Genomic DNA, 121,001 nt, shown 5'->3' on the forward strand with positions numbered 1-121,001 from the left:
AGAGAAAAAGGACACTTTGAGGAATCCAGTGCAACTTGTCCCAAACAAAATCCACATATGAATATATGCGATCCAATCTTGCCAAAGACAAATGATTGTCCTTAGATTGACTCCAAGCATCTATGATTTCTGTTGGAAGCCCCTTCAGACATCTAACAGGTCCACAGCTGCAGTCAGCTATCTGAGCCTGTGGGTAATGGGTTTTCAGTGCAAGTGAAAATCCCCACATAAAAACAAATACTCCTCATCCCTACAATCTTAACAGTGTCACATTGGACATTTATATAGAAAAAATAACATTGTATCCACCCCTTTGGTTGGAGTATATATATCGAGAAAAGCAATGATAGGTTTTGTATTGTTGATTGTCATTTATGCTTAGAAACATTTACTCATATATGCTTAGAAGTGTATAATCATTTGTAGATTGAAAGAATGTCTCATCCTAAGAGGTCTGTAACAACTCTGTGTAGCATAAAGAGGGGGTGAGTTCACTCCCCTACAGAGGAGAGATCGTATCTTCCTTTGCTGATTTATGGTATAGCAAACACACGTATATCTGTTTAAGTATAAGAGCCTTTTGTTTAGATGAACTGCTGGACTTCCTTACCGGGGGGGGGGGGGGGGGGGGTCTAGTCTACCCTCTTCCTGACCAAGGATGTTTGCTTGTGTGCTTTTATGACCCTTTGATCAGCAGTACCCCCCCCCCCCCCCCCACACACACTCACACACACACATCCACCACACACACACAGGCAAGGTACTCTTTGTGTGTATGTAGACGTCATATGTTAATGAACCTATGCATATTCATGTAACCTCAATAAAAGGACAGTGGTACGGGAGAACGGACGAGAGCAACTGGGGTCAAGCGAAGGGACGGCGCTTTGTCCGGTTCTCTCCCGTGCACGAGTAACATGAAGAACTTGCCTACTTCGTGTCTTGCTTTGCGGTGTAATTATATTGTCTTCAACGTTCCAGCGAATAGGTTTATGCTACAAACTTATCAAGCAAAATTCACATTTTCATATTTGGCTTTAACTTTCAATAAATGCTTTGCATGAAAGAGGAAAAAAATCTTACAGATCCCCACCCCTCCACTAAAGCTCCACTTGTGACTAAAAATGATCTCAAGCCCACAGCGCTTCCTCCAGTCACTCTCACTGTTTCTTGAACTGACATTATATCTAACTCCTTTAAATACACAAGCTTGAAAAAAGCAGCTCTTTTCTTTTCTCTAGCATTGCTTAAATTTAAAGTGCCTATTTCAAATTCACACATAAACAAGGAGAGATTGAGAAAAAAAAACAGGGACATACATGTCTTGATCTGTTAACACACCATCAACAAAATTTCCAGATTTTTTTTGTCAAAACCTGAGACGACTCAATCAACTCCTTCAGGTCTGTCCTCCATTTTTACCAGCCTGAGGCCTTTGTCGTCTGTAAGAACCTTCTGATTTCAGCAGCAGAGTACAGATTTTGCTGTTCCTGGTTCAGAGACAAATCACCTTCAGATACTGCTCACTCCTGCTTTCTTTCCTCTCTTGGCTTTTAAAGTTTTAGTACTGCTGTGTTAGTATGGCAGGTTCAGAGCTCTTCTTCTTCTGGGACAATTTCAATAAATCTTTATCAAACATATTGTCATTCTCACAAAGATCCTCACACACAGATTCATGAGTTGTTTCATTTTTCTGATTTATGTCAAAAACACCTGCAGACTGGTCATTATTCATACCAGTCTCTATGATGTCAGTGCTCCTCTGATTGTAATGCTCACATGATTGTCATTCTCTCAGACCTATCACTGATCATAAGGGGGTAACTTTCAACCAACTTCTCAGTGGGGGGGGGGGGGGGGGTTGTCTGCCTTAGTAATATCGGGATTGCCGTGGCCTTGGCAGGCTCTGCAGGGGTGATCTATGTTTCCCCACCAGGTGCCTTGAGTGGCACACGCCCTTTAACTGCATCATCCATTGGCAGTGTGTTTCTTAGCCTTTCTGGATAGGATGAAATAAAATGCAACCACAGCCATTTAAGGGGAGCACTCTGTAACTGAGGTCATTCCCAGTAATGTCTGAACTGGCACTGTGTGTGATGCAGAGAGGTGGAGATTGGAGGTCTTGATTGAACTACAAAGCTTGTAATCATGTTTCCTGTTGTTTGAGCTGTTTGTGTTCAGACTTTAAACCAGACGTTGTCTACTCTTCACTGAAGTAGTTCACCAGTCCAACCACTGACGTCATGCTCGCCTTTGGTCTCCCACCTCAGAGCAGAGTGCATCCACGTAATAAAAAAAGATTTCTCTACGTGTTTTCTCTCTTAATTGCAATGATATAACCCCCAAATTATACCTTTTCTTATTGGAAATTTTTAATGTGTATTGTGTAAATATAAGTAATCCACATACACTTAACAGAATCTAATAAAAACACTTTGCAGTTTTTTTCTGTTCCTTATTAATGTCACTGTTTTGTTTCCTCATCTGGTTCTGTAGCTTTCACAAAGGTGTCAGATGGAAAATTTGATTTTTTTTTTTTTTTTAATTCAGGAAACCATTATATTTTTCTTCATTGCTCCGCTGCCTGGGAAACTGTCAGTACCGCTTGAAATACCATTGAGTCATATGTAAAGACTGCTGCCATCTACTGGTAAAACTGGGAGTTACAGCCAGCAAAGGTGCTTTTTAAAAGAAAACGGCTTTACCTCTAAATATCCAGCAGGTTCCCTGTTAGAATTGGTAAAAAAAAAAAAAAAAAATATGTTGCAGAATGTGATAACTTGTTGAATAGAATTTGGGTGTGAAGGTGTAGAAATGTGTAGTTTGATATTTACACAAATATACTGAGAAGAGCAAACTTCTCTCTATCTTTTACTGCTTACAACCACAGCTCTGTATGAAAGAGTATTAGGGCCACATTAAAAAAAACATTTCTGATCATTTTGAGAATAAAGTCGAAATTTCAGGCTTAAAGTAAAAAATTACTTAATGTAAAGCTCTTAGAGAAATAAATCCAAATGTGGAAATTACAGTTGTTTCCAGACAAACAGCTGTTATACCCTCTACAAAATGCCTGTAGAGTTGGTGAAATCGTACTTAAGAATCCGTATTAGTTACAAGGAAATCTTTCTGAGTTAACTTGAGTAATTACTTCCTCCAAACCGTCAATGTGTCTTTCAGACCCCATTCCTACAAAACTCAAAATTCCTTGAAAGAGTAGTTGTCAAACACCTGACACATCATTTGCAGAAGAATAGTTTATATAAAGAGTTTCAGTCAGGTTTCAGAGCTCATCACAGCACAGAAACAGCTTTAGTGAAGGTTACAAATGATCTTCTTATGGCCTCTGACAGTGGACTCATCTCTGTGCTTGTCCTCAGTGCAGCGTTCGATACTGTTGACCATAATATTCTATTAGCGCGATTAGAGCATGCTGTAGGTATTAAGGGTCCCGTGGCACAGTGGTTTGAATCATATCTATATAATGAATATGATTAAATATATAATCATATAAATATGATTAAACACAAAAGGACTAAATCATATACAAAAAAATTCTGTTTATAGCCATGGTACACGCAAAAAAACGGTGAGAAAAAACAGTTTCTACGCAGCACCTTCACTGTCTGCAATGACAAGTAGTGAAACTACTGAATTGCTATCAATACATTAATTGTTGCTTTCTGATACAATAAAATAACACAAAACAAAATGAACAAAAATAACTATAACAGCAAACTCTATATTCCTAATTTGAATTTTTGCATTTTGATGATTTTTTTTTATCTATTTTTTTTCTCAGTTGTGAATAAAAAAAAAAACTGAGTGGTTAATTTTGTTTTCTTTCTGGAAATCCCTTTTTAAATTTAAAATATTTATTATCGGGTTAATAATTCATTTTGATTTATTATACTTCTTTTGTCATTATCCATTAACTTATCAAATTACTAACGTAATTGTGGTCTAGAAAAGAATAAATTAATGAGTGGATAATTTTGATAGTACATACTTTTATTGTAAAATTAATAGATTCATGGAAACATGCTTTTATTTTGATGGAGATGTGTTTCCGGTATTGTGCCAAAGTAGTTACCCCAGTCAAAAATTGTTCACGGGAGCGCGCAAAGTAGGAGGAACCACTTGCCCAGCTCCGTTCTGTACGCTACTTGTCACTGATCTGCAGTCGACGCGATAAAGAGTAAAAGCTGGAAAACAGCAGACTCGATGAATTTAATATTAGTTTCGTGACATTGTAATGTGCCGTGTGGAAGACAGTTTACCTTATACTGTACACTTAAATAACCTGCTGGGAATACTTTGTCTAGAAAAAGACTTTGATACTATAATACTGTAAAACCAGATGCGATCATGGAAACACGTCGCTCTCCAGTGAATTTACACTCTGTTTACACTTTGTAGCGAAGCTATCACGAATGAGTTCATTTGTGTAACCGAGGACAAGGGATGAGTAAACGGGGCAAAGAAATAATTGATCATTTATTTATTACATGAGTTAAACATACAAATTCCCAGTCATTTCCAGACAGGACTTACAACACATCCTGTTGATATCCCAGCTGCACATGAGACTTACCACACAAACTGTGCGAAATAACAGTGCAACCCGTCACACCCCGCTTAGCGACACTGCAATCGTGGCACACACTGCAAACAATTCGGGTCTCAGTGCAGCTGGGAATCAGTGCTATGTATGGCCTGTGATCTGAGAGATAAAGGGAAGTGGCACAAACAATTAAAATAAAAAAAACAAAAAACAAAAGGGAGGTTAGTCCGCCCTTACACAACTTACTCTCAATCAATAACTGCCTCTACGGCTGGACGGACTAACCAAAACAAAATTACAAATCAATCAAAAGAACGAAAAAAAGGACAGCAGAGACAGCACAGCTGAAAAACAAACAACATTATCAATTAAAATATTACCCAATAAAATAGCAATTTTATAAAACCATTCAAAATCATGAAGCTAAAACAAACAATATACCTACAATATTGATCAGTTTCCCTGCGCGCAGTCGATCTAGGGCTTGATCAATTCTTCTATTAAAATTCGTGGTCACACTAAAAAAAAAAGTCCAATGACACCTTAAAAACAGGCACATGCAATAGCAAACGATCCAAACAAAAATGGCAAAAGTCTCTTACCGACAGTATACCCACTCGCACCTGAGTGAATTAATTACCTCTGTTTTTTTTTTTCCACAGAAGAGCTTCACCCCACACACCCACTACCTTTTCACAGCTCTTCAGCCAATCACCTGGCAGAGAGCAACAAACTGCCAGGTGACACTTGTTACAACCCTCCCCTTCAAAGGGCATCGGCGACCCGACGATGAGCTGAAAAGAGAGAACACTTAAAATTTTGCTCATTTTATAATGGATTGTGGCAATTTAAATGGGTTTGAGTGCTGTCCAGCAGTCTTCCTCATTGACCTACGAGACCCTTGCGCCAAGCTGGCAACATCTTCCTCTCCAGGTTCTAGGTCCCCAGAACAATCCAAATGGGGCACTCCCACATGTGTGGGACTCAACGTCCCTTCCTCCAACACTGCAGAATCGCCTCCATCTCCCTGTTCTGTAAACATCTGTTCCACTTCATCAACCATACTGTTATTTGTGGCCAACATTCCAGTTAGATCATCCTGTTTTGACATTTGTAGGCCACTATCTTGGTCTCCATCCAATTCCCTGATTGGAATGTTTCTCAACTCAGTTCGATGTACTTGTCGAAGTGGACAAGTGTGCCCAGCAGGAGCGACTGAATATACTACACCATGACCAAGAGGAGGTCGCACTACTTGAAAGGGCGTGGGATCCCAAAAATCTTGAATCTTATTGCGACCTCTTACAGAGTGGTTTCTCATATACACCAAATCGCCCTGCTCCAAATCAGGACTTCTTAGAGGAATTCTCTAAATTCTCTCTCTGAACCCTTCTCCTTTCTAACCGTTGCTGCACAACATCATATGCAGCAGCCAAGGACTTTTGGTGTTCCTGTACCCACTCTTCAAGAGTGACGTCCTCATCAACTTCACTGCCAGCACCCAACCAAAAATCCACTGGCAACCGTGGCTCTCGCCCGAACATCAAATAATATGGAGTCATACCAGTTGACTGATGTACTGTGGTGTTATACGCATATGTGACTTGGGAGAGATGCCGCAGCCACTGGTGCTTTTGTTCAGGAGGAAGGGCACGCAGCAAGTCATGAAGTGTACGATTAAATCGTTCACATTGACCATTACCTTGTGGATGATAGGGTGTCGTCCGACTCTTCTCTATCTTATAAATTTTACACAGCTGTTGCACCAAAGCGCTTTCAAAATTTCACCCCTGATCAGAATGTATACGGCTTGGAGGCCCAAATAAATGAAACCAATGTTTCACTAAAGCCTCTGCCACTGTACTGGCTCGCTGATCTTTTGTAGGAACAGTCTGAGTATATTTAGAAAAGATGTCAGTCATTACCAAAATATTCTCTTTACCATCAGTTGAGGGTTCAAGTACTGTAAAATCAATTGCCAACATTTCATGAGGCCGAGATGCAGAAATACTACCCATAAAGGTTTTAATCTTTGGCACAACAGCCTTAGAAAGAACACACCTTTCACAATCTCTGCACCATCTCTCAATATCTGCATACATGTGCGGCCAATAATATCGCGAGCGCACCAACTGCAGTGTACGCTCAACCCCTTGATGGCCATGCTCATCGTGGAGTAAACGAAGGACGCGGCTCTGTAAACACTGTGGCAGCACCAGCTGATCAACCTCCCTCACTCCATCAGGAGTGAGTACAGCGATGCAACACAGACTCCCTTTGTTTCATCCGCCCCCATTGACGGACCAATTCCCTCAAACCCTTACCAAGACCCTCTCTTTCCTTTGAATCTGGCGACCTGGCCACCTCCCAATACTTTAAGAAAGGACCAATCACAGGGTCTTGTTTCTGTAACCTACAGAGATCAGAGAAAGAACAACCAGGTAAAACACTTATCTCTCCCTGAACACTGGGAATCATCTCACACTGCACTCCAATATCATTAGATAATGGACCATCCAATTCCATTACAGTTCCATGTAGGCGGGACAGTGCGTCTGCATTAGCATTCTGAGCCCCAGGCCGGTATTTTATGGCCAAATCAAAAGCGGCCAGCTCTGATGCCCACCTCTGTTCTGTGGCACCTAGCTTTGCCATGGACAGATGGCTTAGTGGGTTATTATCTGTAAATACAGTGCAACAATGACCCAAAAGATACTCCCTAAACTTTTCAGTGACGGCCCACTTGAGGGCTACAAGCTCAAGCTTCATGGAACTATAATTCCTCATATTCCGCTCTGTAGGCTTTAAGCTCCGACTGGCAAAAGCTATTGGCCGCAATTTACCCTCATACTCCTGGGAAAGCACTGCCCCTAGACCCCCATAGCTTGCATCTACTTCCAACGTAAATGGCTTCTGAAAATCAGCAAAAGCAAGCACTGGTGCAGAAACCAGAGCAGCCTTGAGCTGATGAAAACTTTGTTCACACTCTAAATCCCAAGAACACAATAACGGTTTTGGGGGGGGGGGGGGTCCTACCTTTTCTGCCTGGAGGGAGGAGTGCAGAGACCAGTCTATGCAAGGGAGCAGCCATGCATGAAAAACCAGCTATGAATCTTCTATAATAACTAGCAAATCCTAAGAAGGAACGCAGTTCTGCTAGATCGCTGGGCGTTTTCCAATCCCGCACTGCAGCTATTTTATCTGGATCAGTAGAAACTCCTTTGGCAGACACCACATGCCCCAGATATTTCACTTGCCTCTGGAAAAACTGGCACTTTGAGAGTTTCACTTTAAGCCCCTCTTTATCCAGACGAGAGAATATTTCTTGCAACCGCTCCAAATGCTGTTGCATGGAGGACGAAAAAACAATTACATCGTCCAAATACAAAAGCACCGACTGATGTCTGCAATCTCCAAACAAACGCTCCATCAGGCGCTGAAATGTACTGGGTGCATTACACAAACCAAACGGCATGCGGTTGAACTCAAACAAACCAAATGGGGTACAAAATGCAGTTTTAATCTTATCCTTCTCAGCCATTTCCACCTGGTTATAACCACTAGCCAGGTCCAAAGTGGAAAACCACTGAGCACCATTCAAAGCATCCAAGGATTCTTCAATCCTTGGCAGAGGAAATGCATCCTTTCTGGTTTTGGCGTTTAACTGTCTATAATCGACACACATGCGTAGACTTCCATCCTTCTTTTGAACAAGAACTATTGGGGATGAGTACGGACTACTACTTTCTCTGATGATGCGAGCTTGCAGCAGCTGTTTGATATGATCCCTTGCCAGTTCATACTGAGACGGAGGGATTCGCCTGTATGGTTGTTGCACTGGTGTTTCATCTATCAAAGGAATTTCATGAGTGATCAATTTACTACAACCAACATCCAACTCATTCTTGGCAAACACACCGCTATACTTCTGCAATAAAACTTTTGCTTGCCATTTCTCGCTCTCCTCAAGATTTTCAAATTCAGGCAGATCCAATTCCGCTGCATTGTCTGCCATTGTATGACTGGAAATATAAGCTGTACGACACTGTGAATTTACAGAGACCTGTATTTCAGAGTTACCCTCTGCTAGCACACTGACCAGTTGAACTGCAGCAATCACCCGACAAGGTGTCAACCAGACATCAGTTTTACCCACATTAGTAACTGGAACAAAAGCCTCCCCTCCTTCTCCCTTTACCAATGAAGGAGACACCATAGGCCTTCCGGGAGAAAACCATCATCAGGCCCGAGGGGTTCAATCAAGAGGTCAATAGGTGTATTCACAGGCATCTTTGGACAGGTAACAGGAACATAACTTTGCATTCCAGCTGGAACACAGAAAGACTTCTTACCCTGTACTCTAACACGATGGGGTTCAGGAGAATTTGCCATGGCCTCCATCATTTGGCAGTATCTCAACGCTCTTCTCCAACCATGTGGCGCAGTCTTCAAAACTGGAGCTTCCCAGAGGTCAGAACCATATTGTTTACACAATTCAGAGTACAGGGGGTTCAATACATTCATTCCTAACACACCAGGTACAGATGTCTTTTTCTGTGCCATGTGGCTATCTGTTGGATCTCCCACAATCAACACCCCTCGACGAGGTAGGTGAATTCCCTGGATTGTAACATCCAACTCAATATACCCAGAATAAGGAATTTGTAGGCCATTAGCTGCTTTAAGTCCCAACCAACCACAGTCTTTAACCTTTTCATCACTGAGATGAGAAAAGTTATTTTTAAAAGAGCTTTCTGTGATTGTTGTGACCATGGACCCTGAGTCCAGCAAACATTAAATAATAACCCCACCAAAATCAACCTCCCCTTCCAAGCATTCACCAACTAGATGACTGAGTTCTACATTACTGGAGCCTTGCAACCCTCCCACCAGTGTGTGGCTCTGTGCACTGGTGGGTACTAGTTTTCCGCCGTCGCAGTAGTTTGGGCAACAGCCCTAGCTGCTCTTTCATGCTGATTTCCATCGGAATTGGGTAATGACGGGCAAAATCGGGCAATATGTCCAATTTGCTCACACCTAAAACAAATGGGTTTACCATTCACCGTCCTTCTACGTCGAGAAGTGTGATTGCTAGAAGCAGCCACCTCCTGTGGGTTTAATGCCTTAATGACCAACTCTAATTGTGTCTGTTGGGCTTTAAAAAGGGACACCAACTCAGCATATTCTGATGTTCTAAAATCTACACTTTCACAAGAAGCTTGCATATCTGCAGAGACTGAAACAGACTGATTTTATCTAGACCTAAAAGGCTGATTCTCATACTGTGCCATCCACCTGGTCGCTTCGGCTCTCGCCTCACGAATCGTCCACTGTGGGTTGGCATTAATCAAATCTCTCAGCCTGATCCTCAATGTCAGATCTCTAACACCATCACAAAATTGATCACGCAGATCTTTTGAAGCTTTTCTTGCGGCTTCCTCATCTGTTTTAATAATCTGCTCCATTAAGGCCATCAAAGAATGAGAAAAGTCAATTAAGCACTCACCTTCTAATTGTTTACGATTGAAAAATCTGCGTTGCAAAGAAATGTGGGAATCTAAGCAGCTGTACATTTCTTTCAGTGTATCAAAAATTTTCTCAACATTTTCTTTCTGTTCCTTTGGCAAAAACTTTATCTCAGTGCGTGCAGTACCCTCTAAATGGTTAAAAATAATTTGAGCTTGCTCTTTTTCTGTTCTGCCTCTCGTGCGCACAAAGTCTCTCATTTGATCAATCCACTCATCTAGAGTCAGTGAGCCCATATTGTCCAACTTCCCTGAAAATGTTGGCAACTTTCTATCCTGTTGTACGTATACCACAGGATTGGGTCTCACAGTCACTGATTCACTTCCTGTAGCTCCTGTTGATGTAGAGGGCCTCTCTGTACCCACAGATGCTGTTTTCAAGTCTCTAAGTTCATTCTCCAACTCCTGTATACGTTGGGCCATTGTTTGTTGCTGGCTTCCCTCCATGATGGCGATCGAGACCTGGCTGCTCCTTCTCTCCAATCTTACAAACCTGTCCCTGCTGTCCTTACAAAATAACAAAACAAAATGGCCACTCCCTTGAAACCTGTTCGTAAAAACGCCAAAATGTAACCGAGGACAAGGGATGAGTAAACGGGGCAAAGAAATAATTGATCATTTATTTATTACATGAGTTAGACATACTAATTCCCAGTCATTTCCAGACAGGACTTACAACACATCCTGTTGATATCCCAGCTGCACATGAGACTTACCACACAAACTGTGCGAAATAACACTGCAACCCGTCACACCCCGCTTAGCGACACTGCAATCGTGGCACACACTGCAAACAATTCGGGTCTCAGTGCAGCTGGGAATCAGTGCTATGTATGGCCTGTGATCTGAGAGATAAAGGGAAGTGGCACAAACAATTAAAATAAAAAAAACAAAAAACAAAAGGGAGGTTAGTCCGCCCTTACACAACTTACTCTCAATCAATAACCGCCTCTACGGCTGGACGGACTAACCAAAACAAAATTACAAATCAATCAAAAGAACGAAAAAAAAGGACAGCAGAGACAGCACAGCTGAAAAACAAACAACATTATCAATTAAAATATTACCCAATAAAATAGCAATTTTATAAAACCATTCAAAATCATGAAGCTAAAACAAACAATATACCTACAATATTGATCAGTTTCCCTGTGCGCAGTCGATCTAGGGCTTGATCAATTCTTCTATTAAAATTCGTGGTCACACTAAAAAAAAAAGTCCAATGACACTTTAAAAACAGGCACATGCAATAGCAAACGATCCAAACAAAAATGGCAAAAGTCTCTTACCGACAGTATACCCACTCGCACCTGAGTGAATTAAGTGCCTCTGTTTTTTTTCCACAGAAGAGCGCTGACTTCACCCCACACACCCATTACCTTTTCACAGCTCTTCAGCCAATCACCTGGCAGAGAGCAACAAACTGCCAGGTGACACTTGTTACATTTGCAAAATCAATCTCAATCTAACCAATAAGTACAGTAACTTTGGAGACGATTTCTTATTCACAGCTAAAGTTATGGAGGGATACAGAATTTATCAGGCTGTGTGGCATCGGCTGCCCAAATGTCCCCCCCCCCCCCCCCCCAATCTATGACGATGCAATGTCGGAGCCGGGGTCGTAGTCGAGTAGGCCTACGAAAGGTTGGCCAAAACTAACTTGCCAAATTTCGAAAAGCCCTGTTACTTACAAATACGATAAATATATATATTTAAATGTTGTTTTAAATTGTATTTATTTACAAAGAAAAACTCTGCCAATGTGCATCCATCATAGATTGGGGGGGCACACATTTTGGCAGCCGATGCCACACAGCCTGATAAAATCTGTATCCCTCCATAACTTTAGCTGTGAATAAGAAATCGTCTCCAAAGTTACTGTACTTATTGGTTAGATTGACATTGATTTTGCAAATGAACTCATTCGTGATAGCTTCGCTACAAAGTGTAAACCGAGTGTAAATTCACTGGAGAGCGACGTGTTTCCATGATCGCGTCTGGTTTTACAGTATTATAGTATCAAAGTCTTTTTCTAGACAAAGTATTCCCAGCAGGTTATTTAAGTGTACAGTATAAGGTAAACTGTCTTCCACACGGCACATTACAATGTCACGAAACTAATATTAAATTCATCGAGTCTGCTGTTTTCCAGCTTTTACTCTTTATCGCGTCGACTGCAGATCAGTGACAAATCTCCAGTGTTAAATTAACACTGGAGAGTGTCTATATGGGTCCACACCTCTGAGTGTTAAATACAACACTGCTGAGTGTTAAATTAACACTTTTGTCAGTGTTATATGTTTAAAAGTAACCTAGTCAGTTTTGAAGATTAACAAAGGCTAACACTGAGCAGTGCTGATTTTCTAACACTGGAAAATAACTCAAAATGTTAGAAATATTCCAGTGTTAGAAAATTTATTATTATTATTTCTGAATCATATGTCTCCATCAGCTGACGTCATGTCAGTGGAAAAGAAAAGAAAAATAAACTGACACAGATGGAAATTCAACAAAATTGAATAAATTGTCTTTGCTTTGAGAGAGGGCAGAAACAGAAGAGATAATGACCTGACAAGTAACCGCTGCTCTGACATGGTAACTGTTGGGGGAAAACTCTGTAAAAGACCCAGGAGAAATAAAGACACAATGAGACAAGATCACTTTTTATGCTTTAACGTGCACACGGGTAAGCTGTTCAGAACAACTCACGACGTGTACAGAGGCTTGGCACTTTTTATAGGAAACACAGTGAGAACAGGATAAGAAAATACAAAACAAATAAAATAAACAACTCCATATGTGGCGCTAGTCTCGTCAGCAGAGAGCTGGGAGAAAGCTGTGAGAGATAAAACAATCTAAAACAATATGTCCCAAAACAGTATGTCTTTGCTGAGAAAGTCTAAAAGGATAATTCTAAACTAATCTAACCATAGACAAAAGGGCATCTTTGCACATTTAAAAGAAGGTAAAGAAACATAGAATCATTTTTCCTGTAACATTCCCTCCTGTTTTAACTTATTTTAAATGTATACAACAATTGTCTGTGAAGGTTATTTATTAAGTATCTTAAGCAATTTTTTAATTTTCAAAATGTCAGCATAGCAGAAATGGAAGTCATTTGGTCTAAAGAATAAAACAAAAGAAAATAATAAAAAGAAAAACATAGTAAATGAAAATCATAGTAAATGAAATAACAAGTGGAATAAACAAGAAAAAATAATAAAACTAAAACTACAAAAAATAAAGGATAAAAACCTTATATTTTAAAACGAAAACTACAAAAAATAAAAGGATGAAAACTAAAATGAAAACTTTGTATTTAAAAATGATGAAAACCTAATATGTAAAATGAAAACTTCAAAAAATACAAGGATGAAAACCTTATATTTAAAATGATGCAAACCTTAAATTGAAAACTTTATATGTAAAATGATGAAAACTTCATATTTAAAATGAAAACTTCAAAAAATAAAAGGATGAAAACCTTATATTTAAAATGATGCAAACCTTATATTTAAAACCTGCATAACCTACTAATGTGTTAATCATATCATGATCACCTGACAAGTCATTTTTAATCACCACGTCATTCATTAGCAGTTATTACAAGTCCTCCTCTAACAGAATTGCAACGGGATGCTGGTCTTCTTCAGGCACGGCAACATAAGCAGTCATTGTAGTTGTTATCATCTTTGAAATCATTACTCTTAAACATGGCAACACACAAAACACTAATATGAGCAGTGCTATCATGATGAGACCTAGAAGGACAAACGGCTTTGCTACAGCAGCCAGCCATGAACCGCCGAACAGCCAGTCCAGCCAGTCTAGCCAGCCTTGTGCTGCAGCTGCTCCAGGTGTGTGGTCAGTGACATATTTTTGCAGAATGGACAAATTCTGCAAAGCTTCATAAATGTCTCCGCTTACAAACTCCTCCTTGTGATGCTGTTAGCAGGTCTAGTGTCAGTCTGTTCTGCAACACCATCGTTCTGATGGCCTTCTGTTCTCCTGCTAAAGCCGGTCCCAGGGTCTTTGTCAAAGTTGATGCGTCGTAGCAGAGCATATCGGTTGATCTCCACATGATCCCGCACCTCGGCAGCTCCAATGCCGGGGATCAAGCTCTTTAAGAATTTCACTCCTCCTCAGATGCGAAACTCTGGTTCCTTTACTGCTTGGTGCCGTCCGTGCACATCCTGTCTGGTACTGAGTCTTTGTTTGTAGTATCATCCGGTAGCTGTAGTTGGAGCGACAGTTGAGGCTCATCAGTGTCGCGTTACTGGCACAGGTTTCGTTGAGTGAACAGTCCATACACTTCCTCTCGTTCCTCGGTGGGCAGAAAGTGTATATGTATTTGCATAGGTGAGTAGGCAGCTCCCCCACTGCCCGTGATCCATTGTTCATCACACATACTGGCAGTTGTGCTGCGTTCAGCTTGTTCAGTAGAATTACATCAGGCAGTGGGTCCGAGACTTTGGGCCAGGTCAGTAGGTAGGTCTGTCCGGAACAGTGCACATTCGTGAGTGATGATGACCTCCAGGTTGCTTTTGCTGGGATGCTGTAGTTGGCCTTGGACCAAAGAGTACCGTAGCCTGGATGTGTTGCCAGGCCCACCAGACACCAACTGCGATCTTCAGGTATGCTGTACGGCCACAGGCCAGACGTCTGTGGGCTTAGGGGCATATGGGTACATGCATAGCAGTCAGTTTTGTTATTCAAGTGAGCTGTAGTGTTCATAAACTGCCACCAAAAGTTAGTGGCGTATCCATGGGGAAACTCGGTGTACTGTCCTTTGTCATACAGTGTCTGCCTTTTCTTCATATTGCGTGACTTGTTGTCCCTCACGGAAACAAAGATGAGGAGCCCGGCCATGGTCAGGGCCGCTGCAGTTATTAAGAGCCACCACCTCATGACGACGGGACACACCCTCCTGTCGCGAATAGACCCCCCGGCCAGGAAAGCTGACCCCTCCACCGGGCGAGATCACAACAAGTGGGCAAGCCTGCCGTCAGCTGTGTTTAGATGGCTTCACTTACTCGCCTGCAGTGACTCTGATGGATCCAGGATGGTCGTTCCGCAATTTTGCAAGCGGTCGGTGTAGTGAGGAGGACTTGGTATGGCCCCTCCCACCTGGGTGTGCTCCAGTTTTTCCTTTGGAGCACCTTGATCAGAACCCAGTCACCGGGCTTTAGTCTGCAAGACACTGGAGAAACATCATCAGGTTGTTGATTATGTACAATGATCTCTTTGTTTTCCAATAGCTTAGACATCCATTCTGCTAATGTGTTTTCTCTGATTGCTTTGTCTATTGGTTGACTGGTGATGGGCAGTGGGAACGGCCTGCCATGAATGATTTCAAATGGAGTTAGTTTATGGGAGCCTTGCGTTAAGCGCATCCACATTTTCACTAAACCCAAACATTCAGGCCACGGCCTTCCTGTTTCTGCCATGCATTTCCTGAGCCTTTGTTTTATAGTGCAGTTAGTTCTCTCTACAAGGCCTGCGCTCTGAGGGTGATAAGCACAGTGGTGTTTTATGCTGAAACCGAGTGCTTCAGAGACCTTAGTGATGACATCATTTACAAAATGAGTGCCGTTGTCTGATCTTATCAAAGCTGGGATGCCATATGTGGGTATGAAGTGATTGCACAGGCACTTTGCTACTGAAATTGCATCTGCCTTTTTCACTGGATAGATTTCCGGCCATTTTGAGAACACGTCTATTACCACTAGGGCGTATTTTGACCCTTGACATTCGCTTAGCTCAATAAAATCCATATGAATTGTGTGAAAAGGATAAGGTGGAGTGGGAAAACGGCCTCTTTTTGGTCGCAGATTACCTTGAGCATTATATTTTTGACACGTCATGCACGTTCTGACAAATTGTTTTGCTGAAGATTCAAAATTTATAGTGTAGAAATGAGAGTTGACAATACAGGGCATTCCCCCCCGATGACAAATGCGTACAGCCATGAGTCACTAATGCCGCCATTTTGTGGAGGAATTTTTGGCAACACTGGCTTGCCATAACACATCATTAAGTCGTTTGTCAGAACTGCACCGTGTTTTAGTCATTTTGCCTGCTCTGCTGTGCTTGCTGCTTTTTGTTCATTTTGCAACACATCCAGTGGAATCTGATGTGTGTTTACTGCCATCAATGCGATGTTTGCCGTTTGTGCCGCCTGTTTTGCTGCTCTGTCAGCAAAATTGTTGCCTGTAGTAATGAAAGAGCCATCAGTTTTGTAAGAGGTTGGCATGCTGAACCGGTTTTCCAGTTGGTGTAATCATTCCTCTGTTATGCCAATTTTTTTGCAAAATGATGCACAGCAGAGAAAACATACTGGCTGTCTGTATGTATGTTTATTAGTTTGTCTTTGTGTATTTAGCTTTCACGTATCACAGCTATCAGCTCAGCGCTCTGTGCAGAATATGAAGAAGAAAGTGGTTTTGCTTCTATTATTTTACTATCTGTGGTCACTGCGTAACCTACACAATTCCGGCCTGTGCTGTAAGGTCAAATGCTGTTCTCCTAGCTTCCACACTTGCTGATCATAAGGTGGATCTGGGCCTGGGGTTTGTTTAAATCTCAGAATGTTGTGATACTCGGTTGGTTTCTGGAAAGTGGATGTGGCGGGTGTCATTTAGCATGCACTCAGGTGTAATACCAGAAAAGAATGGCATGACTGCTATCTTAAGTTTTGTCAGAGCGTCTCTACCTAGCAAATTTACTGGACACGACGGGTCATATGCATTTAATAAAGCACCTGCGGCCACTTGCTGTATGTACTAGTTCTAAAGGGGCAGTTAATTGTTGTACAGTTGTGTGGCCTGAAGCTGACTTTACAACTAATTTGTCCTTTGAAAACTGTAAGTTTAAGTGGCTGCCTCAAAACTGTTTTGCATTATTTCTCTGTGGCCTACTCCTACAATCTCGTGTGAAGTGACCTTCCTCTCCACGGTTCTAGCAGGCGTTGTCTCTATGTTATCTGCTGTTTCTGCGTGGCTGTCTGCGGCCTTGGTGTTTGTGACTTTGCTCGCCTCTCTGTTCCTGATAGCCACCTGCGAATTAGTGTTTTAGTCTGTTGTCAACACGTCAGCCTTATTTTTAAGTTACAGAATGCTTCTTCTCCTTTTTTTTTTTTTTTTTTTTGGTTTGGGAGAATAGATGCAACTCTACATTTTCACTTAAGGCATTTTTAGATAATTTCTAGTTCTTCAAACAATTCATGGATCTCACACATTTCAAACTTTCAAGTTAGGGTTGTTTCCCATTTATACACACACACACACACACACACACACACACACACACACACACACATATATATATATATATATATATATATATATATATACATACATATATATATATATATATATATACATACATATATATATATATATATATATATACATACATATATATATATATATATATATACATACATATATATATATATATATATATATATATATATATATATATATATATATATATATATATATATATATATATATATATATATACACATATATATATATATAACTTTGCATTGCTCACAGCTCATAGTTCACAGCTCTAAACCTAGGCATTTTTCAATCATATGCCTAATCACTATGTGTCACTGTGATTCTCAAGTATGGTCACAAGTTCGTTTAAATTCGTTTCCAAAACCAACAAAATAATCAAACAAAAACAAAAAACATAAACGTGTCAGGACACAAAAGAAAAAAGAAAAATGCTGCCACCCGAACAAGGCAGAAGTCTGCATATGTTGGCTTGTAATAGCATGCAGCTTGTAACATGGTAGACTAATGTGCCTGTGTTAATTCAGCTCCATATTATTGTGTGAAGTTGCACTGGGTTGGGAGTGGTTTTGTGTGTGTCACATTTTTGGTGAGCCAATGGCTGGAATGGGGTTGGACTAATTAGAGGCAGGTGTACTTGATTGCACTGATACACTGGTCTACTTATAGCCCACACTACAAACACTGCTGTGTTGTTTTGTCTCTCTGTGCAGGTATGTAATGTGATGAAATCAGATATGTTTGGGATGGATGGGTTTTGCGCTATGAATTTTATATTAAGTGCGTCGTTTTGTCTCTCTGTGCAGTCCAGGGCCTATTATATGCCACAGCCTAAAGGCAGCAGGGTTGCAGAGGCTTGAGTGACCACTGACTATATGCTTGCAGGGTGGTGGGTCTCCAAGGACAACTTCTAACCCTGTTAAAGGCAACATGTGGAGTGCAACTTGGCTGTGTGGCATAGCTGGCTCTGGCCTTGTGACTGTGTGTGTTTATACAATTCATAAGTGGGAAACTGGACTGTTTTATCTTTTATATCTTGATATATTTTTCATCAATAAATTATCTTTTAGAATTTTATTGACTGACATCTTGCCCATGACTGAAACGGTTGGTCAGACCTAGAGTCTTTCTTTGGGCAGAATAGCAGCTTCTGCTCTAAAAGAAACAAATAAATAAAAAGAAAAGAAAATGTGGAACATGCTCATCAGCTTAGCAGTGTCTACATATTTAATTCAGCTTCTCAATCCTGTAGTTGTAGCTGTTGTCTACAGGGTTTTGCTTATTGGTTGTTATTATAGGTGTGCTCTATATCTCAGCAATGTGTCATTCTAGAATGATAAGTTTCAAGCTGGTCAAGTGCCTCTATGCACTTCATTAGTTTAGTTATTCTCTGTATTGTCTTCATCTCACATGTCGTTACACTGAGTTTCAGCAAACCTTAAGCTTGATGCAGACTACTGCTTAACAATTATCCACCTCACATCATAACCGATTAAGGTGCCTCTTCATATTAATATTATGTCATTGTTAATATTATCCTCTTTGTCTTATATGACAGCAATAGCATATTATAATATTTTATCAGTGTGTACCACTATACTACTCCTGAGCCAATTTGTTAGTTAGGATCATCTTATTCAGCAAACAGATAATTTTGAATTCATCCAATCTGCGGTCACATTTGTTCTCTCTGTTGCATGGCGGACCAGGCAGGTCTATTATAATATATTATTTATATCTTATTTTGTATCCATCAAGGGCTTCAGGTGATCTGCAGTTATCACCATTTTCCCAAGCTGGAGACAGTTACCTTTTCACACACTGTCCTTGGCTGAACAATGACACAGCCTTAATATACTTTATTTATGTTATTAAAATATTTTCGTGTGAATTATTTGCTTTATATTCATTTTATACATGCTGGGCATGGTCATCATGCCAACTGTGTTTCATTGTTAATATCACTTTACAGGTTGTTATCCTTGCTATTATTAATTTCAAATACTCTAAAGATAATTTCTACTGTAATTTTCCCTTTGTTCATCTTTATTTCGTACTTTTTATATTTATATCTACTCAGTGGGGTCTGTTTTCAACCCTTTTAAACTACTTCAAACTACTTTGATCTCTAGTTTTCACTTAATAAGGGATTATTAAGTTCTTCCTGATATGGGTGGTGCTGCAGATGCGGCTGCAGGAATGAGTGATGGCTTTCTAAAAAGGGTTGTGGGAACTGCACAGTGTCTCGTCTTCTGGTTTTACTAAACTGGCAGTTGAGTTCTGTTCTTCTGACTGTTTATATTTTGTTTTCTTAAATCTCTCAGTTTACAGACACTGTTTTTGTCCGGCGTCTGGACTTTTCTTTTCTCACCACTGCTCGTCAGCAGGAGTGAGTTTTAATTTCACTTGCTTGATTACCCATCTCATTTATGTATTTACTTATTTTTGTTTAAGTAATATATACACAATACAGCTGCTATCACCTTCGCTGGTATTAGAGACGAGAGTGGTTGCTCACACGCCCTTCTACTTTCGGACTAGTTCCGAAAGCGGTGTGAACTTTACGAGACGGAACTCGACCGTTCTCTCAACTCACCAGCACGTCAGTGAACGGCAGTAAAAGAAAAACACAGTAGGAGCAGCTCAGTCTCTTATTGGACCGTGAAAATTCAGCTTGCTCCGTTAATTAAAACAATACACACACACATTCACATTCACAGCTTCGACGCGCACGCGACCGGAACCCTTAAGATAAGGGGAGCTCCCAGAGCTACTTACTCCCTAGACCCAGTCTAGACCAAGCTGGGGGAGCTACCCAGAGCTCCAAAGCTACGAGTCGACGAGCTCCCAGAGCTACCAGTCGACGAGCCACTTCTGCTATTTTAAATTCCCTGAATTCAAAACGCGCTTTTACGCAAGATTGTGTCAGTGTGTCTGTATCTACCTAGTCAGTGTCGCCGGGTCTGGTCCACCTCGATCGGGTCCCACCACCGTGGGTCGCTTTCTACGACGTTGGCCAAGACCCGAATTTAACGCTCTTGGACTTTTATCACACACCTGGTGTGTGAGCTGTCGACAGATGAACAACGTGGACTGGTCACGGAGATGGGACACGATGGAGGCGCTCCGGCTGTCGAAGGACCAAGAAATGTTGGGGGAAAACTCTGTAAAAGACCCAGGAGAAATAAAGACACAATGAGACAAGATCACTTTTTATGCTTTAACGTGCACACGGGTAAGCTGTTCAGAACAACTCACGACGTGTACAGAGGCTTGGCACTTTTTATAGGAAACACAGTGAGAACAGGATAAGAAAATACAAAACAAATAAAATAAACAACTCCATATGTGGCGCTAGTCTCGTCAGCAGAGAGCTGGGAGAAAGCTGTGAGAGATAAAACAATCTAAAACAATATGTCCCAAAACAGTATGTCTTTGCTGAGAAAGTCTAAAAAGATAATTCTAAACTAATCTAACCATAGACAAAAGGGCATGCTTGCACATTTAAAAGAAGGTAAAGAAACATAGAATCATTTTTCCTGTAACAGTAACAAATATGACAGGGCCTGATGTTGGTGGTAACTGTAACATTTAATATTTTAACATTATACTAAGAAGCCTCCGAAACAAGATACTAAACGACTCAGAAAATCAAATTACAAAATAGTGATCAAATAATAATAATCAATAATAATAACTTCATCATGAATTCAAATAAAACGAAATGAAGTGGTTGGTGAATGAATACTAGTGCATGTTTTTACTATACAGTTTATTATTAATGTTATTTTAATGGACACGTCTTCTTCTTAAAAAGAAAAAAAAAAAAAAAAAAAAAAAGGGAGCAGGGATAGCTCAGTAGGTAGAGAGGTGGCCCCATGATCGGAAGGTCGGGGGTTCGATTCCCCTGAACAGCTACCCTGATGTACCCCTGAGCAAGGTACCGTCCCTACACACTGCTCCCCGGGCGCCCAGTGGCTGCACTGCTTCACTGAGTGAATGGGTTAAATGCAGAGAGGGATTTTCCCCACGGGGACCAATAAAGTACACCTTCTTCGTCCCGGTCCTCTTTACAGAGCAGGTTTCATAACCCAAACCAAATGACACTTTCTAAAGAGAGAGTTGAATTTTAAGGTAGAATCCTGCTTTAGAGTTCATTAGATTATAAATTATGGCATTTAGTAAGCTGTAACTGGACACAGAAACTTGCTATAGATTATATGTGTGCAGAATATCTGTTAGAAGTGAAACCAAACTCACAGGTAGAAATAATTGTGACCCGTGGTATAGGTACCTATTTAAAATAGGACAGAGCCGTAGGCGCACAGTCAGTTTAAAAGAGTTTAATTTTTAGTACAAAATAAAAGAAACGGTATAACAGCGGCACCTAAAAACAATTAAAAACTTTACCTTATTAGAAACTATAAAACTGTACGATTGCCCGTGAGGCAGGACAAGCGCTGCGGGGAACCGTTTAAAAACAAATCGACATAGCACACAGGTTAAGAATGGACGGCAACTCACACATGACCCCACATGGGTAAAACACTATAAGAAGGCAAATCTTCGGTGCCGTCTTCACTCAGGCCCACCGCTGTGCATGCAAAAGCGGGAGACAAAAAAGGATTTGTTTTCCCTGCAGCGCCTTCACCGTCTGCGACTAATTTTATATATAAATATAAAATAAGGAGTTAGAATACTAAAAGAATCAATATCTGTGGTGCCTACTGATACAGAAAAAAAAAAAAAAAAACCCACAATCGACAGTCGCAGCAGTCAGTCTGTCGACTTACACCAGTTTAAAACAAATTAAAACACACTGAAGTGTCGGGTCCTTTGCCCGCAGCCAGAAATCCACCTGGCAAAGCAGCAGCTCGGTACTCTGTGAATAAAAGGCAGGAGATCACTTAGCTGGACAGTAAAACACAGGAATATTCCTCAATTGAATTGGTCTTGTTACCTGTCCACAAGTTCGTGTCACACCCTAATAAATGTGGGTCAGTGGCGATGAAGTCCACTATACCGCTCTCACGGGAGCAATGTTTCCCACCTAAGTAGTGATGTGACGTTCTGTATCGAGGCTTCGAAGCGTGTATCGAGTAATGGAGGGGGCGTTTCCGCGAAGTGCGTATCGAGGCTTGCTTCATTTATGGGAGGAGCTGAAAATGATGACGTCCGAAGCCTCGCTGCCCGGCTGTACCACGTGACTGGTTCAGGAAGCGGTTCGAACTTTGCCGCAAATAATCATTTTCCATACTGCCAGCATAACTATACACAGTATACTGCATCACTACAATATAGATGTTTTACACACTCCATTTGTTGTTGACATTTACAGGCTGTGTGCAAAATGCCACACTCTTCAAATTCATGCCAACTAATATTTTTACGTCCAGTAGGTGTCCTGCTAGAGCAAATGAAGCTTCAAGAAGCTTCGCGTTGGGGTGAACCAATTGGATGAAAAGCTTCAGTGCTTCATGAGGCTTCATCTGCCCATCACTACCTACAAGGGTGCAAATAACTGTAAACCTCTGCCAACAGCCAGAGCTCAAGTGGTACATTTTTGTGATTGATTGATTGATTGGTAATTTATTTCAACATGTGAACAATATACAAGTACATTTAGAAAATAAATAAGAGAAAAAAAATACTATACAAATTACATACAAAAAACATTCTGATTAATTTACATGTTGAAAGGGAGTGGGAAGAAGTATACACTTATTTAATCCCACCCCTGTCCCATAAATTATCAGTGACTATTTAGTCAGCTTCCTTACTGATATAATTTGTAATAAAAATAGTGAACAGATTTCTGATATACTATATACTATAATATCACATCATGAATTTATTTTTTGTTTGTTTGTTTTTAAATAGAGACATTCACATAATTTAAATATTTTCCTTTTCTTTATAGATCGAGAAGATCATATTTTTATAACTCTTTTTGAACAGTTTTATGTTTGGACATTGCTTTAATTCCATATTCAGTTTGTTCCATAATTTCACTCCTTGAACAGAAACGCAAAAGCCTTTTCTTGTAGTACGTACCTTCATTGTTTTGAAGTTACAAAAACCCCTTAAATTATAACTTCCTTCTTTCAAAAAAAAATACTCTGAATATTACCTGGCATTTCTTTATTTTTTGCTTTGAATAGAATTTGTGCTGTTTGGAATTTCACTATATCGTCAATTTTCAATATTTCAGACTGCAAAAATAGTGAGTTTGTATGTTCCCTATAACCTGCATTGTGGATGATTCGAATTGCTTTTTTTTGAAGAGTAAAAAGTGAATGTAATGTGGTTTTATAGTTATTGCCCCAGACCTCTGCACAATAGCTTAAGTATGGTGAAACCAGTGAACAGTAGAGAATATGAAGTGATGTTCTGTCGAATACCTGTTTTGCCTTGTTTAGTACTGCAATGCTTCGTGATACTTTGGAATGAATATATCTTACGTGAGCTCTCCAGTTAAGTTTTTCATCTATTATTACCCCCAGAAATTTATTTTCACTGACTCTTTCAATATCAACACCATTTATTTGAATCTTTGCATTTGTATTTAAACTACTATTTCCAAATAACATCAGTTTAGATTTATTCAAATTTAATGATAATTTGTTTTTATCAAGCCAGAACTTGTCATGCCATGGTGCTTGTGTAACCTACCGTCCTAACAGAAGTTTAGGGGAGGACCCGTATCAGACTTTCATAGTTAAGAAACACCAACTTGCCCAACTCGGACCAAGCACTCGCAGTTTCAGGTTTGCAGAGGAATACCCAATTGCCCACACCTGCGCTTATGAAAGGAGCAAAGACCAGCTCCGCCCACCAGGGGCGGTCCCGAGTCTCCAGGTCTCACCTGTCACATAATGTATTCGCTTCTTTCTATAAATCACGTGACCACTCCCGTCTCTCTTTGTCAGTATCGGCGTCTAAAGGGAGCGATAAACTACATCGTCAAACTTTCCCACCGGCTTTAAACAACACCTGGGCCCTGTTTCAGGAAGCCGGTTTAGAAAACTCAGAGTGAAAAACGATACGCAGGGTTGAGTAATCCCGAACTGTCCAACTCGGAATATTCGGTTTCAGAAAGGCTGATAACAATTAGTTCAATCAACGCGGAGTTGCTTTAACCCCAAGTGAAGCGCGCGGACGAGGATACATAAAGCCCTGATAAGCGGAGCACAGATTAAGCGAGTCACCATGGAGACGGAGGGAAAGAAGGCGCGGTCAATGTATTTTACAGCGCTTGAGGCCGAAATTCTGATGGCAGCATATGCCGATAACACGCAAATTCCGCGGAAAAAAGTAACACAGCCACAGCTGCGAAAGACAGGGAGCATGCATGGCAAAACATAGCCGACAGAGTCAATGCGTGAGTGTTAATATAAACATTGATCTAGGGATTTCCACCCATTTAACACGTTATTTTATCATATGTTATTTTATTTGTTATTTTATACATTTTATTTTGTGATGTGATGTGAGCGCAGGTGCAACCCAACAGGCCCCAAACGTTCCTGGCAGCAAGTAAAAATGAAATATAAAAATATAGTCCAAACAGGTAAGGTGTAATTGTATTATGAGCCATAGTGCTTGGTCTGTTTGTCCCATGTAAATCAATTGCAGTTAGAGGCTACATTAATTTTCTTTCTGTAAGCACTTATTGAAATTATCTGAGCACATTACAAGTACATATTTGCTTACTCTGTATGCTCAAATGTGGCCCGTTATAGCCAACAGAAAAAAAGCGGAGGCCCGAAAAACAGGTGGGGGTCCTCCACCACCACCACTCACAGAGGCTGAGTAGTTGGCCCTCAGCCAAAACAGTGGGCGCCCTGTGGCCGAAGGCATCTCTGCGGGGACATCCTCTGAGTCAATAACCCCGCAAGACACAAGTGCCTACATAGGGGGTAAATTCAAAATAATACATGATGTGCATACATCCTTTCTTCACAGTCACCTTCGCAGTGCTACTCATTCATTTGATAAACTCTTTACCATAATGAATTATTTTGTAGTGAAGTTATTTTCCTACTGATTTTGCCTTCCCTCAGTCTTGGTTGTCTTTGAGAGCATAATGACAATGAAGTGTAAGGTGATTGGTATGTTTGTTAATTGCCATTTGGTCCCTTGTAAGTTATAAGTGACCTGTATAAACCTCATATTCTATCAGTTGATGGTGATGGTGTACTGCATCTGGTGCAGCCTCCTGTTGAGCCAGACCAACATGCAGTTGTGAGTAATACTCCACAGATTATATGAGTTTACAGTAGAACAGCAATGTTGTTTATTTCTTTACTACAGGAAAATAATGAAGAAACATTGACAGCTGTTACAGAGGAGGAAGCAACAGAGACACCTTATGAGGTTTACATCTTTTAATACTTTGTGTACAGGAAACACAGGTGACCAATAAAGCCAGTTGAACAAAAAATCTGTTTATTCGTCTTTCAACATGTTGAGGTGATGGGTCAAAAGAAATGATTGTGACATATGGTGTCTCTGACTGCTCTTCCATCTTGTATGTCCGTGGGAGGGTCAGGATGTTCATGGTTTGGATCACTGCTGATGTTTGGTTCAGAAGGACAGTGTTCTCCTCTAATTGTGGCAATGTTGTGAAGAATCACACATGCCACAATAATGTCACATGCCCTTTCTGGGGTGACCCTGAGTCTTTGCAGGCACTGGAACCGGGCCTTAAGCATTCCGATAGTCATTTCAATTCTGGCTCTTGTCCTGCAATTAGCCAGATTATATCGCTGCTGTGGGCCCGGTTCAGGGTCAGGGTAAGGGGTAAGCAAATAGGGTAAACATGGATACCCCCTATCACCAAGCAAGTAGCCAGTGAACTCTCCTAAGACAGAAGGATACACTTCAGTTCAAATGTCCCTGAAGCAATTGGTCTTTATATATTTTAAAGTATTCTCAACTCACCATGTCCAAATTTTGTGCTCAGTGTACATTCACGGAATATTTGTGAGTCATGGACAGAGCCTGGCCACTTGGCTTCCACATTTGTGATAATGTTGGCAGCATCACATATGATCTTCACAGTGCAGAGAACACAAATTAGCATCCATTACTATGATGAAATAATTTGTTAGTTTGAAATGCTACAGGGAACTATGTACCTGTACATTAATGCTGTGGAAAGACTTCCTGTTCACATAGTCTCCTTCATTTACTAAAGGAGCAATGATTGGAATGTGAGTGCCATCTGTACAGCCAATCACGCCTGGGAACCCTGAAAATAAATGTAAAATTTAAGTAGTAGTCCAAGTATCACCACACCATAAATTAAGTTTTGGTCATCCTGATACCTGCAATTTTGTGGCATCCCTCTTTGATGAATCTTGTGGGTCTATGACCGGGGAACACCACAAACGAGTGCAGGAGACGTTTCAGTGCAACTGTAACATTCCTGACTGCCCGACAGACGGTAGCCTTGGAAACGTGCTCAGCATCACCAATATTATACAGAAAGCTCCCGTTTGCAAAAAAACGAAGCGCAATACAAATAATATGTACAGAACTGAGAGAATGTCCGCGATGTGTCACATGAGCAATATTAGGCCTGAGGATGTTATTCAAATAACTTATAGATTGTGCTGAGAAACGGTAACGTTCGCACAGGAAATCATCAGGAAATGATAAAATGTCCAAACGCGCTCTAATCACTCTCTCCCGGCGGAGAGCTCTGCGGAGAATTTGGGCTTCACGATCTACTGGCTCTTCAAGGAAGGGGCACGCCATGTCCGACACTTCCTACTGTCAGGTTTCCGACAAAGGGGCGGAGACAGTCAGGGTTAGTTGTAGTAAACCTGCTAGGGGGCAGGTTAGCTTCACGGCGTGTGTCGTCATAGTGACTCACTCAGGCTTCAGCTGAACTCGCTTTGTGAAACCGAAAACCCAGAGTTTTCGTTAACTCAGGGTATACTTACTCAGTTTTTCCACTAAACCGGCTTCCTGAAACAGGGCCCTGATGTTGTTTAAAAAAAATTACCAACAACTGAGTTTCAGCAGAAAAGAAAGTGAACGATGTTAAAATCAACGATATTTGTGTTTTTCTTCTCCTGTTTTCTGGGACGTCTGGACTGTGCAGGTAAGCCGTTTGTACCTGTGAAAATAAACCTGTTTGATCGTGGATCAGTGGATCACTCTGTGTGACTATGTGTATGAACAGAAGTCATCTACAGTTTCAGTTGCTTATTGCAAAAGTGAGTGTATCGATGAAGAATGTAAATGTAAATAAGCAGGTAATCACGGGAGAGGAACCTAAAATTAAAAATACACATTAAATCACTTCGAGACTTTTGAGTCATGACCAAAGTTTAGTTTCATTTTCACTTCGTGTAATGGCGGAGTCCGAGAACGAGTCCCAACGCGAGTAAAATCCAAGTTTAGGCTTTAACAAACTTCTATATTTATAAGTACAATAGATTAGATTGATAGTGAGAATGACAAACTAATGTTTGAAAACAGGACCTGGCTGTAAACCGAGTCACTCTGATATTCACAATTTGGTCCAAATCGAAAATAAATTAGAGATATAGTTAAAGGGATATAAATTTATTACTACAAGTGTCTATCTCAGTAAAATTGGGATATCTCAAAATTTAGGGGAACAATATATTTCAGTTATTACAGTCGTGAAATGCTAAATTATTTATTTATGTAAAATAATCACAATTATTTGAGGATTGGTCTAATCTCTTTTTTTTTTTCTGCAGTATGGTGATGGTAGTTTTAGTGAGCTAGGTGAGGATGTTTATGACACGTTTTCATACAGCAACAAAACAATGCTGTGAACTGTGTAATGGCCACTTGTGCCTAACTAAATATAAAGTAGAGCTTTGGACATCAAAAACCTCAGTTATTCAGAAAAGTCTCAAACTGTGAACCCTTTGATCTGCTTGTAGGTGTCAGTGCAGTATTCAGTAGTTTCAAGGATAGCCGACATTTGTGGGCAGGTGTTCAAGCCAAAAGATTGCACATAAATATTTTTAAACAATTCTCACAACAAGTTTCACACATTAGCAACCTTTTACTTACCTACTGGTTTACTGACTTTTAACACATACACAACATACAGATGGATTTCCAACAGATTCCTACAGAGTTATGACTTCACACAAAGAACATGCATTCTTTTACCTTCACTATTTCTGTGCAGCAAGCTGGAGGAGGCTCTCAGCATATTTAAAGAAGTAAAATAAAGGAAACACAAAACAGTTTGTTTTAACGTGGTCCACTTTTCTTGGCATTGTGCTACAAGGGATAAATTACAAATCAGTTTTGTAGTTGCTAATTAATGATTACTCTGTAACGAAATAATGCACAGGCTAATGTTTAAGGTTTAAAAATGATATAGATTACTAAGTGACTGAGACTTGGAGCTGACTTCAAGTGTGTGGTCAGATTTTGAACTTGCATTTTTCCACTTCTATTGTCTCTGTGAATGCTCAATGTATTTTAGTCAGGTGGTCTGTAAATTATCCAGTTCGGACATCTCACGCAGACTGTCACCAAGATCAGGCGGTCAGAGTTGTGACGTTGCTCCTCATGGTGCTCTGAAGGCACATGTAGCTAGCTGTGATTACAAGGAAAGTGAAAGGAAGGGTTAGGCATGTGTAGGCTAGAAGAATTCCAAAATATCTGATGGTCATTACATGTTTTTGTGTGAAAATTAAAATTACATTATAATTATAAAGTAGAAATAAAATAGGCCACTTATCTGAGAAGAGGCCAAAGGGGCAGGTGTTTGGGCACCATCTGGGGTCTGTCTGTGCACCAAAATTTGAAATTAAATTTTTTATTTATCAAAATACACAAATTTATGGAAAAACATGAATAAGCAAACAGAACAGAGAGAAATACAGAACAGCTTTTATTACTGAATTTGCATCTGTGTTGTTTTGGCAATCTTTCCTGGAGCAAATGGAGGTTTGAGATATTTGTGTATTATAATTTTATTATAGTAACATTTACTATGTTTTTGTTTATCTTAATTTGTTATAGATTAACAAACACAGAACTGAAGTGACCAAATGGTCGATTCCTTACATCTTGTTCTGGATGCTTCATTGCATCATAACTTGCACTGGTTTATACCACAAACATCAGATGATGACACACTCTCTCTGCTAACTCATCACAAATCTGTCATATTTGTCAATGTGAAAATATGCCTGTTAGTACAAGTGGAATGGAAGAACAGCAGTTCTCTTATTCTGTTTCTCTCTGCATTGTCCCATTATCTGTTCTGTGGTAAACTCAGTTTAAAGTGAACATACTGTTTGAATTATTGAATTAAAATTATTTTGTTATTTTTTTTTCTCTTTTTAAGACAATAAACAGATCAACGTGAATCATGGAGACAGCGTTACGCTGACGTGCTACTGTCCCAGAGATGTCGTCGTCCTAATGTTAAGGTGGAAAAAACAGGACGAGCAGCGTTATGTTTTATTCATCAGAGAGAATCGCATTTATGAAAATCTCCAAGATCCATCTTATAAAGGTCGAGTGGCGTTGAAAGATCCAGAGATGAAGAATGGAGAGCTCTCTGTGATTCTCAAAAGTGTCACCGTGAATGACAATGGAATATATGAATGTTCTGCAGCATACAACCAACAGGACCCTCAACTTTTGAACAGCATCACTCTGACAGTTGATCCTCCAGGTGAGTGAGTAGAGTGGTGTGTGTGTGTGTGTGTGTGTGTGTGTGTGTGTGTGTGTGTGTGTGTGTGTGTGTGTGTGTGTGTGTGTGTGACGGAGAGAGAGAGAGAGAGAGAGAGAGGGCAAGAGAATTGATACAGTTTTAAAATGATTAAAAATGATTAGAGACACATCTTTAATAAATAGTATCTGGACCAAATGTGTGCAAATGCTTAACATAGGAAATGATTACAAGACTTATTTTATTCAGTCAGACTTGAAACATGCATAATATTATTAGCCTATAGAGTTATGTGAGCACAGTATTATGCAAATGGTCTTACTTTGTGTATTTGAACAAACCGTATCTTTCATAAAACATTTCTGGCAGTGTTTCTCTGACATCCACTTTCACTTGAAGGTGGGAATTGTGACACTGTGGCCATCTCTCCCAAGATGAATCCCTGAGTAGTGACAGAGCATATCATTTTTTAACATGGTTCTCTCGTCCTTGTAGGCTGCTGCGCTTTTTAAAATAAATTGAAATTGCACAACATGCGCATATATCCTCTGGTATGTCACGTGCTTTTCCATATTGTATATGGTGGACTGCCATAAACAAAAATGCCAGGGTCATTTTTTGGTCCCAATCCAGCCCTGGCTGAGACACGCTGACAGTAACAGTAGAAAATGAACGTTTGGTAACAAAATGAATGAGCCAAATCAGAAAGTGCTTTAATTTAAAGCATGTGTCTCCTCTGGTCCCCTGTGGGGGTTTTCCACAAAGCATATGAAGAAATTGTAACCAGTTCAGCTCTATTTACAAAACACATCATCCCAGACATAAAAAGATCTATAAACAGGGTTTAGTATGTTGAAGTTCATAGTTTAACATACAGTACTAGATGTGTTTAAAACAAATAATGTGAATATATCATCAGGAACCTTTTTTTTTCTCTCAGCATCAGCTCATCATCTCTCATGTGTTCTGAGTTTACAGTGAACATGCTGTTTGAGTTGAAGGTAGAAATGAAGGTATTTTCAAAAAACTATAATACTATAAAGATCTTTAGTTTCATTTTCCTGTCATTTTTTACCTCATCAACAAAATTATACTTTAGGGAGACTTCATTTACCAGTGGCAATTTTACATATGGCACCCAACACCACTGTGTCGTCAGCAAACTTCACAATGGTGTTGGAGCCATGGGTGGCCACACAGTCTGAAGTGTAGAGGGAGTAGAGCAGTGGCGAGAGGACACATCCCTGAGGTGCTCCTGTGTTGATGGTGATGCTGTTGGAGAAGCACCTACCCACCCTCACCACCTGAGTTCTGCCAGTGAGGAAGTCCAACACCCATGCACACAGACGGCTGTTAAGTCCCAGATCCCTGAGCTTTGTAAACAGTCTGCAGGGCACTATTGTGTTAAACGCTGAACTGTAATCAACAAACAGCATTCGCACATAGTTACCCTGTTTCTTGTCCACGTGGCTGAGAGTGGTGTGTAGGACGTGGGCGATGGCATCCTCTGTGGATCTGTTGGATCTGTAGGCGAACTGCAGCGGATCTGTGGTGTCTAGGATGGAGGAGGAGATGATGTTCTTCAGCAGCCTCTCAAACACCTTCATTACTACCGAGGTCAGTGCAACTGGCCGGTAATCGTTCAGGGATGAGGGTTTGCTGTTCTTGGGCACAGGGATGATGGTGGATCTTTTGAAGCATGTGGGGACCACAGACTTCACCAGGGACTCATTGAAGATGTAAGTGAACACACCTGCTAGCTGGTCAGCACAGCAGCGCAGCAGACGGCCGGTGATGCCGTCTGGCCCCGCCGCTTTCCTTGTGTTCACTCTCCTCAGTGCCGCTCGGACGTCATGCTCCGCGATGCTGGTCACCGGTCTCTCGCTGATGACGTCACTGTCCTCGGTAGTCAGGCGGTAGCCGCCTGGCTAACCTCGAAACGGGCGTAGAACCGATTCAGCTCGTTGGTGAATGCAGAGTCGGCGTTGATCGGCGCAGTGTCCCTGGCTTTGTAGTCCGTAATGGTGCGTAGTCCGTGCCACATACTCCGTGTGTCGCCCTGGTGGAAGCGGGACTCCACACGTTCCCAGTACTGGCGTTTGGCATCTCTCACCGTGCGCCGCACGCCGTATGAGGCCGCTTTGTAGGTGCTCATATCGCCAGTGGCGAGACCCGCGTTGTAGGAGGCGGTCCTGGCGTTTACTGCAGTGCGGATCGATCTGTCCATCCACGGTTTCTGGTTTGGGAATGTGGTGACTCTCGCAGTGGGGATAATCTCCTCCGCTAGCATATTGACGAAGCATACTGCTACTTCCGTAAATTCGTTGATGTCGACTGCGCATGCTCTGAACATGTCCCAGTCGACGTCGTTGAGTGCGTCCTGTAGCGTAGCTTCTGATTGGGCAGTCCACCGTTTTACCTCCCTCGTGATCACGTCTTCCCTCCGTATGCTTTGTTTATACTGGGGAATGAAGAAGATGGCGTTGTGGTCAGACTTCCCAAAAGCCGGGTGTGAGACAGCTTTGTAGCCCTGCTTGTATGGCGTGTAGCAGTGATCCAAAATCCGATCCCCTCTCATTGGACACGAGACATGCTGGTAAAAGTTTGGCATGACTTGTCTGAGGTTCGCTTTGTTAAAGTCTCCTGCTACAATGAGGGCTGCGCCCGGGTCCTTGTTTTGAAGCGAGCTCAGCACATCATGTAATTCGGACAAAGCCATACCTGTGTCCGCTTGGGGTGGGATGTAGACCACCGTGGCGATGACTGAGGTGAACTCACGGGGCAATTACCTCATCAACAAAATTATACTTTAGGGAGACTTCATTTACCAGTGGCAATTTTACATATTTACAGTAAGTTGAAACAGTGAACATGAATCACAAACAAACAGAAGATATAACCAGTTCACATGACACAAAAATAAAAGGAGGGAGCTCACATACCTGTTTAAAATAAAAACAAAGCAATACAGCAACTTCACTTTACTGGACTTCTGCATGAACACCTTCAAGGGAGAGAGAAGGATAGCGGACCACATGAGAAGCCACGTGCATGCTCCTATGCTCTCATCTGAGATTGGCTAACTAGCATGTTATAATAAAGTGCTGTACTCGACAGAAAAACGAATTCACACTAAAACATCAAACAGAACTGTGAGACAAAATGCACAAAGGGAACGAGCAGTGTTTGAATTACTTTTAGTTACTTTAACTGTGTTTATTCGCTCTGTAACTGAGAACACTAGCTTACGCTCACCTCTCCTCAGCGGGGCCTCTAGGCGACTGAGGAAAATAGTGCGCAGCTACAGGAAGTGACTTCGTGGGAAGTCAAAGGTCACACAAACAAAATAAAAGCTCCCAAAATATAAATACAGAAAATAAACATATATAAATAAACACAAATACATAACCAATACTGACAAAGCAAGATAACACTGCAGGATGGATCTTTGGTGAAATATAAATTATTTTTTAATACACCCGTTACACACCTTATAGTCCGAAAAATACGTACTGCACACTGTAGTTTAATGTTGCAAAGCACCTCTTTTTAACTTCAGTGGATATTATACATGGTTATGCTCAGGATATGTCAGCCCATTTGTACTGGAAATGCCTTTTATTTATGCTGTGGGGACACCCTCTTACCCATCAATGTCACCTGGATTAAAAGAGTCAAAACAGAATGGTGATGAGAACCCACATGAGTCCAGAAATCCAAACTGACTGTAGGTATTGTGGGCTGAGATGGTGGTCACATCGTGGGTGTGACTCCAGACAATAATGTTCATTGCTGTTTTTGCTCAGCACGCTGGTGTCTACTGCAGTGAATATAATGGGACCTCAGAGTGTTCTCACTCCCGAGGCGTAACATGTCGACGTTTTGTCACGTCCCGCGGCGTTCCTGAGGAACGCGAAAGGAGACCTTCGGCGTTCTTATGGTACGCGGTGGGTTATGGCTGGAATCCAGCGCAATGACGCTCCCGCGGTAATAGACGTTCCAGCCCTGTATTCCAGCCCTAAACCTAACCTTATCCCTAGCCCTAACCATAACCTTATTCCAGACCGTAACCAGGACTTTAATGATGTTAAATAGCGTGTTTCTAAGCGATTTGAAGAAAAAGAGCGAACATGTGTAGGTTCAGTCCAGACGGTTCTCATATTTCCTCTTTTTCCGAGGTCGTCATTTAGGAACGTGGTGGGTAGCCGAAAACGTAATATGGTGACGATTTGTCACCTAGCGTAAAATGTTACGCTTTGGGAGTGAGAACGGGTTGGGGACCTTAAGAGAAATGACTACTTGGCTGTTGGCTCTCCACTGTACACAAAGGTGTAACTAAAGCTTGTGCTTGTTCTATGGTATTGCAAATGTCTCTGTTTCCGTAGGATGCGGTTGGTTAAAAACATTTTATAAATTTCCTTTTATTATTGAGCTGTTTGATATTCATCCTGTCAGGGATCTGTGCAGACATTAGCTGGACTTTCAAGCAAGAGGAAATGTGTTTTTAATACAATTATCAGTGAAAACAAAAAAACAAGTTAAAAACAAATGGGTGCATCACGGTGGCTACATGTACATGACATTTATTCACGTAGAGCAAAAAGTCAAACTCAAAAAAATGTTTAGCTGATTATGGTTCAGAAATCACACAGTTCAGTTTAAGCGAGCACTGTTTAACAAACCGAACTTTAAAGCTCCCAGGCTCCATCCTGTGTCTGTGAAAACACCTGAAAGCACTTTGTAGGACTCACTTAAAAGGTACATTTTAAGTGTAGACCATTTTGATATATATTTTATCTTTATCTAAGTCAACAACAACATGTTTAAAGTTAATTTTAAAAAATACTTTCAATTATTGACTTTAATATGCACACCAGCTTTATTATTGGGGTTTTTCACTAGATTAAAAGCAAAGCACACAGGTTGGACATTTGTTCTATTTTTTATGCAAGAAATGTACTCAGGATAGAAATCTTCTACAGCACCTTCTACAAAAACAATAAAATAAAATAAAATTAAAATTAATGAATAAAACAGTAGTAATTGGTATGACTTTACATTTACTTTTGTATAGGCTCTGGTGTTTTCCAAAAGTAAAATCAACATATTTTAATCAGTTCCTCTACAGACAAAAATCTATCATCAACATAAAAAGATCTATAAACACACGTGAATATGTCACCAGTAAAGCTTCGTTATTCACTTATCAACTCTCATACATATTTTTCTATTTCCATCATCTTATCATCTGTTTTGTGATATGTTCAGTTTAAAGTAAGAAGACTGCTTGAATTATTGTATTGAAATTAAATAGTTTGTTAGAACTGTGTTACTGATTTTTCTTCCCTTTTTTTCTCATCTTTTCCTTCTGTGGGCCAAAAAGAGGTCAAAGTCAGACAAGGAGAAGATGCCACTCTGGAGTGTTACGGTCCCAGTGATGCTACTAACGTACTGTTGAGGTGGACCAAACCTGACCTGCAGATAAAGGGTTATGTCTTTTACTTAAAAGACGGTCATTTTCAGGAAGACCTCCTGGATCCCTCTTTTAAAGGTCGGGTGAAGCTGAAGGACTCAAAATGGATGAACAATGGAAATTTCTCAGTGATTCTCCAGAATGTCATCATGAACGATTCTGGAACATATGAATGTGAAGCAGCATACAACAATCAAATTTTGAACAGCATCATCCTGAAGGTAGAAGAACGAGGTGAGTGTGAAGTTGAGTGTGTGTGTGATCAGAGGTGAAGCTGCTTCCTGGTTGTTGATGTTTGTTTCTAAAGATGTTGTTGATGAGACTTTGTAGAAAGCAGCTGGTCTGAGTGATGTGATCAGAGTGCAGTAGATAATGTCTGACAGCAGTTTGAAGAGGAAATGGATTCTGTTCTGTTCTTCACTCATCACCTACCTGACAGCTGACACCTCACACCTGTTTCTCACCTGCAGCTCAGACAGGAGGACAAAGTGGAGATGGAGGGGAGGAGGCTGGAGGGAAGGAGGATGAAGGAGAGAAGAGTGGTTCTGTTGGACTGATAGTTGGTCTGTCAGTTCCTGCTGTGCTTGTTGGTGTTGGTGCTGTTTTTATCTACAGAACATATAGACATAGACAAAATCCAGATTACCGGGCCCCTGAGGATCAGGGGCTTTGAAATTCCATCAGTGGCTTCCAAACTGAACTGTGAGTCCTGCTGCTTGTTTCAGATTCATGAAAAGCCAGTTCAACATTCAGAGTGACTGATGTTGGTCCAACAGTGGACTCAGATAGTAGCAATGTCAGTTTTTGTTGTTGTTGCAGGTGTTGGTGTTTTGATCAACATAAGATATAAACAACAACGTTAGGACTCACATGGCACTGAACCACAGAGACAAATGTTTGAGAACGTTCTGTGGCTGAATTGTGAATCTCCTGCTGATGAACATAGAGACAAAAATGATATGAAAACAGACAGCTGTCACCAACACGCCACAAGGATCCCTGATGTCACTTTGACACTTGAGAAGGAACTGCTTCATCAACCTCAGTCTCAGCAAAGAACAGGACTGCATCCAGAAAGTGACATCAGAGTGCAGCAGATAATGTCTGACAGCAGTTTGAAGAGGAAATGGATTCTGTTCTTCACTCATCACCTACCTGACAGCTGACACCTCACACCTGTTTCTCAGCTGCAGGTCAGTCAGGAGGACAAAGTGGAGGGAAGGAGGATGAGAAGAATGACGGAGGTCAGAACAGTGGACTTACAGTTGGTCTGTCAGTTTCTGCCATGCTTCTTGTTGTTTTTGTTCTACAGAAATCGTAGAGGGCGACTTCTTCCAAATAATCCAATGATTTGTGTTCAGTGGGTTCATAACGGAGCTGTGAGTCCTGCTGCTGTTCCACGTTATTATCAGTAAGTTCAGCATTCAGACTGACAGAGGAGAGACACAGGAAACAATACAAAAGGAAACTTTGCATTGTTTTGCATAATTATCTGATGTCTGATGTTCCTGCTCACCAAACCAACAAACTGCCTAATTTTAAAAAATAATTGTCAGTTTAAATCATTATCTGTTGTTTAAAAATATTTTATTTTATATATATTTTAGATTTTATAAAAAAAATTAATAATGTATTTGAATTGTTAAAGATTATCTAGTGATTTTCTTAAAAGTTTGTAACACATAAACATGTATCACTCAGCTACTGTACAGGTGTGGATGTTATATTCTTTTATTGCATACACACACACACACACACACGTGCTAGATAGGTTAGGCTACACTCTATGGTAGGAGAGCCAAATATCCAGCCTGAGAACCATCGGATGGGTTTGAAAAATGGGGGGGGCTTACTTTTTTTTCCAAGTTTTTACCATGGCTTTTTTTTCTAATATAGGCTTAAAATGTTTTAATATTTGATTTTTAAAAAGTATTTCTTGGCTCAACCTCTGACTGGTTGAGCCAGTCAATGCAGATTTAATCTGATCTGGAATCAGTCCAAAGAAAATAAAACACTGATGTGTGGGCGTGTGAATGAACCCACTGCATGTACAAACAGGTGTAACACTGTAACTGAGTTAAAGTGAAACTGTCTGAGCCTGTCCCTGTGAAACAGAGTTTGGAGCCTGCAGCCTTGTTTCAGTCAGAATAAAGTCTGAATAACCAAATGTTGTGATGACTTCCCTCTACATAGAGGACGGGACTCTTTTAGAGCCCGGCAGCTTCAGCAGTGCTGAGAACAGTGGCTGTTTGTGGGGGGTGCTTAAATGAAAAGAGCCCAGGAAGCAGGTTTAACAGGTCTTTGAGCCCAAACATGAAGTCTGATTCAATACAACCTCGACATACACCAACAGTATACCATCACTAAGCTACATTTTCAGTTCATTCCTCTGTGAATGTTTTAAAAGAAAACTAAAAACAGTAAATTCATTCAGACAAAAGGTGCTGATAAGGTGGGACAGGAATTTTCCAGACTGCTGTGTCATAACATTTGAAGTCCTGTTTGATTTATTATTTGATTTTCTCTAGAAATATATTTCATCAGGAGGCACAAACCTGCAGCTTTGTGATTTCATTAATATAAGACAAACATTTAATATTTCTCAGGTATATTTGAGTCTAACTGGTCCTTGTGCTTCAAATTTAAACACTTTCATTTAGATTTAAAACATCTACAAAAGTCTTGGGGCAAAAGTTAGAGAGTAGAAAACATGACGTGACCAACAGCTGAGACAGTGGAAAAACTCACTTCCTTCTAGCTGTCCTTCCTCTTACCTGCTCACCTGTGACTTCTGTAAACAGGCTGTGTCCACTTTAATGTCTGTGCCGCCTGGTGGCCAGTACAGGTACATCAACCCCAGCCCCTCACCAGACCTCAACCTAAGAGCAAATACACACTTCAAAACTGGCTTAACACGACTCAGCTTCTGATTATTATCCACTAAATCTTTAAATATTTGTCATCTAATAGTAAATTTTATTTTAAATGAGTGAGTGTTTTATGATATTGATCTGTTAATTTTTTATCTGTCTTAAATGCTTCTTGGGGACACGTGACATAAAAGAATTAATGAATAAAAAAATTTCAACCTCGAAAGCTGGCTAGAAATATCTGAGTTATAGCTCAGAAGAGGTCGAAGCTTCAGCAACATTTGTAGCAGAAAACAACTTTATTATTTTTCCAATGCTTTTTTTCACAGACTAACCAAATTTTTAGAGGCACACAATCACAAATTTAGCCTATTATCATCTTCATTTACACTTTTTTTTCTCTTTTACCTTTAAAAACAAACACTTGACTTTAGAAAATAAAAATAAAACCCACTGAAACCATTATTTGACCTTACAAATCATAAAAATATTTTCACTTTCAGTTTTGTCAGATTTGTCAACCAAACATGGGTGATGAGATGAAAATGTGTGTGGTTGTATCTTTTTTCTGAACTTTTGAATCCAATATATATGCAAAATATTAGAATAACTAAGCAAACTTGAGCTAAAAGGGAAGCCAAACTGCAATGAAAATAAAAGAACATTTCCCACAGAATGGCCAGGATGGAGCTGTGATCATGTTGGGGTGGCATACATGTCTCACAAACAATGTATTGCTATTTAAGCAGCTTAAACTACACACCTGTACAATATGTGAATGTAGGTAGTGTAGCAAAGAAGCAGTATACAAATGTAGCAGTGTTAATAGAAAATAGTACTGTGTGTTGCTACTGTGCCGAGAAGAGATCTTCAGTTTAGCAAAGTTAGTTTATTACTTGAGTCAAAGTGAAAAAGTACAGGCTCTGTAATGTACTCAAAGTAAGAAAGTAAAAATGGCTCCTTCAAGGACGATTCTACTATTTTGCACAAAGAGAACTGAACCTGTGCTATATTAATATAATAATATTACTACGACAGAATACAAATACTATTACAATTTGAACTATAATTTTAAAAAATGGGGCTAGTTTGTTATGTAGGAGACATGCAGTAAAAGAAAATAAGTATTTACTGTTGCTTACAGAGGGCAGAGGGTGACTTCACCTCCAAACCTAAACAGTAAAATTAGAACAGTCAAGGTTTAAATTGGGATTCAGCAGATGTGGAACCCTAAAATCTCTTTAGTGGTTCAGCAGGGAAACAAATCACAACTCATAATAATTTCTAATGTGAGCTTCACTATGTTTTTTAATGTACATGATGTGATCACATGACCTGCTGCTTTTTGTGGATTTACACCATTAAATTCAACAAGATGTCAGCAGATGTTTCACAGCCATCCTGGTTGATCTCCATCCTCTACACTGACGATACGCTGTTTATACTTTCTCTATACATTTGGTTTGGTATGAAGTTGGAATTCGAGGCAAAAGCCTCACTCAGATTTGTTGCATAAAAAGTCCCGATTATGTTATTGGGACTTCATTACCCAGCAGCCCTTGCTCAGTCATACAGACTGTCTGACTCCAAAGCAGAGCGCTGTTGTGAACTAAGTGGATCTCTATTTTGACACTTTAGTTAACTTGCTAATTAGTAATTATCACTAAAATTGGCTCATATTTTGATATTTGTTAATCTTGTTCAGGGTTTGTTTGTTTCCTTAAATGTCTGATGTGTTTTCGAACATTATATTGTGTGACTGTGTAAAATGGAACAGTTGTGAAACCATGTTTCTGTTGCGCAGAAATTAATTAGATGTGTAGTACATGTGACTGCTGACCTGCCTGAGCAGGAATGATTTCATTCCTTGTGTTGGAGCGCCATCTTGTGGTGGTTTAGAGAATTGTTGAGAATTTATATTCTGTCCCCTTAAAGCACAAATATGATGATGTCCTTTCTTGGTTTAAAAACGTATGTTATGTTTTTAATGAATTTCATTAGGACATCTTAGCATTGTGAGATGTGCAGAAACACAGAGCGGAGGAAATTTTCATTTTTCATTCAATTTCATTTTCATTCTGATTGTTATGAAGCTAATGTTTGAGTTCAATAGCAGAGATCTGGAATCACTCATCTGCCTGTTTGTTTGGGTTGCTTTTCCATTTTCTACATCACTACCATGTGGTAGCCGTCAATCTCAATACTGTCACCATTACTCTAGTCCAATCATCTTCTTGCCTGCTTTCTTTGGACTAATCAGCTTCCACTTTTTGTAGTTTAAATTTCTGCTCTCCATCATTCATACTGTAAGATTCTGATTTGTGCAACCCACCTCCTCCCCATCTCTGCCTCACTGAGATATCAGCCAGACCTCCATCCAAGCCCCAATCTTCATCTTCAACACCACTGGCACCACCTCCTTAGACTCATGGGACTCTTCACCTAAATCCTATCACCACTGGGATCCCTTTCTGCCATGATGAGTCATCAGAGTCTGATCTTCAAATACATTAGTTTCTCTATCTGAAAAAATAGTGTAAAGTTCTTTCAAGTTTTCTCATCATTAAACCAGTTGTCTTGATTAATGATGGATGATACATGTATTTCATTCTGTTATGATGAATGACCTTTAAAAAAATACATATTTTGGGCCATTATCCAAACAGAGATGTATTTCTTCTTTGATCTGGGAACAACATATTTTTTTCTGGGATTTAAAGCATCCATTTAGTGTAAGAGTAGCGGTAAAGTATAAACTAGACACAAATTTGATTGAATAGTAAATTCTGGTGTCATTGTACATTGTTTCGAGTTATCACTAAACCTCAGTTTTAGAGTCAAACAGTGTGTTAATGCATCTTTTAATACTTTGTAGCTTCAACACTGTTCTACAAATTCTCTCTACCAACCTGGATCCACCAACAAAGAACATTTTCATTAAGTGGTTCTTTAATGAAATCAGTTTTATATTGCACATGTTATCTTTCATGTGCATGGCACAGCATTCAAGTTTTAAAAGTAGTCTTTATGTGGCCCTGCTAACAGGCTCCCTTTAAAATCTTTTAATCTGAAGCTCATTATTCAGACATGAGTGAGACACTGAGACAGCAAACAAAGAGTGTCTTCCTAAAATGAGAAATAAATAAATCTGCAGTCAAAGGGTACGATAGTTGCTCAGAAAATGTGTTGTCTTTTCCAATATGATCTGAAAACAACTGCAGGTTTGGTTTAGAAGTAAACTAACTGCCTTGTACATTACTTATTGCACAGAACTACAGTGATGCATAAGCAGCACATGGTGTATATCCTCCTCACAGCAGGAATAAGGTTTTATCAATATGAAGCTGATGAGCTCTGCTTCAGAAGTGATGCTCTATAGTGACATCTTCATTGACAAAAAAGCAAACACAGTCATTAAGTTGTCGTCACATTGTGAATGTTGAAAGCTGCAGAAACACAGACAGGTGAGTGTGTCACCTGTGACAGTGATCCAGCTGGATGGAGACTCTCCATGACCGCTGATGTCACACTTGTAGAGGCCTTCATCAGACCTGGAAACATGCTGGATGGTCATGTGACCTGTAGAGTCTTTCCCAGTGAAGACGCCATCTTTGAAGAAAATGGCTGTGAGGTTGGAGGGAGTGGTCTTTGTTTTACAGAGCAGAGTGACGTCATCTCCCTCCATCACAGGGAGGACAGGACTCTGCAGGATCACTGATCCACCTCAACACAGAGACAAACTACAGCATTTCATCCATTTACACACAGCTTCATCAACACTAACTCCACACACTCAGCTTACCAGTGACTGTCAGGTTAACCATGTTACTGATGGGACCCTCTCTGGACTCACACCAGTAAACTCCACTGTCCAGTGTGTCAATATAACTGATGTTACAGGAAGAACCAGCTGGTTTTCCAAACCCAGCTCCACACTTTGCTCTGGTGTCTGTTGTCGTGTTTCTCCTCAGAGTCCATCCAGCAGAGCTGTCGTCCTCCTCACAGCTCAGAGACACAAAGTCTCCTTTAAAGACCTGAGAGCTGCTGGGACTCACAGTCAGACGAGCTGCCAGGAAGAGGATATGATGTGAATCAATTTTCAAAAGAGAACGACCAACTGAGTTTCATAATCTTTTACTGGTTCAACAACAGTAACACAGCCACCCAAAATAAAACATATATTGCACTATAAACATATAATGCAGTAAACATCACGTGTCTTCAGTATTCCTAAATCACTTTACATTTAAAATGTGATACTGATAGTAAAGACAGTAGCCAAGCATGCAGTCAGATCCTGGCTGGTCCAGGTTCAGTGCTCTCAGATGCACAGTTATAATTAATGTCATTAAAAACACCAAAAAAGGTGGTTTTGGATTTAATGCCTCAGTTTTTAGAGACAAGCTTTATTGAAAGTTTATACGTGGCAGACAGCATTAAAAATAAGATGCAGAAAATCTCTATTTAAGACTCTTTGAGATGTTTTGGATGATCACGATGAGGTCACTGACCTTGGTTTGTTGTGCAGCACAGCAGTAAGTTCAGACCTAAAGAGAAATGATATCAGTCAATCTGAGTTTTCAGCTGGTTCACATTACAGCAAAGCTCCTTCTGGTACCACGTCTCCCCTTTAGGGGACTTTTAGCTTCTGCTTAGGCCTTTTCTAGCTGTTCATTTGTCTGTTTTTGTTTTTGTTTTTAAAACTATATCCATAAATATCATGAATGTGTCACAGAGACACAGACAGCTGCTAATCAGTGTCAGTAACAGACAAATAAAATAGGTTCAGTTTCCCACTTCTGGGATAGCTGAGGTGAACAGTAGCAGACAGCAGGTACAGCCCCTTGTGTCAACATCTGCCTGTCAATTAAACAGGCCACACCTGTAATAATATTTATAATTTTACAGTTTTTTTTAATTGGTTTGGTACTATTTTCACAACTAAAGTGTGCATTTTCAAATCTCTCAGTACAAAACTCACATTCGATCACATTTGTAACACCACTAGTCATCCTTCCAAATCTGATGTCATGAGTTCATTGTATTTGCACATATTGTCATTCCAAGTAACCATTGTTGCAGAACATATGATCATTGTGATATATTCTGAGAACATTTGCTTTACTCACCCAAACAAAACAGTAAGATCTTTTTTCAACTTAGTACTTTTACCAATCATTTCATACAGGAGCAAATAATACAAGGTAAGCGTTTCAAATTGTCCTCGGTGATGAATGAGTGTAACTGAACTGTAAAACTTTACACAGCAAATATTACACTTATGTTCAGACATAAAATATATATATATATATATATATATAAATATATTTTTATATTTATCACTTTTATACAATTAATCAAGCCGGTCATTAACATTGGACCATAAGTTTTCATCAACATCACAGTGGATGTCTTCATTGTTCAGGCACCGTGGGAAAAATCTCCTGGCATGACGAATCCAGGCTTGACATTGCTCAGCAGTTATATCACCACAAGCTTCACACATGGCTTGAAGAAGGGAGACATGCTCATGGGGATGGCGATCATACACCTTCCACCTCCATGTAGAGAAGAATTTCTCAATTGGGTTGAGGAAAGGGGAACATGGTGTGTTTGACACCATTCCTGAACCAGCTGTGCATGGTGGAAGATGACATTGTCCCACACAACAACATAGACGATGTCTTCTCCCTGACAGGCCTGCCCCAGTTCATTTAAAAAAAAAACTATCAGGTGTTCAGTGTTGTATGACCCTAGAGCTGGTCTACAGCCTACCACACCATCTTCAGATATAGCTGCACACATTGAGATGTTCCCCCCACATTGTCCAGGGACGTGGATGGTAGCCCAATAAGGTTACGTCCTCTGTGTCTAGTTTTTGCCAGATTAATGACCTAACAAGTATCATCACAATCATACTTGTGATGATTCACAGTAGCGTCCGGCTCCATCACCCTCTGTTACAGTAATTGCATGCCAGTTTAGTGTTGTACCTGAATATATTCTGAACGCAGTTGTTTCACCTGGACATTGTTCCTCTCAAAAGGAACTTACAAATGACCAGACAACAATCAGTCAAGTTGAAAATCCATGGACATAATGAAGGATTCATTGATTAAACATTAAGATCAATTGAATTAAATGACAGACAAATGTATTAAACTGAATGATAAGAGATGCAAATCAAAAATTTTATAGTGATAACATTATGAAAGGCAGTAACTGTGAATGAAACATTTATTTAGATGAAACACTTATTTTGTGTAGTGAAAATGATATTTTGTCATTATGTGTATTGTACTAACACAATTGAAAATATGCTGAAATGTTTGAAAAAGGTGCACTTTTGATGATCTGTTGTGGTATAAGTACTAAGAGTTTTGAAAATGTACCAATTGCTTGTGAAAACTGCGCCAAACCAATAGAAAAAAACTGTAACCACATGGTCAACAATGATGGCCCGGACTTCATTAGAGATGATGGTGCGTTGTCTTCTGCCTACATTTCTCTGAAGACCACCTCTCTGTCGAGGAGCACCACCACCTCTTCGCTGAAGGTTTCCTCTCCCTACAAGTCTATCCTGCCCCATATTTGAACAGTGCAAAGTCTCAAACACAGTTCTACTTATATGGTAACTAATTGTGATCATCAAGGGGAAACAATTAGCAATTAGTATTTCTAGATTGAAAGCTCTTGCAGCAATGTGTAACTTACAAATGACCAGACAACAATCAGTCAAGTTGAAAATCCATGGACATAATGAAGGATTCATTGATTAAACATTAAGATCAGTTGAATTAAATGACAGACAAATGTATTAAACTGAATAATAAGAGATGCAAATCAAAAATTTTATAGTGATAACATTATGAAAGGCAGTCATTATGAACAAAACATTTATTTAGATGAAACACTTATTTTGTCTAGTGAAAAGTATATTTTGTCATTATGTGTATTGTACTAACACAATTGAAAATATGCTGAAATGTTTGAAAAAGGTGCACTTTTGATGATCTGTTGTGATATAAGTACTAAGAGTTTTGAAAATGTACCAATTGCTTGTGAAAACTGCGCCAAACCAATAAAAAAAAAAACTGTATTCACTGTAACGTTTAACCTGGGTGACGCCACAAAGTCTGAGAGGGGAGGACAAAAAGGGAGAAAAGGCAGAGAGCAGGATGGTTGAGAGTCTGTAAAGAAGTAAAGTTTTTAGTTCCATCTGTGGAATATTTGGGGGATTTGATTGATGCTGGTGGACTACACACTGCTCCATCGAAGGTCCCAGCCATCGATGGACCTCCACCCTAATTTGCCACTCAGCTAAAGATTTTCTCGTGGACACTGGACTAATATTTCCTCCTGAGATCATCAGTGCTTTTTGCGATGTATCCTGTGACAACCTCAGTGTATTTCTCAGTGTCTGTAGTTATTGCAGGTGGCTGATTGTTTGAAGATGTCCCAGTTTGTAGTGCTGAAGCAGTCCTTCAGAGCATAGGCGCCCCCCTCTGGCCACACATGTATCTGCTTCTGTGTTAGTCTGGTGACTCGCACTCTGAGTGTGTTTACAAGTCTCGGCACGACGGTTCTGTGATCAGAGACCCAGGTGGGGGAGGTGAGAGGCCTTATGTGCTCCTTTACAGGTTGTGTCCACCAAATCCAGTAAGTTATCTCCTCTTGTGGGAATTATATCAATAAAACCTTTAAATCTGTATTAGCATCTATGGAGTTGACAGTTTACACATCTGGTAACTGTCAATACTGTCAGTTTAGGTCAACATAGCATCTGGATGCTGAACTCACCTGCCTGCAGTTTGCAGTCCAGACCTTTCAACATCTAGAGCACCATGAAACAAACAAACAAAAAGAAGAAGACCCAGGACAGTCGAGCAGCTAGAATCAGACATGAATAGTACAACAGTCGTCTTGCAAAAATCCAGCAACTGGTCTCTGTAAGTATTTAAGAATACAGACACCTTGTCTATAAAGTTTCCTTGTGTCACACACAGATATGTACACAGACACTAGGCAGTTTTTTATTACCTGGTATTTTCACTCGAGGGGCCGATGCAGTGCATGAACTTATACGCCTTCTCCGTCAATTCTACAGTGGCCCCTAGAGACAAAGCATGTACAAACTCCAAAGCACATGGGAAGCTGGGACACTTGTTCTTAACTTTTAAGTGTGTGTGCTGGGTACCTTAGTTAATGGTTAGTGTACAATGAATGTTACTGATTACGTGGTAGCATGGGCTTAATTTCCATGCAGGTTATTACACAACAGTCATGGTGGTTCAGCCCACTTAAGATCAAACTGGGCTGTAAATGGTAAATATCTGTTTAAAACAAAGCTTCAGTAATCACTGCTGCAAATCCTGATTTTGAAAAAAAAAGAAAAAAAGGAAAAAAAAAAACTCAAAAGAAAATATATGATGGTTTAAAATCAGGCTTTGTAACTCGAAGACTGAAACTATGTTTCATGTGTTTTGTGTGCTCCTGAAAGACATCTCAGTGAGTTTATAGTGTTATGAGGAAGCACTGAGAAGCATTGAATCATTTATTAACTTTTACTTTCAAAAACATGATGAATTACACTCAGCATGTTTGTCACTTCAGTTTAAACTTGAAGAGCTGTTTTCTCACTTGCAAGCTAAACTATGTGAGGACCTTCATTATGATCACACAAGCTCAAAATTAAAAAACAAACAAACAAACAAACAAGTCCACAGTTGCAAAACGTCGTTCTTATGTCCAATCACAGTCTCTACTCATTTACTTTGTCTCTAGTTGTTCTCTAATCACTGATTGCTGTATCCGTGTTTGTTAAATTAACTGAGTTCATACAGACACACTCAAAAAAATGAAACTGGGTGATTGTTACATGTACAAGATTCAAACTTGTAATTTGAACTAAATAATTTAATGTTTCTATGGTGAACATAATTAAATCATGTAGCATCTGCATGAAAATCAGCAACTTATTTTCTTCTTGTTGAGATGACATCATACAATCTAGTAAAAGTGGTTAGTTGCCTGGACTCACGAAATTCACAAGATCACATTAGATGTCAAACTGCAGGAAAGTGTTTTAAGAGGCAGATAACTACATCCACACCACATGTGTATGCTATCGCTATTTATTGTGGTTTAACCTGTCAAGAACAAAAACGTACAGAAAACTCTGCATCAAGCCTTGTAATCATAGCTTTCCAGTGTGTAACTAGCAATTCTCTCCAGCTGTGCTGATTAATCATCTATATTTGCCCAAAGTGTTCCAGTGGCCCAGGTAACTATAGTTACACAAATAAAACATAAAATACACCACCTCATCATTTCAGAGGCATTTAAATAATTGAATTTATTTCCCAAGCAAAAACAAAAGCAGTGATAACACAAGCAAAATATTACTCTCTAAAACATCATGTTCCAAATGATGTGAGATAACTGAATAAATCACTATTTAATAGTTAATTTGTAAGAAACAAGAATGAAAGTTACAAATGTATTGTGCATGACATGGGTATTAAAATGTGATGACAGAGCCAGGTGCAGATGCGTTACAAGTTAATCTGGTTGTAAGCTATGGCAGTTTGCCACAGGTGGTGCTGGTGGACTGGAGTCCATGTGAGTGCAGAAAATGCAAACTGCACATTTTAGTTGTGAGGTTGAACTCTGAAATCACATCACAGCAATAACATGTGGAGCAAACGAGAACTAAGGAAAGAAGGTTCTCCAGACTGATAACTTTCACAGCACTGGTGTGGTGACCTTGCAGTTTTCTTACATATGGGAGTATCACCAGATAAAATGGTTTTAAAATTTGTTTTGGTCAAGAACAATATGAATGTTGGATTGTTGCATTTGAACCAATCCCAAAAATGTGGTCGAGTGTTTGCAGTTCATGATTTACAAAGACTATTGCTCTCATCTAACAACAAACAGCAAACAGGGGTGCACACAAAACCACACACTAATGGAAGGAGCTATAGATGTAAACAAATATGGGACATCATCATGGATCATAATAAAGTCTTCCTGAAAACACATAAGAAATCTAGAGTCAAAAGTTGTGTATAATTTTTCTATTGGTTTATTTTTCAGAGGCAACAATATTTGAACTGAACTAAAGAATAAGGTAACTTGGCAATAACAATATCAGCGGACTGCGTCAGTAGGACGTATAGTTATATTTCAAGGGTATACAGCTGTGACATACCTACAGCAAAGATTTACTATAGAAGCATAAACCCTTCTTAGACCCAAGCCAGAGTGAAAGCCTGTACAGTTCAGTTCATCTGATGTCCACTTAGGACTTTCTCCAAAACAGGGTCCATGCCCACAGAAGCATCTAAGAGAGAATTCATCTATCTGGATACCTGATGTGACCTCTTTCACTGACAGATACCAGTGTCAGTTGTGCTACCCAAAACTTAAACTTGACCTCTGTACTGTTTATGTGCTTCTGGTGTATTTTAGAACATTTTTAACTGCACAGCAGTTAAAAATGCTGATTTTCTATCACATTTATGACTTTTTTTCCCATGATGATTTTTTACCAGGATAAATAAAGGACTAATGATAAAAAATTATTTTGTTGCGGTTGATTTTCAAAGGTTCACATAATGGGGTCAGTGTTTGTGAGCCAAACAACACTGCTTGGCTGTGTAAGTGGAGCTGCCTGTCATTTGGGCCGGTCATTTTTTTGAGTTATGATATTTTGTTAAGAATTTTTAAGTAGAATTCTGTTCATTTCCCCTCTTTTATGGGCCGACTTAGTTCTTAAAACAGCTTGTTTCTCTCATTTAAAATGTTTGTATTAACTTTGTCTTTTTGGGGTATAATGAAACCCAATCACCAAGCATCTGAACTGTACATGTGAAATAATAACAAGAGCACTCAGAGCACAACTCCCTTTGAAGAGCAATAATGAAACGGAAACATCCAATTTTATGATGTTATTACATTATGCTGATGTCTGACCTGTGAGCTATGACTGTTGCATACTAAAATGACCTATTTTATTATGTTTACCCATATGATTGGAGCAGAATTAAAATTTTCCATATCTACATCACACAAAATCTAAACGTGATATCTTTAACTGTGGATGCTAGACTGCTAATTGATTGCCCCTCTACCTTAGAGGGGCGAATAAAAGACAAAAATATACCATGTAAACAAGTGTTCACAGCATTTTCCGTGAGACTCACCTGCTTACAGCCTGACGCTGCTTTTAACATGTTTGGTGCTAAGGTAAAGAATGCAGTTATCTGCATAGGTCACCGTGGTGGTGCGGTGCTTAGCACTGTTGCCTCACAGGAAGTATGACCTGACTTTAAATCTACCTTTCTGGCCTTTCTGTGTGGAGTTTGCATTTTCTCCCTGAGCTTCATTATTTAGTGAGTAAAACTGGCTGTGATTGGAAAAATGGAAGAACAGGGATTCTAAAGAGGACCAGGTATTCACCACATTTTATACTGACAGCAGTGGAAATGTTAAGGAGGTTAAACTGTTGCCATTTATAAAGCAGCTACTGTGCTACCAGTTTCACCAGTAGATGGCAGCAAAATGTAAATGTGGCTCATGTCCAACTCTGGCTTTACAGAGCCAGAGCTTTAGGAGGGACTCTGTGCTGTTTCTGGAGATGGGAGTCAGAAAATACCCAGCCTCAATTATACATATTCATGAGTTTTCAGTTTATGACTGAACACTTATGTTAATAGACCTCTCTGCACTGAATCATATCTGTTATTAATCTCTGTCTCTCTTCCACAGCATGTCTTTATCCTGTCTTCCTTCTCTCATCCCAGCCGGTCGCAGCAGATGGCCCCGCCCCTCCTTAAACCTGGTTCTGCTGGAGGTTTCTTCCTGTTAAAAGGGAGTTTTTCCTTCCCACTGTTACCAAAGTGTTTGTTCATTGGATCATTTGATTGTTGGGTTTTTGTCTGTATGTATTATTGTAGGGTCTATCTTACAATATAAAGCACCTTGAGGCAACTGTTGTTGTGAGTTGGCGCTATATAAATTAAATTGAATTGAAAGCTCTTTGTTTTCATCTTAAACTATCAAGTGTGACACTAGAAAGTTTCCATGAGAAAGATTGATACAAATACTATGATGTTTTGTAAAAATGAGGTTTACTGTAAAATGATGATCACCCAATCATAAAATTAAGTTTCTCTGAGAATACATCATTTAATTTAGCACAACTCATGTCATTAATTATTCACTAAAGTTCAAAATAACTTGTTGGAGTTGGGTTTTTTCTTTCTCTCCAGAGTTTTTCCATCATACAAATCATGAAAATCAAGAAAAAAAAAAGTCTCAAAATGTTTTCTTTGGTCGGTTTACTTGGAATATTTTTGTACATAAAGATGAGATCTTTTCAGTCTCAAACACATATGTCATGCACTGAGGCTTTCTGCACAGTTTGCAGCCACTCAAGAGTGCCCATGCTGTTCTTAGTCTGTGGTTGTGGTTTATTCTTTATTTTTTGCTCTGAAGACACAAGTGTATCGGTTAACCAAAATGGAACAACTCCAATTTTTTTTTTATCTGAACCTTTGGTGAAACCTACACAGAACCACACGAGAAAAACTAGTGAAAAAATATTTTACTGAACATGATCTCTACACCTCTACTGTGGGAAGAAGAGCAGGATCTGACAAACATGAAAAAAACACAAATAACAGTGATTAACTGCATGTTTGTATTAGTCTTAAATAAGTGTGTGTGTGTGTGTGTGTGTGTGTGTGTGTGTGTGTGTGTGTGTGTGTGTGTGTGTGTGTGTAGGTGTGTGTGTGTGTGTGTGTGTGTGTGTGTGTGTGTGTGTGTGTGTTTGTGCCTTTAAGTGATATGTAGGTTTTGGTTAGGTTCACTGTAATTGTAATTAGACAGGTATAGACATAAAATATACTTTTGAACATGTTGATGTCCTCTGGTTTGAGGTGTTGGCGGGGTCTGTTGGAGACCAGCAGCTGGATTGCAGCTGTGGTTGGACTGGTGGACTACTGCAGCCCAGAGTAGATGACGTTTGGCACTAGTTTAAAGCCTGAAAACAAACACACAGTCCAAAGAACAGGACACACGATTACAATCTTTGTAGTTCAATCAAAACCTCAAATCCATCCATTTTCTACCACTTATCTGGGTTCAGGTCCTCGAGGAAGATCAGTCTAAGTAGAAAAACCTAGACACAGTATGCCCACACCTAGAGTGTGGGCATACTGTGGGTACATTGCGGGCCCACAGTGGACCTCATTGTTGGCCCCCCTCTTTGATTAGTGTAGGTAGCCTACAGTAGTGTGACACCCACATTGGCCCACACAGCCCTAGCCTGGACCCCAAAGGGGCATATTGCTGGATACATCCCAGCTTTGGAGAAACCTGAGCTTAACACGATTCCCATGTTCCAAAGAATCTGCAGTCCATAACACAACTTCAGGGTGAGCATGGCAGAAACTGCAAATGAAAACATTCTCACATATAATGATCTAACTTACATCAAATGAAAACATTCTCACATATAATGATCTAACTTACATCAAATGAAAACAAAAGGAAACACAGGCATCTTATCTGCCCCCCTGACATAAACAGGAGAGAAACATTTAAAAAAAAGCTTCCCATCAGGCCATTTTCCATTTTCATAGTTTAAAAATTACAATTCAAGGGTAGCACCTGTGCTCCAATGAGTGGTAGAAGCTGCACTTCTTAACAGATTGGAGATGTAATGCATTCAAAATCAGAAACTGTGAAAACTGTACAGCTGCCCTCTTTTGCATAAACAGCTTTTTTTTATAGAAATGCTTTTTTTCTGTTTTGCTTTAAAAAATAAATTGACATCCAGACTTTGGTGAGCCATGAGATTTGTTACAAAGTTATATGTTTTTTTTATTTGGTTGGTTTTCCTAAATTCAGCACAAATTCAAACATTAAGATGTGGAACTGACTCCTGTCAGAATAACTCATTTTAAAGATGTTTTGTTAAAATAAATAGGTCATGTCAAATTGTTTGAAGTGGACCTAATATGATTTCAGCACAACATTTTTATCTTTAAATTACACTGGTCCATTGGGATCCTCAGTCCATCCTGGTGCCTACGTTGACTGCTTTATTTGAAGCTTTAAACACACTTAATATGAACATCCAACAGTGAAAAAGGATATATATCCCAGGGAATAAGAAAAGTAGAATAGGTCCATTTTTACATTGGCTATACCTCTCGTACCTCTTGGTCTGTTGGCTATTTGTCCTTCACTGACATCTTCATATATTCTCACTGTTGAGTAGACTGCATCTGGATCACTTCCTGTTCAATGAAGAACATTTAGATTACTGCAGGTACAAAAGCTGCAAATTTAGCAAGAACAGTGTTATATTAGAAGGAAATAACAGGAGTTGCAATAAGGGCAATAAGAGAAATCTAACAATGATTATACATAAAATGACATAAAACATTCAAGTCCAGGCACCTATGCTAGGTTTGAAAAAAAGAAATGATTTGGTAAAATACATCAAAAATATACCAACACATATTGGATTACTCTTCCATCCCAGTGCAGAGATACAAAGATACAACAGAGCAGCTTCACTCACCATGTGCAACACTATGTGCATGCTGTTATGGTCTGTTAAAAGCACTTTTGTAACAGAAGATTGTGTCAACAGAGGACATTTAAATCAACTTTATAATCAACATAATAACAATAAACAACACTGTTAGTAAAGCAATTGAAATAAATACACAACAAGCCAGTCCAGAGATATAAAACCTCCACTGTGTCCTGGATCTGCCTCCAGTCCCAAACCTCTCGCCTACTGTAGGAGGTGCCCAGGAGACATCCTGGTCAGATTATGAGTCACCTTAAATGAATCCTTTCCAATGTGGAGGATTAACGTCTCTACTCTGAGCCGTTTCTGAATGACCAGATCAAGCTGTAAATCATCAACTCCCTCTTTACTACAACAGGCAGAGCAGCATCCCAGTTACTGTAGCTGCAGTGACTTCCAGTCATGTTGCAGTTTATGACACTGGTGATATGATCTATTTTATTGCCAAACATATTTAAAGTGTCAGCTTTCATGTTCTCAAAATAACTGCAGTTACCACAGTCTGTAGGCCACCAAAGCCAAGTTCTAGGTTTGAGAGCAGAAAGGTGACTTTGACAAGTTTGTCTCTGATTAGCAGGGATTCAGTAAAAATCTCTAAAAGTGTTTCTCTCAAGAATGTCTCATTTTTTTTCTTTAGGAAGTTTTGATCAAGACAGCCTCTCTGCTGTACCATGTGACAATGCAGTTATAGTCGAGCTATGACTGCTCTGTCAATATCTTTGTCTCTACACCCTGAAAAAGGCTGATCCGTGATGGTATTTTCAAATGTTTTTAGCTCTTTACTTTAGTTTAGATTACTTTTCATAACCTACATCAAATGCCTGGACTTGGATCTTCACCTGTGTCAGGCCCATCAGGGTTCAAGTAATTCAAGGAGCCCTATTTGTGACTGTGGCTCAGGTGGTAGTGGTTCATCTATGAGTCAGGAAGTGTGTGGATCAATCCATGACTCCCCCACTCCATGTGCTGCAGTATTCTGGGGCAAGATACTGAATCCTGAGTCTCTCCCAATGCATCTGTTAGAGCAGTGGTTCCCAAGCTTTCTTCGCTGGGCCCCCCTTTGTTTTACAGAAAAAGGTTCGCTCCCCCCCCCCCCCCCCCCCCCCCACACACACACACACACACACACGCACGCACTAACACATCCTCCAACCACACACACCCATATTTTGCTCAATTGCGGTTTATTTCACACCTCAAACATTTAGTAAACAATTAAGCAAATATAAGTAATCTGCAGGTAGTAAGAAAATAAACTACTAACTCTTTTACGCTGCGTCCACACCTACACGGGTATTTTTGAAAACGCAGCTGTTTCATCCACACGTAAACGGCGTTTCGAATCACCGAAAACTGCGATTTTTTAAAACTCCTTTTTTGCGTTTACGTGTGCACGAGGAATACAGAGTTTGTCATGCAATGTCACAGGTATGTGCCTTTATTCACGTCAGCTGTGCGCCACGTAATTGTTTACATGAGAGGAATTGCAGAATAGCAGATAAACAGTATTTTGTCTCTATCTTCAGGTTTTACACGCTTACATATACACACGCAGTTCCTGTCCCTCCATTTACAGAGGCAGAGGCATCACGGTGTGATTATTTTACATGCAGTTGTTTTTTTCCTGTGTAATAATATTCAACATTGCTATTAATAAATTTTTTTTTAAAAAGGCCTCTCTGTGCACTTTGGGAAGGTCTGTGTTAGAGTGTTATACACTTAGGCATAAATAGGCCAAGTGGGGCTTTCTCAGCGCTTCAGGACTGTTTTGAGTGCACAGACTGGAACATGTTTAAAGAGGCAGCCACCCAAAATGACTTCTTGGACCTGGACGAGTTCACTGAATCCGTGACCTGTTACATCAGTAAGTGCACAGAAGATGTAACTGTAACTGGAGATGTCACACTCCCTGAGGAGCTGAACAAATTCTACGCGTGGTATGATGCCCTGAACAACACACAAGCAAAGAAAGCCACGCCCCCCACCACCGACCAGACCATCTCTTTGCCTGCAGCCGACGTGAGGAGATCTCTCACCAAGGTCAACCCACGAAAAGCTGCTGGACCAGAAAACATCCCAGGTCGTGTGCTGAGAGAGTGCGCTGATCAGCTGGGTGATGTCTTCACAGACATTTTCAACTCATCACTGAGCCTGATGATCGTCCCAGCATGCTTCAAGTCCACCGCCATCATCCCAGTGCCAAGGAAATCCTCAGTATCCTGCCTGAATGACTACTGTCCCATCGCACTGACCCCCATCATCATGAAGTGCTTTGAGAGACTTGTCATGGAACACATGAAGATCAACCTCCCCTGCTCACTGGACCCGCTGCAGTTTGCATATCGGCCAAACAGATCGACCGAAGATGCTATTTCCACTGCACTTCACCTCTCCCTCTCCCACCTGGACAAGAAAGACAGTTATGTCAGAATGCTGTTCATAGACTTCAGCTCAGCATTCAACACCATTATCCCCCAAAACCTGTTTAACAAACTCAGCAAGTTGGGACTGAGCACCTCTCTCTGCAACTGGATACTAGATTTCCTGTCAGAGAGGCCTCAGTCCATCAGTCCACAACTTCTCCAGCACCATCAGGCTGAGCACAGGAGCTCCTCAGAGCTGTGTTCTCAGCCCTCTGTTGTTCACCCTCCTGACACACGACTGCACCGCCCTACACAGCTCTAACCACATCTTCAAGTTCGCTGACAACGCAACCGTGGTTGGACTCATCAACAGCAACGACGAGTCAGCGTACAGAGATGAGGTTCAGCAGCTGGCGTTCTGGTGCAGTGAGAACAACATGTCACTAAATCTGGACAAAACCAAGGAGATGATTGTTGACTTCAGGAAGACTCGCTCCACCCACACACCGCTCAGCATCCACGGTTCCATTGTTAACTGTTAACTGCACCAAGTTCCTGGGAGTTCATACCTCAGACGACCTCACCTGGACCACTAACACCACTTCCATCACCAAAAAGGCCCAACAGCGCCTCCACTTCCTGAAATGCCTGAAGCGGGAGAACCTCCCTCCTCCCACCCTCACCATATTCTACAGGGGCATCATAGAGAGCGTTCTGACCAGCTGCATCTCCATGTAGTTTAGAAACTGCAAAGTCGGTGACCTCAGCCAGCTACATCGGATCATCAAAGCAGCTGCCAAGATCATCGGAACATCTCTCCCTCTGCTACAGGACATCTTTCACAAACGCTGCATCAGTAAGGCCTCCTGCATCGTGTGTGACCCCTCACACCCCTCACATGGACTCTTCCCTCCTGCCATCTGGCAGACGCTATCGCAGCATGTGGTGGCCCCATGATCGGAAGGTCGGGGGTTCGATTCCCCTGAACAGCTACCCTGAGGTACCCCTGAGCAAGGTACCGTCCCTACACACTGCTCCCCGGGCGCCCAGTGGCTGCCCACTGCTTCACTGAGTGAATGGGTTAAATGCAGAGAGGGATTTTCCCCACGGGGACCAATAAAGTACACTTTCTTCTTCTTCATTGGCGCCCGATCCTCCTGACAGATAGCTTTCTCAAAGTGTATGCTCACTCCCCTTACCTCAGTCTCAAGTGTGTGTGGGCGGTTTATCCTTCAAGCTCGGGTCCTCTACCAGAGGCCTGGGAGCTTGAAGGTCCTGCGCAGTATCTTAGCTGTTCCCAGGACTGCGCTCTTCTGGACAGAGATCTCCGATGTTATTCCCGGGATCTGCTGGAGCCACTCGCCTAGCTTGGGAGTCACCGCACCTAGTGCTCCGATTACCACGGGGACCACCGTTACCTTCACCCTCCACATCCTCTCGAGCTCTTCTCTCAGTCCTTGGTATTTCTTCAGCTTCTCGTGTTCCTTCTTCCTGATATTGCTGTCATTCGGAACCGCTACATCGATCACTACGGCCGTCTTCTTCTGTTTGTCTACCACCACTATGTCCGGTTGGTTAGCCACCACCATTTTGTCCGTCTGTATTTGGAAGTCCCACAGGATCTTAGCTCGGTCATTCTCCACCACCCTTGGGGGCATCTCCCATTTTGACCTCGGGACTTCCAGGTTATACTCGGCACAGATGTTCCTGTACACTATGCCGGCCACTTGGTTATGGCGTTCCATGTATGCCTTGCCTGCTAGCATCTTGCACCCTGCTGTTATGTGCTGGATTGTCTCTGGGGCATCTTTACACAGCCTGCACCTGGGGTCTTGCCTGGTGTGATAGACCCCAGCCTCTATGGATCTTATACTCAGAGCTTGTTCTTGTGCTGCCATGATTAGTGCCTCTGTGCTGTCTTTCAGTCCAGCTTTGTCCAGCCACTGGTAGGATTTCTGGATATCAGCCACCTCCTCTATCTGCCGGTGGTACATACCGTGCAGGGCCCTGTCCTTCCATGATGGTTCCTCGTCTCCCTCCTCTTTCTTGGGTTTCTGCTGCCTGAGGTATTCACTGAGCACTCAGTCAGTTGGGGCCATCTTCCCAATGTATTCTTGGATGTTCGTTGTCTCATCCTGGACTGTGGTGCTGACACTCACCAGTCCCCGGCCCCCTTCCCTCCGCTTAGCGTACAGCCTCAGGGTGCTGGACTTGGGATGAAACCCTCCATGCATGGTAAGGAGCTTTCTTGTCTTTATGTCAGTGGCTTCTATCTCCTCCTTTGGCCAGCCTATTACCCCAGCGGGGTACCTGATCACGGGCAGGGCGTACGTGTTGATGGCCCGGATCTTGTTCTTACCATTCAGGTGACTCCTCAGGACTTGCCTGACCCTCTGCAGGTACTTGGTGGTTGCAGCTTTTCTAGCGGCCTCTTCATGGTTCCCATTCGCCTGCGGGATCCCCAGGTACTTGTAACTGTCCTCTATGTCTGCAATGTTGCCTTCTGGTAGTTCAATCCCCTCAGTTCTGACTACCTTCCCTCTCTTTGTTACCATCCGACTACACTTCTCCAGTCCAAACGACATTCCAATGTCATTGCTGTATAGCCTGGTAGTGGATCTGGATCAGTGAATCAATGTCTCGTTTACTCTCGGCATACAACTTGATGTCATCCATGTACAGGAGGTATTCTTCTTATTCTTATTTTTCCTATATTTATTGTTGCTCTTTTGCACTGTATGGAACTGGAGCCTCGTCGTCTTGTCTCTCTATGTACTGAACTGTACATAGCAGAGATGACAATGAGGTTGACTTTGACTTTGACTAAAAGTGCTTTATAAATGTGTGAATGAGCTATGCAGTAATAAGCACTTTGAGTGCTCAACTGAGTAGGAAGTTACTAAATAAGTTTATTTAACATCTTGCCATCTTTACATTTTTTCTTAATAAGAGTGTTTTAATACACTATGTCTATGACACAAACTTATTATTTGTAATTTCGCATCATGAAGAGAATAATAAATGATATTTATAAACACCATCAACTGTGAACAGCTTTATTTCCCGTAACGCTGTGAAACACAGAGAACAGGGGGCTGTAAATAACCACAAAGCTGCACAAAGTTCATCTGTTAATGCAAACTGACACTTGTAGGAAAACACCTTCTTATTACATGAACCCTACTTTAAGCTAAACCAGAACACCTAGCAGTGCAAATTCTTTTTCTTTTTTTTTTTTGTGTCCCGTTTGGATCTTTAGCCATCAGAATTGTTGTCTTAAGGCCAAGAAAGATGCCAAGCGGATTTATTTTACCAAGTGGATCATCATGGCCTTGCCATATTGGTCCATTTGATTGACCTTTATTATAATTATGAATTTATTTTATTTTCGGTTGCTACAAACGGGACAGTCATGTCTGTCCCGTTTGTAGCAGTGCAAATTCCGATCAGCGTCAGACTACAGTTAACTGGAAACAACAAGAGGGAAGAGGTGCTGTGGTCTTACACAGAACTTTAAAGTGGTTAAAATGATTGAAGGTCAGTTTGAGCTACAGGTAATGACAGTTAATGATCTTTTGTCTGTTCAGTCTTTCTAACAACTTGTTCAGCCTCGTTTAGGCTGCTTTATTTTCCCCTTTGTGCACTGCTAGAATGTTCAAAGGCCCAGATGTGGTTTAAAAGTCACAACACGCCCGACTTTATAAAAGTTTTAACACATGAAACCCTTGGTGAATAAGGGCTTGCCTGCCTTTGCAAGAAAAGACTGGATATAGCAAGCTTTGACTTTGACTTTGACTAAAAGTGCTTTATAAATGTGTGAGTGAGCTATGCAGTAATAAGCACTTTGAGTGCTCAACTGAGTAGGAAGTTACTAAATAAGTTTATTTAACATCATGCCATCTTTACATTTTTTCTTAATAAGAGTGTTTTAATACACTATGTCTATAACACAAACTTTTATTATTTGTAATTTCGCATCATGAAGAAAATAATAAATGATATTTATAAACACCATCAACTGTGAACAGCTTTATTTCCCGTAACGCTGTGAAACACAGAGAACAGGGGGCTGTAAATAACCACAAAGCTGCACAAAGTTCATCTGTTAATGCAAACTGACACTTGTAGGAAAACACCTTCTTACTACATGAACCCTACTATAAGCTAAACCAGAACACCTAGCAGTGCAAATTCTTTTTTTTTTCTTTTTTTTTTGTGTCCCGTTTGGATCTTTAGCCATCAGAATTGTTGTTTTAAGGCCAAGAAAGATGCCAAGCGGATTTATTTTACCAAGTGGATCATCATGGCCTTGCCATATTGGTCCATTTAATTGACCTTTATTATAATTATGAATTTATTTTATTTTTGGTTGCTACAAACGGGACAGTTTGTAGCAACAGGTAAACTGAAGGTCAGTTTGAGCTACAGGTAATGACAGTTAATGATCTTTTGTCTGTTCAGTCTTTCTAACAACTTGTTCAGCTTCTTCTAGGCTGCTTTATTTTCCCCTTTGTGCACTGCTGGAATGTTCAAAGGCCCAGATGTGGTTTAAAAGTCACAACACGCCTGACTTTATAAAAGCTTTAACACATGAAACCCTTGGTGAATAAGGGCTTGCCTGCCTTTGCAAGAAAATAATGGATATAGCAAGCTCTGCATCTTATCTTAAAGACCTCTTAGTACCATCATTCCAATAGAGCTCATCGCTCTCAGACTGGAACTGTTGTTCCTAGAGTATTTAAAAGTAGAATGGGAGGCAGAGTCTTCAGTTTTCAGGCTCCTCTTCTATGGAACCAGCTTCCAGTTTGGATTTGGGAGCCAGACGCCATCTCTATTTTTAAATTTTCCTTCTTGAGAAAGCATATAGTTGGGCTTGATCAGGTGACCCTGAATCCTCCTTCAGTTATGCTGCAATAGGTGTAGACTGCTGGGGGATTTTCATGAGTGTTTCTCCTTTACTTAGAATGCGTTTATACACCTCTCTGATTTAAATAATTCATTATTATTAATCTCTCGCTCTCTTCCATAGAATGGCTTTTTTCTGGTTTCACTCCCTTCACCCCCAACTGACAGTGGCAGATGGCTGCTCCACAATGCAATGTAATGTTGGACAGACCATCACACCATAGTTTGAAGTAACAACTGAATTTAACGGATTGTATTTTGTTAGATCATGAAGCATTCATGCATCAACCCCCCACCCCCACCTCCACGCCCCCACAGTCTGAATCTCACCTTCACGTTTCCTGTAAACACATCGTCTCACCAGCAGAACCAGTAACACCAGTAGAGCCACAACATAGACTGATCCAACACATGACAAAACAAAGAGAACAGCAGGAGAGAGTGATGGAGGAAGAGTGCTGGAGGTGGATGTAGGTGGAGGTGTGGTGGTGTGTTTGTCTAAAATAAAGCAAACACAGTCATTAAGTTGTCGTCACATTGTGAATGTTGAAAGCTGCAGAAACACAGACAGGTGAGTGTGTCACCTGTGACAGTGATCCAGCTGGAATTAGACTCTCCATGACCGCTGATGTCACACTTGTAGAGGCCTTCATCAGACCTGGAAACATGCTGGATGGTCATGTGACCTGTAGGCTGCTTCCTGATGAGGGAGCCATCTTTATAGAAAGCAGCTGGGAGGTTGGAGGGAGTGGTCTTTGTTTTACAGAGCAGAGTGACGTCATCTCCCTCCATCACAGGGAGGACAGGACTCTGCAGGATCACTGATCCACCTCAACACAGAGACAAACTACAGCATTTCATCCATTTACACACAGCTTCATCAACACTAACTCCACACACTCAGCTTACCAGTGACTGTCAGGTTAACCATGTTACTGATGGGACCCTCTCTGGACTCACACCAGTAAACTCCACTGTCCAATGGGTCGATGTAGCTGATGTTACAGGAAGAACCAGCTGGTTTTCCCCACCCATCTCCACACTGAGTCTTCGTTTGTGTCTTTGGGTTTCTCCTCAGAGTCCATCCAGCAGAGCTGTCGTCCTCCTCACAGCTCAGAGACACAAAGTCTCCTTTAAAGAACTGAGAGCTGCTGGGACTCACAGTCAGACGAGCTGTGAGGAAGAGGATATGATGTGAATCAATTTTCAAAAGAGACTGACCAACTGAGTTTCATAATCTTTTACTGTTTCAACAACAGTAACACAGCCACCCAAAATAAAACATGTATTCCACTATAAACATATAATGCAGTAAACATCACGTGTCTTCAGTATTCAGTATTCCTAAATCACTTTACATTTAAAATGTGATACTGATAGTAAAGACAGTAGCCAAGCATGCAGTCAGATCCTGGCTGGTCCAGGTTCAGTGCTCTCAGATGCACAGTTATTATTAACGTTATTAAAAACACCAAAAAAGGTGGTTTTGGATTTAATGCCTCAGTTTTTAGAGACAAGCTTTATTGAAAGTTTATACGTGGCAGACAGCATTAAAAATAAGATGCAGAAAATGTCTATTTAAGACTCTTTCAGATGTTTTGGATGATCACGATGAGGTCACTGACCTTGGTTTGTTGTGCAGCACAGCAGTAAGTTCAGACCTAAAGAGAAATGATATCAGTCAATCTGAGTTTTCAGCTGGTTCACATTACAGCAAAGCTCCTTCTGGTACCACGTCTCCCCTTTAGGGGACTTTTAGCTTCTACTTAGGCCTTTTCTAGCTGTTCGTTTGTCTGTTTTTGTTTTTAAAACTATATCCATAAATATCATGAATGTGTCACAGAGACACAGACAGCTGCTAATCATTGTCAGTAACAGACAAATAAAATAGGTTCAGTTTCCCACTTCTGGGATAGCTGAGGTGAACGGCAGCAGACAGAAGGTACAGCCCCCTGTGTCAACATCCGCCTGTCAATCAAACAGGCCACACCTACAATAATATCAACTTTAAGCCTTCATTCCTCAAGATACAAATTAAAAATACACACTTTAAAATATGTTCTTTCCTGATTTCTCGGTTTTATGTACAAACAACACTGGTTCATCTGTGATTCATAAGTCAGTGTTAAATAGCTTAACACTTAAAACTGTGGCTCAAGACTTTTGCACAGTACTCTGTCTCACAACATATGTCACCACCCTTGTATAACTCAGCTGATATGCTATAAAAACAGTTAACTGCATTTGGAAGTGAAAGATTGAACTTACAGAGCAGCTGCTGAAGAGATGCTGGGTTCATCTTGACTGAGCTCAGACACAGCAGTTAAATCAACTTCCTTCTGCATGCAAGGCTACATATACTGCTTTGTGGTTTTCTTGTTGCCATTACGACAGCTGATTTAAAATAGCACAGATGATCAAACTCCATGTGACCTTTCTATGTTATGCTTTAAAGCGTTGTACTTTTGTTAAAATGGTAAAAAACAACAACAACCCTGTTTTTCAACTGTCAACTTGAGAAATAATGTTTTATAGCAGGTAGCTGTTGTGTGTTTGGGGCTAGTATGAGACCCTCTCTCTCCCACCCTCCCCCACTAAGTGAGTTGGAGGAAGGAGCTGTTGTTAAGGAAAGAGGGCCATACAAGCAGGAGGCCTAAAATAGTTAGTGCATACCTTTGTCAGTGTGTTAACTCCAAATATTTTTAATTCACTTCTTCAGTCAGCAAAGTAGAACTCTTTGAACACAACCATTTTTCACCCAAGCCTTTGGTGATTGCAGAGATACTCAGAATTCCAACTTAAGGCATAGTAGACCCTAAATTTCATCACAGCACCCCTAAAAATAACTACAGTAATACTAGTACTGATGATGTATTTTACTATTATTTTGATATTGTTTTCTAATGTTATATTTGCCAACTGGAGAGAGTGAAAAGCGGCCAGTATTGTTGATGTCTTAAAGAGACAGTGACCTCACACAGAGGCGTTTCTGCTTGTTGATGATGAAGAGGTAATTTAATGACACAAATCAGTGATGCCGATTTAAAGAACACTTTAACTACGGCAAAAGTTCAAATTGTTCTGATGTTGTGACTTTGTCTGCTTCTTTATATTTGTTCTCTAAACACCGTCAAAAAAGTGTCGCAAAGCACGAGACATAATCCACATGTAAACTAAGCTTTGCAAATGTGTGCAATGATTTGTGTGTAAATTTTGAGGACCCACACGCAGGTGCTTCAATCCACACACATATACGAGGCAATCTGACCACCACGTAAAACTATTTTACAAATGTGCAAAAGCCAAATAATTACTGATCGTTTAAGCACAGTTTACTAAGTTCAGCTTCCTGAATTTGAAAATTTTACCTTTTGAAAACCTTTCTGAACGTACAAATATCTAAAAGTACACACGACATCACTCTTGCCCACAAAAGCTTATCCTCCTAGGACCCTGCGTCCACATATGTGGACATCACATTTTGGGTTATTTAGACCAAAATACTCAATTTTGCTCTACATGGGCCTGATAGCCACTTACGAGGACATTATACTGCTACTCTTGTATCAAAATTTTAAATGAATATCCTAATATGTGGCTCTTATTTTTCTTAAAAACAAAAATAAGGTAAAAAAAAAAATCTGGTAATTCTTTATTTTCACATTCATCGGGCCCCAATCAGCCCAAATATCAAAGAGAAATTAAAAATGCTGTGGAAGAGTTCGGTAGGAGGTTAAATATGTGTGTGCGAATCACCGCACAGATCACTTCTCACACCCATGTGGGGTTTGAGACAAATGTAACGCTGGCAGCTTCCCACAGAGCCACATATGTAAGATGCGTTCAAGTCCCAGGGTAAAACTGACATCTGGGCTTCCACTGCATGTATGTGTTTTTTCTTTCAAATAAAATGCACGCTTCTTTTTCTACATAAACGGAACATAGATTTACCATTATCAGCTTTATTATTTTACTTTGTTAAATATTTCTATTCCTATTGAAGATCAGGGGTGTGTGAGTATACCCACTCCTGTTTCTTCACATCCCAACTCTGGATTAAAATGTAAAGGTGCAAAAAAACGAAACTGTCACAGCTGTCGAGGAGAGCCGTGTGGAGGTAAAAGGACCCTAATGCAGGCAGTTGACTGATAGTGCAAGTGACGTTTATTTACAAGTAATAGAGTGACGGAACAGGCAGTGAGGAATAGTGATGTGACGTTCTGTATCGAGGCTTCAAAGCTTGTGTCGAGTAACTGAGGGGGCGTTTCCGCGATGCGCGTTTCGAGGCTTGCTTCATTTATGGGAGGAGCTGAAAATGATGACGTCCGAAGCCTCGCTGCCTGGCTGTACCACGTGACTGGTTCATGAAGTGGTTCGAACTTTGCCGCGAGATATGACAGCGATATAAACCCCTCAGATTTCATTCAAAATGTGGGTGTTTGATGGAGAGTTGCGGTTAGTGAGAGTTTGGAGACAGTTTGGAGGTTTATGAGAGTGAGGAGAGAAAGTCAGGAGAGAATGGAGCCAGCTAAGAAGAGGAGGATGTCCTCCCCTGTGTGGGAACATTTTGATTTTATTCCTCCCAACAAGGTATGTAAATTTCTACAGAAGATGTATTTTCATAATACTGATGGTGCAATACAATTTATGTTAAGCTGTCTGTACTTTTGTACAAGGTGAAGTGTTCGCCATGTGTCAGGGAGCTGGGATATAACAACAACACCTCATCCATGCTTAGGCACTACAGAGCTTTGCATGAGAATAAGGGGGACACCGATTGTGGAGCAAGACCAGGTGAGCCATCAAATGCCATGATAATATAGCATGCAGTAATGTTATTAAATGATATAACAATATTATACAGCTGTTATAAGTTACGTGTGTGATATTTATATTTGTGCTTTGTCTTTATTGTCTTTCTTCAGGAGAACAATCTCAAATAGATGAAGACCTGGTTAGCATGGTGATTGAGGACTCCCAGCCATTTAGCATTGTGGAGGACAAAGGATTCAAAAGATTTGTTAAATCATTAAATCCTAGCTATGTTCTCCCCACTAAAAAGGTCATAAAAGCAGTGAAAATTTAGTTTTTACAGAATAAAATGTGAACAGGCAGGACTGAGGCCTCAGTGTGTAGCTGTCCATACCTCAACGTTACAAAAGCACAACCACTGTCCACACCCCAACCACACCTCACCTCACAGTAAATGATCATTTCCATTTCAAGCATTTCCAAATGATCATTTTCCATACTGCCAGTATAAATATACACAGTATACTGCCATCTCAGGAGACTGAAAAGATTCGGCATGAGCCCCCGCATCCTCAGGACCTTCTATCACTGTGCCATTGAGAGCATCCTCACTGGATGCATCACCACCTGGTATGGCAACACCACCGCCTACAACTGCAAAGCTCTCCAGCGAGTAGTGCGGTGCTCTGAACGGATAATTGGAGGTGAGCTTCCCTCCCTCCAAGACATCTACAGGAAGCGCTGCCTGAGGAAAGCGGGAAGGATCATCAAGGACTCCAGTCACCCCAGCCATAAACTGTTCAGACTGCTTCCATCAGGAAGGAGGTTCTGCAGCATCCGGTCCCGTACCAGCAGACTGAGAGACAGCTTTTTCCATCAGGCCATCAGACTGCTGAACACGTCATAGACACCTCAGCTTCACTACTGGAACTTCAACACTATGCACTCCACACACTGTACAGTAATGCCACTGTTTTGCACATATTCAACTCTGTATATTTTTATATTTTATTTTTTTTTTACTATTTAATTTGTAAAAATGTGTATACACACACACACACACACACACACACGTAGGATAATATTTAGTATACACATCCAGAAATGCATACACTATTATATATTGTACATATATTTATTAGTTTCAGGTTGGCCATTCTTGTATTTTGCTCGTTTGTGTTGTTGTGTTTGCACATCTCTGTTGCTTGTGGGGCTCGCACACAAGAATTTCACTCGCATGTGCTGTGCCAGTGTGCCTGCACATGTGAGGTGACAATAAAAGTGATTTGATTTGATCACTACAATATAGATGTTTGACACACTCCTTTTGTTGTTGACATTTGCAGGCTGTGTGCAAAAGGCCACACTCTTCAAATTCATGCCAACTAATATTTCTACGTCCAGTAGGTGTCCTACTAGAGCACATGAAGCTTCACACTGGGGTGAACCAATTGGATTAAGAGCTTCAGTGCTTCATGAAGCTTCATCTGCCCATCACTAGTGAGGAATGACAAATGACTGGAAAACCTAAACTGGGAAAACTAAATGACAAACATAAGAAACGGGGTGCAGCGCAGAGAGCCGCAGACAGAGGAACAAAACACCATGAAACACAGACGAACAGGCAGGAGAACACACAGGGCTTAAATACACACAGCAGTAATCAGGGGATGAGAGACAGGAGGGCAGCACAGCTGGGAGAAATCAGAGCTCAGGGGACAGGGGAAACGTAACCTGAACACACTCACATGAGACGGAGACCTTCAGAATAAAACAGGAAACTCAGACACAGAGAACCAGACAAGACAATGAACTACACAGACAGATTCACAAACAGACAGTGTGACACCAGAGGCAGACAGAACACAGAAGTGGGACCAGGGCAGGCACAGAACAGAAACCTAACAAATGGCAAATTATAACAGAATACATACTCAGAATAAACAAAAGCATAAAGAAACACAAAACACTGAGTCGGCAGACTCAGGACCATGACAGAAACAAACAGCCTCAATGTCCTGTCATCAGTGACAGGACCGTGATGGATGCCTGGTGGAATTCTGACTGACTGCCAGCTGGTGGGTGACTGTAACCATATCCCCCACCTGTGACCAGGACGATGCAACCATGATTATTAAATCCCATAATAGCATCACTTACTACATTTATAACTTTCAAATGTGTTCAGGGATTTATAATTATCACAGAATCACAATGTTGAGGCTGACTATAAAATATTGATGTACAGCAAATAAAACACAGGTTGTGCACACCTGACAGAAAGTGATGCTTGCATTTTATGATTTTATGATTATTGCTGACTTGTGTTTCTGAACATGAATGATTATTTTATTGCACAGCTCATGGTCTAATGTTCAAATGTAAATACATTATGTGTAAATACTTTTGGCAGTAGTGTATATAGTAGTGTACATCCTCAGGAAGCTCCTGAGGATGTTTTACCAGTCGGTGGTTGCTGGAGTCCTTTTCTATGCTGTGGTGTGCTGGGGGAGCAGCACAGCAAAGAAGGACTCATCCAGGCTGGAGAAACTGATCAGGAGGGCTAGCTCTGTGGTCGGCATGAAGCTGGACACTCTGGTGACAGTGGCAGAGAAAAGGACATTAAAGAAACTGATGGACATTATGGACAATGCTGGGCATCTTCTGCACACGGCCATAAACAACCAGAAGAGTCTGTTCAGTGACAGGTTGCTTCTCCCCAAGACAAGAACTAACAGACTTAAAAACTCCTTTGTCCCACACGCCATCAGACTGTTTAACTCCTCCCTGGAGGGGAGAGGGAGGGGAAACAGGAGGACAAAGGAGGGGGGAACAACTAAGCTGTAGTGCCTCTGCACCTCACTGTACAATACCTTGTGCAATACTTTTTGTAAATAGTCAACGGTGCAATAGACTCAATACTTGAAATGTGCAATTCACTTGTATTTTTATTTTTTATTCCTATTTATTCTATTTATCCCCTTTGTATATTTTATTTATATTTGTCTCTGTATTTATATATATGTGTGTGTGTGTGTGTGTGTGTGTGTGTGTGTATATATATATATATATATATATAACAGTTCTGTAACTGTAACTTCGGTCGTTGCTGTACTTTTTTTGGAAGTCGAATTTCCCAGAGGAACCCACCCGAGGGATTAATAAAGTTCTATCTTATCTTATCTTATCTTATCTTATCTTATATGCTGACAGCCTCCTGCAGCAGCTCACCCACACTGGACACCTTTTGAGAAGAGAACTGTTTTCCCTCCCGAGCAACCTGACAGTTTGCCAATTTTTTTAGAGGCAGACCAAAAATCTTTTTCAATTTTTAACATCTTCATCATGTTTTGTACAATACGTCCACCACCCCTCCTGTGGACAAGTCCTTGCTTTTCTTCCATCTTGTCCCTCACACCCAACATATCTGTCCTCCTCCTATCTTCATTCTCTCTGGTGTGATTTTACAGAACATAAAAACATTTACAGTGACTGCTCTCATCAGCACAATCCTGCCTTTCCTGCTCTCCTGCTGCCTCCTAACATTCTTTTTTAATGACCTCCATGTTTTGCAGTTGCTTCCTGACACATTTCCTTCCTGACAAAGCCCTGCCCATGTATCCGGGTTTGAGATCGACAGTAAGAGTGCATACTGGGCTGGGCTTCCCTGTCGTGTACACACTCTGTACTACAAACATTTATCACACTTTCATTGAGAGTTTTAATGCAATTAAGCATTTATTTTCTGCTATACAAAGACTCTACAGGTGCCTAGAGCTCTACACCTGTAGATTTTTTTTTTTTATCAAGCTAAGCTTCCTCGTGTGATTAGTGAAATACTTCCATGCTTACCAAGTGTAGCTTATAAACAATGTAAGCTGCAAAGAGAGGGAAGCAGTGGTTTGTGTTTTTGGAATGATAGATAAAAGTCCTCATCAGTGTAGTAGGACTTGACTTAAGCGGCCAAAGAAATGCAGGAGACTGATGCTGTCACCGTTTTGTGACCCAAACAATATTTACAAAGAAACAAATAAGAAACTCAACTCCAAATTAACTCAGTTCAAATAAACATAACTGAACTTAAATCAATGAAAATTACGGTCAAACTGCACACAGCTACACTGACCTGGTCCTTTCTCCTCAAACACCTGAGTTCTGCTTAAATAATAATAATGGATTGCATTTATATAGCGCTTTTTGGGACCCCTCAAAGCTTTAAAATACCACTATTCATTCACTCTCACACACTGGTGAAGGCAAGCTACAGTTGTAGCCACAGCTGCCCTGGGGTAGACTGACAGAGGCGAGGCTGCCATATCGCGCCATCGGCCCCTCTGGCCAACACCAGTAGGTGGTGGGTGAAGTGTCTTGCCCAAGGACACAACGACCGAGACTGTCCGAGACGTGGCTCGAACCGGCAACCTTCCGATTACAAGACGAACACCCAACTCTTCAGCCACGATTACCCCAAATAATCCACTTAACCAAACAATTTCACCACTGGACTATTCCATTCAGTAGGTAGATAAGATGAAAATGATTATATTCAAACCTCTACTGCCACTCTTTACTAGCAACATAAACTCTGGTGTAATCAATACACATGACAATAAATCTATTTCTCCATAAACCCTCTAAAATCAACTTTCTTAAATTACAAGAGTTTTCCCCCTTCGCTTGGTCTCTTCCTGTGACCTCAGATGAACCCAGAAGGTATAAAGCAGGAAGTAAAACTACTTTCCTCCTTTTGTTTCTGGAAGACAGGTAGGTAAGGTTAGTTCTAACTAAACCAATTAACAGTTGAAATAAATAACATGTTAACTTAACAAATTTGTAGGAATTGATTTAAACCAAAATGTTATATTATATAATCTGTAAAAGTGCAAAACATAAACAAACCCGGGATAGTAGACGTTTGCCTATTGCAGACTACATATGAAATATGGTTAAATCGTGATCGTGTGGAAACGTAACCTGATCGTGGCTCAAGAGTTGGGAGTTCGCCTTGTAATCGGAAGGTTGCTGTTTCGAGCCACGTCTTGGACAGTCTCGGTCGTTGTGTCCTTGGGCAAGACACTTCACCCACCGCCTACTGGTGATGGCCAGAGGGGCCGATGGAGCAATATGGCAGCCTTGCCTCTGTCAGTGCGCCCCAGGGCAGCTGTGGCTACAACTGTAGCTTGCCTTCACCAGTGTGTGAATGGGTGGATGACTGGGTGTGTAAAGTGCTTTGGGGTCCCTAGGCGGGACTAGCAAAAGTGCTATATAAATACAGACCATTTACCAATATTATCATAAAATAAATAATGTATTAATGACTTAAAAAAATCACACTTTTTAAACTCATGTAATGGTTTATTTAACTCCTGGTAAAGGTGTATAAACTCTTAATTTAGCCTTTGAAAACCAGTTCTGAAGTTCATGATTTAACATACTAGATGTGTGACTGTAGCTGGGTGTGAATATATAATAGAACTTATAAGTTAAGTTATATAATAAGTTATAACTTATAAAATTGTAAAAATTATCGTAACGTGTATAATTTATTAACAACTTTTTTTTAATCACACTTTTTAAACTCGTGTAAATGTTTATTTCTGACACTCCTGGTCCTCCATACTGATCAAGTGAAACAGTGGTTTATTAGCTGGTATGACATCATACCATCCAATGAAGGCCTCACATTATTATTTTACATTCATTATTAACATTTAACCTTCACACCTTTAGAAGCTTTTACATTTTAAACTATGATATTTTTGAACTCGAACCTAAAACAGAAAAAATCTTTTTACTAGATTCTAAACACTTGTTTATACAGACAGACGAATAGGCGCCACCTTACCTCATAATTTCCTGTAAGTTCCTTTTTTTCATGCAGTGGAATTTCCTCTCACAGGGGCACAGGGATATTGCTCAGGGTATCAGTCATACACCGCATAAAATAACTTTAGGTAAATTTAATAGCTTTAAAGAGCATCTGTATATTCTTTATTATTGTTTTTTTAATCCAGGAAACTACCAACAATGAAGCTGTGGGAGATAAGAAAGGAAATGCTGTTAAAAACAGCTTTAACCGCGTTTGTCCTCTCATGTTTCCTGGGACGTCTGGACTGTGAAGGTAAGATGTGTTAATCCTGTAAAACATTAAATTGTAGTTAAATTCAAATGCTAATATACAGAACAGGTTCAGTACATCAGCCTCTCAACTGTCTGGCCTTATGTACAGGTCCTTTAGAAATAAACTATGAAATGAATAACAAGCCATCGCTGTCTGGTACACAAACATCAACAAATTTCTGTATTAAACACCCTGAATGTGACTGACAAGTACAAACAGGTTTTTATACCTTTGTTTTATCATTTTGTACAGACTCTGGCCTTTTCCACAGAGTATGTGAAGCCATTTTACCCATTTTAGCTCAGTAAAACCCACACCACAGTCTACAAATGTTAAAAAAAAGCGTATAAACTCTGAAGTTAGACATTCAAAACCCACTGAAGTTCATGATTTAACATGCTTGTGATGGACCGAGTTGAAAAACAGGAGGAGCCCAGGAATTATTAGAAAAATATGGTTTCCATTTATTTAACCCCCAAAAATTATATTTACAAGACTAATAAATGTTGAGCTCATAAAACAGGTCACAGAAACAAAACTGAACCCAGGCAAAGACTGCAAACTTAACAAACCAAATGACTGCTCAAACATACATAATTGACCTAAACATATTTCATGTTTAGGTCATATATGAAAAATGACATACAAGGGTATATATAATGGCTGATCAGACCATTGTGACACATGAGGGGTAACAAACAAAACACAATCATAAATCACAAACGATGCAGTACAATCTAGGTTGTTAATAAACTAAACACTAAAGAAGAAAATCAAAAACCCCATTAAACCCTAAACTCAAATATTTAATTAAATACAAATACTTTGTTTTTAAAGTAAAGAAAACACACATCCCCCCCCCCCCCCCTTCTGCAGGAAGTGGTGGTATGGTCCAATTATCTTCCTTTGTATTTAATGGTTTCAAACCCTGGCTACCATCTTTTTGTCCAGCAACTCCCAGGGATGATAGCAGGTAAGAAATAAAAAGACAAAGGTTAGTCAGAAAGCAAAGAAATGAAGTAGTATGAGTACATAAGTAAACTAAATGTGCGCGCTTACAAATAGAACAAATGTATCCAAACCAATCAATAAAGTTATTGGAAACTAAAATGTATTACTATGTTCAAATGAAGAATGAAAATACGAAAGTTACCGACTTTAGAGTGTGGCCACGGGTTTGGCCATCACAATGCTGGATGTGTAAACATATCTGGGTCTGAATGTAACGCAGTAAAGCTTTTTTTACTCGCTTATAAATTCTCACAGAATTTACACAAAAATAAAAACTCAGGTTTCTGATATTTGAAGCACAATAATAAGCGTGTTTGAATTATTGGATGCATATTATCTTTATGACTGACCTGTTTTCTAATTATTTTAGAGCTAACAGTCAAACAAGCAAAGGATGTAACTCTGGAGTGCTATGGCCCCAGTGATGCTAACATAATGATAAGCTGGCAAAAGCCTGACCTGCAGTCAGAGTATTATGTGTTCTACTTCAGCGATGAACACATTCACAAAGACAAACAGCATGAATCATTTAAAGGTCGAGTGGAGCTGAAAGATCCAGAGATAAAGAATGGAAACTTTTCTGTGATTCTCAAAAATGTCACCATGAACGACGCTGGAAAATATGAATGTTATGCTGGATACAACAGACAGAGACCTCAGCTTTTGAAGAGCATCAACCTGAAGGTAGAAGAAGAAGGTGAGTGTGAAGTTGAGCTGCTTCCTGGTTGTTGATGTTTGTTTCTAAAGATGTTGTTGATGAGACTTTGTAGAAAGCAGCTGGTCTGAGTGATGTGATCAGAGTGCAGTAGATAATGTCTGACAGCAGTTTGAAGAGGAAATGGATTCTGTTCTGTTCTTCACTCATCACCTACCTGACAGCTGACACCTCACACCTGTTTCTCACCTGCAGGTCAGACAGTACTCGATAAGGACAAAGACCAGAGGAGTGGAGCTGATGGCGTAGAAGTTGACATGTCGATTTCCGTTGTGCTTGCTGCTGCTGTTTTGTTGTTTTAGCCGTCTGTTGAACTGCAGCCAGTTTGAAAGGCCACAGATGGAAATATCACAGTGTATATTCACTCCACCCACCCACTCAGCATTCACAGTGACAGATGTGCTGAGGACAGACAGAAGTTAACGATGCACAATTAAACTGGAATTTAGCACCTGGAGGAAACATTAAGTTATGTTCGTGTTTGTGATTATCTGAAGTTTCCTGCTCAACATACATGTTTGTTTACATTGTTATCTGCTGCCTTTTTTAGTCACCATCAAATATCACTGAGCTATTATGAATTCTGAATTTTACATTTTGATATTTTTGTCCTACATATTTTTCATTTTACATTTTATTTTTATATTTTACATGTTTTTTGCATTTTTAAAGGCTTAAAATACTGTTGAGAAGGAAGGTTACATTATATGGAAAGAAGGCCAAATATAAGCCCTGACGGCCATCACTAGTCCACTGGATGACTTTGAAAAATATAAAATATGAATTAAAAAAGAAAAAGTAAGATGTTGGACTATTTACTGTATTTTGTCATTAACAGTGGATAACATCATGAGAATCGATCATAGATTAATTTTTTTTTAAACTATTAGTATAAAGAACAAAGTTTTTATAACAAATTTTCAGGATTGATGAATCTGTAACATCAGCAAAATGTTTTACACTTGGTCATGTGCAATAAAGGACATGTGAATGAATCCAGTGCATGTACGAGCAGATTAACACCAGCCTGGCTTGCAACAAACACTCTGAGAGATATCGTTGTATTATTGTTAGATATGCTGTTTCTACTACTTTACTTTCAAACCATCTGTCCTCTCTGTCCAAAACGTGAACATCGGCATCCTTGAAAGTGTGACCTTTGACCTTTAGGTGCAGATGTAGAGCTGAGTCTTGCCCTGTCGAGGTGGCGCGTCTATGTTTTGTGGCTGTTTGGTCTCACCAGTGTAGAGGTCTGAGCACTCCTCGCTGTACTGCACAGCACACACTATGTTGACTGGCTTGTGTTTGGGAGTTTTGTCCTTGGGATGAAACATCTGTGAACGACCATCTCTGAACAGAGGAGGTGGCTCACAACACCGACTGTCCGCCACCTACAACCCAGTTTTGAGATCTTGATCACATCCTGCAACAGCTGATCTCAGTATACTGAGATCAGCTGTTGCAGGATGTGATACTTTGGATGATTAATAGGTCACATGACAGGATGAGGCAAGATCTCACAATGGTGGTAAATGTGGTATTGGAACCATTTTACCGGTTGTAGGTTGATTGGTGGGTGTGATTGCAAACCTGCTTGATCAGGGATGAGTTCATTCCTTGTGTTACAGTGCCATCTTGTGGTGGTTTTGAGAATCGTTGCGAATAGAGTTTGTGCAGTACATTTAAGAATGGTGCGCTTCTTTAATCGGACTGTTAAGAGGCCCGTTCCAATAATTTTTATTCCATATTTATGCTGTAATGATTTTTGTCCTTTTTCAGAGAATCCACATATTATTTAACACTCATCTACTATCACACTACATATAAAATGAATTGCATCTCTTACAGCTCGATCCCGTGGTGTAAGCCTCTCCTAATGACCGAGGATAACCAGAGTAGCACAAAGTTGAACAGACGCGCCTCATTCTGAGCAGAATTATTCAATTATGTTTTCATACATGTGCGGATGCAGGTGTGTGAGTGAGAGAGCAAGAGAAGGACTGAAAGAAAGCATGGAGGACTTGACTAAACCATGTAATCAAGATGTAAATCAACTTTGCGTTTGAATCAGCTCCAAGTACACAGCTGAGTGTGACAAGTGTTGTTGGCTTGTTTAGAAACATTTTGTGTCCTGATAGAATCAAAATTGTATTAACATCAGCTTCTTTTCAGCAGTTAGTAAGTTTGTGTCTCTTGACACTGTGGGGAAAATTGTATTTCATCTTATTTAACCTCACTGTATAAGGCAGTGACCACGACAAAAAAACAAACAAAAAAACCTTCCTACAGCTGATTCTATCCACTCATGAGTTTTTTCTCTTCTTTTCATCCTGCATTGATTCCTTTGCAAATGATTTTATTAATAAATCTGAGGACATCAGTTTTGGTTTCAATGGTCAGTTTATTTTTCCACAGCAGATGCCAGCTGGATTGGGAATTATGACCATGTTTAGTTAGATCTGGCGACTACTCTTTGCTTCTTTGCCTCTCACTGGCAGGTCACAGTATATGTTAAAAACAGTATATGCTAAAAGTACACAGGGGTCAAAATTTGACCACCTTTCACAATTTTTTCCCATCATGTTGGAGGCTTCGTAGCTTCATTAGTACAGATGATAAACTGATTAAGTGCTAATCAAAAACTGCAACCAAAATAGTTTTATAATCCCAATTCCAAAAACAGGATCCCGTGTAAAATGTAAAGAATCACATAATGCAATGATTTGCAAATCTCAGAAACACAACTTTTAATCACTGTAGAAATTAAAATCGTCAAATGTTTAAACTGGTAAAATGAACTGCTTTAAGAAAAAAATGTCTGCTTAATTTGTATTTAACTTATAGAGAAAATTGATGTAGAAAACATCAGGCAGGATCTTTTAGGCTGTGTTTGGCCCTGTGTCATCACACAGACAAGTATCTGCCTTTTTCCCTAAAGCCTCTTAAGATCCTGCTGAAACAGGTCATAAGACCGGAATCTCTGTGGTGACAAAAGAGCCTAGAGAAAGTGTGTAAGCAGCCTCATACAGTCAGGAGGAGTGAAATGTATCATTAAACTCACAGCTCAGCTCCTGGAAGCAGTCTCCTATAGACGGGCTGGACTTAGACTGGAGTTTCCCTCAGTGAGAGGCAGCGAGAGGGCATGAGTGTTTCTCCGGTTCAGTACCTGTAAACTGAGGTTTCCTGTGATGGATGAGACAGTTGTCTTATTTCACTTTGAGCTGAATGTTTGTAAAAGGACCCAGAAATACTATTCAAGTGCACTGAAACCTGGCAGTTCATCAGTCACCATTACAGGTCTGGGACCCTGCATTCTCACGCTGTATAATCTGCTGCTGTCACTTCATTCGGCTTGGTGCTCTCCTGCCTGCCATTGTGTAATAATGACTCTTAGCTTCTTTGTTTGTTGATGTTTTCTGTTCCATAAATCTGTCTGATACAACACCCTATGTGACCGATCTCCTTTCCTCACTCGATTAGTTTCTATTTCGGTGTAATTAAAAAGCAGTATGTCCAAAACCAACAACAGGCCACCAGGAAACAGATTTAAAGGCTGCTCTGAGAGTCCTGACAGGGACTAGAAAGAGAGAGCATATTTCTCCTGTTTTGGCTTCCCTTCATTGGCTTCCTGTTAAGTCCAGAATTGAATTCAAATCCTGCTCCTCACATACAAGGTCTTAAATAATCAGGCCCCATCTTATCTTAATGACCTTGTAGTACCATATCACCCTATTAGAGCACTTCGCTCTCGCACTGCAGGCCTACTTGTTGTTCCTAGAGTATTTAAAAGTAGAATGGGAGGCAGAGCCTTCAGTTTTCAGGCCCCTCTTCTGTGGAACCAGCTTCCAGTTTGGATTCAGGAGACAGACACTATCTCTGCTTTTAAGATTAAGCTTAAAACTTTCCTTTTTGCTAAAGTATATAGTTAGGGCTGGACCAGGTGACCCTGAATCCTCCCTTAGTTATGCTGCAATAGACGTAGGCTGCCGGGGGATTCCCATGATGCACTGAGTATTTTTTCTTCAGTCACTTTTTTCACTCACTATTTGTTAATTGTCCTCTCTGCATTAAATCATACTTGCTATTAATCTCTGGATGTTTTCCACAGCATGTATTTTATCCTGTCTTTCTCCCCTCACCCTCAACTGGTCACAGGCCTCCCTGAGCCTGGCTCTGCTGGAGGTCTCTTACTGTTTTCCTTCCCTTTGTTGCCAAGTGCTTGATCATAGGGGGTCTTCTGATTGTTGTGTTTTTTCTCTGTATTATGGCAAGATCTTCACATTACAATATGAAGCATCCCAAAGGAAACCGTTGTTGCGATTTGGTGCTTTTGTATTGACATTATATTGGATGGGTGTTCTAAACCAGCAGAATATGTCTTATACTGTCACAAGATACATCATTTCTATGAGGCCTTTCAGGTGAAGCTCTTTTTTAAAGATGAACAGCTCTGAAACAGGATCCTGTGTTTTTTAGAACTCCACCCTTGTTTTTCTTTTTCGTTCTGAAACAGATTAACTCCACCTTCCTTGAAAGGCAAACACAGCGAGCTGCTGAAAATAAACACACCAGTCATCCCACTCACTTTAGTTCAACAACTTTGGGGTAATGTAGGCAGATCTAAAGTTTAATGTTTTTAATGTTTGCCTCAGCAGGTGAAATCTAGCTTGTACACACACACACACACACACACACACACACACACACACACACACACACACACATGCTCATTTTCATATCTTAGCGAGGATATCTCATTGACATAATGCTTTCCCTAGCTGCTAACCCTAACCTTCAAAAATGAATGCCTAAACCTAACTTTAACCTAATTGTAACCCTGACACTAAAGCAACATTTTGTGCCTCAAAAATCCCTTCAAACTCATGTGGATCCATATTTTGTGCCCATAAGTGACTGTTGATCTCCACAAGTAGAGTTGTAGAGTAGCATGCCAATTTTCTGTTCTCACAAATAGGTCTAAACATGGCCACACACAGTACAGGTCAGTCTGGGAACATTCCTGGAATGCACTGTTGTGTTGTTATCTTAGTGCTCTCCCAGAGTATACTACCAAGCCAGTTTACTTATACTGACAAATCCAAGCCAAGATATATGGGAGTAAGGGCAATCAGTCTTTGGCAGATCCAACATCCTGACTCTAAATTTCAAAACAACACCACACACTGATGTGACCTGTGCTCATTGATTCATTCCCGTGGCTTGACACTGCGCCACAAATAAAGAGTTAAAGCAGCCTAAAACTGATCTGTTTCAGAAAGGAGGTTCAGCGCAAAGTCTGATAACCTGGATATGAGTGTCTGTTACCACCTGACTCCTCCCCTTCTTCTATACCTGCTCTATTTACTTTTTAGCTACACTCAAAGCTTTTGTCTGCAAGTTTATTACTTTACAAACATTGAAATCAGGGTTAAATCAGTTCTTAGACAACAATCTCTCATCAGTGTGAAGGCAGGGAGGGCTCACAATGAAATCTATACATTTTTTCAACTCTGTGACAGTGAACGGTCCAGCTGCTGTTCCTACTGTAATAATTGCTGTTTAAATAAAGTCTGTTTGCTTATGACTCATTTGTTATTTTGGGATCTGTCACACTGAAGGAACAGATCACACCATACCTGTGCTCTCTGTTTGCTTCTCCCTGTGAGCTGAGCAGTTTGTCTCCTTACCTCTCTGCTCTGTGTTGTTTCCTCTTTCCGACCAGAAGATCTTCACAGCTTAGTCTGGACAGAACGTCACTCTGACATGTCGAGCTCCAAATATCAGTGTTCCCATCAGAGCTGTGGAGTGGTTCAGACTTGACCTGCTGGAAGGACATGTTCTCATGTACCGGGGTGAGCAGTTTGTTTCATTCAACCAGCTTCCATCGTTTGTGAACCGGGTAGATCTGCAGAACAGACGGATGCAGGACGGAGACGTGTCTTTGGTTCTGAAGGATGTGACAAGAAATGACACTGGAACATATCAGTGTTATGTCATTCAGAGAGGAAAGAACCACAGGAAGTGCACTGTGGAACATATCAGCATCATCTACCTTCATGTTGTTGCTCCAGGTGAGTGAGTAGAGTTGAGTGTGTGTGTGATCAGAGGTGAAGCTGCTTCCTGGTTGTTGATGTTTGTTTCTAAAGATGTTGTTGATGAGACTTTGTAGAAAGCAGTTGGTCTGAGTGATGTGATCAGAGTGCAGTAGATAATGTCTGACAGCAGTTTGAAGAGGAAATGGATTCTGTTCTGTTCTTCACTCATCACCTACCTGACAGCTGACACCTCACACCTGTTTCTCACCTGCAGGTCAACAAGGAGGACAGAGTGGATGGACCTGCTGGACTGAATGTTTGTCACTTTTTGCTTCTGTTGTTGCTTTTTCTATGACCTCTTTTCACAGAAAAAGATCTACACAGTGTCATGGTCCCCGTGCCTGCTCAGCTGGCCCTGTGTGGCTACATGTTATGTTTTGTCTATTCTCTCTCTCCTCTCTCTCTGCTCGCTGCCTGGGCGGAGCTCATTGTGAGCTCCCGGCCTCCACCACCTGTAGGCAATCACCTGTGGCTCCTCACCTTGTTTGGTAAATGGCCTGCATTTGTATAGCGCTTTTCTAGTCCATAGGATCCCAAAGCGCTTTACACTACATTCAGTCATCCACCCATTCACACACACATTCACACACAGGTGATGGCAGCTACATTGTAGCCACAGCTGCCCTGGGGCGCACTGACAGAGGCGAGGCTGCCGGACACAGGTGCCACCGGGCCCTCTGACCACCACCAGTAGGCAAACATGGGGTTAGTATCTTGCCTAAGGATATTTGGCATGCAGCCAGGAGGCAGCCTGGGATCGAACCACCGACCTTCTGATTAGTGGCTGACCTGCTCTGCCACCTGAGCTACAGCCACCCATGTTTGCTCCCGCTACTTAAGGCAGTGACTGAGAGCACCTCGCCGCTGGACTATTGAGTAACGCTCGTCAGTGCTACTTTAGCCTCAGCCAGTTTTGAGCTCCGTGAAAGTTCCGTGCTAACTCTTGTTCTCTGTATGCAGATTTCTCGTGCTTGGTTTGGGGACTCTGGACGCTTTTCCCGACTCCTCTCTGCACCCCTGGGAACCCTGGCCCCCTTCTCCTTCACCTGTATATAGTGCACCTGGAGTGTGTAAATAAACCTGTTTTTCTGAGATTTCAGTCTGCGCCGAGTCCTCCCTGCTCCTCCGTCACGGAGGTAAAAACAAATCTTTTTTTACGAGTACAAAATATTTATGACCACATTTTGAGCCCATAGAGTTTTCCTTTTTTTGAGTTGTTTCTGTATGTGGCATCCCTGTCCCCCCACTGGTAAACTCATCTATATTGATGCGCCTGTTTGTGCTTTTATGTTAAATCGTTACTAATAAATTGACAATTTGCTTTATCACTAGACCACGGCCCTCTATTGAGTATAACAGACCTGAGCATCTTCCTGGTAATTAGCATTACTTCGATCCAGTGTTCTCCGGGTGAAATTCCAGGGTGGCGTTGTCGGTTGTCTGTTAAATTGTGAAGAGTATTTATTCCATCCCAGCCTTGTGCTGCCACATTTAGTTTAAGATCTACATTCTGATATTCTGATGAGAGAGAGGTTGAGTCTCCATGAACAGCTTTACTGCTGCTGTTTGACATCTTCGATCCAGCTTAGATTATTCCCACTGATGATGAAATGCACTAGCTTAAAAAAAGTCAGAATGTGGAGTATAAGATGTCATATTTAAATCCAGTAACATGAAAAAATGATGAAAAAATGATTTATTGTAAATCTCTTCTTTTGGTCCATCTGTGCCTCTTTCTTGGACCAACAGGGGGGCCGTGATCCACACTTTGGGAATCACTGCTATAGTGACTCAATGATCTATTTTTTTTGTGGGGTAGCATGTAGATTACTTTATATTCCTGTAAGAGTATATTTGTTTTATTTGTTTGTTATTAACAAATTTTCAACATGTATTATTACTGAGTGATGGCTTTGCTAAATCCAGCTGTGAGCTTTTTGACTGTTTCTGGGGACACTGAGCAGCAGCACAGATCTATACTGTGACAGTATAATGGATGGTATGTGTGTTTATTTATTTAATCACTTAGTCTCAGCTCAGCCTTTTTGCATATAAATATCTTCCAGTCATACAATATGCCAGCATGATTTCAAGATAGTAAGTTTAGACTGATCGAAGCAGGAACTGAGTAAAAATGTGACCTGAGTGTGAGGTATGTCTGAAAGACATACCTCACACTCAGACACTCAGGTTAGACCTGACTAACCCACAATAAATAAATAATCAAGTAACTAAAAATTATTTTTATTCAGGCCATGGTGTAATAATGATCACTAAACCTTTGAAAATAGTCCCTTTAACCTTCCTAACATTAAAGATGATATTTTAATAAAAACGTAACATATTTACTTTTACAAATAGAGACAATATGAACCAGAAAAACCTGTGTGGGCCTGTCACTGTGAAAAATTTGAAGCCTCCAGTTTTTGTTTTTTTTGTTTTATCTGAACCAGGAAGTGTTTTGAATGCAGGGCAGAGCTCTGACTCTGCAACCAAAGGGTAAGGTTGAGGGTAAAAACCTGTTTCAGTGTAGCGTACAGGTGTTCAGCAGTACTGGGAACAGTGGGTGTGTTAGTGGAGGCGCTTAATGAAATGATCCCAGGAAGCAGGTTGTGAGATTTTTATACTATCCTATGCCACCTTATACTTCTAATCAAAGAATTGTCGAATCATTATACAGCTATAGGCCACATTATGTCTTGGATTAAAGATGTAAAATCATTACTGTTTTATGATGCACTATACTGCTGATTTATAAGAAATACTGTTTGTGAAGAATCATGGCCTTCCTTTTCTGAGTACAAAGAGAACAGAACATACCGTAGAGCTTTTCTGCCCTATCTCATCAGGAGGAGATAAAACAGGAAGCCAAGGTCGTCACGTAGGTGCCGTAAGAGAGAAAGAATGTGAATGCTTAGTGTGGCGGAGGGCTGAAGCTATAAGACTGTGAGAAACGGTCAGACACTTTGACATTTTGCAGGAAACCCCGCCTTGCTCATCTCCTGTCAGGATGTTTAAGCTCAAAGTGTGTAAGGAATTATGAGAAGTGTATGGAATAAAGAGATTGTTGATTGAGCATTTATATACTGAGTGTTTATACACCCACACACCATCAGGCTGTTTAACTCCTCTCTGGAGGGGAGAGGGAGGGGAAACAGGAGGACAAAGGAGGGGGGAACAACTAAGCTGTAGTGCCTCTTCACTGTGCAAGGCTTTTTGTTAATAACCAACGGTGCAATAGACTCACAACATTTGAAATGTACAATTCCCTTGTATTCTTATTCCTATTTATTCTATTTATCCCTTTTGTATCCTCTGTATTTATATATGTGTATATATGCTATTCTGCTCACATTCTGTAACTTCTGTTGGTGCTGTGCTATTGGAAACTGAATTTCTCAGAGGAATCCACCCGAGGGATTAATAAAGGTTTATCTTATCTTGTCTCTCTTGTTGTTCTTCCTTCAGCCCAAACAACAAAGATTTGGGATATTTAACAAGGTGTAGCAGGCCTCCTATTTTCATTACAGATAACTCGGTTCAAACTTTAAATGTTGTTTGACAACATCTCACAGCTGTGTTTCAACATGTTTTTTGACAGCATTTCCTTTATAACCTTTTAACCTTTATAACAGGATTAAATATGCTGGGATCAGTGAAGTAGAAAAAGTTCACAGTGTGACATTGATGAGTGTTTCTAACTCAAACTGTGAACTTCTGCTGATTAAAACACTTTAATGTTGTATTGAGTGACTGTAATAATAAAAACAGGTGCAGCAGGAAGAAAACGGGATGGAAAACAAAGCGGTAACTGACTTGAGAATCCAAACATGGCTCTCAGTGCTGCGTTACTATTTGTGAATCCAGCTGAATTTAAAGCGAGTTCAGTGTCACCTGTAGAGGCAAACAGGAGGCAGGGAGTGAAATCCAGCAAACAGACACACATGTCCCAGCAGGCATTTCATCCACTTCTGCTCACCAAAACTGAACAAAACTATTCTGAATTTCCAGATGATGAACAGAATAATCTCTGTGTCTTCTGATGATGGATGTGTTAAAGTTCTTTATTATGAAACCTGAGACTAATCAAAAAACACGCCAAGGGTTGATGGTGCACCAAAACATAAATACAAATAAGTGCCTCTAATTATTTTATGGTGTCTGTTTCCACACATGCCCCGACTGCAGCGAGAAGTATTTGTTACTTCCGCCGCGGGGGTTGTGTTTTTAGTAGCGTTTGACACATGTGCATTTAAACATGCTACTCCCTTGAAATTAAAGATAACACAGAGAAGGAAGACAGGAAAAACTGTTTGTTACTCTACCTTTATTTCCAAACTTTATAGTTAACACACACAGACCCTGTTCGTTTCTGCTGTTTCCTAAGCACAGAATGTTTTTCATACCTTTTCTGCAAGAGTGTGTGGAGATACAGAAATTCTTTTATTGCTGCCATATAACCTACAGCATTACAATTGGATTAATAACATTCTTTACAGCATTATTCCATTTAATAATATTTCTCACAGTATTGATATTGCATTAAAGTCGTTTATTGAAGATGTTAATTTAAGGATCCTTTTATTATGTTAACTTTTATTACAGGTACGGCCAGGAGTATTTCGTACACATTGCATATTTGTGCTTATTTCGAGTTGATGTTCGGTTCATTAAAGGTTTTAAGCTTCACTGGTGTGACTGTCCACGTGATCCATGGTGTGGGAAACTAGAACATAGAAGGATGATTGGATGCATGCTTACAATACATATAACACAGATAATCTAGGAATGTGTCAGGCCTGAGGCCTTAACTCATTTAGCTTCCAACTGCATTTTGGTCTACTTGGTAACAGATGACTGGAGTCGACAACCAGCCCTCAGAGACCTTGAAGGCTTGAAGTTATTACCTTGTTTGGAAGGTGTTATAGAAAAGAGTAGTTCTATGTCTGTTTATAGCCATCTAAGATGTACCATTTACTGTAACTGCCGTCTTTAACCTATTTTTACGCCATGTGTGGGGGGGGGGGGGGGGGGGTACCTCACTGCTTTATAAGTGTTCTCAACATGTATTTTTGTCAGAAGACGTATGCTGATGTTTTCTCCTGGGTGTTAATAAACTCACCGTTTGATTACACTTTTCTGGGGCCTCCGTGGTTTGTGACACTGCTCTACATTGATTGATTTCACGACAAGTGTTTTTTTTTATGAGTATGTGGGTTGTGTTAGTAATGAGGGTGTTTACAGAGTTAGACTGACTCTAATGAGAAGGATGTTAAATAAATTAGAATGGGATTTTCTATAAGTCCCAAATGTTGACATTTTGCAGTGTTTTCATGAGAAACAGGGAACATGAGAGCTCGTTGTAGCTGTTGCAGGCCTTCAGATGGGCCTGTTTTATACAGAAAAACACGAGCAGGAGACATAAGTTGTGTTCAGTCTGCAAACTCTTCCTCATCAATTTATTAAACAGAATTTCACCATCTTTTTTTGTCCATGTACACACTCTCATCTTGTCGTCACATAAAAACACAACGTTAACTCAGGTTAAGATCTTTAAACCCACCTGGTTACCTTGTTTGTTTAGGTATAAATTTACACAATAATGACCTTTTATTGATCCTGTTAAGGTTCAAAATTGAGGAAGGAGAGTACAAACCACCCTTGGTCCAGAAGCTTTTGGTCAAACGATGATTTTTAATGAATACACACGTGTGGGAAGAACACTCTGTACGCAGACAGCAAGTGATCTTCGACTTACTAAAGCACAAACAATTATTTTATAACATCAGGGCTTGATTTACTGACGCCCCTTCATGCGTCACAGACAGGATATATACATACGTCAATATCAAAACAACCATGACTTTTAACACAGAAGATCATCTTCTATTTTCATGGCCGATTCCTCTGGTCAACCTTTCAGTTCCTCTTTCTTGCCGAGAAGACAAGGACGGTTCCTCTTTTACCGAGACACTTTCGCCGTTACAATCCAGACATGACTAATCTCTCTCTCCTCTAAATAAATCTAACTCATGTGTGTGTGTCACGACCTCACATGCTCTTTCTCAATTCACCTGTTGCACTTCTGACCTTTTACCAGAACAGAGGCTCATCCTTATGTGTTACAACCTAACTGGGACTATGTATATGTCCTCTACTAAATAAATGTTTTAACCAAGAACCTCTACTAAAAGTGTAATACAAGAATATGAACATATAAAAGATATTAAAATGAACTGTTGTGTAAGCATGTACTGCAATTCCTTCTATGTTCTAGATTTCCCTCAGCATGGATCATCTAGACACTCTCACTAGGTGAAGCTTTAGACCATTAATGAACCTGAACATCAACTCAAATAAGCACAGATATGCAATATGTATAAAATAGTTATAACTGCACCTGGAATACAAAGTTAACATCATCATAAACATCTTAAGGCCATCTTAAAGCTATCTGTTACATTGTTAGAGCAATGATCATATTGCAGATTATATTATGCTGGTAATAATGATTTTTAACAATAGCAGTAAAATAATTTCCCTGCTCCACAATCCCTTTTACATGCAGTGTAACTTACAACTAAATCCTCCTGCTCTGCAGCTTCAATAATATATCTGAGCAGATTCACTAACACTGATTAACCTGCTTATTATTCACTTTGTAAACTCTCTTTATCTCTGAACACATACAACAATACACAACGTCTGACAGTGACAAACATATTCCACCGTCTCCCAAAGAAATATATACCAGGCTGTATGTACAGTATAGAAACAAAATGAGTGAGGACTAGATCATGTAGAAATCCTGTTTCAACATGATGTATGTTATCATACATTTATAGGTGTCACACACTGCTTCCCAAAAAATTTAATCATCAAATTAATAAATGAAAACATAATGATATAAATAATTCTGGAAATAAAAAATAAGTTTTGGTGAAAGTGGATTGTAGCAGTCATTTGGGACTGGCTGCTCTATGAAGACTTGACTACATCCAGCTTTGATTTAAATGATTGCTTTTTAACAGCTAAACAATCTTGGAAAAGGAAACACTTTATTTCATTCATTTACTTTTTTACCTTTTTAATAATGTTTCTAAAGAAACACTAAAGACATTATTAAATAAATTCAGGTGTTAGACATCTACAACCCACTGAGCAAAGTGACCTCGGAGTGACTTTTATCTGCCATTTCTGTAACACCAGATGAGGTCTTTCAAGTTGTGGACCTAGTTTGGATATATAGATGTTCAGAATTGGTCATGGACTGATGGACCCAGTATAGACATGATCTGCACGTCTATCCCATGTCCAATGTTTAGTGGGTAGGTGACTTAAGGTTCACCTGTCGAGTCATCTGAGGTCTGGATCAAATCTTCTTCTCCTGTGTTTTGGGTATTGTGAAGGTCATAAAAAAAGCAAGAGCTAGCGTAACAAGTATAACACTAACTGTTAAACAAAAGTCCAGTCCAGAGGATACATCCTCGTTCCCTTTGCCTTTCCTGTGTCCTCCTGGCTGACCTGCAGGTGAGAAACAGGTGTGAGGTGTCAGCTGTCAGGTAGGTGATGAGTGAAGAACAGAACAGAATCCATTTCCTCTTCTAAATGACTCACCTGGAGGAACAACTCTCAGGTAGATGGTGCTGATAAACTCAAAAATGCTTTTCCTGCCATTTGTTCCTCTCTGGACCACATAACACTGAAATGTTCCAGTGTCATCACTCGTCACATCCTTCAGAGTCAAAGACACGTCTCCGTCCTTCATCTGTCTGTCCTGCAGATCCACCCGGTTCACAAACGATGGAAGCTGGTTGAATGAAATAAACTGCTCACCCCGGTACATGAGAACATGTCCTTCCTGCAGGTCAAGTCTGAACCACTCCACAGCTCTGATGGGCACGCTGATGTTTGGAGTTTGACATGGCAGAGACACGTTCTGTCCAGACTCAGCTTTGATGATTTTCCCATCTGAAACAGGGGAGAACCTTATTAGTTCACAGACAGAGAGCCCGCAGAGCTCAGCTGAACTAAAAAGTCTTTTTAATCTGAGATATGGTGAGAGATAGAAGCATCTGACACACCGTGAGTTCCTGCAGTATGTAAATACATTCAATTAAATCAGAGGGAACATTTATAATAAGTAGTTAATACTGAGTATTCTAACAATTACTTTAAGTTTTCATCTCAGACAAGTGTGTGTTAGCTTTGGCAAGCATGGATGCATCATTGATTAGTTTACATGTAGATTTGCCAAAGTTTTGAAATATATACCTTATTTTAAATAAAACAGTTTTAAAGCCTTATTTCAGACTCACTGTTGCAGTAAGATCAGAAGGACCTGTTTTATTATTATTATGAACAAACAGGATATGCTGACAAACCAGACTTACAACAACAACACACATAGGAAACAGTCATTACACATTCAACAGCTGTACACAGACTTCCCATTGTACGGATTCCCTTCATTTATTTGAGAGACTGTCAGTCCAGAACATGGCTGTCACCAAAACACAGCCCCCAGAGCCTAAAGAGAAAGCCTATTTAGTAACTGGCTATCAGCGTGGTAGATAACACAGTTGGGGTCACTATACTGAATACCTGGTATGAAATGAATTTTCTTACTCTATAGTGTTTGAAAGCAGAGTTTTTTAGTTAATATTTCTTAATATTCTGTTTTAATTTTTTTATTTTTCAGTGTTGCAATTTGTAGACAGTCCCTTAAAACTTAGGCTCATGTATGTCTGAGATCAACTCCTTTGAATGAAAATGAGGTTGTAGATTTTTTAATAACATGAAACGATGGTGTTATTGGAGCTCTGATGAAATTTCTGATAGAAGTTCAAAAATGGTGAATTTCAAGTTAACCGTAAAAAGGGAAGCGATGCAACTCTAATTGAGAAAAACAAGAACTTGATTTCAACATGTGTTTTGATAGCATTTTCCAGACCTCTCATTCATAAACCTTTGACATAAACGCCATAACCATATTAATGCGGCAAATCTCCGTTAGCGAGTTAACGTGAATCGCCCTGTGCATGGTGCTGCACAGTGCTAACGAGTTAAGGAGCTAACGCGTACAACATTTACTAAAATATTTGTTACTTTGTATATTTAAAACACAATTTTAAATGTAATCTAAATATTACAGGAAACTAAATATTTAGCTAACATGCAAATTTATATTACCGGTCAATGGAAATACCAAAATAAAAGCTTTACGAAAACCTCCAGTGCTAAAGTGTGCAGTAGTGGTCCGGTTCTTGTTACCGCCATAAGCTGCTTCACTTCTTGCCTACCAGCACAAACACGATTTAGCTGAAAACATCAAAAGAGCCATCCAAAGGTTCAGCAGTAGTGCACCCTCAGCAGCTGCAGTCTCCACCTCACAATCACCGCAGCACATGTCCAGCTAAATCTCTGGAGTTTAAATGAACCCATTTTCTCAACCATATCTAAGGCTTAACAAAATCAGAACTTTCACTGACTCTACTTTCTGGAGCAGGGGCTCAGATCTTTAAAAACTCCTCAGTAGCATCTGATCGTGTCATGTACTCATAGACAGCAAGAATCCAAACATGGCTCTTCGTTGTGTGTTTCTATTTGTGAATCCTCTTGAATTTAAAGCAAGTTCAGTCTCACCTGTAGAGGAAAACAGGAGGCAGACAGACAGTAAAATCTGGCAGAGAGACGAGCTTTTCCCAGCCGGCATTTCATCCACTTCTGCTCATTCAAAGCTAAATAAAACTATTCTAAATGATTAAGCTTTTTCCCCCCAGGAAGAACAGAATAACTATGTTTTAAACCTGACTAGGTTAAACACTGGTCAGTGTCATATCAGCTCTGCATGCTTATTTTCAGCCTCTCTCTCTGACTGTCTCATGAGGAAAGAGGAGTTGATGTTGATTATGAAATCTGGGACTATTTAAAAAACAATGCCAAAGATAATGACGTTCGTGCATAAAAATAACAGGGAGTGCCTGTGGGAGAGCAGACTGACTTGTTTTCTTTTATTAGTTATTTGAGGTGTGTTTTAACAGATGCCCTGATGAATGCATTGTCTCCACCCACTAATTACATGGGTGTCATCCTTTCTGTCAGTAAACACTATTACTCAAGTACTTTTGATTTAATTCTAAAAAAATTTTAGGGCTGAGTGGGTTCATATTAACAGTCAAAACATTTGCTTTACATTGACCAAGTCTTCCAGGTCAACTTGATGATTTATTGTCCTAAAACTGAAAAGAAAAAACATAAAACTGCTATTAGACTTGCAAGTGCGTTAAGGAGATTCTTTGTCCCCACTGGGGAGTGATCATTACCAAGAGTGGCTACAGATACTGTCAGCAACCATGTCTATATAGATGACGTCAAGCTATATGCAGGAGTGAATGAGCTCCCCCCCCCCCCCGTATGGTATGTACCACCAACAGAGAGAAGTAGTGAGACAATCCAGCGCAAAGCAGCAGGGTACATGGTGCTAGCAGTCAAGGCATACAGGGAACACCATAACAAAGGTGCTGTGCATAATATACAGAAACATCTGTGACAAGTATGGCCTGGAAGTCCCGAGATAGTTGAGAATGACCAAGCCAAGATCCCATGGGACTTCCAGATACAGATGTGGGAGTGATGACAACCAATAAAATTCAAAAAGATAATAATTTATTAGTACAATGATCATAAAAATGAAGGGCTAAAATAGTCCAGTTTCACACTTGCAATAGCGATCAAACACATAGTCCAAGGCCAGAGTCAGCTACACTACACATGCCAACAGCTGTAACAGTGAACAGCAGTTGTCCTCCACCCACCACCCTGAAAATAGTAATCCAGCAACCACCCCGGCCTCAGCAGACAAACTCTGCCTTTAGGCTGCAGCATATACTAGGCCCTGGCCTACACAGAGAGACAAAATATCACATCAGTGTTTGTAGTGTGGACTATAAGGCTACGTTCACACTGCAGGTCTTAATGCTCAATTCCGATTTTTTTATCAAATCCGATTTTTTTGTCTGCGTGTTCACACTACAAATAAAATGCGACAGCAAATGCGCTCTAATGTGAACGCTCAAAGCGGCCCGCATGCGCAAAAGAACATGTCACACACAACTCGCTCTGTTTAGACCCAGACCAAACAGTATTGTTTGACTGACGGCCCTTAATATAAAGACTTCGGACTTCATGTTTCCCAATTTTTGCTTTAAGTTATTTTGTTATTTACAAAATAATGTAGATAACCTAATAATGATCCTTATTGCTGTTTTAGAGGAGCGGTGCTTCAAAGGATAGTTGCAGATTTCTGTCAGAATCTGCAGATTATACAGTACAAATAAAATGTTCACGTTTCTCCAACGTTGTCTTCCCAGCAGTTTCACCGGATGGCCAGGTAGCGCTCGCGATGTCTTCTCGGGCGCTTCTCTGGCGCTGATAATTGGCGTCTCTTTTGTGTCGGTGACGTAAAAGACAGATTTAATGCGACTTGACCATTCACACAGCAGTCGCTTTCTGAAACATCGGATATGTATCGGATTCAGTACCACATACGAAAGTGACCCAGATCGGATTTGAAAATATCGGATTTGTGCCGTTCACACTGTCATAGCATGATCGGATATGGGTCGCATAGGGTCAAAAAAATCGGATTTGATGCGCTTTCGCCTGCAGTGTGAACGTAGCCTAAGTAGACCAGAGGATCAGTAGAATCAAATACACCTGCCTTCAATTAATCCAACACACAGACATTTGCTCACAGCAATTGTGAAACACACAAACAACTCCCATACTAGTGCCCATTTCCCACAGCAAACACAGAGATGAGTTAATATAGGCAATACTGGTCCACCATGTTACTGACTTTCCCTAATCATGAACATTGTAATAAAGTATTTTTTTATTTTATTTTATTTTATTTTGAATAACATAATATGTTTATTTATATTGTAAGTAAGTAATCACTAAGTAAGCAAGTAATTACAGTACTTACTTATTTATATAGCACCAACTTACAACAACAGTTACCTCAAGATACTTTTTATTGTAAAGTAACTACGTTACAATAACAAAAGGTGAACGATAAATGATAAAAGCTGAAGTTATTTAAAACTCGTGCACATACGCACACATCACAGGTTCTGTTCATGCTCCTGCAAAGTATAACAAAAACATCTCATTGATGACGCATGAAACACGTAAATACCGTGCTAAAAATCTTATACGTATATTCTTTGGACTGATTCCAGATCAGATTAAAGCTACACCAACTGGTTTAACAGGACAGAAAGTTCTTGCCCTCATTCTCTCCACGACGAAGCAAAATCTCTCTCAGATACATACACACACAGCAGCTGCAGCACCTAGTGCCAAGTACCGTATCATTTTTACATTTGTTTAAAAATATTAATGTCCTTGCAGTGGATTTCTTAGTAAGCAAGGACAAGCAAGTAGCTGTGGGACCTTCCTGGTAGTGGGTCCTGTTGTCCTTTCCCCTCTGTTGTACAGCACACAGGGTTTAAAGTTGGTTTGTTTGTACGTGTGGTCTTTCTCTTTCTGTTACAGGCTTCAAGCACAGGTAAGTAAGTATTTAAAAAGTTACAAATCAGTGTTATGACAAAGTGTTGATGATGTCACTTCACTGAACCCCTAAACTCAACTTCACCTGGTAAATCAATTATTAAATTACAAATAGAGTATATTTGTAATTATATATGTTTAAAGTATATGTTTAACTATTTAAATATATACTTTATGTATCTGCACAAAACAGATGACAACGATTACAGAATTCTTATGTTTGATTCTATTTTATTTTTCATTTGGGGTGCTGAAATTGTGTTCAAAATTTTTTCAAAACATTTAACCCTTGTATGGTATTCGGGTCTGTGAGACCCGTTTTCAGTTTTTTTCAAAAGAAAAATTAAACAATTAATTATTTTTTCAACCTGAAATTCATTGGCTTTGGCTTATTTTCTGTGAAGAACATAAATCCAAACTAATTTTCAATGACCTCATACTGTACCTCCCCCCACACATTTACATTACATACAAGGTGTTCGGGTCCACTGGACCCAGGTCTAATAAAAGTGTTGAAAGTGTAGGTCCTGTGTTCCCACACTCTGTCTTCCTCCTTTCTGGTGCTGCTGATAGTGTTTTCTTCCCCTCCTGCTCGCGCACAAAGTTGCAGCATTGTTGAAAATTCAACTATCAACACCGTCTGCTCTGACATCTCACACATTTTACCCTCTTTCTTGAGGGATCCAAATTTTATTTTCTCATACCCTGTCCCACCTGCAAATTAGGGGCATAATACTATAAATAAGACTTTGCCAGTGTGGTTCCTTATCACAACTGATCAAGATGGCAAAAGATTATCTGCTGGGAGGGCCATCCAATTGATTTTGGAAGAGAGAGGGGCTTCTGATGATGATGTTGACAAAGAGGTTTCAGAATATTTCACATTTCTGAAAATTCAGTCTGACAGTGACTTTGAAGAAGAGGATGAGGTTGAGCACCATTTAGTAACAAAACGAAGACGAGTACCCCATCTGCAGCCAGCTCCAGGACCAGAACAAGCCCACCAGACAGCAAGTGAAGAAATATGGATGTTAGTAACTGGTGACATTGAATGGTCTTCTTGCCCAAGAAATGAGCCACCCTGCAGAGCTGTTACTGGGATAAGCCAGGGCCAACACGGCTGACAGTTACTCATGTGCAGGACATCAAGTCTTCATTTGAGCTTTTCATCCCAGATTCCATCCAGAAAATTATTCTGGATTGCAGTAATCTAGAAGGAAGGTGTGTTTTTGGAGAGAGGTGGAAGGAGATGGACCAAATTCATCTAAGAACCCCAAAGGCCTACTTTGAGGTTCTTATCCTTGCAGGAGTTTTCAGGTCCAAAGGGGAATCCACAGAATCCCTGTGGGATGCAGAAACCGACACGAACCTTTCCGTGCATCAATGTCTCTGGAAAACTTCCACAAAATTTCCAGGATTATCCGCTTTGGTAACCGAGACGACAGACCAGCTTGACGGCAGAGAGACAAGCTAGCTGCCATCAGGACAGTGTGGGATAAGTGTGTGCACCACCTCCCCCTGTCTTACAACCCTGGGCCTAATGTCACCATTGATGAGCAGCTGATCCCATTTAGTTGTGAAACATATTGCTTCACGTGTAAATGTGTTGTGTCTTTCCACTCACTCCACTTGATTATAACTGATTTATTTTTTTATAACATTTTATAAAAAAACAAACAAAAAAAACCCGAGAAGCACATTAATTCATAAATGTGATCTAACAAAGGTAAAGGGAAAAAATTAACCATGTTTGCTGTTCATATGGCTTGTAATTGGGATGAAGTAAACATCTGTTGAGTAATTTAACATAAAACTTTTTGATAGTGTTAATTTGGAAAGCCAAAACTCTAGCGGGTCCACCAGACCCATGAACACTGGCTGAGTAACAAAAATACGAACACCACAAGGGTTAATTACTCTAATTAATTTACTGGTGATAAAAATGTGTCACTAGTCAGATCGACGGTCTGTAACCCGCCTGCTCTGTAGTATAAAGTGACATTTGACTGAGCCTCCTGCTGCTCTACTCAGGCAGTGTCGTCTCCTAAATGGAGTAATTCCAGCAGTGATGAAGCATGATTATTTCCTGATGTGTGCCAAATGTGGGAATTAAGTTGAAGTCATTCTGTCATGGTGGATTTGAACAGGTGATTAAATGTAGCAGTGAGCTTTTTCCATGCGCTGATCTAACTTTTGAGTATGAAAGTGTGAGAACAACTTAGAAATTAAAATCCCATGTGTTATTTGTCTTAGGATGCTACATCACATTGCAGCTAATAAAAAAAATCTTTGAAATCTTTTATGCTGAGGGCATCAATTGACCATAAACAACAGTGTAGCCCTCTCATAAATACAAATAAACTCAAATCCAGTTTAAAGCATTCCTAAACTGTCAGTGGAACCTAAACACATGCATGGTTGTGTGTGTGTGTGTGTGTACATAGTGTATATATATTAATATAGATAGATAGATAGATAGATAGATAGATAGATAGATAGATAGATAGATAGATAGATAGATAGATAGATAGATAGATAGATAGATAGATAGATAGATAGTAATGCTGACGTTAACGCCTCAAATCTCCGTTAGCGAGTTATCGCGGATCGCCCCGTGTGTGGGGCTGTGCAGCCCCGCGATAACTCACTAATGGATATTTGAGGCGTTAATGCAGTTATGGCGTTAATGTCATTTTAACTAGATTAACGCTGACAGCACTTAGCTAGTTATCACGGATCGTCCTCAAAGCATTAACGCAGTTAGCTCGTTAACACATTAGCGCCATCCAGCACCACGCACAGGGTGACCCGGATTAACTCGCTTTGTACTGCAACTTTGTACTCTACTGCTTTGTACTGCTAAGAAGCCACTGTAGTGTGGTGTGAGCCACTCTGACAGCTTCCTTTCCAGGAAGGGGAGTTCCCTCCCCTTGAAAAAGGATCTTAAAATCATCATGAAAACTTCTTTGGACTGAGCCTGATCAGAACACAATGCAGATGGAGAAGGACTATCATAATAAGGCAGAAAACATGACAAACACAGAAACAGAGACCCAGGGTGCGTTCTAAAAGTACCTATTCCTAACCTAATACACTTTAGTGCAACCAGTTCACTTCAGTAAAAGTAGCAGTGGGAATTACTGGCGCAAAAATGCTAACCAAGTGTTTCTCTTTATAAACAGCCAGCCATTGTACAAATAAAATGTTCATGTTGTCTTCCAAACAGTTTCACTAACACTGGATGGCCAGGAAGCGTTTGCGATGTCTTCTCCGGCGCTGATAATTGGCGTCTGTCTTGTGTCGGTGACGTAAAAGACAGATTTAATGCGACATGACCGTTCAAACAGCAGTCGCTTTCTAAAACATTGGATATGTATCGGATTCAGTACCACATACCAAAGTGACCCAGATCGGATTTGAAAATATCGGATATCGGATACAATGATGGGTCGCATTGGGCCAGAAGAGTCGGATTTGATGCGCTTTCACCTGCAGTGTAAATGTAACCTCAGAGTACTAATCTGGTGGAACCAGATACGGCACACATGATCATTTTTCACGACACACCTATGTGCTGCAGCACAGTGGTTGGGAAACATTGGTATAGATGACGTTGAATTGATACATTTACATAATGCAGATTATCTAACATCTCAATACTAAAAGATATATCTGATAAATGATATAATCAAAATACTTAAAATGAATAAACATTGCAGTTCCACTAACATACAGCACACAGCGATGCACAAAAAACATATGCATAATAAATCCAAAATAATAAAACTGTACTTTACATTTTACTGCTGCACTTGAAATGTTTGTATGTGACATGCAGCATGCATACATTTACATAATGATCAGCTTTTTTTAATGACTCGTAAAATGGAGACAATGGTGCATTACAATGAAGCTCATGCATGAGTTCAGTAAGATAGATCTGTATTAACTCATCTGCCTGCATCACTTCCAAATTCATAAACTAATTTCATCAGTCTGATTCTATGATTTTCTTGCTTTCTGAGACTCGTTAGGCCTCATCTCAGTGCTCTTCTGTCTTTCTGCCTTTCAAAGTCTCATTCATGTGACCCACCTTCTCTCTATTTCCACCCACCCCATAAGGCTCCAGGGATTTATTAGGAGAGTGCATAATAATAACTAATGCAATCAGAAAATAACACCAGAAAACATTTAAATAGAAAACCAGGTCAACAGAACATTTTCTTAAAAATAACTAAGTAACTGTAACAGGACACAATGCATATTTTTATATTATCAATACTTAATTGAACCTTGAATAGATTTAGTCTCTTTATGCCACAAAGAGAAAACCTACAATTACAAATGAACTAATAAGTCACAAAGTAATAAAACTGTTGTTTTCTTGGACTCTTTAGAGCAGACAAGACTGAGGACTGTTCACTGCGTGGAGATCACTTTTAACTAAAAGGTTGCACATAGAAATTTAGATGGTAACAGATGGCTGACCTTTGGGGTTATTAAAAACCCAAAAGATAGAAAAAAAAGCTTTTAAGAGGTAAAAAAAGAGCCTGAAAAAATGTTTGCCTCTAAAACTCAGATGGACCTGAGGCTGTTTCTATCACACTGAATTCAACACCTTAAATATGATCTGTTGGCCCGCTGTGTGAGCAAATTTATGATTTTCAGCTGTGTGGGTTTTCAGATTCGGAGATTGATTCAAAGTCGAAAGCCCTAAATTTCCACACTGCAATTTATCACCTCTGAATAATCTAAGAGTCATTTTGATCTGAAAATCTTCTTCAGATCTGGGGTGTAGTTTGTGGCTCCACAGCAGGGTGAGAGTTGGAGCAGTGCCTTCCATATTTCAGTGCAATGCTGGGACCTGACGTGGGAGCAGTGTGCTGTAAGATGTAGGATTCTCAATTTTTGCTTTTGTTACTTACGGTTTATAGTTGAAAAAGATGCTTTGAACAATTTTGAAGAATTGTCCTTACAGGTGACGCTCAAAAAAATAGAATATCAAAAGGTGAAACTAATATATGATATAGACTCATTATTTGCAAAGCCAGATATTTAAAGCCTTTATTTGTTATAATTTTGATGACTATGGCTTACAACTTATGAAAAGCTGTAAGCCAGTAAGAGCAGATTTTGCATGTCATTTGGAAACCAAAGTGCAGAGTCTGCAGGAAGAATGGAGAGGCACACAAGATGCTTGAAGTCCAGTGTGAAGTTTCCACAGTCTGTGTTGAGTCATCTGCTGGTGTTGGTCTACTGTGCTTTATTAAGTCCAGAGTCAACGCACTTGGAGCACTTCATGCATCCTTCCACAGACAAGCTTTAAAGAAATACTGACTTTATTTTCCAGCCGGACTTGGCACCTGTCTACACTGACAAAAGTACCAAAAACCTGGTTCAACGACCATGGGATTATTGTGCTTGATTGGCCAGCAAAAGCTGAAGGCCACTATTGAAGTATCCTGATTTTCCATAACACCTTAGCAGTGCCACAGGCTGATAGCATCCATGCCACAGCGCATTGAGGCAGTAATTCATGCAAAAGGGGGCCAAACCAAGTACTGAGTACATAAGTATGATTATCCTTTTTACAAGTCCAACGTTTCTCTATTTAAAATCCCTTTTTTAATGATTTCATGCAATATTTTGAGATTTTGACACAGAAAATATTGAGTTTTGTAAAATCGACAGTTAAGTTAAGTTAATGGCAGATGGCAGACTGAAGACGTCAGTTGGATGAGTGACGAAACGTTTCTCCCACTGACAACGCTACGTCCAGATGAGGAGAATGAACCTTTTGGAACTGCATAATAAGAAGTGTTGGTCAAGTTACTTGAAAAAAGTAATCAGTAACTAATTACTGATTACTTCCCCAAAAAAGTAATCCCGTTACTTTACTGATTACTTATTTTCAAAAGTAATTAATTACTTAGTTACTTAGTTACTTAGTTACTTTTTAAAAACACGATTTACAACCTGAATAGGTGATTAAGCGATCTTTAGATAGATCTTTCAGCCCAATTCTACTTTTTCTACATAATCCATCATACAAAATGTAATCAAATGGAAAAGTCTCTTTTTTTTAAACTTGTTTTATCAGTTTTAATCTTTTAACTTTATGCATCAAGCAAAAATTTAATTATATGCAACATTCTGTTAGGGTCCCTGGGTCGTTGACCCAGTGTTTTGTGTTTTTGGTTCTTTGATTTTGTTATTTCATTATATTCTAGCTTTGCGTTATGGGTTTTAGGATTATTCTTAGTTAAGGTTCTCTGGGTGGTGTTTGGTTAGAGTTTTAGTGTTCTGGTTTTCTGTCTGTGTAATCCTTAGTCGCTGTCTCCCCTGTCTGCCCTGGTCCCACGTCTCTGTTCCCTCTGTTGAAGTGACTGCATGTGAGTCTGTGTCTTTTGTTCAGTCTCTGTTATGTTTCCTGTTTTACTTTGAAAATCCATGTCTCATGTTAATGTGTCTGGTTTTGCTTCCTTTAAGTTTATTTTGATTTTTTTTTCAGTTATGTTATGTTTGAGTTCAGCATTAAAGCTGTTTTGGTTTAAGTTTGTCTCTGGAGTCTGCACCTTGGGTCCTATTCCTGTCCGCACACAGCCGTCACACAACACATTCTCTGACTTGAATAAATTAGTTTAACATTTAAACCTATTTTCTGCACATTCCAGCACATAAAATAAAATATTTTTTGTGTTTACACTCAGTCTTTCAAATAGATGCAAGTAAAACACAGCAGAAAATAAATAAAGTCAAAGACTCAGCGGTCCTGTTGCTCTATTTTCACCTGTAAAGCAGGACTGCGGTAGGCGGAAGTTTACCCTGGTGCAGGTGTGCCGCGGTCAGTTGAAGAATCCGCGAGTTTCTCTGTGAGTTTCCCATTACGTCATAGCGCACTTGGTGCTTGCTTGGAAGTTTAGGGGGGTTTTTTTCGCTGTAAAAAGAAGTTTTCTTCCCACGCACGATGGACACTAATGTTTTTGTCACTTTTTATGGAATCAAACTCAAAGTAAGGTCAGTACTTCCACGCTTTAAACGCTGCACGCTCATACTCTCTCCCACAATCGATATGTGATCCATTGTTGATCTGCACACAGCTGTTGTCACTAACGGCGCACTCGCTTACGTCACTGTCATGAGACATTCTCGCAAAAAATCACGGTTTTAGTAACGCAGCGTTACTACGGGAAAGTAACGGTAATCTAATTACAGTTTTTGCAATAGTAATCCCTTACTTTACTCGTTACTTGAAAAAAGTAATCAGATTACAGTAACGCGTTACTGCCCATCTCTGATAATAAGGTTACCAAAATGTCAAAGTTCTTTGTGTATGGTTATTTAGTACATTTATGAGAAAACAACTAACTGATTCAAAAGTTTCTAATTTTTATTTTAACAAACACCTAGTTGATTTTCACAGAAGTGTTTAATGGAATAAATAAATGCAAATGGACCATTTCATGCATAATGGACCTTCCATGACCTTCCAAGCTATATAGTTTATGTCTTCCATATTTCCAACTATATCCATAATCACATACTGTGTATGCTACCATTGTATATAGTGCATTATCTTACTTTTTTCATTGATTGTACTTAGTTGTATTTTTGTATTTCCTTCATATATCTGTACCTGAGCTGAGGTGACGCAAAAATTTCAATAAAGTCTTATCTTATCTTATCTTATCTTATCTTATCTCTTAAATGAACTGCCCTCTGGTGCAGCGGGAAGCATCAGACAGTCTTGCTGTAAATCAGACTCACGGTTTGACTTTACACTCCTTCTTAAACATATCTCAGTATTAACAAAATCAGAGTTTTTACTACTTAAACTCTTTATGTGTAGGAGCTTCTGATCGTGCCATGTACTCAGGGGCGGATCTAGAAGGGTGGCATGGGGTCATAAAATAAAATGATCCTTTGCCACCCCAAGTGCCACCCCAGTTTTCTATATGACATTATTGTTTGTTAAAATAAGATAGCATTAACACTTTGAGCATAGTTACAGACAGCAGTGAATATAAATGCTAAAACTGAATATATTGCATTTTAAATTTTAATTACCAGCCAGTAAATCCACAGTTGTTATAATTTATATAAGCCATGCCATGCCATGCCAAAAACTGTTGTCACGTTTTGTTTTGTTTTTGTGTGTGTTTTTTTAAGCGTATTCTAAGGACAGCGCGAAAACACTAAAAGAAAGAAAAAAAGTCACCTCTTTCCCGTTCTGTCAAAAAATGTCTCATGTCCACCAATTAAAAAGAAAAGTCACCACCAGGGTTGTTTAGGAAGAGGGGAAGGCAGGGCAGGAGACAGAGTGAGCAAGTTAGGGAGAGAGAGAGAGAGAGAGTTTTTAGATGTGGGCAGTGTTGGGCAAGTTACTTTGAAAAAGTAATTAATTATAGTTACTAGTTACTTCTTCAAAAAGTAACTGAGTTAGTAACTGAGTTACAATATTCTAAAATTAATTAATTACTTGAAAAGTAACTATTGAGTTACTTTGAAAAAAATGTTTAACCCTCTGGGGTCCAGGGTATAATTGGCCATTTTTAACTACTTTTGATTGTCCCTCCACATTTTACCTTTAAAAACTATTTACTTTGCCTTGTTTTCATTTGTACATTTATTGTATTAACACAATAGATCTAAAATCAGAAAAAAAACATAAAATCAGAGTAGAAAAAAGTTATATTTTTTACTGTAACAACCACAAACATGTTTAATGAATCATATTTCATAACTTTAAATACAAGTATAAATTGTCAATTTTAAAATCCTATGCACAAGTTTTGCAAACAACAAAGTTATTTGTCACACACACACATATAATGCCTTGTCTTAGGACCAAGGGGGGGAGGGGGGGGGGTTTACGATGGGAGGTGCTTGTGTTGTGTTGTCATGTGTACTGTAAATGTCATGTCAATAAAAAGGCTACGAGGACAGCTGCTCTTTGAAGGATTTGGGCTAGAGAGTGATGAGCATTATGCTCCACCGCCTGGTTCAGACCAAAGCTCTCCTTCGTTAGCGAGTTAATAACCGGTTGAAGATGTTCTGCTATGTCTTGTGTTTGTCATGAGGAATAAGTCTCTAAACTAGCGGGGCATGTGGAAACACAGACCCAACATTTAACAAATTTATTACTGCTGGAAATAAACTAAACTGGAGCACACGTTTCCAAACAGCAGAATCAAAGCTGTTAATCACGAATTAACCTCAGCAAGCAAATAATCAAAGATCAAAAGTGATAAAAGAAAAAAAAAAACTTAGGAGAAAACTTATTTTGGTGAAAGTGGATTGCAGCAGTGTTTAAGGGACTGGCTGCACTATACGGACTTCATTGGCATTATTACCTTTTAACAGCAACGTAATAATGAAGAAGACAATGAAAATTAACTTTGTTTTTAAATCTCCTTAACAATACTTCTAAGTAAAGAAGAGAAAAACGCTAAAAAATTCAATTGTATTTGTGTTAAACGTCTACATTTCATTGTTGGATGTCCATCGCTGCTCCCTACAACTCTCAGGTAGACGGTGCTGATATGATCAACAGTGCTTTTCCTGCCATTTGTTCCTCTCTGGACCACGTAACACTGAAATGTTCCAGTGTCGTCACTTGTCACGTCCTTCAGAATCAAAGACACGTCTCCGTCCTTCATCTGTCTGTCCTGCAGATCCACCCGGTTCACAAACGATGGAAGCTGGTTCATTGAAATAAACTGCTCATCCCGGTACATAAGGACATGTCCTTCCTGCAGGTCAAGTCTGAACCACTCCACCACAGCTCTGATGGGAACGCTGATATGTGGAGTTCGACATGGCAGAGTGACGTTCTGTCCAGGCTCAGCTTTGATGATTTTCCCATCTGAAAAAGGAGAAAAGTGTTTGTACACAGTGAGGAGCAAACAGAGAGATAGATGTGCTGAACTAAAGAAACCTAATTTCATCTTTTTGAATTGAAATGTAAATTATTTGGCATGCATTTCGGGATGGAAATCCCATTTATTAAAGCTATTAAAGCTAATGGAAGTAGCTCTAACAAAAGTTACAGTTTTCTTGCAATTGACCACAAAAATAATTACTTTAAGTTTGGACTGACTCAAACTCTATAGGATAACTGTGTGTTAGTAATAGCAAATATGGACACTTCACTGATCAATGGATGCGTATATTTGTCAAAAACTTGAAATACGTTTCATATTTTCATATTCTAAATAAGACAGATCTAGTGTGTGTTATTCCTTACTCAATCTTTGTTGGGATGCCTGGGTCGTCGACCCAGCGTTTTTGAGTTTATGATATTATTTATACTTTCTAGTTTTTGGTTTCTTTGAGTTCTGTCTTATGGCTTAGGTCTCTGTCTTCTTTAGTTGCTCTGTCTCCCCTATCACCTGCATCCCCTTGTCTAGTTCGCGTCTATGTGTATCCTAAGTTCCTATATCCCCGTGTTCAGTCAATGTTTGTGTCTGCCCTGTTCCCACGTCTCTGTTCCCTTTGTTATAGTGCCTGCCCGTGAGTCTGTGTTATGTTTCCTGTTTTACTTTGAAAGTCCATGTCTGATGTTAATGTGTCTGGTTTTGCTTCCCCTTGTCTCGTTAGGCCTGATTTGCCCCAGCTGTGTTTCCCTCCTGTTACCCATTCCCTGATTGCTCCCTCTGTGTATTTAAGCCCTGTGTTTCTTGGTGTCTGTGTCGCGATCTACCGTTTACATTGCTGTGTGTTTTGTCAATCTGCTGGTGTTAGTTTGTTTTTTTGAGTTTTTCCAGTTATGTTATGTTTGCGTTCAGCATTAAAGCTGTTTTGGTTTAAGTTCTGTCTCCGGAGTCTGCACCTTGGGTCCTATTCCTGCCTGCACACAGCCACACCTAACAATCTTGGATCAATAGCTAGTGATGGGCAGATGAAGCTTCATGAAGCACTGAAGCTTTTCATCCAATTGGTTCACCCCAGCGCAAAGCTTCTTGAAGCTTCATTTGCTCTAGGAGGACACCTACTGGACGTAAAAATATTAGTTGGCATGAATTTGAAGAGTGTGGCATTTTGCACACAGCCTGTAAATATCAACAACAAAAGGAGTGTGTAAAACATCTATATTGTATTGATGGCAGTATAGTGTGTATATTTATACTGGCAGTATGGAAAATGATTATTTGGAAATGCTTAAAATGGAAATGATCATTTACTGTGAGGTGAGGTGTGGACAGTGGTTGTGCTTTTGTAACGTTGAGGTATGGACAGCTACACAGTCCTGCCTGTTCACATTTTATTCTGTAAAAACTAAATTTTCACTGCTTTTATGACCTTTTTAGTGGGGAGAACATAGCTAGGATTTAATGATTTAACAAATCTTTTGAATCCTTTGTCCTCCACAATGCTAAATGGCTGGGAGTCCTCAATCACCATGCTGACCAGGTCTTCATCTATTTGAGATTGTTCTCCTGAGGAAAGACAATAAAGACAAAGCACAAATATAAATATCACACACGTAACTTATTGCATTGTATAATATTGTTATATCATTTAGTAACATTACTGCATGCTATATTATCATTGCATTTGATGGCTCACCTGGTCTTGCTCCACAATCGGTGTTCCCCTTATTCTCATGCAAAGCTCTGTAGTGCGTAAGCATGGATGAGGTGTTGTTGTTATATCCCAGCTCCCTGGCACATAGCAAACACTTCACCTTGTACAAAAGTAAAGACAGCTTAACATAAATTGTATTGCACCATCAGTATTATGAAAATACATCTTCTGTAGAAATTTACATACCTTGTTGGGAGGAATAAGATCAAAATGTTCCCACACAGGGGAGGACATCCTCCTCTTCTTAGCTGGCTCCATTCTCTCCTGACTTTCTCTCCTCACTCTCATAAACCTCCAAACGGTCTCCAAACTCTCACTAACCGCAACTCTCCATCAAACACCCACATTTTGAATGAAATCTGAGGGGTTTATATCGCTGTCATAGCTCGCGGCAAAGTTCGAACCACTTCATGAACCAGTCACGTGGTACAGCCGGGCAGCGAGGCTTCGGACGTCATCATTTTCAGCTCCTCCCATAAATGAAGCAAGCCTCGATACGCGCATCGCGGAAACGCCCCCTCCATTACTCGACACACGCTCCGAAGCCTCGATACAGAACGTCACATCACTATCAATAGCTTTACCTGGATGTATGAGTTAATATTATTAACGTCTGAACCAAATGCATTGAGTACAAATGGTCTGGTAAATAGTCTGTATTTGTATAGTGCTTTACTACTACTACTATTACTTTACTGGCAAGCTACATTGTAGCCACAGCCACCCTGGGGCGCACTGACAGAGGCGAAGTTGCCAGACACTGGTGCCACCGGGCCCTCTGACCACCACCAGTAGGCAACGGGTGAAGTGCCCAAGGACACAACGACCAAGACTGTCCAAGCCGAGGCTCGAACCGGCAACCCTCTGATTACAAGGTGAACTCCCAACTCTTGAGCCACGATCACCCCACAAGGACCAAGAAGACTTACAATAGCAGCACAGAGTGGAAAACATCCAGGGAGAGTAGAAATATAAGTGTGTGTATGATGTGAACACGACGTTTATGGGCCTTAGTCAGGGAGGTCGTCACATTCCCTAGTTTTCTGACTTGCAGTCCATTTGTAAGTCTGAGTTATTCGTTTGTTCCTCTTGAGATCCGATGGAAATCTAAACACTTGTGGTTGCAGATTTTGAAGCCATCCTGATAAACTTATCCCACCAATAATGTGGAGCTCTAAGCTGTCAAACTGTCACATGGGCGCAAGAGTGCAAATTTGCTGATTTTAGTATCGCGGATACGTTTGTGGCTACAGGGCAAAAGCCTTTTGTAAAAGAGAGACAGTATGAAAATGGAACGAAGTGTGGTAAAATTAATGCTGGAATTGGAGATGTGAGTAAAGAAGCTTTGGTAAGCACTCAGAGAAATGGCAAGTCTTTGAGTTCCTGTTTTGCCGCCACTTTCGCTTCTGGGCAAAGCGCAACCATTCCCCGTTTTTTACTGCAGGATGGCCTGCTCACGAGGTGGTGGTCCTCAGATTAGTGGAACATTGAACGTCATGCAGGTGGTGGTACAATCCCATCATTGTAATCAGGTGCTAAGCTTAGCACATGATATGGGCATGGCATCTCGGAATAAATAAAAAGTATTACTGAGTGCTGAGCAACTTCTTTTGGCCTGGTTTTAAAAAAAAAACATGTTGTTGCTTACAGTCGGTCGTGTGCCACATGCACCATGCAACCATCACCTACCTTGGAAAGCAGGTGGGTCAAGGGTGAGTGTGCCCCATGTAGTGATGTGTCAGTTGTGAACGAAAATGCTCTTAGAGCCGTATCTTTGAAGTGAGCAGTGTTGGGTAAGTTACTTTAAATTAGTAACTTAGTTACATTACTAGTTACTTCTATCAAAAGTAACTCAGTTACTTCAAGTTAGTCATTACTTTCAGAGTAACTAGTTACTCAGGAAGGTAACTTTGGTTTTACTCAGAATTCTCTTGTTAATGTGTTGCTTCCGTAACTGGATATCCAGCAAGAGTGCCAGTCTTCTAGCTTGCTTACTTGCCTCAAGTGCACTGTGCCACCTACCAATAGAAAGGAAAAAAATAAAGTCCATATTTCCACAAAACAAATAGTACTGACTTTTTCATAGTTATGCTACAAAAAAGTCAGCATAACTAAAATAAACTATACCTGAACTGACCCAGATAGACTGCAGGTCATAACTTCTTACCTGGAATTCAGTTCACCTGACACTTGGACAGCGGCCGCCTCAGGCCGCCTCACCATTTCCCTCATCCACCTGCTGGCCTCCACCACTTGCTAATGTTACTGAATCTGTGGAAGCTCCGCAATAGCCACCACACGAAGTAACGAATAACGAGCTGTGTTTCTTTTCCCCTTTCTCTCACCCGCTCTGTCTCACTATTTTCACTTCACACCGCACTTGAGCCTTGTGTTTGCGCTGAGCAGAGGGGGGAGGGGTGGTGGTTACACTCGCAGTAGCATAGGAACAGAGTGTGAAAGAGAGAAAGAGAGCCAGGGGCAACAAGACACAACATCAACACATTAGAAAGGCATGGTAATAAAAATGAGTGACACCAAGAAAAGAAGCAAAATCTGGAGCAATTTCAATTTTACTGAAAACAAAGACAGAGTGTAAAGTCTGTAAGAAAAAGATATCATACAGAGCCGGCTCCACAAACAACCTGCACAGGCACCTGAGAACTGTCCACCCATCAGTGCAATAGGAATATAAAACAGTCAGTTGAGTGTGATATTAATGAAGGTGCCAGTGTGTCTACTGCAACTGTTGCTGCCACTGCATCTACAGCATCAGTTGCAGTATACCTCCAAATCCACCTAAACCAACCCAGAGCTCGATGAGACTTTTTGCAGAAGTCTGCGACCCCAGCAAGACAGAACTCAAGTGATAAAGACCTGGCAATGATTGAGAACATCTCACAGAGGAGGAAAGGTGCAAACGCATAGAAATATCTGCGTTTTCAAAAATACCCGGGTACGTGTGGACGTAGCCTCAATCTCTACAGAGTCACGGAGTTAGAAAATGATTTAAATAAAACAGTATGAATGAAACAGGAGTAGCAGGAAGCATCAGACAGAAAACTGATGCTCCTAGGGTTGTGTTGTGAATCCTGTTGAACTTAAAGCAAGATCAGTCTCACCTGTAGAGGCAAACAGGAGGCAGACAGAGAGTAAAATCCAACAGAGAGACGCCCATGGCCCAGGAGGCATTTCATCCACTTCTCGTCATCTAAAGCTAACTTGATGCACCTTAAAACTGTGCTAAATTTCAAAACGACAATGGGTTTTTTTTCCCCTAGGAAGGACAGAATTAAACCTGACTAGATCAAACACTAGTCAGCGTGACATCGGGTGTGTTTTTTTTCATGAGCTGCTCTCTCAGTCTGTATTCCGTGTCAGTCTTCAAATGACACCCCAAAGGGCAAATGATGCTCTGGTACATAAACATGTGGGAGTGTCATTTTAGAGAGCAGACTAACTTGTTTTTAGGTATTTGCAGTGTGTATTTCCACATGTGCGCTGACTACAGTGCTTTCAACAAAAGTGTTCATTATGTAAGTGGAAAGATAAATTGCCATATTTAAACTTGAAATAAAAGAAAAGTAAATAAATTCAGTTTGTTACACTCCAAATTCCAAATGTTACAGTAAAACACAAAGAGGACAATTCGCTCAGCAGTGGGAACTTCAAATATATTCGAACTTCTGCTGTCAAAACCTGATCGGAAATCATATTAGAGCTCCACCTTGTCCCAAACACAATATTAAGGCACACAAATTTACAAAATTATTTTCATTCACATGTGTTGACATCAGGCCTTTGGACAATTAGGGGATGCTCAGAGAAGAGCCACTACTCCTCCTGATCTAAAGGAGCCAGTCGAGGTTTTCAAGGCCTGTCATACTAGAAGGAGGGCAGAGGGCAGACCCATTATGCGATTAAATAAATTCTGTTATGTCTTAATGAAGGGAAGTTTAAATTTGTTCTTCATCACATACAGCTTCTCTTTGTTTCTGGTGTTTATGCAAGAAAGGTTTCCGTATGTGTGTGTTGTTAGTAATGGAGGTGTTTTTAAAGTTATTGTCATCTAAAGGATGTGTTGTTCTGTCTGTGTCCCTCTTGCCCACATGACAGCAGGTGTTATCAGATGAAGGTTTAAGGCCACCCCCACCATATACACTCCATCTTACAGCTGGATTCTGCAGCTCTCCACCTTCAAAAATATATCTGTGCATTATCACTGGGATCTCTTTAACTTTTAACACATGCAATAACACATCACATCTGACAGTAACCATCAAACATGTTCCACCATCTCCGAAAGAAATATATACCAGGCTGTATTTACAGTGTAGAAACAAAACAAGTGAGAACTAGATTGTGCAGAAATCCTGTTAGTCGATCGGAAAACCTTCACTAAACATTGGAATATAAGAGGTGTGACCTGGAGCTACATGTGCATGAAAAATAAAGCATATACAGTAAGGTGGGCCATCTTGTTACACTACATACATGTGGAACAGCCAGGTAGGGCATTAACAGGGAAAGTGGGACACAAAAAAATACTTTTCTTTCTTATTCTCATTTAAAATATCTGGCTTTTATTAAATAATTATCTGACTCTTACGACCAACGTTTTTATCTGACGTAAAATGTAGAGAAATCATTCATATACCAACAGGACAGTGTACGTCACTGTCGCAACAGCTTTTGTTTTCATTCAAAGGCTTTATGGCTTTAATACCTGGTGGGCCGGTCTCTAGTCAACATGCCGGGGCCGGTTTCCTGCTCTGGGTTATAAACTGCTGACTAAAAGAGCCCGCGATAGTTGAAATCAGCGAAGTAGCAGAGCCTTGACCTGAATTTTAAAAATATTTGGAAAAAAGCACTATGGTGCTAAAAAATGAAAAATAAATATTAACAAAATATCTGAATAAATGTTTATTTTACGTGTTTGATGTTTGTGGCAGGGCGTGGTCTGCAATGCCACTGCAGGGGAGGCATACGCACCTGAGCGGCATCTCTCTGGCTTAAAGTCTGTGCTCTCTCGGCTGTTGTGTTGGTGTGTGTCGGGCTGTGAGTTGAAAAGCTACAGCTGGCTGTGTGGGTACAGCAACCATGTGTGAAAAGTGGTCAATAAAGAAATGCTAAAAAGCGTGTTAATGCAAAAATCGTCGAGTAGGCCGTGGTACATTTGGACTTCTGCTCCTGAACCTCTGCGCATGTCTGCAAATCGGGGCTGTACGAAGTCACTTCATCCTTATGCAAGACTGTAAGCTGTCATCTGTGAGGCGCGAGCGGTGTTTGGTTTTTACCATAGTTCATGGTGGAGAATAGCTGCTCTGCTGCGTTTTGTTCCCTGTAGTCGTATGAATGGCAAACTACACTCATTGGCAGTAGCATAGGCACACTAAAATTTCTTCTGAAAAATTCGCTGTCTAGTTGCTTTTTATTGTGGTTTAACCTGTCAAGAACAAACATGTACTGAAAACTCTGCATCAAGTCTTGAATGGTGGTTAGTGCTGTTGCCTCACAGTAAGAAGAGCCTGGCTTCAACTCCACAATCTGGCTGGTTTGCAGTGATTTCTCTCTGGGTATTCTGGTGTCCTCCCATAGTTAAGAGTCATGCAGTTATTAGAGTTAGGTTAATTGGTGATTCTAAATTGCCGGTGAATGTAAGTGCAAATAGTTGTTTGTCTCTATGTGATGGACTAATGAGCTGTTCAGGGTGCACCCTACCTTGTTACCTATCGTGTCCCAGCCTTCCCAACTTTATCCTATAGGATTAAGATAGGATGGTTTTTGTTGTAGATCCATTCAATTTTTTTATGTTAACCAGCGTCTAGACTTTGTTGAAAATTATGTAAAATGAAGACAACATGTAGTATTTAAGTGACCAAGTAGTATTGGGGTAAAAGTTATTGAATACTGTTGAAATAGAAAGACAAAATTGTGAAGGATTAAAATTTAAAAGCTCAACTTGACTCAAACATGTTTAGATGAAGTGTGTTTTATGAACACAAAATGCACAGGTTTATTGAACATGAATAAGTTGTGTTGATTTAACTCAGTTGTTTAAGTTTCTGCCAAAGCATAATATTTGTGTCCACTATTGAATTAACTATGTGTGTGGTTTTATATGCATGACTCGTCCCACCACAGGATGTGATTTGGGTCTTTCTCTCTTTACACCTGGGAGGGAGAAGCATGTCTTGATGGAGACAGGTGCCTGCTGAGTGGTTGGACTGGATAATTACTTGGAGAACAGGCTTTTAACCGCCTCGCCCCTCCCTCCTGGCCTCCACCACCCAACAAACAGCCTGCGTTTTTCCTGGTAGCTTTGAGTGTTTCTGTGTGAAAAAGGTCAAAACGTTCCTGAGTAGAAGCCAATTTGTGTGTGGTGTTGTGAGTGCTAGACCAGACCTTTGTAAACAGTTGGAAGTAGTTTTGTGAATTGCACAACTCATATTGTTTCACTGTATTTAACACTGCAGCAGCCTCGTAGGAGTGAGAAACTTTTTCTCCTGAAGCCTGGTTTCTCTTGTTTGTCGCAGTAGACATTTATGTAAGCAGTGTCTTTTGTTCGACTTTTATTTTGTGCATGGAAGATTATGGAGCTTTAGAGATCTTTTGTTTGTAATTTTGGCATAGCTCACGGCCAAAGTCAATAAAAGGCTGCATGGGGTTTGCAATTGCATAGTTTTGGCTCTTTCTTGGGTGGAGTTGGAGTGGGGTGTCACATTTCACCTGCAAACTGTGATTTGTATAATAGACAACACTGTCAGAGCAGTTACACAAGCCAAAGGTGTGTAATGCTCCTGTACATATCTGGCAGTGCCTGTTGTGAGAGCAGACTGACCTGTTTTTAGGTATTTGCAGTGCTTTCAATGGAAGTGTTCATTACCGCAGTTGAGAAGGATATATTTGCTTATTTAAACTTCAAATAAAAGATTTAAGCAAATAAATTCAGGTTGTTACACTTTGTTTCCAAATGTGACAGTCAAACACAAAGAGGACGATGAGTTCACTCAGCAGTGAGAACATGTTGCAACATTATGCCAAATTCAATTCAATTCCATTTGAAAAAGAAATTTGAAAGGTTGCCAGAGCAGATGTGTTCATATACTTTCAAATTCATATATTTCAACTTGTACTGTAAATACTTGATGTGAAATATTATTAGACCTCCAACAACTCCACCTTTTCCCAGTCGTATTATTAACGCAGACAAAAATTGTAAGCTCATTTTCATTCGTGTGTTTAACACACGTCAGGCCTTTGGACATTGGGGAGATACTCAGAGGAGAGTCACTGCTCCTCCTCACCTAAAGGAGCCAATCGAGGTGCTCTGGGCATGTCCCACCAGGAGGAGGGCAGACCCAGTGTGGGATTAAATAAAGTCTGTTATGTCTTAATGAAAGCATAATGTGTTCTTGTCACAAGCAGATTATCTTCGTTTCTGGTGTTTTGCTAAGCACAGAATATTTTTCGTACCTTTTCTGCAAGACAGGTTTTCTTTTGTGTGTGTTGTGTTAGTAATGGGAGTGTTTTTCTAGCAACTGTCATCTAAAGGATCTGTTATTCTGTCTGTGTCCCTGTCGCCCACAGGTAAATTCCACATGATGCTTTAAGGCCACCCCCACCATGTACACTCCATCTTACAGCTGAATTCTGCAGCTCTCCAGCTTCAAAAACAAGATTGTCTAGAAATCCTGTTAGTTGATCAGTATACCACCGTATACAGTAAGGTGGGCCATCTTGTTACACTACATACATGTGGAACAGCAAATGTGGCAAAGTTCACATTTGTCTGTCTGTGAAAATGTATTTTAAAAATTCAAGATCATCAGACTAAAACACAACATCTTTTACGTTGTCATTTATTCGTTGTGCTTCAGTAACTCACACTACTGAGCTGTTTTATAGAGAAGAAGAGGAGACAGGAGACATGAACTGCATTCAGTCTGCAGGCTCTTCCTCGACTGAGGTAGAGGAGCCTTGACAGCAGCTGCTATCATATCTTATAGCCGCTGCTGTCATAAGGAATGTACCTCTGGGTGACCGGGACACAAACAGATCCATCGATCTTTCTCATGATAGTCGGTCTCTACAGACATTAAAAAAAGCTGACAGCTATGAAAACACCTTCAGAATTAATGAATGTTCAACAGAAACACACACACACAGTGAGACACAGAATTTGGCACATCTGTATTACATTTTCATCCAGTAATGGCACAAACTCTCTATAAACTGAAGGTTTAATGCTCACATTTACATAAAATGTTCACAGAACATTTAAAAGATGGATTTTTGGCTTTTTGCAATACCATTTATTTTTGCTTATGTACTTCAGACTTTTCTTTTGTTGTTGTCCTCATGGCCCATCTCTAAGTAAACTTATCTCCTTTTATCAAGAAACATGGGCAAGCATGCAGAACTCAGCTACCTGTCAGTGGATCACCAGCTTCCTGACAGACAGGAAGCAGCAAGTGAGGCTGGGGGAGATCACCTCTGAAACTCGGTCTCTCAGTATTGGTGCCCCTCAAGGATGTGTCCTCTCACCACTACTGTTCTCCCTCTACACTAACGACTGCACCTCCAAGAACTCGGCTGTCAAACTCCTAAAGTTTGCAGACGACACCACTGTCATTGGCCTCATTCAGGATGGTGATGAGTCTGCATACCGGCAGGAAGTTGAGTGGCTGGTACTCTGGTGCAGTCAGCACAATCTGGAGCTGAACACTCTTAAAACTGTAGAGACAGCCGTGGACTTCAGGAGACATCCCTCAACTCTGCTCCCCCTCACCATATCAGACAGCCCTGTGTCAACTGTGAAGATCTTCAAATTCCTGGGTACCACCATCTCCCAAGACCTGAAGTGGGAGACCAACATCAACTTCATCCTCAAAAAGACCCAGCAGAGGATGTACTTCCTGAGACAACTGGGGAAGTACAGTCTTCCACAGGAGCTGCTGATCCAGTTCTACACTGCGGTCATTGAGTCTGTCCTGTGCTCCTCCATCACAGTCTGGTATGGAGCAGCCACTAAACAGGACAAGAGCAGACTGCAGCGGACTGTACGGGCAGCAGAAAGGATCATCGGCGCCCCCCTGCCCTCATCCAGGATCTGTACCTCTGAAGAACCCGGAAACGGGCAGGGAAAATCATCACAGACCCCTCACACCCTGGACACAGACTTTTTGATCTGCTGCCCTCTGGCAGACGGTACAGAAGCCTGCAGACCAGGACCACCCGACATAGGAACAGTTTCTTTCCCCTCGCCATCTCCCTCCTAAACAGTTGACCTGTAACACTGCTCCCCCTGCCAGACTGCAACTGCACCTTAAGAAAAAGAGACCGAATAGGATCCGGAAAAGAACTAAAAATCAAATGAATGTGGTGAAAGAAGAATGAAAAGAAGCAGAAAGTCACTTAGGACAATGACCAAAGAAGTATTGTGTTATTTAAACGGCCATTTCATGAAAAATCATTGAAAACCACCAACCTGATCCCCCAGAATCAGTTTATGTTTTTTATTTTTATTTTTTTTCATGCAACACCTTTATTATTTTCATTGAAGGCATCTAGAATTTACATTTGTAACCTTTGCGATGTTGTGCTTTCCTTTCCAGCATTTTTAATCCCGTATAAGTTATTTATTGATAGGAGATATTATATCCTAGCTGGTATTTCAACAAAAAATTATATGTGTAGTATTTAATTCTTAACATTGTCCCCTTTTTAACCTGCCCGGCACCATTTTATTCCCTTCTATTGAGAAACCGGAGAAATTCTTGAATTTACTGAAATTTCCAGACTTTGTAAAGCTGCCCAGAGGGTTGGGTTGGACCCTTTGATGGGATGGTTGTAGCCCCACAACTCTCCCTTCTTCAAGAGAAAAAGGCAATGAGCTGCTGTGAACGGAGACACTGGTTCTCACAGGCTGACACTTTGAGGTTAAAGAAAAAACCTGAATCTACTCAAGTTTTAATACCATCATCCGTTGGACATTTCTAATAATCTGTGTGGGCTAGATAAGCAGAAATGTGTGCTGTGACATCTGCGTCTCTCTGCTGGACTTTGCTCTCTGTCTGCATCCTGTTCGTCTCTGCAGGTGGGACTGAATTTGCTTTAAATGCACAATTAATTTCTTGTGGAATTCTCTTTATATTAAAAGTTCCACTGTGAATATGAGTAGCTAATGTGATCTCTCTGATCTCAGGGCCGATGAAGTTAAAGCTGAATTAGAACTGATCAGGAATCTTTAACATTTGTGTGACTGGTTGAACATGCAGTCATATAGATTTTTAATGTTTTTATTGCTTGTATTCTCCCCTTATGTAAAAGTATATTTAATATTTGCCTATAAAAACTGTAAATACAGCAGCATGATTTCTTCATGTGTCCCTTCACAATTGTAGTCTACAGTGAGATTGATAATAATTAATAGTAGTCGCAGTCGCCACCTTTACGTTGTACTTTATTTCTGCATTTCCAGATCAGCAGAGCTCAGCGGGCTGCAAAACTTGCTCCTCACTGTGAAGTCTTTAATTGTATGTTGGACTCTTTAACCTCTCTGCTCTGTGCTGTTTGCTCTTTTAGACCCGATAAGCATCACAGCTGAATCTGGTCAAACTCTCACTCTACTGTGTCGAGCTCAAAGCAGATCTGACATAACAGACGGAAATGTCTTGAAGTACCACGGTCAGCAACTTCTTCTATCATACCAGAATCCATCTTTTAAGAACCAGGTGGATCTCCAGGACAGACAGATGAAGGATGGAGACGTGTCATTGATTCTGAAGGACATGACGATTAATGACGCTGGAGCGTACGAGTGCCGTGTCATGCAGAGAGGAATAAACCAAGAGAAGCTCATCAGCAGCATCACACTGAGTGTTGTTGATCCTCCAGGTGAGTGAGTAGAGTTGAGTGTGTGTGTGATCAGAGGTGAAGCTGCTTCCTGGTTGTTGATGTTTGTTTCTAAAGATGTTGTTGATGAGACTTTGTAGAAAGCAGCTGGTCTGAGTGATGTGATCAGATGACAGTAGATAATGTCTGACAGCAGTTTGAAGAGGAAATGGATTCTGTTCTGTTCTTCACTCATCACCTACCTGACAGCTGACACCTCACACCTGTTTCTCACCTGCAGCTCAGCAAGATTTACCTGTTGGAGTGGTAATCGGTGCGTCAGCAGGAGCTGTAGCTCTCCTTGCTTTGAATGGGGGTGGTATTTGGATGCTTTCGTGAGCTAAAGAAAACACAAAGAGCAGTTTTATCAGAATTCAAACCATCTTGCTGTTAATCTGAAAATTAAAACAAATCATTCAATAACTGAACTGTGAGCTTTCTGTGCTTCTTGTCTGAGCAGTTATACGTAGCCATGGATATACAATCATCACACCATGCTCACTCTTATCAGACATAAGGTGTTGTTTCCACATTATCAATAAGGACTAATTTATTAATCAGACAAAATCATATCATCAGGTTTTTGCTGAGAGGAAGTAAAATTGTGTTTCAACCATGAATTAATGTTCTGTATGTGACAGTATTAAAATTACTGAATTCAAATGTTTTAGCTTCTATTTGGAATCATGAGAGTGTTTCACAGTGTGAAGATTTAATCACCACAAAAATAACATGTGTTTAAATGAAGAAATTAAACCTTAACTCTGATGGAAACACCTGAAAGTCAACATTTAAAGGATGCTAAGAGTCCAAACTAGTGGTTTGTGCCTTTGAGACATTGGCGGAGCGGGGGCGTGGCTTACTGGGCTTAAGCCCGGGTTGTTTTTTCAGAAGCCCGGGGTCTTTTGGAGTGTAATTTGTTTCATAGTTAGATGCCTGACAACTGTATAAACCAAAAACTACACACAATATTCAAAGCAAATAGCGCACACAGGGGGAATTTACCACTGTGCATAAATTCCCCCTAATTTTGGTATGATCCGAGCTCAGGCACTGGGAGACTGAGCACAGCACTTACGCATGTGAGCGAGGGGGGAGAAGCTGCTGCCTGCAAGAAGCGCAGACAGGTAGACAGAGGAAAGTTTAAGTTTGACCAGATACCAAAGCAAATCATTCGTACTGTACAAATAATGTAAATATGACGGTGTAGATTGATATCAAACTGATCACTTGACCCATATTACATTAATCATTCTTCGAGTGAATCAACAAATGGCAAAATGAAAAGCCGAACAACAACAATGCTGTTTTTTTAGAGAGTCTTAGCTTACATGTGTGCTTATTTCATATTTTCAGTTGTTACCCTCCACGGCTAAATAAAGCACGAAATCGGTTTCAGTTATGTACTGATGTACATTGACATTAAAGAGTTCTTTGAAAGAGAAAAACTCAGGTAAATGTTATTTTATATATTATGCTTTGTATGTTGTTCAGTATATTTCTATGCAAAATAAGATAATTTTCAATTCACAGCACTGTTGAAATCAGATAGTTACATACACTTTATTTCTTTAAAGGAGTCAAGTTGAACATTAATTTAGATTAAACTTTTTTGTTTTAAATTAATATTGAAATAACTTTTGAATTAGTTAAATGTCAGAACAAAGACAGAGACAGAGCAGTCTATTTTTTTATCACTTTCATCAAATTCAGGAGTACATATACAATAAATTTATTATGTCTTTAATTAATAAGAAAACTGCGATTCCATTCTGAGCATTCTGAGCATAAAAAGCCTCTGATTAGTAAAGTCAATTTGAGTAAATTGGTGGCTAGGGTTGCCACGATTCGTCGACTAGTCATGATATCTGCTCAATTTACAAAGACATTGCGTGTTACTCCCCTCGAGTCGTAATGAAGCTCAACTTGTTCTTTGTATTTTAACTGACATTTATTTCGGACAGGAGGATTCTTCGACATGCCTTAACATGTAATGATGTCCAACCACAGCCGATACAATGCCCTCAGAACTAAAAGGAAATACAAACTTAAATGCATATTCTTAATAAAGCCCTTAAGCATTATATATGGCGAAACATTCCAACAAAACGATCAATAAAATACACATTACACCTCACACTGCGGTAATTGCACTAGAATATCACACAACACTAGTGTATTTACATACAACGAAAATAAACAAAAGAAAACATTTACCTCATTGGCCTCACTCAAAGGGAATAAAACTTTAATCCTTACATCGTGGGGAGGTCCAAAAAAGGCACTCTTTTATTTATCTTACTGTGAACGTGCAAACCTCGTGGCTCGTCTCTCAATTAGCTTGCTGAGTGTGCCAGCCAAAAAATACCCTCTTAGCAACAACAGACGGAACTATAGAAAAGGTTCCTATCTAATTGCACAATTAGCACAAATAACACATTTAAACATATAACTCTAATGAACAAAACATAGATTACTATTTATGTATTTCTTATTTCTTAATATTTCAACTACTAATTGTTTCAACCTGACATATCTAATAAAATGAACTTAAATGCGAGAGTTGTCTATGGTCGTGTCCAAATTCATGGGCTGCATCCTCCTGAGGACCCGGCCTTCGCAGTCTACGTGGGCCGGGTCCTCAGAAGGTCGGGTAGGCTGGAGGTAAACGACTGGGGAAATTGGACGGTCTAGCCTTCAGATTAGCGTCGCCGCTGTCTCGGTGGAGTTTAATAAACTCAGCCGTCTGCTCCTTGCTATCTAAAATATAACAGGACACTGGCGTAAATTCTCGACTGTCTCATACTTCTGTTTAATCAGGTTTCTGTTTGACGTTTAGTCAGCTGTGTAAAAACCAAGGAGGAGGGGGATTAATAAAGTTTTATTTTATCTAATCTAATCTAATAACTTTAATCTCAGCCAAACCGATTTACTCACGAACAAACAAAACACTGAAAAAAGCCCAACAATAAAATTTTTAGGTTGTCTAAGTGAATTATATATTACGTTTAACCCGAGTAGCGAAAGTCCGCGATGATCTGAAAATGATGTGCCGGGAGTTGTGCCGTTCTCGGCGGCTTCAGTGACCCTCGAGCTCCCGGTTAGCTATCGAGCTGGTGGGTAGCAGACGTCTCCGAAAACGTCGAAGCACTTTTGCAAATATGCGATATCCTGATAAACCGAGCAGATATTTGATGTTTACACAGCTACTTTCTCGCCTGAAAATATGTTAAAAGTTTATTTTGTGACCCAGAAAGATTAGTAAGAGTAATTTTAAAACTTAGTAGCGGCCGCCATTGCTGGAAACTGGAGTTTGGCTGGGCCGCGCTATGAATTCTGGGATATGGTGGGCCACGAAGGACACACCCGACCCATCCTTCAAATTCGGGGAAAAGGAGGACGCATTTGTCGGCTGCATTCGGAGCAGTCTACGAATTTGAACAGCCTTCGGCGCGTCGCTGTGACGTAATCGGTCTACAAATGCGGCCTCAGGAGGATGCAGCCCATGAATTTGGACACGACCTGTGACGGCAGCTAGTATTAGCAAAAGTGCTCCGACGTTTTTGGAGACGTCTGTTACGCACCAGCTCGATCACTAGCCGGCTCACTAGAGCTGGTGAAAACAGCAAACTACCGCCGGGACATCGTTTCCAAACCCCCCGCGTTCTATCGCTACTCAGGTTAAACATGATATATAAGTCACTTAAATAACTTGAAAATGTTACTCTTTTCAGTGTTTTATTTGTTCCTGAGTAAATCAGTTTGGCTGAGATTAAAGTTATAGTTTTCACACAGCTGAATAAACGTCAAACAGAAAACTGATTATCAGAAGTGTGAGATGATTGAGAATCTACTCCGGTGTCCTGTTATATTTTAGATAGCAAGGAGCAGATGGCTGAGTTTATTAAACTCCACCAAGAGAATCTGCAAATTTCATTAAAAGTTTAATAAACTGTCATCTTGTCTTTATTTTAGTTATCACAGACCTTAAACACTATAAGCTGTGAGCTAATGATAGTTATATAAGTGTTATGTTTCACGTCTAATCGAAAAAATAATCAGTGACTAGTCGACTATCAAAATAATCGTTTGTGGCAGCCCTATTGGTGGCACACCTGTGGATGGAAAACAGAGCCTGTTTCTTTTACATGGGAAAATCAAGAGATGTCAACCAAAACACCATGAAAAGAATTGTGGAGCTCCATAAGTGTGGCTCAATTTTGAATACAATTTGGTGCCATTTACAATTAAGAAATACAGATAGTTTCTCTCTTTACTCTTAAATTGAACAAATATGATTTTTATATTTATCAATCAAAAAAAATAAACATTTAGTCTGATTTGATGATTCACGATTAAAAAAAGTGTTTTTATCTGAAGAGTTTGTAAATATCTGGTTTCAACTGTATATTTGATGATGTTGGTGTCTGGCTTGATTGTCAGCACAAAGAGGGAGAGAGAGGAGCAGAGAGGGAGAGAGAGGAGAACGAGGACAGAACAGAGATGGAACAAGAGCAGGTGAGACACACATGTTAGTCAAATGGTTGTTTACCAAAAGTATCACCGTATCATAGGTACTCATGTATCTTGTACCTAGTGTAACTTTTAGGTTTGTTATTTTTCAAATTCTATTTTTATTAAGTTATGCAGGCTTGTTTGCACAACAAGGCTAAATAATTATATAAACTTTTCTCAATCTAAATATTGTACTTTGGTAGAATTAAAAAAATAAGTGTAGTGCAGGTCTATGATGATTTTCAGTGTCTTGGTTAAGTCCTAAAGTAGGCCTGTTTTAATTCCCGATCAGTTCTGGGTCTGGTTGAATTGGAGTGTAGTCACCGTGTCTTGATACCGTGTCTACCCTTTAGGGCTAAGCCCCGGGTGTATAAAATGTCTGGCTCCACCCCTGCTTTGAGACACACTTATTTCACACAGATATAGTCCAACACTGTTGCTTAGTAAAGTTTGCTAGCTTGTTTCTATTTTTATGATTAATAATGACAGTAAAAAAGCAAATCACAGACAAAAAGGACCCAGTGAAAGAAGAATAAATCATCATCAACTTTCTCACATCTGCGTTGAAAATTGATTTAAAAGAATGGTGGTTGGCTTACATTGTTATATGCATAGATTTATCCAGAAGTCCCAAATACTACACCTCGTTATTATTATTATTTTTTTAAATTACAAGACAATAAAAATACTTTCACATTAATGAAAATGTTTTTAAATTAGTAGCTGTGAACATGCAGGACTTCCATCTACCTCCAGGGACTGCTAAAGGACCTTTAACACACCTGCTTTCCTTGACCTTTCAGTGTTTCAGTGTGAAGATGGCTGAAACAAGCACAAAGCGGCGTGCAGGTGAGAGAGATCTGCTGGTAGGCGATTAACTTGTTCCATTTTGTTTTACAGCACAGTGTTCAGTTCACTTTGTTTAAAGTGTTTATCCATCCAAGCACGGTAATTCTTTTAAAGGAGAAATAAAAACATTATTCTTTTCTTTTTATGCATGGTTTTGGAGTAATGGTTATTAGTAATTGGATCAATAGTTTATTTTTAGTTTTTTTTACTTTTTTTTTTGCTATTTGTGCATGAATTAGGTAACATTATAATAAAACACACACTACGTTTTCTTGGCCATTCACACATTCACTCACACATTCACACCTAGTGACAATTTGGATTAATGAATTAACCTATCCCCACAAGCTGCATGTCTTTGGACGGTGGGAGGAAGCCGGAGTACCCGGAGAGAACCCACGCAAACACGGGGAGAACATGCAAACTCCACACAGAAAGACCCCGGCCTGATGGAGGAATTGAACTCAGGACCTTCTTGCTGTGCGGCAACAGTGCTAACCACCGTGCCACCGTGCTGCCCCCTAATTGAAACAATCTTTGAAAAAATGACTTACCAAGCATGGCAAACAACTCAAATATGTAGAGCAAAATGTTCTGAAACGGCTTCACTTCAGCTTCGATTGGAGCCGTGCTGGGGGCGGAGTCTGTGAATTTACTCTGTTGGTGTCATAGCCCCTGTAGGAGTTCAGAGTTAAGAGGTCAAGAGTTAATGTTTCCATTGTAACACCTCCAGATTTGACAGAGAAACACTCATTTTTAACACTCGATTTTAACTACTATCATTTTACACCTCAGAGTTACATTAAAAGAATGTGACTCTGCTTAGAGTAAAATTAACTCTACTTTTTCAAGAAGACTATTAACACCAAAACATTTAACACTTTTGAATTTGCTGTGTATGATACATCAAAATTAGATTAATAATGACCACTGTAATGACAGTATTGTATTTTTACGCAAATGGCACGAAGTGGACTGCTAGCATAAGGTCACTTGCCTTTTGTTGCTCTGTGGGGGGACACTCCCACTAGGTTTAAATCTGGGACTCGCCAACTTTTGACCTTAGAACTGAAGAAGCTTCTCGGATGAGAGGTGAAACGTCTTCAAGCAACTTAAAGAAGTCAAGACGCTTTTCTTTGCAAGCTCCTTTGACTATGATTTGGTAGAAAAACTATGATTAATCAGAAATAATATATTTGGTAGAAATACTATATTTAGCACAAATCTTATAAAATAGCAGAAATAGTATGATTTAGCACAATTGTAATAACTTAAATAGAAAAATTGGAAAAGCAAAATGGACAGCTGAAAAAATGCTAAACATGCTATGTGTCCCTCAAATATACAAGGAGTGCAGAATTATTAGGCAAGTTGTATTTTTGAGGAATAATTTTATTATTGAACAACAACCATGTTCTCAATGAACCCAAAAAACTCATTAATATCAAAGCTGAATGTTTCTGGAAGTAGTTTTTAGTTTGTTTTTAGTTTTAGCTATTTTAGGGGGATATCTGTGTGTGCAGGTGACTATTACTGTGCAGAATTATTAGGCAACTTAACAAAAAACAAATATATACCCATTTCAATT

At 40.1% G+C, this 121,001-nt stretch overlaps 4 protein-coding genes and 9 long non-coding RNA genes across 15 annotated transcripts; 4 read left to right on the forward strand and 9 right to left on the reverse strand.

The window, feature by feature from the left end:
- Nucleotides 1-4,484: 4,484 nt before the first annotated feature.
- On the reverse strand, nt 4,485-5,202 carry LOC145426100 (uncharacterized). The gene is made up of 2 exons (XR_013906861.1): nt 5,167-5,202; nt 4,485-5,082 (listed from the first exon to the last, which is right to left on the reverse strand). It is a non-coding gene; the product is annotated as an uncharacterized LOC145426100 (long non-coding RNA).
- Nucleotides 5,203-10,695: 5,493 nt separating this feature from the next.
- On the reverse strand, nt 10,696-11,528 carry LOC145426101 (uncharacterized). Its single transcript, XR_013906862.1, has 3 exons — nt 11,379-11,528; nt 11,222-11,294; nt 10,696-11,120 (listed from the first exon to the last, which is right to left on the reverse strand). It is a non-coding gene; the product is annotated as an uncharacterized LOC145426101 (long non-coding RNA).
- Nucleotides 11,529-12,748: 1,220 nt separating this feature from the next.
- LOC145425626 (uncharacterized) lies at nt 12,749-14,685 on the reverse strand. The gene is made up of 2 exons (XR_013906337.1): nt 13,390-14,685; nt 12,749-13,344 (listed from the first exon to the last, which is right to left on the reverse strand). It is a non-coding gene; the product is annotated as an uncharacterized LOC145425626 (long non-coding RNA).
- Nucleotides 14,686-20,601: 5,916 nt separating this feature from the next.
- LOC145425631 (uncharacterized) lies at nt 20,602-23,043 on the reverse strand. Its single transcript, XR_013906344.1, has 2 exons — nt 22,354-23,043; nt 20,602-22,275 (listed from the first exon to the last, which is right to left on the reverse strand). It is a non-coding gene; the product is annotated as an uncharacterized LOC145425631 (long non-coding RNA).
- A 2,722-nt stretch (nt 23,044-25,765) lies between these two features.
- Nucleotides 25,766-26,758, reverse strand: LOC145425624 (uncharacterized). The gene is made up of 2 exons (XR_013906334.1): nt 26,337-26,758; nt 25,766-26,256 (listed from the first exon to the last, which is right to left on the reverse strand). It is a non-coding gene; the product is annotated as an uncharacterized LOC145425624 (long non-coding RNA).
- An 8,564-nt stretch (nt 26,759-35,322) lies between these two features.
- Nucleotides 35,323-37,718, forward strand: LOC113013350 (uncharacterized). The gene is made up of 2 exons (XR_013906331.1): nt 35,323-35,785; nt 36,022-37,718. It is a non-coding gene; the product is annotated as an uncharacterized LOC113013350 (long non-coding RNA).
- Nucleotides 37,719-51,013: 13,295 nt separating this feature from the next.
- Nucleotides 51,014-62,777, reverse strand: LOC113019510 (Fc receptor-like protein 5). Its single transcript, XM_080298814.1, has 7 exons — nt 62,569-62,777; nt 61,926-61,961; nt 61,210-61,473; nt 60,885-61,130; nt 60,631-60,798; nt 52,650-52,730; nt 51,014-51,469 (listed from the first exon to the last, which is right to left on the reverse strand). Exons 1-7 carry the CDS (start codon nt 62,597-62,599, stop codon nt 51,426-51,428), a joined length of 870 nt encoding a protein of 289 aa, XP_080154940.1. The 5' UTR covers nt 62,600-62,777; the 3' UTR covers nt 51,014-51,425.
- Nucleotides 62,778-64,355: 1,578 nt separating this feature from the next.
- On the forward strand, nt 64,356-65,414 carry LOC145425627 (uncharacterized). The gene is made up of 2 exons (XR_013906338.1): nt 64,356-65,094; nt 65,226-65,414. It is a non-coding gene; the product is annotated as an uncharacterized LOC145425627 (long non-coding RNA).
- A 5,523-nt stretch (nt 65,415-70,937) lies between these two features.
- LOC113018154 (CD276 antigen homolog) lies at nt 70,938-73,894 on the forward strand. The gene is made up of 4 exons (XM_080298835.1): nt 70,938-70,973; nt 71,067-71,173; nt 72,555-72,881; nt 73,095-73,894. The coding sequence occupies exons 2-4, from the start codon at nt 71,080-71,082 to the stop codon at nt 73,199-73,201; spliced, it is 528 nt and encodes a 175-aa protein (XP_080154961.1). The 5' UTR covers nt 70,938-70,973; nt 71,067-71,079; the 3' UTR covers nt 73,202-73,894.
- Nucleotides 73,895-75,621: 1,727 nt separating this feature from the next.
- On the reverse strand, nt 75,622-79,806 carry LOC145425630 (uncharacterized). The gene is made up of 3 exons (XR_013906342.1): nt 78,952-79,806; nt 78,587-78,846; nt 75,622-76,082 (listed from the first exon to the last, which is right to left on the reverse strand). It is a non-coding gene; the product is annotated as an uncharacterized LOC145425630 (long non-coding RNA).
- LOC145425629 (uncharacterized) lies at nt 79,740-82,438 on the forward strand. The gene is made up of 2 exons (XR_013906340.1): nt 79,740-79,879; nt 79,955-82,438. It is a non-coding gene; the product is annotated as an uncharacterized LOC145425629 (long non-coding RNA).
- A 2,232-nt stretch (nt 82,439-84,670) lies between these two features.
- On the reverse strand, nt 84,671-106,540 carry LOC113019514 (butyrophilin subfamily 2 member A1-like). Of its 2 annotated transcripts, none has more exons than XM_026163271.2 (3): nt 106,276-106,540; nt 86,612-86,965; nt 84,671-86,518 (listed from the first exon to the last, which is right to left on the reverse strand). In XM_026163271.2, the coding sequence occupies exons 1-3, from the start codon at nt 106,343-106,345 to the stop codon at nt 86,367-86,369; spliced, it is 576 nt and encodes a 191-aa protein (XP_026019056.2). In that variant the 5' UTR covers nt 106,346-106,540; the 3' UTR covers nt 84,671-86,366. The 2 variants fall into 2 exon arrangements, with proteins under 2 accessions (XP_026019056.2, XP_026019055.2); XM_026163270.2 differs by lacking the exon at nt 106,276-106,540 and adding an exon at nt 88,640-89,402.
- Nucleotides 100,244-106,277, reverse strand: LOC145425618 (uncharacterized). Of its 2 annotated transcripts, none has more exons than XM_080298838.1 (4): nt 103,343-106,277; nt 103,139-103,256; nt 102,971-103,008; nt 100,244-101,435 (listed from the first exon to the last, which is right to left on the reverse strand). In XM_080298838.1, the coding sequence occupies exons 1-4, from the start codon at nt 103,442-103,444 to the stop codon at nt 101,277-101,279; spliced, it is 417 nt and encodes a 138-aa protein (XP_080154964.1). In that variant the 5' UTR covers nt 103,445-106,277; the 3' UTR covers nt 100,244-101,276. The 2 variants fall into 2 exon arrangements, with proteins under 2 accessions (XP_080154964.1, XP_080154963.1); XM_080298837.1 differs by having other exon boundaries at nt 102,872-103,008.
- Nucleotides 106,541-121,001: the final 14,461 nt, after the last annotated feature.

The sequence above is a fragment of the Astatotilapia calliptera genome, chromosome 3 (genome assembly GCF_964374335.1).
Source record: "Astatotilapia calliptera chromosome 3, fAstCal68.1, whole genome shotgun sequence".
Lineage (NCBI taxonomy): Eukaryota > Metazoa > Chordata > Actinopteri > Cichliformes > Cichlidae > Astatotilapia > Astatotilapia calliptera.

Coding starts and splice junctions, on each gene's coding strand:
- LOC145425618 (XM_080298837.1), bottom strand. CDS start 103,444: ATGAGAGTGAGGAGAGAAAGTCAGGAGAGAATGGAGCCAGCTAAGAAG. Junction 103,009..103,138: donor CGATTGTGGAGCAAGACCAG/GTGAGCCATCAA, acceptor GTCTTTCCTCAG/GAGAACAATCTCAAATAGAT. Junction 101,436..102,871: donor ATGTTCTCCCCACTAAAAAG/GTCATAAAAGCA, acceptor CTCCTTTTTCAG/ATGGGAAAATCATCAAAGCT.
- LOC113019514 (XM_026163271.2), bottom strand. CDS start 106,345: ATGCCTCCTGGGCCATGGGCGTCTCTCTGTTGGATTTTACTCTCTGTC. Junction 86,966..106,275: donor CCTCCTGTTTGCCTCTACAG/GTGAGACTGATC, acceptor CCCCTGTTTCAG/ATGGGAAAATCATCAAAGCT. Junction 86,519..86,611: donor CCTGAGAGTTGTTCCTCCAG/GTGAGTCATTTA, acceptor TCTCACCTGCAG/GTCAGCCAGGAGGACACAGG.
- LOC113019510 (XM_080298814.1), bottom strand. CDS start 62,599: ATGAACCCAGCATCTCTTCAGCAGCTGCTCT. Junction 61,474..61,925: donor GTGCTGCACAACAAACCAAG/GTCAGTGACCTC, acceptor TCTTCCTCACAG/CTCGTCTGACTGTGAGTCCC. Junction 52,731..60,630: donor TGTTTACAGGAAACGTGAAG/GTGAGATTCAGA, acceptor TTCATTGAACAG/GAAGTGATCCAGATGCAGTC.
- LOC113018154 (XM_080298835.1), top strand. CDS start 71,080: ATGAAGCTGTGGGAGATAAGAAAGGAAATGCTGTTAAAAACAGCTTTA. Junction 71,174..72,554: donor GGGACGTCTGGACTGTGAAG/GTAAGATGTGTT, acceptor TAATTATTTTAG/AGCTAACAGTCAAACAAGCA. Junction 72,882..73,094: donor CCTGAAGGTAGAAGAAGAAG/GTGAGTGTGAAG, acceptor TCTCACCTGCAG/GTCAGACAGTACTCGATAAG.